Source organism: Scyliorhinus torazame, chromosome 14, assembly GCF_047496885.1.
Source record: "Scyliorhinus torazame isolate Kashiwa2021f chromosome 14, sScyTor2.1, whole genome shotgun sequence".
NCBI lineage: Eukaryota > Metazoa > Chordata > Chondrichthyes > Carcharhiniformes > Scyliorhinidae > Scyliorhinus > Scyliorhinus torazame.
The window spans coordinates 17055928-17197450 of NC_092720.1; the positions used below are offsets into that span (position 1 = coordinate 17055928).

At 46.9% G+C, this 141523-nt stretch overlaps 2 protein-coding genes across 5 annotated transcripts; one reads left to right on the top strand and one right to left on the bottom strand.

Annotated features, from left to right (window-relative positions):
- Positions 1 to 6668: 6668 nt before the first annotated feature.
- LOC140389545 (membrane-spanning 4-domains subfamily A member 4D-like) lies at positions 6669 to 44947 on the top strand. Of its 3 annotated transcripts, XM_072473749.1 has the most exons (8): positions 6669 to 6836; positions 17962 to 18148; positions 20379 to 20588; positions 21877 to 22005; positions 25747 to 25803; positions 27885 to 28010; positions 28107 to 28223; positions 44537 to 44947. In XM_072473749.1, exons 3-8 carry the CDS (start codon positions 20394 to 20396, stop codon positions 44660 to 44662), a joined length of 750 nt encoding a protein of 249 aa, XP_072329850.1. In that variant the 5' UTR covers positions 6669 to 6836; positions 17962 to 18148; positions 20379 to 20393; the 3' UTR covers positions 44663 to 44947. The 3 variants fall into 3 exon arrangements, with proteins under 3 accessions (XP_072329850.1, XP_072329849.1, XP_072329851.1); XM_072473748.1 differs by lacking the exon at positions 17962 to 18148 and having other exon boundaries at positions 6671 to 6836; XM_072473750.1 differs by lacking the exons at positions 17962 to 18148; positions 44537 to 44947 and adding an exon at positions 31418 to 32760 and having other exon boundaries at positions 6676 to 6836.
- A 12063-nt stretch (positions 44948 to 57010) lies between these two features.
- Positions 57011 to 111666, bottom strand: LOC140389255 (membrane-spanning 4-domains subfamily A member 4A-like). Of its 2 annotated transcripts, none has more exons than XM_072473435.1 (7): positions 111568 to 111666; positions 84193 to 84396; positions 82091 to 82219; positions 80011 to 80067; positions 58296 to 58430; positions 58087 to 58203; positions 57011 to 57342 (listed from the first exon to the last, which is right to left on the bottom strand). In XM_072473435.1, the coding sequence occupies exons 2-7, from the start codon at positions 84379 to 84381 to the stop codon at positions 57229 to 57231; spliced, it is 741 nt and encodes a 246-aa protein (XP_072329536.1). In that variant the 5' UTR covers positions 84382 to 84396; positions 111568 to 111666; the 3' UTR covers positions 57011 to 57228. The 2 variants fall into 2 exon arrangements, with proteins under 2 accessions (XP_072329536.1, XP_072329535.1); XM_072473434.1 differs by lacking the exon at positions 111568 to 111666 and adding an exon at positions 88852 to 89004.
- Positions 111667 to 141523: the final 29857 nt, after the last annotated feature.

Sequence of the window (141523 nt, forward strand, 5' to 3'; positions counted from 1 at the left end):
GCAGAAAAGTTATTATTCATATTGCTCACATCCCAATCTAAAACTCAACTCACCTGCTCTTCCTCAAAATGCCTGGTACCTTTGCTCCTCCCATTAATGACATAATCTTACCAAGCTGAAACACAATATGTATCTAATTAACTCCACAGGAAGCCCTCTTAATTCAAACAAAACGTATTAGCCCAAGCTTTTACGATGCCTTAATTGCAAATCTGGCCCGCAAAACCTTTCAAACCAGGATTCTTTAAAAACAGTCCTGCAGCCGACACACACTAATCCAGGCTTTTAACTCTTACTGCACCAACAACAATGGGCGGAATTCTCCGTTGGTGATCACCAAAATCGTGTTCGGCAATCGGGCGGAGAATGGGCTCCGTGCCAAAATGGGGGCCAGCGCCGGTTTGACGCCGGTCAGCCATACTCCGCCACCCTCTGAAATGGCGTCAACGGACGGGTGCCGGGTTGGGCCAGTTTAGAGCCAGTGAGGAGCCCCTCGGGAGTGTCCGGCAGCCAGAACGGAGGTATCAAGCCTGAGGTGTGCGGCAGTTGGAGCAGCGGGGGCGGAGCTGAACCTGAGGAACTAGAGGCGACAGACCCGAATCCAGGACGCGGCACGTAGAGGGGGAGTAGCACATCGGATGGCTCCCCCTTAAAATTGATTTTTGAGAAGTTTGAAGTCCGGTCCCAAGGGAAGATTTTTTTTTTGAGGATTGAAGAAAGAAAAATAATAAGTCGCTGGAGGATGCGAAAAGGGCCGTGAGGAGCAGCTGTGATGAAGTGAGGAAACAAGGGCTCGCCGTCAAGTGAGAGAGCCAACAAAAGTGCTGACAATATGGCGGAGGCCGGACCGCATGGTGGGCTGTACTACTTATGGTGGAAAAGGTGACTGAGGTGATGGCGGTGGACTTGGCGAAGCAGTTGGCACACGGAGGCATTGAGGAAGGAGATGGCAGTCGCACTGAGATGATTGGTGGAGGAGGCAATCGCCCCGGTGAGGGTAGCTGTGACAAAGACATCGGTCAAGGTGAGAGAAAAGATGAAGGAAGTGGAGGAGGCCGTGTCGCAGCACAGCGACCGGCTCACCTCGATGGGGGACGATGCGGAGGGTGGTGGAGGTCAACGGAGGACTCTGAGCAAACCTCGAGGATTTGGAGAACCGCTCGAGGCGGCACAATCTGAAAATTGTGGGCTTGCCCGAAGGAGCAGAGGGCTCGAGGCCAACAGAGTACTTCGCTAAGGTGCTGGCTGAATTGATGGGGGAGGGTGAGGACCCCTCCCGGTATGAACTGGACCAAGCTCGTCGGTCGTTAAGGCCGAAACCCTAAGTAAATGAGCCACCAAGAGCAGTAATTATCTGCTTCCATAAATACCACGTGAAAGAGAAGGTGTTAAGCTGGGCGAAGTACAAGCAGGAGGTGCAGTGGGCTGGTGCTGGAGTTCCGATATAACAGTACTTGACGGTGGACTTGGCAAAGAGACGAGTGGCGTTCAGCCGAGTGAAGGCGGCACTGTACAACAAGGGACTGCGATTTGGTATGGTATACCCGGCAAAACTGAGGGTGACGTATAACACCAAAGATTTTTATTTTGAAATGGTGGAGGCGGCTGAGGCGTTTGTGAAGGCAGAAGGCCTGGGACAGAAGTGAGGAGTGGAGCTGGAAGAGAGATTGTGGACTGTGATTGGGGAGCTGGATTGGAGATATGTGATTGTGACAGGGGCGCTGGAGGGGAGGCTAGTGGCGCTGGTAAGTGTATATGGTCCCAATTGGGACGATGTGGGATTCGCGAAGAAGGTGTGTGGGGCCATCCCCGATTTAGACTCACATAAACTGATAGTGGAGGAGACTGGAACTTGGTGCAGGAGCCAAGGTTGGACAGGTCACGGCCGCACTCGCTGGTCCTGTCAGATATGGGGGGGCGAGGGCGTTGGCAGGGCTAATGGTGGAAATGGGAGGGGTGGAGCCTTGGAGGTTTCTGCACCCGAGTAATTTCCACCATTAGCCCAGCCAGCACCTTCGCCTGCCCATATCTGACAGGACTAATGGTGGAAATGGGAGGGGTGGAGCCTTGGAGGTTTCTGCACCCGAGGGAGCGGGAGTACTCGTTTTTGTCAGCGGTCCATAATGTATACTCGCGCATTGACTTTTCCATGGTGGGGAAGGCTTTGCTGGCTGGGGTTAAGGGGTCGGAGTACTCGGCAATTGCAATATCAGATCATGCTCCGCATTGGGTGGATATGGTGCTGGAGAAGGGGGTGGTACAGAGGCTGTGGTGGAAATTGGATTTGGGACTGTTGGGGGACCGAGGGTTCTGTGACAAAGTTGAAAAGGTATCTGAGGAATATGTAGGTTTCAACTGTATGGGGGAGGTGTCGAAGGCGGTTGTCTGGGAGGCTCTAAAGGTGGTGGTGACGGGTGAGGTGATGTCATTTAAGGCTAGGATGGACAAAGAGGAGAGGTTGGAGCGGCAGAGGGTAATAGATGAGATGTTGGAGGTAGATAGGAGTTATGCAGAAGATGGGGACCCAGCAAAGTTGGAAAAGAGGAAGGAACTCCAGGCGAGCTTTGACCGACTGTCCACCAGGAAGTCGGTGCGCCAATTGAGACGAGCAAGGAGTTTACGAGCATGGAAGGAAGGCAGGGCGTATGTTTGCTGGTCAGCTCCGGAGGGAGGCTGCGGCAAGGGAAGTAGTCCAGGTGCGGGACAGGGCAGGGAAGTTGGTGTTAGCTCCGGATCTGATTAACAAGGTTTTTAAGGAATTCCATGAGAGGTTGTACAGGTCAGAGCCACCTGGGGGAGACCGGGAGATGCAGGAATTTCTAGATGGGCTGGAGTACCCGAGGTTAGGGGAGGGGGAGAGGGCCAAATTAGAGGGGGCGAGAGTGGAGCAGGAGATAAAAGACGCGATTGGGAGGATGCAGTCGGGGAAGGTGGCAGGAGATGGGTTTCCGGTGGAATATTATAAAAAATTCAAGGATAAGCTGGTACCGCTGATGGTGGGGATGTTTGAGGAGGCGGCAGGGAAGGGGGTGTTACCACAAACTTTGGGGCAGGCATCGATTTCCCTGTTGCTTCAAGAAGATAAGGATCCGACAGAGTGTGGGTCGTATAGGCCCATATCACTTTTAAGCGTGGACGAACAGGTATTGGCGAAGGTACTGGCAGGTAGGCTAGAGGAGTGCCTCCCGAAGGTGATTGGTGAAGATCAGAAGGGGTTTGTGAGAGGGAGGCAGCTCTTTTCATATGTTAGGAGGGTATTGAATGTGGTTATGGTACCGGCGGAGGGGAAGGAAACAGAGGTGATTGTGGCATTGGACGGCGAGAAAGCGTCTGAGCGGGTAGAATGGGGGTACTTGATGGCAGTTCTGGAGCGATTTGGGATTGGACCACGATTTGTGGACTGGGTAAAGATGCTGTATAAGGAGCCAAGAGCACAAATGGCATCAGCTCGAGATACTTTTCTCTCCACCGTGGGACTAGGCAGGGATGTCCTATGTCCCCCCTGCTGTTTGCACTCACGATTGAGCCGTTGGCCATCGCGTTAAGAAGTTTGGGGGTATGGAAAGGGATAGTGCGGCGGGGGGGGGGGGGGGGGGGGGGGGGCGGGATAGAGCATAGGGTGTCCTTATATGCCGATGCTTGACAACGTGTGTCAATAGAGGGAATACTGGAGCTGCTTCGGGTGTTTGGGTCTTTCTTGGGGTACAATTAAATCTAGACAAGAGTGAATATTTTGTGGTGTCTCAGCCGGGGGTGGGGGCTGGAGTGGGGGTGGCTGTCATTCCGTAGGGTAGGGACTCACATTAGATACCTGGGGGTGCAGGTTGCTTGGGATTGTGAGGGGCTCCATTGGTACAACATTTCCAGTTTGATGGGGAGGGTGAAAGCTGTTCTGGCAAGGTGGGATGGTCTCCCTCTGTCACTGGCAGGTCAGGTACAGGCGGTTAAAATGAACGTATTGCCGCGATTTCTGTTTCTTTTCCAATGCCTGTCGATCTTCCTGCCAAAGGCATTTGTTAGAGAGATTGAAGGGATGATTACCTCGTTCAAATGGGGAGGGAAGGTGGCCAGAATTAGAAAGGTGTGTTGCTGATTTTCTCCTTGGTTCAATTGCTCTGTTTTATTACCTTTGCTCTCGAGTCGCCAGGTATCCTTAAGATACCACCACGAGGTTCAAGTCCGAGTAATGATCAATAACCCAATACACCGATTAGTAAGATTCAAATCAAAGCACATTTATTATATACAGTAATCGCTACTCATGCACAAATTCTACGTCTAAGCTACTTCTACAGCTAACAGGCCTATACTTAACTTCTGACTGGCCCACCAGGTCAGGGGAACAAATGGCCTTTCGTTCGGGTTCTGAGTCTGCGGGATTCGAAGTTGGTACAGATTGGTAGCTAGGAGCGCCTATCTCGTGGCGAGCATTGAATTAAGACTTACGTCTGTCGGGGGTCACTGCACCGGTCACGGTCAATGTTGGTTTGTGTTGCTGGGTGACCCGGTCAGGACGCAGAGGTGAAGAGAGCGAGTTGAACTTGGGGCTTAACTCTTATAGTCCCCAGGGGCTTCCCGCCTTTCGGGGGCGACCCTGTACCTGGTCCCAAGTGATTGGACTTTGTCCGAATCGCTTGGTTCGATTTTCTCCAATACTGGAGCGGTTCCCTGATCGATGGGCGGTCTTGAGGTGTTCGTTCACCTCCTTTGTGTTGGCTCCTGCTGGCGCCGAGGAGTCTGGCTTTGCTTTGTGTGTCCAAAATGTTACTTATTGTTCCCTGGGATTGCTCATCAGTATGCAGATGGCTGCTACATTGTTATGGTGATGATCGCTGGTATCAATGTTGTCTGGCCTTTGCAGAGGTAAATGCAGCTGCTGGTTTCTGTCTATGTTGGCTGACTTTCCCAGCAGCCTTTGCCGTTCGCCATTTTAAATCGGGAGTTGGCCAATTTAGGTGGCTACAGGTGCTACTACAGAGGGGAAGGCAGGCAGGGGGGTTGGGTTTTCCGAACCTGATGTATTATTATTGGGTGGCGAATGTGGAGAAGGTAAGGAGCTGGGTCAGAGGGGTTAATTCCCAGTGACTAAGAATGGAGGAGAATTTGTGTTGGGGGTCGGGATTGAAGGCGCTAGTGACAGCGCCGCTCCCGACTGCCCTGGGAAGATAGTCAGGGAGTCTGGTAGTAATAGCTTTGTTGAGAATTTGGAGGCAGTTTCGCCAGCACTTTGGGCTGGGGGCAGGATCAAGGGAAATGCCGATTTGGGGAACCATGGATTTGAGCCGGAGAAGTGGGATGGAAATTTTCGGAGATGGGAGGAGAAAGGAATCAGGACATTAAAAGATTTGTTTCTTGGGCGTCGGTTGGAAGGAGTGAGGGAGCTGGGAGCGAAGTATGTACTGGAGAAGAGGGAAGTATTTAGATACATGCAGTTTCGAGACTTTGCCAGGAAGCAGATACAGAGCTTCCCGGTGGAGCCGGCCTCCACATTGCTGGAGAAGGTGCTGACGACAGAGGGTCTGGTGAAGGGGGTAGTGTCGGCGGTTTACGGAGCTATTTTTGAAGAGGAGAAGGCACCGCTGGAAGGGATCAAGGCAAAGTGGGATGAAGAGTTGGGAGAGGGTATGGAAGAGGGGTTCTGGTGTGAGGTGCTCCGGAGGGTGAATGCCTCCACCTCGTGCACGAGGTTGGGGCAGATACAGCTGAAGGTGGTATATAGAGCGCACCTCACAAGGGCGAGGATGAGCCGGCTCTTTGAGGGGGTAGAAGATGTGTGTGAACGTTATGGGGAGGGGGGGGGGGGTTGCTAATCATGTTCATATGTTTTGGGACTGTCCAAAGCTGGAGGATTCCTGGAAGGAGGTTGTTAGGGTAATCTCGAAAGTGATGCATGTGACCCTCAGGAGGCCATATTCGGGGTGTCAGACCAGGGTTGGAAATGGGTGTGGAGGCAGATGTTGTAGACTTCACCTCAATGATCGCCCGAAGGCGGATCCTGTTGGGATGGAGATCAACTTTCCACCCTGTGCCCTGGCATGGCGGGGGTACCTGCTGGAATTTTTAACTCTTGAGAAGGTTAAGTTTGAACTGAGGGGAAGGATGGAGGAGTTCTACAATTCATGGGCATTATTCATTATGCACTTTCAAGAATTGGATTACATCGAACATTGGGAGGGGGTGTTGGGCAGGTTTGGGGGAGGGGGACTGCATGTGTTAATGGTGACTAAGGGTGATTCCTGATTCCTTTTTGCTTTCTGTTTATGTTGACATGTGGGCTGTTGTTTGGGGTTTGGTGGGAGAATGGGATTGTTGTTGCGGATAAGGCGATTGATATTATATTCATTACGGCTTATTGTTTCTTGTTGGGTGTAAATTTGGAAGAAAATGTGAAAAAGGAGAATAAAAAAATATTTTTTTAAGAGTCAGGGCTGCACCCCAAAATTGCACCCATAAATAAAAGTTTGATCGTTTAGTTTGGCTTGTTTTCTCTCCAGACCCACTCTAAATGTCTAAATCACCCAACGCATTGGTTGAACAAGCATAAACTGGCGATAGCCAACCAGCAATCAGTTTTGAAGCTTCCTGTGCAAGACATCAGCTGGCGTCTAACTTTGCCAAACTCCTTCCCTTCAGAACTCTCCTCCCACTGCTGACCCTGTGCATTCTGCCAAGTGAGTGTCTGGTCGCAGAATAACACGGACCATTAAAACTGTTGCTCTGGAAACCTGGCTGGATCCTGGAGTTGTTCAACTGCAGAGAAACGAGAGAGCGAGTGCGAGTCGCTATCACCTGTTTGAAAGTGTGGCAGAAAGTCCCCATCGACTCGGGAAGCAAAGGTTTGCTCAGTTTTACAAAGTGTCACAATCCGAGATATTATTAGAATTGTTTTGATCAAATGCAAAGTTCAACTCGGTTCTCTGAACAAGCTTTAAAAACGTGTCTTTGTTTTCTACATTTTTATTTTGCTCAGCCAAATCTCTGAGGACAAATCAGATGTGGGTCACATTCCTGTTAATGTCAGATTCAAACCAGTTGCTAAGTATTGGACTGAGCGATTGTAAATGTGAGCATTCCAATGCTGAACTCTCTCTTTTGCTCAATCTCACTGAACTGTCATTTAGACCAAATACAGCGGCGATTTTAATCTGTGGTTAAAACTGGAACTTAAACCCCCAGATTGGTTAGAATGAATCTGCCTCTGTTTACATGTCACTGGATCTCGTTGAGTTTCTCCCCTGCACGTTAAGTTGTTGGGGGATAGTTTACTTTGAAGCTACAGGTTTCATATCCGTTTTCATTGTTCTTTTTTCCGAGCAACATCCACAGTCGACACATCATTTAGGGGAAATGACGGGGTTATAAAGTCTGTCCAGCCAATTGGCTCCCTTCCTGTGCTGTTTATTACTCAGATTTCCAAGGAATTTCCACAACATTTTCCAAGTGGAGGAAGTGGCTGGAGTCAGGAACAAATCTTAAATTAAAAGCTGAGACTCGGCAACACTCACCGCCAAACAGGGTGGAGATTGTGAGATGGACATGAACTTGATACAATTATACACTGTTACATTCGCGATTGTCAGGACTTGGGGCGACCTGGCCGGGGGATGTCCAAACGATCAGATCGAAATTGTGTTCTCCCGACTTTCGGGGCAGGTCACTGGCGGGTCCACTTTCCCCGTGGACATCCTGATGTGGAGATAACCCCATTGGACTGGGTGGGCTCAGTCAGCGCTGCCTACACCCTGGTGAGGACTACAGGAGATGGGATGCAAGGATTGTCAGAACTTCCCTATCCTTGCAGCCACAAGATGAGGGGGGGGGGGTGCTGTTGACAACAGGAGGAGGGGCTGTGAGTGGGGAAGCGGGACTGTTTCGAGGGGAGAGCCCAATAGGAAGAAATGAAGATATTGCTGGGACACAGTGACTGTAAAACTGAGAGGAGGAAGTTGGGCGGAGGGGGGGGGGGGGGGGTTGGGCGGTCAGTTTGAGGGTGTGGTGGATGTAGTTCCCATCGGGCGGGACAGTGATGGGGACAAGAATGGTGGCACGGATAGTGGGAGTGGGCGTGCGCACAGTTATTGGCGTGGGCCACCAGGGAGGGACGGCAAGTCCACATTAATGGTTACAGGGCCCAGGGCGATGGAGGAAGGTTTGCAGATTGTGGAGGTGAGAGAGACGGTCAAATGGGATGGGGGGGGGGGGGGAGGGTTCAATTGTGATCGGGCAGTTGTTGGGTGACAGTCAGAGGTTAAAAGGTGATGGAAAGAGTTTGCCAAGTGACAGGAACGTTACAATAGAAAGGCAGGTCAGCAGCTGCCAACTGCAACTACGAAACATTGAGGCCGGAGGCTTTGTTCTTTCAAAATCTTCACTATCTGGTGACTCCCACGCAGCAACAAGTGTAGCCCAGAGGATTCTCATTCCAATGACATCCCAGAATGGTGTCGAGCTGCCGTTCACGCTGAGCCATTTGCTATCGACTCCAATCAGAGTTAGGGGTGGGAGGGAGATGGGCGCCTGCATGGGGCATTCAAGTAAATGGCTGCCAATGAAAATCTCCATCCTCCTGGGAGAGTGCACATGCCTGATAAGGGCTCATGTGGTTATATTTTCTATTCTGGCAAGGTTAATGCCCCTCCATAGAGTTTCATGGGCAATGGAGGCAAGTGGAAAAGTGTGAATGGGAGGACTCTTGTACATGGCTCTCATCATCCTTGCCAAGGAGTGGTGGCTCCATGCACAAGCATATGGTTGGGTGAGGAACATTCATCCTTGGTGCTTCAGGATGGCCTTTGATTGGAAGAGGTGGAGTGCATTCGACCAGTAAAACCGCTTGTAGCAAGAATGACTCCAGCAGACATCCAATCAGTGCGTTAACATTGATTTACAGGTGCCAGAACTATATACAATGATTGTACACCCATGGCCCTTGTACACCCATGGCCCTAGTGTATGTTCAAAACTTTTGAATGTTTCTATCTCTATCACTTCAATCCCAACATGATGGGAGGCGGCTGGCTGATTGCTATGCCTTCTTTTCTGTGATGACATTGACAGGTATCAACTGGAGGGACAAGGCCTGAAGAGAATTCCACGTGCACACACATCAAGGCCAGAATATCAGAGAGCACAAGGACAAACTCCTCGTCCCTCCTGTCACACTGCTGAGGGCCTCTGACAGCTCTGGCTGAAGTTCCTGGGCATCTATAAGAATCTCCTGCATCTTTTCTATGGTCACCTCCAGAGGCTCGTCATCTGTGTCTGACTGAGCAAAGGCCTTCTCTCCTGAAATCGTCTTGAGTGCCAGACACCTTGGCTGTTATTGTCTTCACAGATCCATGGTCCCAGGTTCGATTTCGGCTTGGGTCATTGTCTGTGCGGAGTCTGCACGTCCTCCCCGTGTCTGCGTGGGTTTCCTCCGGGTGCTCCGGTTTCCTCCCACAGTCCAAAGATGTGCGGGTTAGGTGAATTGGCCAATGATAAATTGCCCTTAATGTCCAAATTGCCCTTGGTGTTGGGTGGAGGTGTTGAGTTTGGGTAGGGTGCTCTTTCCAAGAGCTGGTGCAGACTCAGTGGGGCCGAATGGCCTCCTTCTGCACTGTAGATTCAATGATAATCTATGATTAATCTAGGACAAAGGTTCGGCACAACATCGTGGGCCGAAGGGCCTGTTCTGTGCTGTATTTTCTATGTTCTATGTTCTATGTTCTATGTCTCTGCCTGCCCTGGACGCGTGTGCGTGTGTGAGGTGGCTACTAGAGTGTGAACCCGGACCTGAATCAGATGTATGGTCCAATGAGGTGTGTGTCCCTGGGCAGGCAAGGTGAATGCTGTGATGACGCTACAGGTGTGACGTCGTCACCATCGTCCTCCTCTTACCAGATTGTCAGTCTGCTGCTGAAATGGAGTGAGGGGTCAGAGCTCAGGCATCCCACCTCCTGTCTTCTCTCTCTCCCTCCTGTTCCGGGTTGTCTTCTCCAGCATGAAGCCAGATAGCTGGATTGTGAAAAGAGCAGGTCGTGCCTGACAACTCACCTCCCAGCTCCCAGAGGTCTGGTTGTCACATATAAAATAGAAGTTAGGAGTGTGAAGGAATACTGTCCGTTTGCCTGGAAGCTTCAAAATCATTTAAGAACCTCAACACCGGTGAGGACAAAGCACCCCGCTTGATTGACACCCCTTCAACATTCACGCCCTCCACCACAGATACAGAATAGCCGAAATGTGTCCATCTACAAGATGCACTGCAGCAACTCATCAAGGCTCCATTGCTATCTCCTTCTGGGTGAGATCTACCACCTAGATGGGCAGAGGCAGCAGGCACATGGGAACAGCATCACCTGAAAGTTGCCTCTCTTCCACACCTCATGGCTGTGCCTTCCCTGTGACTGGGTCAGAATCCGGCAGTTGCCTCCCTGAAGGCACGCCACATGGAGTGCAGCGATTCCACAAGGCAGCACCGCAACACCTTCCCAAGGGTATTTAGGAATGAGCAACAAAAGTGCTGACCTTGACAGTTCCACTTCCCGTGGTAGAATCAGAAAATGAATGGCGGTGTGAGTTTGGAGTGAGTAGAAGGTTAAAACTCCCTTGCAGAGCAGATGTGATCATTGACCCATGTCCTGCATTGCAGGGCAGTCCTCCTTTGGGCCCACAGATGCTGACCACTCTTCCGACATCATCCTCCCTGTCTACCGTGGTCAGACGAGGTGGCCTCCTGCTTCCATCCCTTGGAATGAGAATGCCATGCCTTTCCACGGCACCCTGGAGGAGATTATCTAGGGGGGCATTGCTGATTTTGGGCGGGAAGGGTGGGCGGAGGGGGGAACAGAGGTTGCTACATTTGCTGCACCTCTATCAGCAATGGTCTTGGCACTGTTGCCGAAGTTCTGTCTGCATGCCCTTTAAATATGGCGCCTGGACATGATTGGGGGGGATGACCAACTTGCTGCCCGCCCTGTACATGTGTGGTCATGTGCACATCATGATGACTTGTTTACTGGGAAGTGACGTGTACGGTAGTGTGGGAGTTCTCCACCAGCTCAGCCAGACACACAACATGTAAAAGCTGCTAAGAGTGCTGAGTAAACTATTAGGCCCGTTCGTCCCTTGTTGTCATATCCATTATCCATACAGCTCAGCAACTTTACATCGTGTCAGGAGCTGGTCAATATGGCACAAGGATTTTGTCACATTGACCTGCTCGTCTTCAATGAAGACATCGATGATAAGTGTGAAAAAGAATGATGCATCATGGGGCAAAATGGTAGCACAGTGGTTAGCACAGTTGCTTCACAGCGCCAGGGTCCCTGGTTCGATTCCCGACTTGGGTCACGGTCTGTGTTAGACACCCTCATCAAGGAACTTGTTAGAAATTGCATCATCTCTGGAATCCACTGTGATGCTGTAAGCAGACAGTTGATTCGAGAAAAAAATCTCACATTAGAATCCGGCAGCAGTATCGAAACACAAAGTATGATAGCAGAGAGAAACACGGAGGAACTAATGTGGGAAACAAAACTTTTCATGGTCCAGAATATACTCTGCCCTAACTGCAATAGCCATCATCCATAAAACAGAAGAACGAACTTTGCATTTAATAAACATAACAACTGTGTCAAGAAGAATAGCTTTGCTAAATGCTGCAGGTCCAAGTCACTGCAACCTGGCTGTATTGTAACTATATTGCAGCTGGCCACTCCTTCAAGTTTTATATCCCCAAACAGAGTAAATGAGCTGGAGCTCAAAGCAAAGCAGTCAGAGTACTGAGCCTCTCAAAACATTCTATTGCTCGAGTGTCGATCCCGTCATGGGGAAAGGTGAAATCTTTGCTACTTTAAACATTGCTCACAGCAAAACATAAGCTCCAAATCGACAGTGGAGCAAAGTGCAATGTTTTGCCGAAGCCACTTCTGCGGGAAATCGACCCCGATGATGCACTAGATTCCACCACCAATGTAAACCTGGCCGCTCATGGCCTACAAACCATACGTACAGAAAGTGTGGCTGCCCTGCACGGAACGGAAGGCAATTTTCCGCATAGTCGACCAAGATGCAAGATCACTGTTGGGTCTCCAGGACAGTTGCACTGGGGCTAGTCCTTGGGCCGGTGGTACATGGTGTGCAGCACCAAGCCCCACAGTTGCTGGAATACAAAGGCCTGTTTAATTGCGACATCAATGGGAAACGACCCATAATATATCACATGAGGCTGGATAACTCAATAACGCCCGCTGTCTGTGCTCCAAGAATAGTACCCCTTACTGTGAAACAAAACTTAGTCAACAAACTGTACAGAATGACAAGACTGGGTGTCATAGCCGCTATCGGTGAGGCCACGGAGTGGATTTCAGCTATAGCAGCTGCAGTCAGGATGTGCAATGATGCAGTTGACCTGAACACAGCACTGCTGTGACCCCAGCATCCCATGAATATGGTTGAACAGGTTATAGCAGACAAACCCAATGCTAAGGTGTTCTGTATTCTGGATTGGATTGGATTTGTTTCTTGTCACGTGTACCGAGGTACAGTGAAAAGTATTTTTCTGCGAGCAGCTCAACAGATCATTAAGTACATGGGAAGAAACGGGAATAAAAGAAAATACATAATAGGGCAACACAACATATACAATGTAACTACATAAGCTCTGGCATCGGATGAAGCATACAGGGTGTAGTGTTAATGAGGTCAGGCCATAAGAGGGTCATTTAGGAGTCTGGTGACAGTGGGGAAGAAGCTGTTTTTGAGTCTGTTCGTGCGTGTTCTCAGACTTCTGTATCTCCTGCCCGATGGAAGAAGTTGGAAGAGTGAGTAAGCCGGGTGGGAGGGATCTTTGATTATACTGCCCGCTTTCCCCAGGCAGCGGGAGGTGTAGATGGAGTCAATGGATGGGAGGCAGGTTCGTGTGATGGACTGGGCGGTGTTCACGACTCTCTGAAGTTTCTTGCGGTCCTGGGCTGAGCAGTTGCCATACCAGGCTGTGATGCAGCCTGATAGGATGCTTTCTATGGTGCATCTGTAAAAGTTGGTAAGTGTTAATGTGGACATGCCGAATTTCCTTAGTTTCCTGAGGAAGTATAGGCGCTGTTGTGCTTTCTTGGTGGTAGCGTCGACGTGGGTGGACCAGGACAGATTTTTGGAGATGTGCACCCCGAGGAATTTGAAACTGCCAACCATCTCCACCTCGGCCCCGTTGATGCTGACAGGATGCAAAGGTTTTGGCAAATCCCACGAGATAAAGAATACTCGAAATTCACGACATTATGGGCGGGATTCTCCGACCCCCCCGCCGGGTCGGAGAACCGCCGGGGGTCGGCGTGAATCCCGCCCCCGCCGTCCTACTAATTCTCCGGCCCCTTAAAAATCGGCCCGGCGTGAGTCGCGCCACCCGCCTCGGAGAATGGCGGGGTCCAGCGCGACTCAATCGGCACCGGGGCTGCCCGAATTTTCCGGCCCGCGATGAGCCGAAGTCCCGCCCGTCTTTTGCCAATCCCGCCGGCATAAATTGGAGTAGGTCCCTTACCGGCAGGACCTGGCGGCGTGGGCGGGCTCCGGGGTTCTTGGGGGGGCGTGGGGGGTTCTGGCCCCGGGAGGTGCCCCCACGATCAGGGCCCACTGATCCGCGGGCAGGCCTGTGCCGTGGGGGCTCTCTATCCTTCCGCACCGGAGGCTGTACCGGTCCGCCATTCCCGGTGCAGAAACGAAGCCCTCTGCGCATGCGCGGGGGTGACGCCAGCACGCGCTGGCGCTCCCGCGCATGCGGCAACTCACGCCGGCCGGCGGAGGCTCTTCGGCGCCGGTTGGCGTGGCGCCAAGCCCCTTCCCCACCGGCCGGCACGGCGCAAACCACTCCAGGGCAGGCCTCGCCCCAGAAGGTGCTGAGGATTCCGCACCATTGGGGCGGCCCAACGCCAGAGTGGTTCACGCCACTCCATCCCGCCGGGAACCCCCGCCCCGCCGGAGAGGGGAGAATCCCACCCCAGGTCTGGTATCCAGACACTGTATCATGTTCACTCACAGTATATATTTTGCACATTTGCAAATATATTTTGCTTCACTGCCTCAAAGCCTCAACCAGTGAATGGCTCTTCCATGATTATAACAGATGCCTCCCCTCTCTTCAACTAACTCCTAATGTTTCCATCAGGTCGATGCCCCAGCTTGGGTCACTGTCTGTGCGGAGGCTGCACTTTCTCTCCGTGTCTGCGTAGAGTTTCCTCCTGGGTGCTCCGGTTTCCTCCCATAAGTCCCGAAAGACGTGCTCATTAGGTGATGTTGTACCCTCAATAACGACGCTTAGAGAGTAAGCGGTAAAGAAGGCTTTAATAAGCTAAGAACTAGCCTGGTGCCGAGACGGGTGCTAACTGGGTGCCGCCCACGAGGCGGCCCCTTATATACGACTCCCAGGTGGGAGGAGCCGGAGGCGGAGTCTCCCAGGGTTCCAAGCCTGGTCTTAAAGGGGACATCACCTTACATGATGATAAGTGTACAGTAATACAGTAACCGTTCATCACATTCACCCCCTGTTTTGTAAAAACAAAAGTCCGGTGGGCGTGAAGTGCCATCATAAGTCCATTCGTCTCGGCGGCCTGATCGTCCTTATCGACCTCAGCTCGGGCGGTGGTGCGGCGGTCCTGGGCGTCCTAGTTTTGGGTACGTCCGGGAGCACGGTGGTCGGAGCCTTGGTCCGGGTCAGGGTAGGGGTCCAGGCCACAGGGGAAATAGTTGGGGCTGGGGGTAGCGGTGCCGGTGACGGCGGGATGTGTAGAGGGGGGGGGCGCTAGGAGGCGCGCGCGGTAGGTGCCCACCAACGGGGAGTGGGGCCGGGAGGGGGGGGGTGTTGTAGTGGGTGCCGACTGCTGCAGGGGAGCTGCAAGAGAGGGGGCATCTGTAGTGGGAGACCCAGCGGGCGCCAGGTCCCGGAGGGAAACCTTATCTTGCCTGCCGTCGGGGTACTCGACGTAGGCATAACTGGGGTTGGAGTGTAGTAATCGGACCTTCTCGACCAGAGGATCCGTTTTATGGCTCCTCGTGTGCCTCCGGAGAAGAACAGGTCTCGGAGCCGTCAGCCAAGGTGGAAGCGAGACCCCAGAGGTAGACTTCCGTTTCTGGATGAATAAAGCTCTCCGTGCTCCCGGAGTCGAAGAGGCATGAAGTGTCGCGCCTGTTTACTTGGACCTTCATCATCGAGTTCACCAGATGTTTTGGCTGAGTTTGTTCGAGGGTGATCGCTCCCAATCGCGGGTTGTCCGAGTCCTCAGCCGAGTCGGACTTGTAAAATGGCCGCCGCCGTCGGTCGCACGTGTCGGGTCGAGAAGATGGCCGCTCGCATGATTCGCACGAGACGGATGACGTGTCAGAAGGGGGCATGTCGGGTTGATGCGCAGCTGCATTGCGAGGCCTGCGGGCCTGAGAGCCTGATTTCCGGGCCGGCAGTTCTTTGTGTATCTGGCCCCTGGGCCTGGACAGGCAGACCCTCGCAAAATGCCCCTTCTTCCCGCAGTCGCTGCAGATAGCGGAGCGGGCTTGGCAGTGTGGGCGTGGATGCTGGCTCTGCCCGCAGAAGTGGCACGGTGTGCCCCCAGGATGAGCCCCCGCGGCACAGGCCAGTAACGTGGCTGAGTCTGAGGAAGTCCGAGGGGGGGCTCGCAGAGTCCGCGGGTTACGTGCCTAAATTATGTAGGACCACCTCCAGCGAGGTCTTTTGCACCGTTTAAGAGTAGCTGCTGCCGGATGTAGGTCGAGCGGATGCCGGACACAAAGGCGTCTCTGATGTGCTGGTTCATATGGGTTTCCCCTGTCACATCCTGATGGTCACAGTCCCTGGCAAGCGCGGTGAGTTTTTCAACGAATTCGTCTAGCGATTCCCCCGAGTGCTGCCGGCAGGTAGAGAGCAGGTGCCTGGCATGTACCTCGTTGATGGGTTTGACGAACCGCTTGTGGAGTAACTCGACTGCCTCTTCATAAGTAGTCGCCTTTTCGTGCGTGGCGGAATGTTTGTGACTCACCCGGGCGTGGAGTAGGCGCAGCTTGCGTGGCCCCAGGATGGGATTTTCTGAGGAGTCCAGGTAGGCCTTGAAGCATTGGAGCCAGTATTTTTTTTAAAAATTTGCCTCCGGTGTCCGTGCTTCCAGATTGAGCTTCTCTGGTTTTAGTCCTGCGCCCATCCTGATGCAGTTTAGTTTATTAAATTGTTGTACCCTCAATACGACGCTTAGAGAGTAAACGGTAAAGAAGGCTTTAATAAGCTAAGAACTAACCTGGTGCCGAGACGGGTGCTAACTGGGTGCCGCACACCAGGCGGCCCCTGATATACGACTCCCAGGTGGGCGGAGCTGGAGGCGGAGTCCCCCAGGCATCCAAGCCCGGTCTTAAAGGGGACATCACCTTCCATGATGATAAGGGTACAGTAATACAGTAACCGTTCATCACAGGTGAATTGGACATTCTATATTCTCCCTCAGTGTACCCGAACAGGCGTCGGAGTGTGGCGACTCGGAGATTTTCACAGTAACTTTATTGCAATGTTAATGTAAGCCTACTTGTGCCGCTGATAAAGATTATTATGGTGTCTGGCTGAATCTCAGCTCAGTCAGTCACCTTTATGTCAACAGAAGCGACATAAACAAAGCCAGTTTGTTATTGGGCAATGCATATGTCAGATTGCATCAGAGGATCATATAAGGTGCCTCTTGATGTCATATTTTGGAAAGTTTAATTTTAATCTGATACTGTTGCACTGAGGCCTGTTTTCTGTGGATGTCATAGAAATGTGGGCCATGTTTAAAAGCTGTCATTCAAACTAAGTGAACTTTTCAATGGCCTCCCATGTGATTACTGTCAAGTTTAGGTGTGGGTTACAGTTTCAGCAATCATGGGGCTCTTAGCCTTTCATGGCAGGTTTCAGCATTAAATTCTGACTGCATTAAAGGCTAAACATTACTCCTATAGTAGTTCCCACTCTCCACCTGCATGATGCTGAGCAATGGACTTAACTGCTAGAAAATTTGAAGGCTGTATTGGGATGAGTGCAAAGGGGGCTGCCCTCACTAGTCTAAAGGCTTCTGGTTGAGGGAGTTCACTCTGATGCCAGCCATCTAGTGACAGATGACCACATGCGAATGTGGGATAGAGGTTGTATCTCCAACCTGAGGAGAGGCCAGGGATTGAATTTCAATGACTTGCCCACACTCTATGCGCAGACAAGAACATTTTGTTTTGTTTACGGGATATGGGCATCGCTGGCTGGGCCAGAGATTATTGCCGATCCTTAGTTTCCCTTAAGAAGGAGGTGGTAAGGTGCCTTCCTGAGGCACTGCAGCCCATGTGGTGTAGGTATTGGGGAGGAAGTTCCTGAATTTTGATCCAGTGACAGTGAAGGAACAGCGATATATTTCCAAGTCAGGATGGTGAGTGACTTGGAGGGGAACTTCAAGGTGGTGGTGTTCCCAGATATCTATTGCCCTTGACTTTCTAGATGGTAGTAGTCATGGGTTTGGAAGGTCCTATTTCAGGAGCATTGTTGAATTCCTGCAGTGCATCTTGTAGATGGTACACCCGGCTGCCTCTGTTCATAGGTGGTGGAGAGAGTGAATGTTTGTGGAAGGGGTACCAAGTAAGTGGATTGCTTTATCCTGGATGAGCTTCTTGAGTGTTGTTGGATAATGGAATGGGAAGCTAAGACACCACCTTGAAACCTTGCTACACCCAAGCCATCAAGGATTCAATGGTTGAAGGGAGAAGATGGGGAGACAGTGGTATAGCAGTAATGCCACTGGGCTAGTAATCCAGTAGACCGCGCTAATGTTCTGGAGACAATAATTCAGATCTCACTGTGACAGCGGGTGTAATTTAAACTCAATGAACAAGTTACAATTGGAAAGCTAGCCCCAGTAGTAATGTTGATCATCAAACTCTTGTTGATTTTGGTAAAAACATATTTTGTTAACTAATGTTTCTTAGGGAAGGAAATCTGCCATCCTTACCTGGCCTGGCCTACATGTGACTCCAGACCCACAGCAATGAAGTTGAATCTTAACTGCCCATGGAAATGGCCGAGCAAAGCCACACTGTTCAAGGGCAATTAGGGATGGGCAACAAATACTGGCCTTACAAGTGATGCACAGATCCCAGGAAAGAATAAAACAAAGTTGGTAAAAATTGTTAAGATGTTAACTCTGTTCAGATTCTTGATATTATTAAACCCTGACTTGTAAATGAGGTGTTTTAAATATTAGGCCAAGTTTAGATCATAACATGGCTAAGCGTTAGGCAGAAAATGATCACAATACCTTCTTTCCAACAACTTGGCTTTAAGGTGATTCTCAAACTAATATCTTTGAATGCCCTTTTCGGCATGAATTAATTGGATTGGATTGGATTGGATTTGTTTATTGTCACGTGTACCGAGGTACAGTGAAAAGTATTTTTCTACGAGCAGCTCAACAGATCATTAAGTACATGAGAAGAAAAGGGAATAAAAGAAAATACATAATAAGGCAACACAACATATACAATGTAACTACAAAAGCACTGGCATCGGGTGAAGCATACAGGGTGTAGTGTTAATGAGGTCAGTCCATAAGAGGGTCATTTAGGAGTCTGGTGACAGTGGGGAAGAAGCTGTTTTTGAGTCTGTTCGTGCGTGTTCTCAGACTTCTGTATCTCCTGCCCGATGGAAGAAGTTGGAAGAGTGAGTAAGCCGGGTGGGAGGGATCTTTGATTATACTGCCCGCTTTCCCCAGGCAGCGGGAGGTGTAGATGGAGTCGATGGGTGGGAGGCAGGTTTGTGTGATGGACTGGGCGGTGTTCACGACTCTCTGAAGTTTCTTGTGGTCCTGGGCCAAGCAGTTGCCATACCAGGCTGTGATGCAGCCTGATAGGATGCTTTCTATGGTGCATCTGTAAAAGTTGGTAAGAGTCAATGTGGACATGCCGAATTTCCTTAGTTTCCTGAGGAAGTTTAGGCGCTGTTGTGCTTTCTTGGTGGGAGCGTCGATGTGGGTGGACCAGGACAGATTTTTGGAGATGTGCACCCCTAGGAATTTGAAACTGCTAACCATCTCCACCTCGGCCCCGTTGATGCTGACAGGGATGTGTATAGTACTTTGCTTCCTGAAGTCAATGACCAGCTCTTTAGTTTTGCTGGCATTGAGGGAGAGATTGTTGTCACGTCACCACTCCACTAGGTTCTCTATCTCCCTCCTGTATTCGGACTCATCGCTATTCGAGATCCGGCCCACTATGGTCGTATCGTCAGCAAACTTGTAGATGGAGTTGGAACCAAGTTTTGCCACGCAGTCGTGTGTGTACAAGGAGTAGAGTAGGGGGCTAAGTACGCAGCCTTGCGGGGCGCCGGTGTTGAGGACTATTGTGGAGGAGGTGTTGTTGTTCATTCTTACTGATTGTGGTCTGTTGGTCAGAAAATCGAGGATGCAGTTGCAGAGTGGGGAGCCATGTCCTAGGTTTTGGGGCTTTGATATGAGCTTGGCTGGGATTATGGTGTTGAAGACGGAGCTGTAGTCAATAAATAGGAGTCCAATATAGGAGTCCTTGTTTTCGAGATGCTCTAGGGATGAGTGTAGGGCCAGGGAAATGGTGTCTGATGTGGACCGGTTGCAGCGGTATGCGAATTGCAGTGGATCATGGCGTTCTGGGAGTATGGAGGTGATGCGCTTCATGATCAACCTCTCGAAGCACTTCATTACGACTGAAGTCAGGGCCACTGGTCGGTAGTCATTGAGGCACGTTGCCTGGTTCTTCTTTGGTACCGGTATGATGGTGGTCTTCTTGAAGCAGGTGGGGACCTCGGAGTGGAGTAGGGACAGGTTAAAGATGTCCGTGAATACCTCTGCCAGCTGGTCCGCGCAGGCTCTGAGTGCATGACCAGGGATCCCGTCTGGGCCCGTCGCCTTCCAAGGGTTCACATTCAGGAAGGCCAATCTGACTTCGGAAGCTGTGATGGTGGGTATGGGTGAATTATGGGCTGCTGGGGCACTCGCCAGCGGATTGTTGGTTACCTGCTCGAACCGAGCATAGAATGCATTGAGTTCATCAAGTCCTTTTTGAAATCCTAGTTTTCCACTCAAAGGCTCACTGGTAATCTCTTTCATGTTCAGACTGAAAATAATTGTTTCTTAAAATGTATTTTCTGTAGACACCTGCATCTTATAACTGTGTCCACCAGTTTGGCAATCCTGAGACAAATGCAATACTTTCCCTGGGCCTCGTTTCACCAAAACAAGTAGAAATATTTCTGTTTCCATGTATTTGGGTTGTAATCAAAATTGTGCCGCACTTAACAAATGCAAGGCGAGACATACAATAAAATATTGATTTACAAATCAGTAAAGACTGATTTACTCTACTATATCTTTCAGACGATTGTTGTGGAAATGGCTGACATGGTGAAGAATGATGGAAATGTCTTTGCACCAAACCAACTCCCACCGGCACAACCACAGCCCAGCGGCCCACAGTTGGTCCAACACTTGGAAAACGGTGCTCTGCACCAATCCATAGCTGCAATGGTCAATCAGAATACTGCTGGTGTCCAGGAGATGCTGAAAGGAAAACTCAAAGCCCTGGGTGTAAGTGCACTTCTCAAATGTGGGAAATATTGGTTATATTTTATATAATATTAAAAGGGGTGGCACAGTGGTTAGCACTGCTGCCTCACATCACCAGTGACTCGGGTTCGATTTCGACCTTGGGTGACTGTGTGTGGCGTTTGCACGTTCTCCCCGTGTCTACGTGGGTTTCCTCCGTGTGCTCCGGTTTCCTCCCACAGTCCAAAGATGTGGAGGTTAGATGGATTGGCCATGCTAAATTGCACCTTAGTGTCCAATGATGTGTAGGTTAGATGGTGTTATGGGGTTACAGGGATAGATTTAGATTTATTGTCACTTGTGCCGAGGTACAGTGAAAAGTACTGTTCTGCGCGCAGACCAGGCAGATTGTTCCATACATGATAAAAACATAGGACACATGATAAATACACAATGTAAATGCACAAACACAGACTGAAGCATACGGAGTGTAGAACACAAAAAAAGAAATTACTGGACAATCTCAGCAGGTCTGACAGCATCTGTGGAACGAAAAGGGGGCTAACGTTTCGAATCTGAATGACTCTTTGTCAAAGCAGAATATAGTGCTACAACTGCAAAGATGCATATAGAGACCATTTCAGTCTAAGAGGGCCATTCAGAAGTCTGGTAACAGTGGGGAAGAGGCTGTTTTTGAATCTGTTGTTGCGTGTTCTTAAACTTTTATATATTCTGCCTGATGGAAGAGTTTGGAAGAGAGATTAGCCCAGCTGGGAGCTGCCCCCTTTCCCAATGCAGCGGGAGCTTTAGACAGAGTCAATGGATGGGAGGTGAGTTTACGTGATAGACTGGGCTGTGTTCACGAATCTCTATAGTTTCTTATGGTCTTTCGCCAAGCCTGCCATACTAGGCTGTGATGCAGCCAGATAGGTTGCTTTCCATGGTGCATCTATGAAAATTGGTAAGAGTGAATGTGGACATGCCAAATTTTCTTACGCTGAGGAAGTATAGGTGCTGTTGTGCTTTCTTGGTCGTAGCGTCGACGTGGGTGAACCAGGATAGATTGCTAATAGAAAGAAGAGTAGATTATGTGAATTATTAAAAACATTTTTTATTTTCTACAATATATCCTAAAAATTGTAATTCCGAATTCCAAGTTGTGAATTCATTGGATAACCTGCACAGAGTGGAAATCAATGGAGGTGAAAATCAGACTTTTTCTATGGAAAGGGTGGGCGATGTGCAATGTCAATTTCACACCATGGAACAAGTTAAAACTACTGCCGAAAGGATTGTTTTTCAATTTAACACCGTTTTCTGGTTCCTGCAGATAACGCAGATTGTGACGGGTATAATCTCCATAATCATTGGAATTGTACAGATCTGCATTTGGCAGGGTCGAATCGACACCAATTTCTTTTCGGTAGTAATTGGGACACCCTGGTGGACTGGAGTTCCAGTAAGTGCTACTCATAACTACAGTGATGTAAGATTGTCGGGCTTTCTATATCCAGATGACAATCAAGAGGTAGATCTGGTAGCGATCATGCATTGGCAACGTTCCATAAAGAATGCTAAGTGCTGTCAGTCTCCAAAACAAGTTCTGCACTCCTTGCGTTTGTTATTCAGAGGGCACTGTTCCTGTTTTATGGTCGCTGGGACAATTTTGGCTTCCTTGAGCAGCTTGCTCTCAGTTTTCCTCTTGTCGATGCAGCCGAAAAATGTGAGCCACCAAGAAGGTCATGACACTTTCTTTTGTGGCTTTGTGTATAGAATCAGTCGGAGCAGCAGTGTTCCACAGGGCTCCACCTCCCTCCTGCTGTCCTTCAGACACTACCACCGCACTGTACCCCCCGCCGTGCCCCCGACCCTCCGTCCCCTTCCCCCACCGGTTCTTTCACACCCAAGGCTTACCTGAATATCTCTCCCTGCAATCCACTCTGCCTGAAATGAACTCCTTTGCGGTTTCAGTAGCTGATCAATAATGTTAAACTGAGGCTCAAGGTCGATTGGCTACAGGCCTGAAATGACCAATAACCAATTTCACCCCTCTGACTGCCGACAAAATTCTATCCCCGCCTGTGACCAGTTGCCTGACCTCTGTTGGAAGAGGCTGTTTGTGAGAAGCAATGGCTTTCATGGGTTCCTTTTTCTTTTCATTTGAGGGCTTTGGAGAGAATTGGAGGGTTGCTGGCAAGTCCAGCATTTATTGTTCATCTTTACTTGCCCCTGAAAAGGTGGTGGTGAGCCTTCTTGAATCGCTGCTGTCCGTGCGGAGTAGCGACACTCACATTACTATTTGGAAGGGACTTCTGTTAGACGCTTAGCTGCTGTAGTTTAAAGAGTCAAAGGTTCTGCTCCTTTTCACAAACACCTTTATTTTACTTTAAGAGACTCGGCACAAAACTCTATCATCACATCACCTGACACAAAGGCCACCTGAAGCCCCTTTACATATCAGTGGCAGTTGTTGGATACTTAACATAAATGTGCCAACTTATTAGAATGTCTTTTAACCATTACTGAACAGGTTCCACAATTTTTCCCAGGAACAGCAAAGGAGCAGCAAATGGTGGCGTCTGCAGGTCTCAGCATTGCTAATCAGCTGATGCAGCAGCCATTCTAGGTGGTAGAGGGTGTAGGATTGAAAGGTGTTGAGTTACGAACCTTGGCAAGTTGCTACAGTGCATCTTGCTGAGGGTCTTTACCGCTGCCAATGTGTGCCAATGTTTGGGGGATTGAATGTTGACAGTGGTGGATTGCAGGCTGAACAAGTGGGTTGCTTTGCCCTGGATGGTGTAAACTTTATTCAGTGCTGCTGGAGCTGTATTCAACTGGACATATGGAGAGCAATCCCTCACAATCTCCACGTGTCATGTAGGTTGTGATAGACTTTGGGGATTCAGGGGGCGAGGTATGTGGTGCAGAGCTCCCACCCTCTGACCTGCTCTTGTGGTCACATATATATATATATATATATATATACACAAAGCTGGTTCAGTTAAGTGTCTGGACAATAATAATCCCCAGATGGTGATGTTGGGGGATTTATTGATGGTAATGTCATTGAATGCCAAAGGTAGATTCAGTTAAAGGTATTCTCTTGTTTGCCTGGCACGTACGTGGCACGAATGCTACATGTCCCTTATCAGTCCAAGCCTGAACATTGTCCAAAGCAACTCTTTGCAGCATGGATCGCTTCAGTATTTGAGGTGTCTTGACTCGTTCCCCGGGGTTCCACAAGAGGGCTCCAGGATTTCCACGGAAGCTCGCGGAGTCATGCGACAAAAATCGACAAAAAGCCAGTCTGCGGGATTCTCCGTCGGCGAGAACCTCTTCTTCGCTGGCAACGCACCCACACCCGGTTTCCTGACAGAAACACTATCAGCCGGCTGTGGGAACGGAGAATCCCGTTGCCGGCAGGGACAAGCAAGCCGTGCCAGAAAACGGGGCTGGCGGGACGGAGAATGCCGCCCATTATTTTTTAAATAAAAGCAATAAACACAACATAAATTGAGCGTCAGAGTCAGTTAAAGAAAAACACTGCAGCAAAGATTTTTTTAAAAAGAGCAGGCGAGCAATGGCCAGAAATCGGAAACAAACAAAACATCTAATTGTCCAATCAGAGGCCAGCCTAGCTGAGCATTGGCTCAGCCTATCAGTCGCCAGCTCAAGTGGAGTCTGGCTCATATTGGCAGAAAAACACGTGTACATTTTGTTTCTGTGTTTGCCACTTTTTCACAGCAGATAAGTACCTTTGACATGATAACAATGTTTTGGGTTCCCTGATGCTCTTGGGAGTTCACCTGGGGTTCCGCAGCTGAAAAGGTTTGGGAAACTGAGCTGTACTCAGTCAAATGCACTTCCGATGTCAATGGCAGTCCATGTTTGGACTAAGTCTGTAATGAGACTTGGAGTTCAGTGACAAGAACAAAGAAAAGTACAGCACAGGAACAGGCCCTTCGACCCTCCAAGCCTGCGCCGACCATGCTGCCCGTCTAAACTAAAATCTTCTGCACTTCCGGGGTCCATATCCCTCTATTCCCATCCTATTCATGTATTTGTCAAGATGCCCCTTAAACGTCACTATCGTCCCTGCTTCCACCGCCTCCTCCGACAGCGCGTTCCAGGCACCCACTATCCTCATGTAAAAAAACTTGCCTCGTACATCTCCTCTAAACCTTGCCCCTCGCACCTTAAACCTATGCCCCCGAGTAATTGACCCCTCTACCCTGGGAAAAAGTCCTTGACTATCCACTCTGTCTATGTCCCTCATAACTTTGTAGACCACTATCAGGTCGCCCATCAACCTCCTTCGTTCCAGTGAGAACAAACCGAGTTTATTCAACCTCTCTCTGACCCTGGCAGAACCCAATCTGAACATGCATATGCAGGTTGTTGCTGAGTAACCACCCTGGGATATCACTGTCAACACCACTGCTGATGTTTGAAAGTAGACTGATCGGGATGATAATTACTGGATTGACTTTGTTCTCCTTTTTGTTGTACAGCGAATATATGGAAATGTTTTCACATTGTCAGGGAGTTGCTTGTGCTGTAACCATACTGGAACAGCAACTAATTATGGAGTAAAATTCTTCTGAACTACTGCTGGGTCCAGAGGCTTTGCTGTATCCAGTGCCTTCAGACATTTCTTGATGTCACATGGAGTGGTTTAAATTGTTTGAAGACGGGTGTCGATGATGTTGGGGCCTCAGGAGAAGGCTGAGATCCTCCTTCAGTTCATCATTCATTGACTCCAGCTGGCAAAATATTCAATGCTTCAGGGTCAGTCTCTATCCTTCGGGATGGGCAATAAATGCTGGCCCAGTGAGAGATACCCACATCCCCTAAACACATGTTAAGAAAGGCTAATAATTAGTTTAATAATCCCACCAACACTTACATCTTAGTCCCCAAAGGGAAACTGAGTGCGTGAAGATAAAACACAAGAAAATAAGTGTCCCACTCCCCACCCTTTCGGCCCATTGAACTTCCTTTATTCACTCTCTATCCAGCTTCAGACGGGAAGAATCCCGTCGGAATGAGGAATCACATAGAGGCAGAGAGCTTATGGAGCCAATGTCTAGCTTAACGCTCTAGTCTGAGGGGAGAAGAATGTAGAAAGTCATAATCCAATATTTGAATTGTTGTTTAATTCTTCAAAGTGTTTTCTCTGATGTGCAATATGTTTTTGAAGTTTATTATTGCAGGGGCCCTTGCTGTCGCTGCTGAGAAGGAACAAACTCAGTGTGTGGTAAGTACGTGCTCCAAAATGGATTTTGTATTGTTGCCTTACAAATAACATCATCACCCAAGAAGACAAACTGGTCAGATATTGTTGTTTGCTATTGTCACGCTAAATCCCTATTATATCAGTCTGTGCAAATGAATACTGTACAATAAAGGGATAGACAAGACAGTGCAGTGGGTGAAAATGTTATCCTTCCGCATCTGACTCTTGGATTCAAATACAGCCCAACAAACTCAATGGAAGTTAACTTTCTCTCACATCAGTTCAATGTTGAAAGAGGTGAGATGATAAAGTTCCACACCAGGAGCCTGGGTACAAATGTAGCCAGAGAGAAGATGAACACATTTCTTTCTGATGTGTGTTCAATGGGACACTTGTAGATCAAGTTTTACTCTGTATGTAGCCCATGTTTTCCATATCCTGGGAGTGTTTGATGAGGCATGATATTGATCACTTTAATCCATTCTGTCCAGGGAGTATTTAGGTCTGTGAAGAGAGAAATTTAGTCCACACAGCCTATTTTGGGAAGACTTGGTGGGATGACTACACTGCAGAAATACAAATCCCTGATTTAAAACTCTGGGGCAGCTTAGCTGGACATACCTTCTGGTCCCCATCCCGTGCCTGCCGATCTTGCGGCGGGTACAGCCCGATATCTACAGTTTCATCCAACGACAACACATATGGTGGGGTGGGGGGTTGGGTGAAATTGGAAGTACATATTTTCTGTTCCAGTCACCCAGTGCTGGGGGACTAGTTTACAAAAATTAAGGACAATATTCCAGAATCTTACTCAAGGAAGAACATTGGCTATTCTCCAGTCCTCTGGGACCTCACCTGTAGCCAGTGAGGATTCAAAGATTTCTGTCAAGGCCCCAGCAATTTTCTTCCTTGCTCCCTCAGTATTCAGGGATAGATCCCATCAAGGTGGGGACTTGTCCATCTTAATATTTTTCAAGATGCCCAACACCTTTTTTTTATATCGACCCGACCCAGAATATCTACATACCCTTACCGAGACTCATCAACCACCAAGTCCTTCTCTTTGGTGAATACCCATTTCCTCTGGCTCCAAGCATTAATTCCCCCCTCTGTCCTTGAGTGGGCCAAACCTTTCCCGTGTTGCCCTCTTGCTCTTTACATAAGTATAAGATCCCTTGCATGGATTAGCACAGTGGGCTAAACAGCTGGCTTGTAATGCAGAACAAGGCCAGCAGTGCGGGTTCAATTCCCGTACCGGCCTCCCCAAACAGGCGCTGGAATGTGACGACTAAGGGCTTGACACAGTAACTTCGTTGAAGCCTACTTGTGACAATAAGCTATTATTATTAATTCTCTTTAATACTGTTTGCCAAGGACTTTTCATGATCCCTTTTAGCCTGCCTAACTCTTTGCTACTTTCTACTTTGTTCCTTTCTACTTTCTTTATACTTTTCAAGGGCTTTGTCAGTTCTCAGCCTTCTAGACCTTATGAATGCTTCCTTTTTCTTTTTGACTTGGCTCACAATATCCCTCGTTATCCAAGGTTTCCAAAATTCACCATATTTATCCTTCACCTTCACAGGAACATGTCGGTCTTGAATTCTAATCAACTGACGTTTGAAGGACTCCCACCTGTCTGATGTTGATTTACCCTCCAACCCTATCTAAATTCTACAGTTTCTGCCTAATATTGGCGTAATTAGCCTTCCCCCAATATAGCGACTTCCCAACCAAGATATTCAATATCATTAATTAGCACTACACAGGTTTGTTAAATACCTGGCAGTTTGCAACAATCATCACGTTCAATATACCCAGTCCCTTTTGATGTACTGTCAACAATTTCTCACCTTTTAACCTTGATTATTTTTATTAATGTTCTTTTCTACCAAAATGAATTATCTCACACTTCTCTATATTGAGCTTCGTCTGCCACTTATCTGCAATTCCACCCCCTTGTCTATGTCCTTTTGAAATCCTAAACTACCGTTCTCACAGTTTACAATGCTTCCAAGATTTGTATCAGCCGCAAACTTAACTAACATTGTCTCCTGCATTCCAAGATCAAGCTCATTAATGTCTGTTTTTTCTTCACCTTCCAGATCAAAGGTTGCTTATCAATGAACATCATCAATGCCATTATTTGCATACCTGCAACAATTATATATTCTCTAAACCTCAGCATGCAACCATTGTGTTATTCTCGGCGTCATTGTTATAGTTCCGGCGTGAGTGTTAACTTTTCTTGATACTAAGCTGTTTATAAGTAAGATTTTGAGACGTTTTCTGTGCAATCTAATTTATTTGTGTTTAACATGTTACAGGGTTCAACTGCGTGTCTGGCCATATTTCTCCTGCTGACCCTGCTCAACGCAGCAATATCCATTGCAATTTCAAGCTTCAACTGTAAAGCTATTAATGGTTGCTGTGGAACACCAGTAGTAAGTTTATATAATGAATTGATCAAAGACTCTATTGCCTCTGTGTATCTACACGTGTATATTAGTCTTTCCCATTTTAGAAAAATATTTAGATTTAGATTTACTGTCACGCGTACCGAGGTACAGTCAAAAGTATTGTTCTGCGTATAGTCCAGGCAGATCATTCCATACATGAAAACGTAGGAGATACGATAAGTACACAATGTAAATAGACATATGCATAATAATAACTGCTGGGTATCAACAGATCAACGCCTTGCAATACATCCCACACTACAGAGCTCAATGGAAGGGTAGGTTAGGCAGGGCGTGTTGTGTTCTCTATTTTACTTTATTTGGATGGCTTGGATGCGTAGTGTTGAATAAAGAACACAAAGCTTTGTTAACAAACAAAACTATAAATTTATTACACTACTAAGATTCATCTACATTCCTAAAGTAGAAAGTTTCTCAATTAAACTATGCTAACTCTTAAGTAGCAGAACTTCTCAAGTACAATTGCTCCCATGCCTGGCACTCTACCAGCTGCCTCCTGACCTGTGACTCCCAGAATCCCCAAAGTCACACAATATCTATATGACTGTTCTGTGGTTCCCTCTAGTGGTAAGAAGCATTATCGTTAACTTTTAACTCTTTGCATCCCAGTCACGGGCGGAAACAAGCAGCCAATGTTTTTCTGCCATTTCTCACCCAACAGGAACAATTAAATTTGAATTCACATAATTTCTATTGTCCACCCTCAGCCGAGCATTCCCACAAGATAACAGTTAGGTGGAAAAACAATTCTGTGAATGACAGCAAGGTAATACCAGCCAAAGCTTGAATCGTACACTGTTACCCGCACAGAAACAGATGACTTGGTCTCTCCAATTTGAAGTAGTTTGTGTTTCTCCTCTGACATTTTCCCAAATGTTTTCTGCGTTTTTTTCCCACTTATTGTAAATGGTCCTGACACCACTTTGAAACTCAAGTTTTAATAATAATAATCTTTACTAATATCACAAGTAGGCTTACATTAACACTGCAATTAAGTTACTGTGAAAATCCCCTAGTCGCCACACTCCGGCGCCTGTTCGGGTACTCAGAGGGATAATTCAGAATATCCAATTGACCGAATATTTTCAAGCAGCAGTCTGATTCGCTTTTAGCTGGGACTCAGTGGCAGCACTTTGTGATCTGAGGTACAGATTGGATCGAAGTCCAATGCAGAGATTTGAGCACCAAATCTAGGCTGATACCCCCGGTGCCAGTGATGAGGGAGTGCTGCCCGTCTGTCGGTGCTGTGTTTTCAGATGGGAGATTAAACCAAGGCCCCAGTCACAGTCTCAGGTGGATGGAGTGATTTTGATGACGAAAAAGGAGTTTGCTCATCTAAAATAAAAGCAAAGCACTGTGGTTGCTTGAAATAAATAAAAGCAGAAAAAGGTGGAGAAACTCTGGCAGCATCTGTGGAGACTGAAACAGAGTTCACGTTTTCGAGACTGTTTGACGCCTCTTCAGAGGCAATAAGGGAAGAATGGTAGGGAAATGGAGTTGAAGAAAGAGCTGGATTTCTTTGATGACCTCAGCATTTGCTAAAACATTTTAGAGTCAACTAGAGTGTAGTTCCTGTTGTGAAACACAGCAGCCAATTTGCATATTGGGTTTCCTCCGGGTGCTCCTGTTTCCTCCCACAAGCCCTGAAAGACGTGCTTTTAGGTAATTTGAACATTCTGAATTCTCCCTCTGTGTACCCAAACAGGCGCCGGAATGTGGCGACTAGGGGCTTTTCACGGTAACTTCATTGCAGTGTTAATGTGAGCCTACTTGTGACAAAGATTATTATTATCAGAGGACCCCCACAAACAGCAATGTGATAATGACCTGAATGTTTTTAGTCACATTGGTTAAGGAATAAATCTTCCTGAGCCTTTCTGGTTGGTAGGTAGCAGGAGTTTCAGTGATTTGAAATATTTAAGCGGGGTCATTTGTGAAGCTGTCTTTAGATGCAGCATCACCTTTCCCTTTCCTGCTTTATTTGTGTTTATTTGAGCAAGTGAACAAATTGGACAAGAGCAGCGATTCCCTGCCCAACCTGCCTGTCTCAGTTGGTCGACAATAGGATTCGTGATAGCAGGGAAATGTTTCAAATGTTGGATGGTGGCTTTTTCCTTCTCGATATATATGTTAGTTTTTCTTGAATGCTCAACAAGTCATACCCGAAATATGATTACCTCTCAGTCCTCGCCATCTTGTATTCACTATTATGGGTGGCAGGGTAGCACAGTGATAGCACTGTTGCTTCACAGTGCCGGAGTCCCAGGTTCAATTCCCGGCTTGGTCACTGTCTGCACAGACACTGCACGTTCTCCCCGTGTCTGCGTGGGGTTCCTCCGGGTGCTCCGGTTTCCTCCCACAAGTCTCGATAGACATGCTGTTAGGTAATTTGGACATTCTGAATTCTCCCTCAATGTACCCGAACAGGGACCTGAGTGTGGCGCCGAGGGGCTTTTCACTGTAACTTCATTGCAGTGTTAATGTAAGACTACTTGTGACAATAACCATGACAAACCATGGGCTGGTTTAGCACAGTGGGCTAAACAGCTGTCATGTAATGCAGAACAGGTCCAGCAGCGCGGGTTCAATTCCCGTACCGCCCCCCCCCCAAACAGGCGCCAGAATGTGGCGACTAGGGGCTTTTCACAGTAACTTTATTGAAGCCTACTTGTGACAATAAGCAATTATTATTAATAATAAAGTTTATTATTAGAATAACTTTTTGAAAAGAAAGTATTGAAATTATTTAATAATTTGCAAGTCGCTGCCTTAAATAAAACTCTCCATCATAAACTAAACTCAAAATGAAACCCGTCATAGTCAGTCAGATTTTGAACGTGGGAGAATGCTGTATTAATAAAATGCACAGTTACTAATGAAACACATTCAGCTTCTTCCACTGAAGATAAACTATTTCCAGCAATTCAGGGGATAGATTTCCTCATCTGTGCTAGTGCAGGAAGTGCTCCCCCTAGTGTTGTGGCACCAATAGACACAGCCTTGTAGATTGCTCTGGCGGAGAGCTGCATAAACATTATTGTCCCAGTGGGGAAAGTGGCAATGGAACGGGTCCAATGTTTGGGAGAGGCAGCCGAGCCATGAGGAACTGACTGGCTCATTCTGCTCTAATTCTTCATATTCGTGTTCTTTGTTTTCAGCCGTTGATTGTCGTGTACAGCAACTCGCCTGCACAACCTATTCCCCAGCAACAGTTCCAAGGGAACCCTCCTCCCTACAACATGGCACTGATGGAAAATGTGCATGTTGGATAAGAATGGCTTTATGGTGGAAATTTCGCTTTGCGCTAATTAATTAATCTTACGGAACTTGATGCAATATTATTGGGATGCATCTAAAGATTTAGGATTCTGTTCATTGTATTCTTTAGCTTCACGTGATTCTGCCAAGGCCGCATATATTACCCAAACCCGAGTTGCCTTGAGGAAGCGGCAGTCGGCTTTCTATTCTAGGCTACTTCGCAGGGCATGAAGAGTCACCCACTGGTCAGTGGACAAGGGCGCTAATTAGTCCCCACAAACTCGGTGATGTGTTTGGAGAGAGGCGTGTGGGAGGAGGTGTTGGGGTGTCAGTGGTACTGATCTTTTCAACCAATTAATCAATTTATAAGACATCACGTAGCTAATAGGATGAGATTCTTCTTAAAGAAGGCAGCACGGTAGCATAGTGGTTAGCACAGTTGCTTCACAGCTCCAGGGTCCCGGGTTCGATTCCCGGCTTGAGTCACTGTCTGTGCGGAGTCTGCTCATTCTCCCCATGTGTGCATGGGTTTCCTCCGGGTGCTCCGGTTTCCTCCCACAGTGGTTTCCCTCCACAGTCCAAAGAAGTGCAAGTTAGGTGGATTGACCATGCTAAATTGCCCTCTAAATTGCTGGGGGGTGCGCGGGGCGATCTGGCCCCGGGGGGTGCCCCCACGGTGGCCTGGCCCGCGATCGGGGCCCACCGATCCGCGGGCGGGATGGTGCTGTGTGGGCAATCTTTTCCCTCCGCCTCGGCCATAGCCTTCACCATGGCTGATGCGGAAGAGAACCCCCCCGCTGCGCATGTGCGGGGATGACGTCAGCAGCAGCTGACGCTCCAGCGCATGCGCGGACTTCCGCCGGCTGCCGAAATCCTTTCTCCCCGGCTGGCGTGGCGCCAAAGGCCTTCCACGCCAGCCGGTGGAGCGGAAACCACTCTGGTGCGGGCCTAGCTCCTCACGGTGAGGGCTTGGCCCCTAAAGGTGCGGAGAAATCCGCACCTTTGGGGCGGCCCGACACCGGAGTGGTTCTCGCCACTCCATCCCGCCGGGACCCCCCGCCCCGCCGGGTAGGGGAGAATCCCGGCCCCTGTCTCCAGTTCTCACCAGCTTTGAGAAACAGTCAACCGGAGTCGAAACATCAGTCCCTTTTCTCTGCACAGATGCTGCCAGATCCGCTGAGATTGTCCAATATTTTCTGTATTTGTTGTAAATAAAATAAACAAACAACCTTTATTGTCACAAGTAGGCTGACATTAACACTGCAATGAGGTTACTATGAGAAGCCCCTCGTCGCCACATTCTGGCACCTGTTTGGTAGAATTCAGAATTCTCAGCTGGTACAGGAATTGATCCCATGATGCTACCCTATATCCTGCATCACAAACCAGCTGTCTATCCCACTGAGCTAAACTGGCCCCTAGCTAATTAGATAGCCAGATGAACTAGTTTTCAAAAGCTTGAATCAGTTGTTTCTCAGGGAGCATTAAAACAAGCCTTCCTCGGTGTTGCAATTCGGTTACGTTTACTTTAGCGATGGAAAGGGATAGGTATATACCGCAGGGCAAGAGTTATATCTGGGGGAAAGGAAATTATGATGCGATGAGGCAAGACTTAGGATGCATAGTATGGGGAAGGAAACTGCAGGGGATGGGCACAATTGAAATGTGGAGCTTGTACAAGGTACTGCTACTGCGTGTCCTTGATAAGTATGTACCTGTCAGGCAGGGAGGAAGTGGTCGAGCGAGGGCACCGTGGTTTACTAAGGCAGTTGAATCACTTGTCAAGAGGAAGAAGGAGGCTTATGTAAAGATGAGGCGTGAAGGTTCAGTTAGGGCGCTTGAGAGTTACAAGTTAGCCAGGAAGGACCTAAAGAGAGAGCTAAGAAGAGCCAGGAGGGGACATGAGAAGTCTTTGGCAGGTAGGATCAAGGAAAACCCAAAAGCTTTCTATAGGTATGTCAGGAATAAAAGAATGACTAGAGTAAGAGTAGGGCCAGTCAAGGACAGTAGTGGGAAGTTGTGCGTGGAGTCCGAGGAGATAGGAGAGGCGCTATATGAATATTTTTCATCAGTATTCACACAGGAAAAAGACAATGTTGTCGAGGAGAATACTGAGATTCAGGCAACTAGACTAGACGGGATTGAGGTTCATAAGGTTCATTAGCAATTCTGGAAAGTATGAAAATAGATATGTACCCTGGGACAGATGGGATTTATCCTAGGATTCTCTGGGAAGCTAGGGAGGAGATTGCAGAGCCTTTGGCTTTGATCTTTATGTCGTAATTGTCTACAGGAATAGTGCCAGAAGACTGGAGGATAGCAAGTGTTGTCCCCGTGTTCAAGAAGGGGAGTAGAGACAACCCCAGTAACTATAGACCAGTGAGCTTTACTTCTGTTGTGGGCAAAGTCTTGGAAAGGATTATAAGAGATAGGATTTATAATCATCTACAAAGGAATAATTTAATTAGGGATAGTCAACACGGTTTTGTGAAGGATAGGTCATGCCTCGCAAACCTCATTGAGTTCTTTGAGAAGGTGACCAAACAGGTGGATGAGGGTAAAGCAGTTGATGTGGTGTATATGGATTTCAGTAAAACGTTTGATAAGGTTCACCACGGTAGGCTATGGCAGAAAGTACGGAGGCATGGGATTGAGGGTGATTAAATGATTTGGATCAGAAATTGGTTAGCTGTAAGAAGACAGAGGGTGGTGGTTGATGGGAAATGTTCAGCCTGGAGTTCAGTTACTAGGGGTGTACCACAAGGATCTGTTTTGGGGCCACTACTGTTTGTCATTTTTATAAATGACCTGGAGGAGGTCGTAGAAGGATGGGTGAGTAAATTTGCGGATGATACTAAAGTCGGTGGAGTTGTGGACAGTGCGGAAGGATGTTACAAGTTACAGAGGGACATAGATAAGCTGCAGAGGTGGGCTGAGATGTGGCAAATGGAGTTTAATGCAGAAAAGTGTGAGGTGATTCATTTTGGAAGGAGTAACAGGAAGACAGAGTACTGGCTAATGGTAAGATTCTTGGTAGTGTGGGTGAGCAGAGAGATCTCGGTGTCCATGTACATAGATCCCTGAAAGTTGCCACCCAGGTTGAGGTGGTTGTTAAGAAGAAGTACGGTGTGTTAGCTTTTATTGGTAGAGGCATTGAGTTTCGAAGCCATGAGGTCATGTTGTAGCGGCTGCATTTGGAGTATTGCGTGCAGTTCTGGTCGCCGCATTATAGGAAGGATGTGGAAGCATCGGATAGGGTGCAGAGGCGATTTACCAGGATGTTGCCTGGTATGGAGGGAAGATCTTATGAAGAAAGGCTGAGGGACTTGAGGCTGTTTTCGTTAGAGAGAAGAAGGTTAAGAGGTGACTTAATAGAGGGATACAAGATGATCAGAGGATTAGATAAGGTGGACAGTGAGAGCCTTTTTCCTCAGATGGTGATGGCTAGCACGAGGGGACACAGCTATAAATTGAGGGGAAATAGATATAGGACAGATGTCAGAGGTAGGTTCTTTATTCAGAGAGTAGTAAGGGCGTGGAATGCCCTGCCTCCAACAGTAATGGACTCGCCAACATTAAGGGCATTTAAATGGTCATTTGATAAACATATGGATGATAATGGAATAGTGTAAATGGGCTTTAGATTGGTTTCACAGGTCGGTGCAACATCGAGGGCCGAAGGGCCTGGACTGCGCTGTAATGTTCTATGTTCTATGCTTTGTCCTGAGTGCGGTTTCAGATGCATGGAGTGTAAAGTGTGAGTTCAGTGGGTGAATGGATTCGGCAAGGTTGGTGCTCCTTGACTTTTCCACCTTTTCTCATGCTCTAGTAACCACCTGTTACTTTGGGAAAGGTGAAGAAGGTGATTAGAGGGTAACTGGTAAGTTATTCTAACTTTAATAAATACTAATAAAAGTTAAGGTATGGTATGTCAGCTTGGCCAAGTGGAATGTACATGCTGCGGTATGTGGGACATCATGGACATACTGTTGTCTGAACTGCATGGAACAAATCTGCTAATCTGTCTACAGACATATCTTTAACTGAACTGCAGTGGGATCAGAAAAGCTATTATTCATATTGCTCACATCCCAATCTAAAACTCAACTCAACTGCTCTTCTGCAAAATACCTGGTACCTTAGCTCCTCCCATTAATGACAATTTTACCAAGCTGAAACACAATATGTATCTAATTAACTCCACAGGGAGCCCTCTTAATTCAAACAAAACTCATTTGCCCAAGCTTTTACGATGCCTTAATTGCAAATCTGGCCCGCAAAACCTTTCAACCCAGGATTCTTTAAAAAGACTACTTCAGCATATACACACTAATCCAGGCTTTTAACTCTTACTGCACCAAAAACAATGGGCGGAATTCTCCGTTGGTCGACACCGAAATCGTGTTCGGCGATCAGGCGGAGAATGGGCTCCGATGCCAAAATGGGGTCCAGCGCCATTTTGACGCTGGCCATCCATGCTCTGCCCCCTCTGAAATGGCGTCAACACGTCGCATACCATTGCAACGGTGTTGGCGCGTCATCGATCGACCCTCCAACGATGCTCCGCCCCCCAATGGGTCGAGTTCCGGACGGCGCGGGACATGTGTTATGGGCCAGGGTTTAGCGAACCCCAAAGTGTATTATGGAGTACATCTGACCCCCAACGTTTAATAGATTTCGGTTATGGGGAGCACAAGGGCCTACTTTACAGGTGTGATGCAATAGAGATCTAAGGTACTTTTAAAACAAAACCATGTTTATTTATGAATCTAGTTAACACTTTATAAACCCTTAGTAAACATCTTAACAACTATCAACACTAATAAATCCCCACAGATACAATATTCTATATGTAACCCTTCATAAATTTACTAACAACATCCATAAATTCTAAAGACACTTTTTGCAGAAAGACAGCAGGTTTAAATTCTCTATAGAAACCGGTATTACTTTGAAATCCTCAAATGAGCTGAAGACAGTCTGCAGCTTGTAGAAAGATCATTATGCAGCTGCTTGCTTTGCCTGCAGCTATCCAGCTCGGAAACCGAAACTAAAACACACTGTAGCGGCCTGCTCAAAAACAAAAGTGAAAGACAGCCAGCCCACCTCCACCCTCACTCTGACATCACTGCAGCTATTTGATAAACACCCATTTGTTAAAGGTACATCCACTACAGCTATTTGATAAACACCCAGTTCTTAAAGGTACTCTCACATGACACAAGTATGGTCTCAGCCATGTGGGAACCCACCATGGCGACTGCGGCCTGTGTCCAGCACCACCATACTCGGCCAGGATCCATGCTGCTGGCCGGAGGGACTTCCTTAGGGCTGGGGGAGAAGATGGGCGAGACCAGGGGGTAGGCAATGCGGTCACGGATGGCGGGTCGGGTCCACGCATGGCAGGTGCCATGTTGTACAGCGCGACCGCTGCAGGTTGTCAGCCTTGCGCATGCGCAGCCTGAGACCCGGCCATTTTCTGGCCGTTTTCGGCGCAGGAGGCAGGAGTTTCACCTGACACCGGTGCTAGCCCCTCACCGGTCGCAGAATTGGTGAGGGTTTCACACAGATTTTTTGATTGTAAAAGACCACGGGCTGGATTGTCCGATTTGAAGACTAAGTGCTGATGCCGGCGTGGGAGCAGTGGTGCTTTGCACCAGACAAAATAGAACAAAAGCTGCACTAATCCTCCATCTGGGGCAGCAGGCACGCAGTGTAAAGCCCCCGGTTTTGCCTGCGGATACAGCCGGAGAATTGCCGGGTCCGTGGCTGCGCATGCCACTGCAATGGCTGCGCTGTGCAACATGGCGTGGCCACCCGCGGACCCGGCCTGCCACATACTGTCCCCCAGTAACCCCCCCTGGCCATCTCGGACCACCCCACACCAGTGCCTACCAAATACCCCCTGGCCGAAGAACGCCCAAGTCATGCTCCACTGGCGGCGGCACCTAGCCGCTGAAATGGAGAATCCAGCCCAGAATATCTGAAATTCCTCCGTTCATCACAAATGGGAGAATGTGTCTTACAAACCTGATTGAAATTTGAACAAACAGGGTGGATGAGGCTAACAGAAAGGATGCTTCTCACCACCAGCCAAGTTACATCTTTAGCATCAAGTTACAAAAGCCCTCCAGACTGTGACATGCAGATAACTGCCTGATGGACATGTGGTCAAAGGTAGAGGTATTATCACGAGGAACAGATGGTGTAACTACTTGGAGCATTCCATGGCAGCCGGACCAGATCCATCCTTCACAACAATGAAGACATACAACTTCAGCATGTAGTGACATTTGATACATGTGTAACAGGGTTCTCTGCACAGTCTGATGCAGCCACAGAGAAAGGTGGCCTTCAGAATGAGGATGGTAGTTTCCCCCCTTTACCTAGATGTTTGTACATTGTGTCCTTGCGAATCTGGTCTATTTTTGACCTCCATGTGAAGTGGAAAATGGCTGCAGTAAATGTCACAGCGCAGGAGTGAAGAATGTGCCAGACCTATACCATATACAGCAACACTGAGAGTGTCTGACACCTGATGATTTGGTTTTAACCTGCAATGGAGAGGGAACTTTGCTCCCACATGCCCAGTTGTTTGTTCCTGTTGTTTCTGTTGGACTCAGCAGAAAGTTCTATGGAACACAAGAACAGGACAGGGGAGGGAGGGCGGCCCTCCTGATTCCTGATTTAATTGGAAAGTTTTCTGATTTCTACCCATTGATTTATACGATCTTACTGATGTTCATGTGGAGAGGTTGGATCCAATTACAGATTTCCTCCCCAAACCACATTTTGGAGAACACATCCTCGATGTGGATGTTTGATATTCTGCCAAAGACCATCTTCTGGTCCAAGCTGTTGAGACAAGTGTCCATACCCCCTGTCCCAGGGTGGGGGTCTATAATCCAATTGGGGTATTCTGCGCTGGAACCATTTTATGATTCTCGGCTAGATACATTCAAAGAACTTGATAAACATATGAGGAGAAAAAAACTTGGATGTCATCTTCATGGTGATCAAGGATGGCGGAAGGAGACTTGAGTGGAGCATAAACACTAACATATATGAGGTAGGTCAAATTGTCTGTTTCTGCATTGTAAATTCCATGTAAAGCTGCTACCAGGGAATACAAACACAACTGAATTTCACATCCTCAGGCCATCACAGTCGAGGAATTAATGGTCAGCTGGCAAATGCAGAAGGTTTGGGGATATTGATGCTACTGTAGATCTGGGCAACCTTGAGCTTCAATGACCCTGAAAAGTCTGTTTATGATAAAGCTGTGTGCAGGGAGTCGGACGGGATGCTCTGCCCCGCTGCACCCATTTTCTGGTGCGGTGCACCCCCCTGCCAGTAGCGGGATCCTCCGTCCCAGCAGCCAGTCAATGGGGTTTCCAATTGTGGGCCACCCCCAGGCCGTCGGGAAATCCGCGGGTGTCAATGCGCTGACGGCGAAATGGAGGATCCCGCCAATGGAGATGGTGTGTTTTAGTTAGTCAGGAAGCTGTACAGGATGGTTACATGTCTCAGAGATATTGAGCAGCAGAAGCGTGAGGCCTGGGACCAGCCATCCCTCCACCCACCTCTAAAATCAGTTCATGGAGGTGATTTCAATTTAGGACAGACGGTAGAGGCAGCGACCGGAGTGAGGCCGGAGCTAATCAGCAATATTGGAAAGACCGCCGTGTTTGAGTGAGACTCAAATGTTTCTGCTCACCTTGGGCTGGATTCTCCGATTTGGCGACTATGTCGCGGCGTTTTACGACCGAAAGATCGGCACAAAAATGGCCACTGATCCTCCGTCTGGTGGGGGGCTAGCAGGCACGCAGCGTAGAGCACCCGGCGTGATCTTGGCTGATCGTCCAACTCAATGTCATACTTCCACTCTCTCCCATATTCCAGGACACCCTTTCCCCAACCACAGTACAGACCACATGCGCTCTCTGAAAAAGACAAGCGCTCAGTTGAAGATCTCTTCGAGCCATTTCTTTCCTAATGCAAAGTTTGCGAAACCCCAAACGTCCACTCGTTCCGGCACCAGAGTTCCAAACATTTTCATCAAGTAACCTGGAAGTAGATACATGTTTGTGCTGATCCAAGCAATCTGTCATTGGACCAGTCTCTTCCCAGGATCCTTCCGGCTGATGGCGGATCAGCAAAGGAGAGTTTCCCATCCAGCCGTGAGCAGGAATTGCCGGAGCACCTTTCTGGAGCTGTCCAGCAGCACTTCACCCCTGTGCAGCCTGCCCCCAGTCCTCCACCCTCCAACAATGACAATTCTGTCTAACCTGGCACTTTTGCCCGAGGAAAGCAGGCTGAGCTGGCAATATTCTCAACTCCATTAGCTGCCTCGAGACTGAAAATCCAGCCCCAAGTCATTGAGTGAGAATTCAATGCTTAAACACTTGAAAACTCAAAGCCACTTTATGCTGCTCCTGCCCAAATCTCCATACAGCTCTGTAAACTCCATCTTCCTTCCTGCTGCTATAAAGCCATAGGTCGAGGTTTACTGACAGTTAACGACTGTTTTCTGCTTTGCTAAATCTGTAGCAGATCGTTATCAAATACAATAATGACTTTTAATGGGCGTTTTGACAAATACATGAATAGGGGGATATGGTTTAGCACAGGGCTAAATCGCTGGCTTTGAAAGCAGACCAAGGCAGACCAGCAGCATGGTTCAATTCCCGTACCAGCCTCCCTGAACAGGCGCCGGAATGTGGCGACTAGAGGCTTTTCACAGTAACTTCATTTGAAGCCTACTTGTGACAATAAGCGGTTTTCATTTTTTTTTCATTTCATATGGTTCCCAGAGAGGTAGGGGTTTTAGTTCAGATCATAGATCATAGAATTTACAGTGCAGAAGGAAGCCATTCAGCCCATCGCAGAGTCTGCAGTGGCCCTTGGAAAGAGCACCCTACCTGTGCCCACACCTCCACCCTATCCCCGTAACCCAACCGAACCTTTTGACACTAAGGGGAATTTCACACAGCCAATTCACCTAACCTGCACATCTTTGGACTGTGGGAGGAAACCGGAGCACCCGGAGGAAACCCACGCACACACGGGGAGAATGTGCAGACTCCGCACAGACAGTGACCCAAGCCAGGAATCGAACCTGGGACCCTGGAGCTGTGAAACAACTGTGCTAACCACTGTGCTACCATGCTGCCCGTGGTCAGTGCAGGCTTGGAGGGCCAAAGGGTCTTTTGCTGTAATGTAATTTTTTTTTGTTCTTTGTTACTCACACCCACTACCCTGTCCAGCAATTATACCCAGCTGACAAAACTTAAAATACCAATGGAAATCTAATAATAATAATAATCTTTATTGTCACAAGTCGGCTGACATTAACATTGCAATGAACTTACTGTGAAAAGCCCCTAGTCGCCACACTCCGGCGCCTGCTCGGGTACACAGAGGGAGCATTCAGACTGTCCAATTCACCTAACAGCACATCTTTCGGTACTTGTGGGAGGAAACCGGAGCACTCGGAGGAAAGCCATACAGACACGGAGAGAACGTGCACACTCCACAGTGGAGACAGTGACCCAACCGGGAATCGAACCTGGGATCCTGGAGCTGTGAAGCAACAGTGTCAACCACTGTGCGACTGTGCGGCCCAAATATAGCCTTGGTATTTATGAACGGCCTCATTGCAATGGCCAGTGACTTTCTTTAATACAGATAATGTGTAGCTTCCATTCCCAGCAACGTCCATAAACTGAACTCATTTTGGGGAAAATATTGGTCAATCCATGAATGGCGTTGAAATCAGAATATTGAAACGATTATTTATAGAGCACCCTCTTCAACCTCAAGATGACTCAAGGAGCTTTACACTTGATGAATAGCTTCTGCGCTGTTGTAGCGAGTTACTGAGGGTGAAGTTGAAAGAACCCCAAGGGTTCACGGAGAGACAGGAATGTTGAGTCAGGGAACTTCCTGAGTCGGCGGGCAGATCTGTAATGTGCCTGTCACATTTTCATGCTGGGAGGTGGGGGAAAGATCAATCACGCCCCTGCCTCTCGGGCAGACTTGAGGTGGGCAGATGGCAAGTCCAGCAGGCTAGATCATCTGCTTCCATGCACTGTAACATCGCCCAGTTGTAATGATGAATGTCGGTCCTCAATCCCATACAACTTGCTCAGATCACATGCTTCTGCCATGTTCCCTCCATTTCCCCTCAGATTCTCTGGACCTGCCAATGTCCCTTCATTTTCTCCATACAACCTCATAATGCCCATTCTCCCTCATATTCTCACTCCCACTTCAGCCCCCACACATGTGTCATCAATAGCCACTCCATTAGAATCCAGAACAGTGGACAGCAGGAGCCATGTCTTTGAAACTGAGAAAAATAAACTTATGTTTTAATACAGCTCAATCAAACAAATTTCCACAAAAAAAGTCCTTCATTCATAAGACCCATTCCAAAATGTTCAAGACCTCTGAAATGGTTGATGGATTAGAAAAGTAAAAATAATCTATCTAAATTATCTATCAAACTGTGGAAACAGTTCCCTTCCACAATAAGTGGTTTTAGAGCTTTTGAAATTCAGCCAGGCATTTACAAACGGCAGAAATGCAAACAATGGAGTTTACTGAAACTGAAAAAAGCTGATATCCATTTTATTCCTAAATTTCACCCGACGTCTTGCCGATCATAACAGTCCAGGAACAGATGGGTTTTATGTACTCAATGAAAGATGCTGATTGTTTTTTTGATTGAAAGGGATCTGGGCATTTAAATCACTTCAGATAATTTTCTTCAGCTTTGGATTCACAAGAGCACTTTTCCAAATGAGAAAAATATTCCAATGCATCTCAGCACTTACAGGAGGCTGATCAATTTATTGGCCAAATTCCCTTTGCGGGGAAAAAAGCACTATAATGAATATAAGGGCAGCACGGTAGCATTGTGGATAGCATAATTGCTTCACAGCTCCAGGGTCCCAGGTTCGATTCCCGGCTTGGGTCACTGTCTGTGCGGAGTCTGCACATTCTCCCCGTGTGTGCGCGGGTTTCCTCCGTGTGCTCCGGTTTCCTCCCACAGTTCAAAGATGTGCGGGTTAGGTGGATTGGCCGTGCTAAATTGCCCATAGTGACCAAAATTGCCCTTAGTGTTGGGTGGGGTTACTGGGTTATGGGGATAGTGTGGAGGTGTGGACCTTGGGTGGGGTGCTCTTTCTAAGAACCGGTGCAGACTCGATGGGCCGAAAGGCCTCCTTCTGCACTGTAAATTCTATGATTCTATGATGAATCACTGCTATGAAAAAAACATCTAACTTACAATACAACATTTAACCATTGGAAATGAAGTAGCTTATTTTTATATTTCAAATTCTGTCAATAATTGTACGAGCGAATGGCACTTTTTTGTGCTTCCACGTTTGGTTGTCGCATTTCCCCATGGTTAACTCATCCTCTGAGAGGCTGTGTCTACTTGTTGATGGAGCCTGACTCCATTAAAATTGTGGGTGGGGTTTAATCCGCCCACATTCACAATGTAACTGACGAGGGCAGGAATTTGATTTGATGTGATTTTTGATTTGATTTGATTTATTGTCACATGTTCCGAAGTACAGTGAAAGTATTTTTCTGCGGCCGAGGGAAATACACAGTACATACATAGTAGACAGAAAGAATAATCAACAGAGAACATTGTCAAATGGTACATCGACAAACAGTGATTGGTTACAGTGCGGAACAAGGGGCGAAACAAAGCAAATACATGAGCAAGAACAGCATAGGGCGTCATGAATAGTGTTCTTACAGGGAACAGATCAGTCCGAGGGGGAGTCGTTGAGGAGTCTTGTAGCTGTAGGGAAGGAGCTGTTCCTATGTCTGGATGTGCGGGCCTTCAGACTTCTGTACCTTCTGCCTGATGGCAGGGTCTGGAAGAAGGCAATGCCTGGGTGGGAGGGGTCTCTGATAATGCTGTCTGCCATCCTGAGACAGTGGGAGGTGTAGACAGAATCAATGTGGGGGTGGCAAGCTTGTGTGGTGCATTGGGCTGAGTTCACCACACTTTGCAGTTTCTTGCGATCTTGGACCGAGCAGTTGCCATACCAAGCTGTGATGCAGCCGGATAGGATGCTCTCTATCGCACATCTGTAGAAGTTTGTGAGAGTCGATGCAGACATGCCAAATTTCTTTAGCTTCAGTAGGAAGTAGAGACATTGTTGGGCTTTCTTGACTATTGCATCAATGTGAGTGAACCAGGACAGACTGTTGGTGATGGTGACCCCCAGGAACTTAAAGCTATCGACCACCTCCACTTCGGAGCCATTGAGGCAGACAGGATGTGTGTGTCGTGCTACCCTTCCTGAAGTCGATGATCAGTTCCTTGGTCTTTCTGACATTTAGAGAGAGGTTGTATTCGATACACCATGAAACCAAGTGATTTATCTCCCCCCTGTAGTCTGATTCGTCGTTGTTTGAGATACGGCCCACCACAGTCGTATCATCCGCAAACTTCTAGATTGAGTTGGAGTTAAATCTTGCCCCACAGTCGTCTATGTATAAGGAGTACAGTAGAGGACTGAGCACACATCCTTGCGGGGCCCCGGTGTTGAGGACTATAGTGGAGGAGGTGCTGTTGCCTATCCTGACAGATTGCGGTCTGAGGGAGTCAAGGATCCAACTGCACAGGGAGGGGTCAAGTCCAAGATTGTGGAGTTTGGTTATTAGCCTTGTCAGGATAATGGTGTTGAAGGCGGAGCTGTAGTCGCTGAACAGCACTCTTACATAGGTGTCCTTTTTGTCGAGGTGCTCGAGTGTTCTGAACGTGGGCTAATTACCCGCAACCTCAGCTCGCGTCGGTAAAAATAGCCGGAAAAGCGACTGGGGCGTGAATCCCAGAGTTGCGTGGGGCCCACCATTTTAAAAAAAAACTCCCAATCAGCAAAAATCAAGCCTTAGTAACTCAACCAGGTTTGGGGAAAATCTCCTCAAGGTTCCAGTGACGGTAGAAGCCCAGATTAATGCTGTACATTGCTGTTTTAACCATTTCTCAGGACCTTCCACTGATTTCTCACTGGAGAACGAGAAGACAAATTCCAACGCTGCTCCACCAATGCCGAATAGCCATCAGCAAAGCACCTGTTGAGGTTGAATGTCAAGCTGCCCAGCTAAAGCTGTAGAAGATGTGGCGAGCCACGTATGGCTACGTAAGGCTGTTGTATATATGTTCTACTGTTCTATTAGTATTATTATCTCCACTGTTGTATATACATTTGTTACTGCTGTTCTGTTATTGGTAGCTGCTGTTGTACTGTTGGATGTTATTATTGGTGCTGCTGTTGGCTCCGCCTGTGGCTCCGCCCAGCTGTGGGGGTATAAAGCCTGTTGACCTGGGTCAGCCCTGCAGTGCGGGAGGAGCTACAGGTCGGCACATATTTAGCTTATTAAAGCATCGGTTCACTGCTTCTCGGCGTCTCGTCTGAATTGATGTCTATCAGAAGATAAAGTATAGTTCAAACTTTCAGGTACTCTGGCTAGATCACATATGAGTACTGTGTCCAGGCACTTGAAACACATTCAAGAACTGGAGGCCAAACAGAGAAGAATATCACAGAACAGCTGTTCAGAACCTCAGTTTAAACTCTCATCCCAAATGAGCAGATCCCACGGTGCAGCGCTCTTCTGTGCTATACTGAAGCGTTCGCCTAGATTTTGAGCTCTGCCTTCTGCCACGAAGTCTATTTTGGATCCAATTTGACAAATTGCTCTGAATCCCATTGTTTTTTACCTTCTTGATCAGTCTTCCATGCAGGATCTTGTCAAAAGCCTTACTGAGGTCCATGCAGACTACATCGACTGCACTGCCCTCATCTACACACTGAACCACCTCCTGAACAAATTCAATCAAATCTCCTCCTCGCCAATCCTGCTGACTAACCTTGATTAATTCTTGCCTCTCCAAGTGCAAATTAATTCTGTCCCTCAGATTTCTTTCCAAAAATTTCCCGACAAATGATATTAGACTCACTGGCCTGTAATTATCATTTTTTTTTCTCATTCCTTCTCCTTGTATGATGGTACCACATTACCTGTCCTCCTCTGGCATCTCTACTGTTGCCAGAGAGTTTCTGAATTCGCATCAGAGCCCCAACAATCTCGTCCCTTGCCTGACACAGCAGCCTAGGAACATCTCATCTGGGTCTGGGGATTTATCCCCTTGTAAGTCCACCCTTTCTCGATGCTAATCTGTTCAATTATATGACAGTCCCCCTCCTGCTTCTTATACCTGCACCATCCTTCTCCATAGTAAATACAAATGAAACGTCTCATTTAAAACCTCACCTACATCTTTCAGCTCCATATGCTGGTTGCCACTTTGATCCCTATTGGGACCTAATCTTTCCCTGTTTAGCTTCTTGCCACTAATAGACAAAGGAAACACCATGGGGTTTTCCTTTATTTTGCTCACCAGTCTTTTTTCATGCCCCCTCTTTACTCTCCTATTTTTTTTAAGTATCCCTCAGCACTTTATATACCCCTCTAGGACATCCACTGTTTTGAACCCCCTGTAACTGCCATAAGCTTTCCCTTTTTTCCCATTATCCAATCCTGTATATGCCTTGACACCCACGATTCTGTGGATGTTTTGGTTACACCCTTTACCATTACTGTGTGATCTTTAATACTTACCAACAGGGTTAGAAGACGTAGGATGTGAGTAACCTTGTGAAAAACGTTAACCACAGCAATAGACTTACTGGAGCAAATAGTCTGTGACCCTGCCACACATTGCAGCTGAATCGGCAGAACAAATATACATGATGTGGGATTAATATCTTCGCAAATTAATATCTTTGTAATAAAGGAGCACCCTCTCATGGTGGCAGTAGCATCTTGACTGAGATTACACATGCAATTTAGAAAATAACTGCAGAGAGCAGCATGGAATGGAAATATTAAACAGATTTCAGATGGTTCTACTGCTTCAGATAGAAATAAGTGAGCAAACATTTCACAGCATGGAGAAATGCACAGGTATAAGAAAGGAGCCGATACAATCAGCGGGCAATTCTTCCAGTGCTCGTGATGAGACTTACAGCACCGTGATGTGTGTACCCCTACATTCAAATATAATCAATTATGGCACACCAATTTCTGAGAGCCTTTTGTCTGATTCAGTATTTTCAAGGTTCAATAAAGTAATGTTTTAGAATTGTGCAGATTTATTATACAGCAGAAAAATACAGCAACATCCGAAAACACTGACTGTCTCTCCCATATTCAAATGTAATCAATCATGTCTCACCGTTTTCTGAGAGTCGGTTATTTTATGCAGTATTTTCAAGGTTAAATAACATACTGCTTTTGATTTTTGTAGAATTATTGTACAGCAGAAAATTAAAGCAACATCAGAAAACCCTGACAATTCATCTCAGAGAAACAATCATTTGAAGAGGAACCTTACCCTATGATCTCCATTATGCATTGCAAACTGATTGGAAAATAGTATTAATTTCTAAACCCTTTCTCATTTTCCGTTTCAGAACATTTTGTCATAGAACATAGAACATAGAACAGTACAGCGCAGTACAGGCCCTTCGGCCCACGATGTTGCACCGAAACAAAAGCCATCTAACCTACACTATGCCATTATCATCCATATGTTTATCCAATAAACTTTTAAATGCCCTCAATGTTGGCGAGTTCACTACTGTAGCAGGTATGGCATTCCACGGCCTCACTACTCTTTGCGTAAAGAACCTACCTCTGACCTCTGTCCTATACCTATTACCCCTCAGTTTAAAGTTATGTCCCCTCGTGCCAGCCATATCCATCCGCGGGAGAAGGCTCTTACTGTCCACACTATCCAACCCCCTGATCATTTTGTATGCCTCTATTAAGTCTCCTCTTAACCTTCTTCTCTCCAACGAAAACAACCTCAAGTCCATCAGCCTTTCCTCATAAGATTTTGCCTCCATACCAGGCAACATCCTGGTAAATCTCCTCTGCACCCGCTCCAAAGCCTCCACGTCCTTCCTATAATTCGGTGACCAGAACTGTACGCAATACTCCAAATGCGGCCGTACCAGAGTTCTGTACAGCTGCAACATGACCTCCCGACTCCGGAACTCAATCCCTCTACCAATAAAGGCCAACACTCCATAGGCCTTCTTCACAACCCTATCAACCTGGGTGGCAACTTTCAGGGATCTATGTACATGGACACCTAGATCCCTCTGCTCATCCACACTTCCGCATTCCTGTTATTCCTTCCAAAGTGAATCACCTCACGCTTCTCTACATTAAACTCCATTTGCCACCTCTCAGCCCAGCTCTGCAGCTTATCTATATCCCTCTGTAACCTGCTACATCCTTCCACACTATCGACAACACCACCGACTTTAGTATCGTCTGCAAATTTACTCACCCACCCTTCTGCGCCTTCCTCTAGGTCATTGATAAAAATGACAAACAGCAACGGCCCCAGAACAGATCCTTGTGGTACTCCACTTGTGACTGCACTCCATTCGGAACATTTCCCATCAACCACCACCCTCTGTCTTCTTTCAGCTAGCCAATTTCTGATCCACATCTCTAAATCACCCTCAATCCCCAGCCTCCTTTTTTTTTGCAATAGCCTACCGTGGGGAACCTTATCAAACGCTTTGCTGAAATCCATATTCACCACATCAACTGCTCTACCCTCGTCTACCTGTTCAGTCACCTTCTCAAAGAACTCAATAAGGTTTGTGAGGCATGACCTACCCTTCACAAAGCCATGCTGACTATCCCTGATCATATTATTCCTATCTAGATGATTATAAATCTTGTCTCTTATAATCCCCTCCAAGACTTTACCCACTACAGACGTGAGGCTCACCGGTCTATAGTTGCCGGGGTTGTCTCTGCTCCCCTTTTTGAACAAAGGGACCACATTTGCTGTCCTCCAGTCCTCTGGCACTATTCCTGTCGCCAATGATGACATAAAAATCAAAGCCAAAGGTCCAGCAATCTCTTCCCTGGCCTCCCAGAGAATCCTAGGATAAATCCCATCAGGTCCCGGGGACTTATCTATTTTCAGCCTGTCCAGAATTGCCAACACCTCTTCCCTACGTACCTCAATGCCATCTATTCTATTAGCATGGGGCTCAGCATTCTCCTCCACAACATTATCTTTTTCCTGAGTGAATACTGACGAAAAATATTCATTTAGTATCTCGCCTATCTCTTCAGACTCCACACACAATTTCCCATCCCTGTCCTTGACTGGTCCTACTCTTTCCCTAGTCATTCGCTTATTCCTGACATACCTATAGAAAGCTTTTGGGTTTTCCTTGATCCTTCCTGCCAAATACTTCTCATGTCCCCTCCTTGCCCGTCTTAGCTCTCTCTTTAGATCCTTCCTCGCTACCTTGTAACTATCCATCGCCCCAACCGAAACTTCACACCTCATCTTCACATAGGCCTCCTTCTTCCTCTTAACAAGAGATTCCACTTCCTTGGTAAACCACGGTTCCCTCGCTCGACGCCTTCCTCCCTGTCTGACCGGTACATACTTATCAAGAACACGCAGTAGCTGATCCTTGAACAAGCCCCACTTATCCAGTGTGCCCAACACTTGCAGCCTACTTCTCCACCTTATCCCCCCCAAGTCACATCTAATGACATCATACTTGCCCTTCCCCCAGCTATAACTCTTGCCCTGCGGTGTATACTTATCCCTTTCCATCATTAACGTAAACGTCACCGAATTGTGGTCACTGTCCCCAAAGTGCTCTCCTACCTCCAAATCCAACACCTGGCCTGGTTCATTACCCAAAACCAAATCCAACGTGGCCTCGCCTCTTGTTGGCCTGTCAACATATTGTTTCAGGAAACCCTCCTGCACACACTGTACAAAAAACGACCCATCTAATGTACTCGAACTATATCTTTTCCAGTCAATATTTGGAAAGTTAAAGTCTCCCATAATAACTACCCTGTTACTTTCGCTCTTATCCAGAATCATCTTCGCCATCCTTTCCTCTTCATCCCTAGAACTATTAGGAGGCCTATAAAAAACTCCCAACAGGGTGACCTCTCCTTTCCTGTTTCTAACTTCAGCCCATACTTCCTCGGAAGAAGAGTCCCCATCTAGCATCCTCTCCATCACCGTAATACTGCTCTTGACTAGCAGCGCCACACCTCCCCCTCTTTTGCCTCCTTCTCTGAGCTTACTAAAACACCTAAACCCCGGAACCTGCAACATCCATTCCTGTCCCTGCTCTATCCATGTCTCCGAAATGGCCACAACATCGAAGTCCCAGGTACCAACCCATGCTGCCAGTTCCCCTACCTTGTTTCGTATACTCCTGGCATTGAAGTAGACACACTTCAAACCACCTACCTGAACATTGGCCCCCTCCTGCGACGTCAAATCTGTGCATTTGAGGACTGCAACATGATAATTAGGGAACAAAAACAGAGAATACTGGACAATTTCAGTAGGTCTGGCAGCATCTGTGGAGAGAGAAGGGAGCTGACGTTTCGAGTCTGGACGACTCTTTGTCAATTTGGGAAATTGTGAATCTCAGCCCCCACCCATCTGATTGCCAAATCCATTGAAAAAGAGCAGAGTCACTTCCGGGTGCGGCGATGACCAGCTGAGTCGCACGTTTCGGCAGCTCCCGGTGAAACGGACTTTTGGGCTCTTGATAGGAGCCCCAACGGCAATTTTGACGGCTAAAAACACTGTGCGGTAAACCAGAAGGGAATCCCCCCTGGATACGGATGAAAAAAGGAGGAGAAAGTGGCCGGATTGCAGTGGATCCTTTAGAACAGCGGCAAGGAAGGCAAGCAAAAACCAAGATGGCGTCGGAAGGTGGCAGTTTAACATGGGGCCCTGAACAACAAGAGTTCTTGAAATGCTGTGTGGAAGAGCTCAAAAAGGAAATGAAGAAAGAGCTGTTGGCCCCGATACTACAGGCGATCGAAGGGCTAAAGGAGGAACAAAAGACCCAGGAGCGGGAGCTTTGGGTCGTGAAGGCAAAGGCAGCCGAGAATGAGGACGACATACAGGGCCTGGTGGTGAAGACGGAGACGCATGAGGCACATCAGAAACGATGTGTGGAAAGGTTGGAGGCACTGGAGAACAACGCAAGGAGGAACAACCTGAGGATTCTTGTTCTTCCTGAAGGTGCGGAGGGAGCGGACGTCGGGGCATATGTGAGCACGATGCTGCACTCGTTAATGGGAGCGGAGGCCCCGGCGGGTCCGTTGGAGGTGGAGGGAGCATACCGAATGATGGCGCGAGGACCGAGAGCAGGAGAAATTCCCAGAGCCATAGTGGTGAGATATCTCCGTTTTAAGGATAGAGAAATGGTCCTTAGATGGGCAAAGAAAACTCGGAGCAGTAAATGGGAGAACGCGGTGATCCACGTTTATCAAGACTGGAGTGCGGAGGTGGCGAAAAGGAGGGCGAGCTTTAATCGGGCCAAGGCGGTGCTTCATAAAAAGAAGATAAAATTTGGAATGCTGCAACCGGCAAGACTGTGGGTCACATATCGAGGGAGGCACCACTACTTTGAGACGGCGGATGAAGCGTGGACTTTTATTGTGGAAGAAAAACTGGAATGAGCGGGTTATTAAAAAGAACGTTTGAACAAAGTGGTGGGGCGAATGTGGGTGGCGAAGAGGGGGGTTAAAAAGGGGGGAAAGAGGAGTTTTATGTACTAATCCTGCGATGTGGTAACTTTTCTCTCTTCCACAGGTGGTGATGGGGGGAGGAGGGGAGGTGGAGGAGATGGGGCGTTGGCCATTGGGGGCGGGGCCAAGGGAGAAGCGCGGGCTTGGTTCCCGCGCTATGATAATCATGGCGGGAATAGAGAAGCAGGAAGGAGGAGGCGTCGCACGGTGCGAGCCGAGGTCACGGGGGGAAGCCGAGGTCGGCCAGAGTTTGCTGACTTCTGGGAGCAACATGGGGGGAGTAATTACGCTAGCGGGGGATCTAGCGGGGGGGGGTGGGAGGGGCGAATTACTGGGTTGCTGCTGCTGGGGAGAGGGGGGAGCTGGTATGGGAGGGGATGGGCGGGGGGGCACCGCCTGGGGAAGATACAGCTGCGTGGGAACCGGGTGAGGAGCTGGAAAAAGGGGATGGCTAATCGACAATGGGGGGGGGTAGGAAGCCCCCCAACCCGGCTGATCACGTGGAACGTGAGAGGGCTGAACGGGCCGATAAAGAGGGCACGGGTACTCGCACACCTTAAGAAACTTAAGACAGATGTGGTTATGTTACAGGAAACGCACCTGAAACTGATAGACCAGGTTAGGCTACGCAAAGGATGGGTGGGGCAGGTGTTCCATTCGGGGCTAGATGCGAAAAACAGGGGGGTGGCTATATTAGTGGGGAAGCGGGTAATGTTCGAGGCAAAGACTATAGTGGCGGATAACGGGGGCAGATACATGATGGTGAGTGGCAAACTACAGGGGGAGACGGTGGTTTTGGTAAACGTATATGCCCCGAACTGGGATGATGCCAATTTGATGAGGCGGATGCGAGGACGCATCCCGGACCTAGAGATGGGAAAGCTGATAATGGGGGGAGATTTTAATACGGTGTTGGAACCAGGGCTGGATAGGTCGAAGTCCAGGACTGGAAGGAGGCCGGCAGCAGCCAAGGTACTTAAAGATTTTATGGAGCAGATGGGAGGTGTAGACCCGTGGAGATTTAGCAGACCTAGGAGTAAGGAGTTCTCGTTTTTCTCCTATGTCCATAAAGTCTACTCGCGAATAGACTTTTTTGTGCTGGGAAGGGCGTTGATCCCGAAGGTGAGGGGAACGGAGTATACGGCTATAGCCATTTCGGATCACGCTCCACACTGGGTAGACTTGGAGATAGGGGGGGAAACAGGAGGGCGCCCACCCTGGAGAATGGACATGGGACTAATGGCAGATGAGGGGGTGTGTCTAAGGGTGAGGGGGTGCATTGAAAAGTACTTGGAACTCAATGATAATGGGGAGGTCCAGGTGGGAGTGGTCTGGGAGGCGCTGAAGGCGGTGGTTAGAGGGGAGCTGATATCAATAAGGGCACATAAAGGGAAGCAGGAGAGTAAGGAACGGGAGCGGTTGCTGCAAGAACTTTTGAGGGTGGACAGACAATATGCGGAAGCACCGGAGGAGGGACTGTACAGGGAAAGGCAAAGGCTACATATAGAATTTGACTTGCTGACTACGGGCACTGCAGAGGCACAATGGAGGAAGGCACAGGGTGTACAGTACGAATATGGGGAGAAGGCGAGCAGGTTGCTGGCACACCAATTGAGGAAAAGGGGAGCAGCGAGGGAAATAGGGGGAGTGAGGGATGAGGAAGGAGAGATGGAGCGGGGAGCGGAGAGAGTGAATGGAGTGTTCAAGACATTTTATAAAAAATTATATGAAGCTCAACCCCCGGATGGGAGGGAGAGAATGATGGGCTTCTTGGATCAGCTGGAATTTCCCAAGGTGGAAGAGCAGGAAAGGGTGGGTCTGGGAGCACAGATCGAGGTAGAAGAAATGGTGAAAGGAATTAGGAGCATGCAGGCGGGAAAGGCCCCGGGACCGGATGGATTCCCAGTCGAATTCTATAGAAAATATGTGGACTTGCTCGCCCCGGTATTGACGAGGACCTTTAATGAGGCAAAGGAAAGGGGACAACTGCCCCCGACTATGTCTGAAGCAACGATATCGCTTCTCTTAAAGAAGGAAAAGGACCCGCTACAATGCGGGTCCTATAGACCTATTTCCCTCCTAAATGTAGATGCCAAGATCCTGGCCAAGGTAATGGCAATGAGAATAGAGGAATGTGTCCCGGGGGTGGTCCACGAGGACCAAACTGGGTTTGTGAAGGGGAGACAGCTGAACACAAATATACGGAGGCTGTTAGGGGTAATGATGATGGCCCCACCAGAGGGGGAAACGGAGATAGTAGTGGCGATGGATGCCGAGAAAGCATTTGATAGAGTGGAGTGGGATTATTTGTGGGAGGTGTTGAGGAGATTTGGTTTTGGAGAGGGGTATGTTAGATGGGTGCAGCTGTTGTATAGGGCCCCGATGGCGAGCGTGGTCACGAATGGACGGGGATCTGCATATTTTCGGCTCCATAGAGGGACAAGGCAGGGATGCCCTCTGTCCCCATTATTGTTTGCACTGGCGATTGAGCCCCTGGCGAAAGCGTTGAGGGGTTCCAAGAAGTGGAGGGGAGTACTTAGAGGAGGAGAAAAACACCGGGTATCTTTGTATGCGGACGATTTGCTACCATACGTGGCAGACCCGACGGAGGGGATGCCAGAAATAATGCGGATACTTGGGGAGTTTGGGGATTTTTCAGGGTATAAATTGAACATGGGGAAAAGTGAGTTGTTTGTGGTGCATCCAGGGGAGCAGAGTAGAGAAATAGAGGACCTACCGTTGAGGTAACAAGGGACTTTCGTTACCTGGGGATCCAGATAGCCAAGAATTGGGGCACATTGCATAGGTTAAATTTAACGCGGTTGGTGGAACAAATGGAGGAGGATTTCAAGAGATGGGATATGGTATCCCTGTCACTGGCAGGGAGGGTGCAGGCGGTTAAGATGGTGGTCCTCCCGAGATTCCTCTTTGTGTTTCAGTACCTCCCGGTGGTGATCACGAAGGCTTTTTTTAAAAGGATTGAAAAGAGCATCATGGGTTTTGTGTGGGCCGGGAAGACCCCGAGAGTGAGGAAGGGATTCTTACAGCGTAGCAGGGATAGGGGGGGGCTGGCACTACCGAGCCTAAGTGAGTATTATTGGGCCGCTAATATTTCAATGGTGAGTAAGTGGATGGGAGAGGAGGAGGGAGCGGCATGGAAGAGATTAGAGAGGGCGTCCTGTAGGGGGACTAGCCTACAGGCTATGGTGACAGCCCCATTGCCGTTCTCACCGAGGAACTACACCACAAGCCCGGTGGTGGTGGCTACACTGAAGATTTGGGGACAGTGGAGACGGCATAGGGGAAAGACTGGAACCTTGGGGGGGTCCCCGATAAGAAACAACCATAGGTTTGCCCCGGGGGGAATGGATGGGGGATATGGAATGTGGCAAAGAGCAGGAATAACGCAACTGAAAGATCTGTTTGTGGATGGGAAGTTCGCGAGTCTGGGAGCGCTGACCGAGAAATATGGGTTGCCCCAAGGGAATGCATTCAGGTATATGCAACTGAGGGCTTTTGCGAGGCAACAGGTGAGGGAATTCCCGCAGCTCCCGACACAAGAGGTGCAGGACAGAGTGATCTCAAAGACATGGGTGGGGGATGGTAAGGTGTCAGATATATATAGGGAAATGAGGGACGAAGGGGAGACTATGGTAGATGAACTAAAAGGGAAATGGGAAGAAGAGCTGGGGGAGGAGATCGAGGAGGGGCTGTGGGCAGATGCCCTAAGCAGGGCAAACTCATCGTCCTTGTGTGCCAGGCTAAGCCTGATTCAGTTTAAGGTATTACACAGGGCGCATATGACTGGAGCACGGCTCAGTAAATTTTTGGGGGTGGAGGATAGGTGTGCGAGGTGCTCGAGAAGCCCAGCGAATCATACCCATATGTTTTGGTCATGCCCGGCACTACAGGGGTTTTGGATGGGGGTGACAAAGGTGCTTTCAAAAGTAGTGGGGGTCCGGGTCGAACCAAGCTGGGGGTTGGCTATATTTGGGGTTGCACAAGAGCCGGGAGTGCAGGAGGCGAGAGAGGCCGATGTTTTGGCCTTTGCGTCCCTAGTAGCCCAGCGCAGGATATTGTTAATGTGGAAAGAAGCCAAGCCCCCGGGGGTGGAGACCTGGATAAATGACATGGCAGGGTTTATAAAGCGAGAGCGGATTAAGTTCGTTCTAAGGGGGTCGGCTCAAGGGTTCACCAGGCGGTGGCAACCGTTCGTCGAATACCTCGCAGAAAGATAGATGGAATGGAAAAAAGAAGGCAGCAGCAGCAGCCCAGGATTGGGGGGAGGGGGGGGGGGGGGAGGGGGGGCGGGTGGGGGGGGGGCGGGAGGAGGAACCAGAAGGACTCTCAGGGTTGTTAATATATACTGTATAATATGTATAGGTCATTGCGACAGATAATTATATATTGGACTGTTAAATTATATTTTTGGAGAGTGTTACTTGTGATAAGGCAGTTGCCAATTAGGGTTAGTTTTCATTTTTGTTATTTATTATTTATTCATTTTTTGTTCATAAAATAGGTCATTGTTATTTGTGTTGTTATAATATTGTGTAAAGGATGCACAATGTACTGTGTTGGTTGACCAAAAATTTTCAATAAAATATTTAGAAAAAAAAAAGATAAAGAGCAGAGTAAAATATACCGGAGGAACTAAACTATTTCAGCACCCACCTTTATATTGATATAAAGCAACCAAAACAAATTTCCCTGAGTTACCTTTTAGTATCCGTATGAAACTTATCAGTGCTCTTTTAATTAATATTATCTAATATTTAACATATTTAGATGAATTGGGGTACTGCTTATTAACATGCACAGACAATCTTTATTAAGTGGTCAGTTGACTGAATGTGTGTTATGTATTGTGGGGGGTCGTTCACTTGGTTGGATGGCTGGTTCGATGAGGTGCGGCTGTTTATTTTCCGTACCCGCTGAGGTTATCCATTAAGGTGTGGCCACACTCAGGTTAAAACGGCACCTGTCAGCATGTTCCTAAATGGAGAGGAGTTTTTGGGGACTATGAGGACGTTAATTCCATTATTCATATATAGATATGAATGAATTTGTGTACTGTTTGATATTGTGCCTTGATGATATTTCTTGCATTTACTATGTATTGACGTATGTGACATTGTTCTATGCAAATACGTGTTGACATTCATGTGATATTCCCCTGCAAGCTGTCCGTGAGTATTTGGTCCTCCTTTGCTAATGGGCGCTGTTACATTTCAGACTTTATGGGTGACAGTCTTTGAAGTTGCTTGTTGAGCCCGTGCTGTGTGCTCTTGATTGTGACATTTGGTTGAAATTCACCCATTGCCACAGATGAATGAACACTCGTGTTATTATCCTGTCCATGTGTGTCGTTCTCTTTGTCTTTTGGGCCTGTCTTTCCTGCATGTATTTGTTGACACATTCGATTATATTTTCCTCAGCTAAAATGTTCAGGTGGCATCCCTGTTGTTGCGGTTTCTAATCGTTCGCCTGGAATTCCTGGTCAGGGGAATGAAAACTGCAATTTTCACAATGTATGGCGATGATATGAAACCGCTATACCCAGTTGGCCACCCGATTTACATCTCTTGATTTTTATTTTCATTGATTTCAAATCGGCGGAGATGTAAAGTGAGTTGCTGACTTACGAGCAAGACCCGCTGTACATTCTCGGACAGAATCCAACTCAACTCCGAAGAGTTGTTGCCCAAGACATAGAGCTTTGGTTGTCTGCCGCACATGTGAGACAACCAGTTGTGTGCGCGGTCCATGTTCAAAGCAGCTGAGAATCGAAAGCCGACTGCTGCCTTTTTTTAAGGCACAGTAGGAAGTCTGACAACACCAGGTTAAAGTCCAACAGGTTTATTTTGAATCACTAGCTTTTGGAGCGCAGCTCCTTAATCAGGTGAGTGGCAACTAGGGTTTGGGTAACACAAGTGGCCTTGGTGGAATCATGAGGAGCTCAGTCACAAAATGAACAGATACCTGAATCTTTATATACATTCTAATAATATTAATCATCTGGAAGATTATCTAACTCGCACAAAGCAGAATCCCAGCAGAATTATCCAACGTTTACAGTTGACGTCGCTTGAATGTTGTAGGGAGGAGGGTTCGCAGGGAAGGGTTGTTGGGGAATGAATTGGGCAGCTGGGTTCGCCAACACCACAACCGTCGACTGAAAAATAAAAACAACACCAATAAATATAATATTACAGTATGTCTCGGCCGCCTGTCCCAAACCATTGGACCCGTTCCCCTGCCACTTTGCTCCTTGGGCAATAACGTTTGCCAGAGTAGTGTACAAGGCTGTGTTTATAGGTGCCACATAGAAACCACATGCAAGGGTTGTAGAAACACATTGGCTGCTTGATTCCGCCCTGCCTGACCTGCCGTTCATAGAACATAGAATTTACAGTGCAGAAGGAGGCCATTCGGACCATCAAGTCTGCACTGGCTCTTGGAAAGAGCACTCTACTTCAGCCCGCACCTCCACCCTATCTCCATAACCCAGTAACTCCACCTAACCTTTTTGGACACTAAGGGCAATTTAGCATGGCCAATCTATCTAACCTGCACGTCTTTGGACTGTGGGAGGAAACCAGAGCACCCGGAGGAAACCCACGCAGACACGGGGAGAACGTACAGACTCCGCACAGACAGTGACCCAAGCCGGGAATCGAACCTGGGATCCTGGAGCGGTGAAGCAACTGTGCTAACCACTGTGCTGCCGTGCTGCCCACCATTGAGTTCCACTGAGCTCTGTCGTGTGGGATGTAATGCAAGGGATTGGTACCCAGCTGTTATCATTGATACATGCATGGTTTTGTAAAATGGGAAGGGGAGTTAGTGCAAATGTGGATCGGCACAGTGGTGGCTCCAACAACACTTTAACATTCCTAGTTTTCATCATGTAGCTTACCTGTGGTGTTGCACAGCAGCAATTCATAGCTTTACAGTTGAGGCTTGAAACTGCAATGGATAACGCCGTAATAAGCAGCGTCAGCAGCAGGAGTATGACCAAACATGGAATTGTACCCTGTAATGGTTTATACACAAATTCATTGAGTTGGGCAGAGAGCATTTTTTTTTCTTATAAACGGCTCAACGTCAATATAATTAAACACTCACCTGATGATAATAGCAGAAAATTGAATTATAAAGATAATAACAATATCCGGGATATGCAAGGTTTACAGCATATATTAATACTGCTGGGAGGCAGGCAATGCTGCTGATGATGTTCATTGCTAAGCAACCTCTGATCTGGAAGTCAAACACATATTAAGGAACATATGAGAAAACATATAAGGAGGAAAATGCCAATTGGCTGATCAAGTCTACTCCTATTCCAGTCCATTTGAAATTGATCCATCTCATTGAATCCACACAAACCCATTCAATATCACACTTTCGGAAGGATGTCAAGGTTTTGAAAAGGGTGCAGCAGAGATTTACTGGAATGGTTCCAGGGATGAGCAACTTCATTGACTCAGATGGACTGGGGAAGCTGAATTTGTTTGTGTAGGTTTTCAGTTCGATGAATTGTTTTGATAGAGTAATGAAGGGTAAACTGTTCCCAGCTGCAAAAGAGTCAGTAACCAGAGGACAAATGATCAACAAGGCTAATGGAATGCTAACCTTCATATCTCGAGGATTGAACTTCGGATCATTCGGGAGGCAGAGGTGGTCATAGATAGAAGCTTCAGGGATGTAGTTACTCCGAAGAATAAAGATAGATGGGTGACGGTGAATGGGGCTGGGAGGAAGCAGTCAGTACAGGGATCCCCTGTGGCCGTTCCCCTTAGTAACAAGTATACCGCTTTGCATACTGTTGGGGGGGGGGGGGGGACTTACCAGGGTTAAGCCATGGAGTACTGGTCTCTGGCACAGAGTCTGTCCCTGTTGCTCAGAAGGGAAGGGGGGAGAGGAGTAGAGCATTAGTCATTGGAGACTCCATAGTTAGGGGGATAGATAGGAGATTCTGTGGGAACGAGAGAGACTCACGGTTGGTGTGTTGCCTCCCAGGTGCCAGGATGCGTGATGTCTCGGATCATGTTTTCGGGATCCTTAAGGGGGAGGGGGAGCAGCCCCAAGTCGTGGTCCACATAGGTACCAATGACATAGGTAGGAAACGGGATGGGGTTGTAAGGCAGGAATTCAGGGAGCTAGGGTGGAAACTTAGATCTAGGACAAACAGAGTTATTATCTCTGGGTTGTTACCCGTGCCACATGATAGCGAGACGAGGCATTGGAACCGCATTTTTGAACAGTCCAATGCACCGCTCAATGACAGCCCCATTGGCCTTGTTGTATTAGGCCTCCACATTGGTCTGCGTACTGGCATCATTAGCTGGGCCCTAAGTGGGTTCCACTTATCCCCCAAGAGTCAACCGGCCACCCTGAGGTGGCCATCAAAGAGGTTGGGGATGTCTGACACTCCCAGGTTGTAGCTGTTGTGCACACTCACTGGCAAGCGTGCACACAGGTGCACAATCTTCATGTGGTGGTCACACATGAGCTGGATGTTCAGGGACTGGAACCGCATCCTGTTGATGTAGGGCACTCCTAGATGGCCCGTAAGCACAAGGCTACATGCGTGCAGAGTATCAGCCTCTGGAGCTGGGCATCCAGGCCATATTGGATTTGGTACTGGGTAATGAACCAGGACAGGTGTGAGCACTTTGGTGATAGTGACCACAATTCGATTACGATTACTTTAGTGATGGAAAGGGATAGGTATATACCGCAGGGCAAGAGTTATACCTGGGGAAAGGCAATTATGATGCGATGAGGCAAGACTTAGGATACATCGGATGGAGAGGAAAACTGCAGGGGATGGGCACAATGGAAATGTGGAGCTTGTTCAAGGAACAGCTACTGCGTGTCCTTGATAAGTATGTACCTGTCAGGCAGGGAGGAAGTGGTCGAGTGAGGGAACCGTGGTTTACTAAAGCAGTCGAAACACTTGTCAAGAGGAAGAAGGAGACTTATGTAAAGATGAGACATGAAGGTTCAGTTAGGGCGCTCGAGAGTTACAAGTTAGCTAGGAAGGATCTAAAGAGAGAGCTAAGAAGAGCCAGGAGGGGACATGAGAAGTCTTTGGTAGGTAGGATCAAGGATAACCCGAAAGCTTTCTATAGATATGTCAGGAATAAAAGAATGACTAGGGTAAGAGTAGGGCCAGTCAAGGACAGCAGTGGGAAGTTGTTCTTGGAGTCTGAGTAGATAGGAGAGGTGCTAAATGAATATTTTTCGTCAGTATTCACACAGGAAAAAGACAATGTTGTCGAGGAGAATACTGAGATTCAGGCGACTAGACTAAAAGGGCTTGAGGTTCATATTGAGGAGGTGTTAGCAATTCTGGAAAGTGTGAAAATAGATAAGTCACCTGTGCCGGATGGGATTTATCCTAGGATTCTCTGGGAAGCTAGGGAGGAGATTGCTGAGCCTTTGGCCTTGATCTTTAAGTCATCTTTGTCTACAGGAATAGTGTCAGAAGACTGGAGGATAGCAAATGTTGTCCCCTTGTTCAAGAAGGGGAGTAGAGATAACCCCGGTATCTATAGACCAGTGAGCCTTACTCCTGTTGTGGGAAAAATCTTGGAAAGGTTTATAAGAGATAGGATGTATAATCATCTGGAAAGGAATAATTTGATTAGAGATCGTCAACACGGTTTTGTGAAAGGTAGGCCGTGCCTCACAAACCTTATAGAGTTCTTTGAGAAGGTGACCAAACAGGTGGATGAGGGTAAAGGATGTGTATATGGATTTCAGTACAGCGTTTGATAAGGTTCCCCATGGTAGGCTACTGCAGAAAATACGGAGGCATGGGATTCAGGGTGATTTAGCAGTTTGGATCAGAAATTGGCTAGCTGGAAGAAGACAAAGGGTGGTGGTTGATGGGAAATGTTGAGACTGGAGTCCAGTTACTAGTGGTGTACCACAAGGATCTGTTTTGGGGCCACTACTGTTTGACATTTTTATAAATGACTTGGAGGAGGGCGTAGAAGGATGGGTGAGTAAATTTGCAGATGACACTAAAGTCGGTGGAGTTGTGGACAGTGCGGAAGGATGTTACAAGTTACAGAGGGACATAGATAAGCTGCAGCACTGGGCTGAGAGGTGGCAAATGGAGTTTAATGCAGAAAAGTGTGAGGTGATTCATTTTGGAAGGAATAACAGGAAGACAGAGTACTGGGCTAATGGTAAGATTCTTGGCAGTGTGGATGAGCAGAGAGATCTCGGTGTCCATGTACATAGACCCCTGAAAGTTGCCACCCAGGTTGAGAGGGCTGTTAAGAAGGCGTACGGTGTGTTAGCTTTTATTGGTAGAGGGATTGAGTTTCGGAGCCATGAGGTCATGTTGCAGCTATACAACACTCTGGTGCGGCCGCATTTGGAGTATTGCGTGCAATTCTGGTTGCCGCATTATAGGAAGGATGTGGAAGCATTGGAAAGGGTGCAGAGGAGATTTACCAGAATGTTGCCTGGTATGGAGGGAAGATCTTATGAGGAAAGGCTGAGGGACTTGAGGCTGTTTTCGTTAGAGAGAAGAAGGTTAAGAGGTGACTTAATTGAGGCATACAAGATGATCAGAGAATTGGATAGGGTGGACAGTGAGAGCCTTTTTCCTCAGATGGCGATGTCTAGCACAAGGGGACATTGCTTTAAATTGAGGGGAGATAGATATAAGACAGATGTCAGAGGTAGGTTCTTTACTCAGAGAGTAGTAAGGGCGTGGAATGCCCTGCCTGCAACAGTAGTGGACTCGCCAACACTAAGGATATTCAAATGGTCATTGGATAGACATATGGACAATAAGGGAATAGTGTAGATGGGCTTTAGAGTGGTTTCACAGGTCGGCGCAACATCGAAGGCCGAAGGGCCTGTACTGCGCTGTAATGTTCTATGTTCTATGTTCTAAAGACACAGGGGTTATGCTGCAGCTACGCAAAACACTGGTTAGACCCCACATGGAGAGCTGTAAGCAGATCTGGGCACCACACCTTCGGAAGGATATTTTGGCTGGGAGGGAGTGCAATGTAGGTTTACAAAAATGATTCCTGGATTACCGGAGTTGATTTACAAGGAGAGATTGCTCGTATTAGACCTGTTTTCGCTAGAATTTAGAAGGCTCAGGGGTGATCTGATTAAATTATTCAAGATATTAACAGGGAAAGGCACGGTAGATAAAGATAAACTACTTCAAGCATTGCGCAGGACAAGGAGTCACAGCCTGAGTGAGTGAGACACAGACAGAGTGAGAATTTGGTAATTTGGTGCAGTGAGGTAACCAGGAAAGATAAGTGGTTAATCTAATTTTGCTGTTTTTCAGATAAAAGTGCAGTGTAGATTAGTGTCTGATTGGCTGAAGCTGCCCCCACCCTAGTTGCTGAGAGGCCGTTATCTGGCAGTCACCTGAGGCCTGTTAAGGGGCACAAAGGTACACATTGTATTCTTCTCTTTGAAGTTTTAGTGTGAGTCATCCTAAAGTCTGTATAAAAGAAAGACAGAAAGGGCACATTAGTAAGCATTGCACTGGTCAAGGAGACACAGCCTGAGTGAGTGAGACGCAGACAGAGTGAGAATTTGGTAATTTGGTGCAGTGAGGTAATTCGGTGAAGAGTGGGAGAAGGTGCTTTTTCCCTACTGTTTTGTTCTCTCTCTTTCTTCGGGCCTAATTTCGGGAGCCGTTCGGAGGAGGAGGAGCAGTCTCTGTGAGTATAAAAACCTAACGGTAACTTCCTCTTTACCAGTTTTTTATCTCCAAAAGTGACGTCAGAGGGAAGCTGTGATCTGATTGGTTGATAGCAAATCTGCCCCAAATTTAAAAAAAACACAGCTAAACTCGTAAACTTAAATTAAAATAATTAATTAATTAGTGATGGCTGGTCAGGTGATGTGCTTGAGCTGCTTGATGTGGGAGCTGGCAGATCCCATTGCGAGCTGCAGCGACCACATCTGCAGTAAGGGTTGGCTGCTCGAAGAGCTCCGGCTCAGAGTTGATGAGCTGGAGTCTGAGCTTAAAACACTGAGGCACATCCGGGAGGGGGAGACTTACCTGGACACTGTGTTTCAGGAGGCAGTCACACCTGTCAGAGTAAGTAGTTTAAATCCTGCCAGTGGCCAGGGACAGCAGGGTGTGACTGCAAGTCAGACAGGTAAAGGGAACCAGCAGTCAGGAACTCAGGAGCCTCAGCCTTTGACCCTGTCCAACAGGTATGAGGCACTTGCTCCCTGTGTGGATGGCGAACAGGGCTGCAGGAAGGATGAGTCAGCTGACCAAGGCACCATGGTTCAGCAGGCCATTCAAGGGGAGGGAGTAAATAGGCAAGTTGTAGTTGTAGGGGATTCTATTATCAGGGGCATAGATAGTATCCTTTGTGAGCAGGATAAAGAGTCCCGCATGGTATGTTGCCTGCCCGGTGCCAGGGTGCGGGACATCTCTGACCGGCTTGAAAGGATACTGGAGAGGGAGGGGGAGGATCCAGTTGTTGTGGTCCATGTCGGTACCAACAACATAGGCAAGTCTAGGAAAGAGGACCTGTTTAGAGATTATAAAGAGCTAGGATTCAAATTAAAAAACAGGTCCTCAAGGGTCATAATCTCCGGATTACTGCCCGAGCCACGTGCAAATTGGCATAGGGAGGCAAGAATAAGGGAAGTTAACACGTGGCTGAAAGAGTGGTGTGGGAAAGAGGGGTTCCTTTTCATGGGACACTGGCATCAGTTTTGGGACAGGGGGGACCTATACCGTTGGGATGGTCTCCACCTGAACCGAGCTGGGACCAGTGTTCTGGCGAAAAGAGTAAATAGGGTGGTCAATAGGACTTTAAACTAAAGATTGGGGGGGGGAAGGGAAAGTCAGGGAACCAAGAGGTGAAGTAATCAGTGGGAAGCGTAGCTGCTTAGGAATACAAAAAAGCACGAAAAGACAAAACTCAGGCGAGGTTACGATAGTCCCCATCCCACAAATTATGACACAGTGTATGGAAAGGCTCAGTAAACCAAGGTCCACCACACTAAGAAAACAAAAAGGGACGGTCAATAGAGAATTAAAGGTGCTATATTTAAATGCGCGCAGTGTACGAAACAAGGTAGATGAGCTTGTGGCCCAGATTGTGACTGGCAGGTATGATGTGGTAGGCATCACAGAGACATGGTTGTAGGGGGTTCAGGACTGGCATTTAAACATCCAGGGATTCACAACCTATCGAAAAGACAGAGAGGTGGGCAGAGGGGGCGGGGTTGCCTTGTTAATTAGGAATGAAATTAAATCAATAGCACTGAACGACATAGGGTCAGATGATGTGGAGTCTGTGTGGGTAGAGTTGAGGAACCACAAAGGCAAAAAAACCATAATGGGAATTATGTGCAGGCCTCCTAACAGTGGTCAGGACCGGGGGCACAAAATGCACCACAAAATAGAAAGTGCATGTCAGAAAGGCAAGGTCACAGTGATCATGGGGGACTTCAATATGCAGGTGGACTGGGTAAATAATGCTGCCAGTGGACCCAAGGAAAGGGAATTCATTGAATGTTTACAGGAGGGCTTTTTGGAACAGCTTGTGATGAAGCCCACGAGGGAACAGGCCATTCTGGACTTAATGTTATGTAATGAGCCAGACTTGATTAAAGACCTTAAAGTAAGGGAGCACTTAGGAGGCAGTGATCATAATGTGGTCGAATTCAATCTCCAATTTGAAAGAAAGAAGGTAGAATCAGATGTAAAGGTGTTACAGTTAAATAAAGGTAACTACAGGGGCATGAGGGAGGAACTGACGAAAATCGACTGGGAGCAGAGCCTAGTGGGAAAGACAGTAGAACAGCAATGGCAGGAGTTTCTGGGAGTAATTGAGGACACAGTACAGAGGTTCATCGCAAAGAAAAGAAAGGTTATCAGAGGGGGGATTAGGCAGCCATGGCTGACAAAGGAAGTTAGGGAATGCATCAAAGCAAAAGAGAAAGCCTATAATGTGGCAAAGAGTAGTGGGAAGTCAGAAGATTGGGAAGGCTACAAAAACAGGATAACAAAGAGAGAAATAAGAAAAGAGAGGATCAAATATGAAGGTAGGCTAGCCAGTAACATTAGGAATGATAGTAAAAGTTTCTTTAAATACATTAATAACAAACGGGAGGCAAAAGTTGACATTTGGCCGCTCCAAAATGACGCTGGTAATCTAGTGATGGGAGACAAGGAAATAGCTGAGGAACTAAATAAGTACTTTGCGTCAGTCTTCACAGTAGAAGACATGAGTGATATCCCAACAATTCCGGAGAGTCAGGGGGCAGAGTTGAATATGGTAGCCATCACAAAGGAGAAAGTGCTAGAGAAACTAAGAGGTCTAAAAATTGATAAATCTCCGGGCCCAGATGGGCTACATCCTAGAGTTCTAAAGGAGATAGCTGAAGAAATAGTGGAGGCGTTAGTTATGATCTTTCAAAAGTCACTGGAGTCCGGGAAAGTCCCAGAGGATTGGAAAATCGCTGTTGTAACCCCCCCTGTTCAAGAAGGGAACAAGGAAAAAGATGGAAAATTATAGGCCAATTAGCCTAACCTCGGTTGTTGGCAAGATTCCAGAATCCATTGTTAAGGATGTGATTTCTAAATTCTTGGAAGTGCAGGGTCAGATTAGGACAAGTCAGCATGGATTTAGTAAGGGGAGGTCATGCCTGACAAACCTGTTAGAGTTCTTTGAAGAGATAACAAATAGGTTAGACCAAGGAGAGCCAATGGATGTTATCTATCTTGACTTCCAAAAGGCCTTTGATAAGGTGCCTCACGGGAGACTGCTGAGTAAAATAAGGGCCCATGGTATTCGAGGCAAGGTACTAACATGGATTGACGATTGGCTGTCAGGCAGAAGGCAGAGAGTTGGGATAAAAGGTTCTTTTTCTGAATGGCAACCGGTGACGAGTGGTGTCCCGCAGGGTTCAGTGTTGGGGCCACAGCTGTTCTCTTTATATATTAACGATCTAGATGACGGGACTAGGAGGCATTCTGGCTAAGTTTGCCGATGATACAAAGATAGGTGGAGGGGCAGGTAGAATGGAGGAGGTGGGGAGGCTGCAGAAAGATTTAGACAGTTTAGGAGAGTGGTCCAAGAAATGGCTGATGAAATTCAATGTGGGCAAGTGCGAGGTCTTGCACTTTGGAAAAAAGAATAGAGGCATGGACTATTTTCTAAACAGTGACAAAATTCATAATGCTGAAGTGCAAAGGGACTTGGGAGTCCTAGTCCAGGATTCTCTAAAGGTAAACTTGCAGGTTGAGTCCGTAATTAAGAAAGCAAATGCAATGTTGTCATTCATCTCAAGAGGCTTGGAATATAAAAGCAGGGATGTACTTCTGAAGCTTTATAAAGCATTAGGTAGGCCCCATTTAGAATACTGTGAGCAATTTTGGGCCCCACACCTCAGGAAGGACATACTGGCACTGGAGCGGGTCCAGCGGAGATTCACACGGATGATCCCAGGAATGGTAGGCCTAACATAAGATGAACATCTGAGGATCCTGGGATTATATTCATTGGAGTTTAGGAGGTTGAGGGGAGATCTAATAGAAACTTACAAGATAATGAATGGCTTAGATAGGGTGGATGTAGGGAAGTTGTTTCCATTAGCAGAGGAGACTAGGACCCGGGGGCACAGCCTTAGAATAAAAGGGAGTCACTTTAGAACAGAGATGAGGAGAAATTTCTTCAGCCAGAGAGTGGTGGGTCTGTGGAACTCATTGCCACAGAGGGCGGTGGAGGCCGGGACGTTGAGTGTCTTTAAGACAGAAGTTGATAAATTCTTGATTTCTAGAGGAATTAAGGGCTATGGAGAGACAGCGGGTAAATGGAGTTGAAATCAGCCATGATTGAATGGTGGAGTGGACTCGATGAGCCGAATGGCCTTACTTCCGCTCCTATGTCTTATGATCTTATGGCCTACTTCCACTGGTTGGAGATTCTAAAACTAGGGGGCATAGTCTAAAAATTAGGGTTAGCATTCAGGAGAGATGTTAGGAATAACTTCTTCACTTGAAGGGTGAGCTCTTTCCCACAAACAATAGGGGCTGGTTTAGCACAGTGTGCTAAACAGCTGGCTTGTAATGCAGAACAAGGCCAGCAGCGCGGGTTCAATTCCCGTACCGGCCTCCCTGAACAGGGGCCAGAATGTGGCGACTAGGGGCTTTTCACAGTAACCTCATTGAAGACTACTTGTGACAATAAGCGATTATTGTTATTAGTTGAAGCGAGATCAGTTCTTAATTTTAAATCTGGCTTTTATTAAGCAAAACTATTCAGGGATATGGGCCAGAGACAAGCATATGGAGTTAGGTCGCAGATCAGCAATGACCTCATTGAATGACAGGCTTGAGGGGCTGAATGGCCTACTCCTGTTTCGCTGTTCAACCTATCAAACAAAATTAAACAAACTAAGGGACAAATTTAAAGAGGTGATCCTCAGGAGGTCGAATGCTGGCAATTGAAGTGCTTCAATGCATTTAAATCACATTGGGCCCCAGCCATGGATGTAACATGGGTCTCCCACTGGTTCCCTAGCCAGTGTGGGGGCGACAGTGGGGGGTTGCATTGCAGGAACTGAGTTCCTCCTAATAAACTTGCTCCCTGAACAATAGACGTCATAGTAAGAAGTCTTACAACACCAGGTTAAAGTCCAACAGGTTTGTTTCAAACACTAGCTTTCGGAGCACTACTCCTTCCTCAGGTGAATGAAGACATAGATTCCAGAAACATATATATCGACAAATTCAAAGATGCAAGACAATGCTTAGAATGCGAGCATTTGCAGTTAATTAAGTGTTTACAGATCCAGAGATAGGGGTAACCTCAGGTTAAAGAGGTGTGAATTGTCTCAAACCAGGGCAGTTGGTAGGATTTCGCAAGCCCAGGCCAGATGGTGGGGATGAATGTAATGCGACATGAATCCCAGGTCCCGGTTGAGGCCGCACTCATGTGTGCGGAACTTGGCTGTAAGTTTCTGCTCGGCGATTCTGCGTTGTCGCGGGTCCTGAAGGCCGCCTTGGAGAACGCTTACCCGGAGATCAGAGGCTGAATGCCCTTGACTGCTGAAGTGTTCCCCGACTGGAAGGGAACATTCCTGCCTGGTGATTGGCGCACAATGTCCGTTCATTCGTCGTTGCAACGTCTGCATGGTCTCGCCAATGTACCACGCTTCGGGACATACTTTCATGCAGCGTATGAGGTAGACAACGTTGGCCAAGTCGCACGAGTATGTACCACGTACCTGATGAGTGGTGTTCTGACGTGTAATGGTGGTATCCATGTCGATGATCTGGCACGTCTTGCAGAGATTGCCATGGCAGGGTTGTGTGGTGTCGTGGTCACTGTTCTGAAGGCTGGGTAGTTTGCTGCAAACAATGGTTTATTTGAGGTTGCGCGGTTGTTTGAAGTTCTCCAAGACGGCCTTCAGGACGCGCGACAACGCAGAATCGCCGAGCAGAAACTTATAGCCAAGTTCCGCACACATGAGTGCAGCCTCAACCGGGACCTGGGATTCATGTCGTATTACATTCATCCCCCTTAATTAACTGCAAATGTTCGCATTCCAAGCATTGTCTGGCATCTTTGAATTTGTGGATATATATGTTTCTGGAATCTACCTCTTCATTCACCTGAGGAAGGGGCAGTGCTCCGAAAGCTAGTGTTTGACACAAACCTGTTGGACTTTAACCTGGTGTTGTAAGACTTCTCACTGTGCTCACCCCAGTCCAACGCCGGCATCTCCACATCAATAGACGTCATAGCAGTATACTGTTATTTGCCTTATTCTGGTTAAAATAAGACATAAGTACAGAACCAACAGGAACACAGATAGGTCATATGGCTAGTTTTCTACATAATAATTATTTCCGCAACTTTAAACACTGCACATAAGGTATCAATACAGGATGTGCTGGCCTTGGAGAGGATTCAGAGGAAGTTCACAAGAATGATCCCTGGAATGAAGAGCTTGCCGTATGAGGAACGGTTGAGGACTGTGGGTCTGTACTTGTTGGAGTTTAGAAGGATGGAGGGGGGACCTTATTGAAACTTCCAGGATACTCCGAGGCCTGGATAGTGGTGGACGTGGAGGGGATGTTTCCACTTGTGGGGAAAACTAGAGCCCAAAGACACCATCTCAGACTAAAGGGACGATCCTTTAAAACAGAGATGAGGGGGAATTTCTTCAGCCAGTAGGTGGTGAATCTGTGGAACACTTTGCCGCAGAAGGTTGTGGAGGCCAAGTCACTGAGTGTCTTTTAGACAGAGATGGATAGGTTCTCGATTAATAAAGAGATCAGGGGTTATGGGGAGAAGGCAGGAGAACGAGGATGAGAAAAATATCAACCATGATAGAATGGCGGAGCAGACTCGATGGGCCGAGTGGCTTAATTCTGCTGCTATGTCTTATGGTCTTGTGGCTTATAATACAGGCCATTTGGCCCATCAAGACTGTGCTGACTCAAAGCCCAATTGGGTATGTCCAGTCCTGGGTCCACTTCCAATCTCCCCCGCCCCAAACATGTTTTACGCTAAGTATTTATCGAATTCCATTTTGAGACTATGATTGAATCTGCATCCAAACGTCTAGCAGTCACTGCATCCCAAAACCTAAACATCCATTGCATAAAAAGTATTCTCCTCATATTGTATCTGGTCCTCTTGCCAATCACCTTGAACCTGTTCCCGCGGGTTAATGTTTCTTCAGCCATTGGAAGCAGGGCCCTACAGTGGAACTAGCCAGGGGAGTAAATTAGGGCAGTTAGTTACCCGGTTCAGACCGGTTTCTTTAAGCAGGGGAAGCTGAGACTTAAAAACAAGCTTATTATTACATAATTATAATTACTTATTGTCACAAGTAGGCTTCAATTAAGTTATTGTGAAAAGCCCCTAGTCGCCATATTCCAGCGCCTGTCCGGGGAGGCTGGTACAGGAATTGAATCCGCCCTGCTGGCATTGTTCTGCATTACAAGTCAGCTGTTTAGCCCACTGTGCTTAATCAGCCCCTAAGTGCCAACATCTGTGTGATATCACAGGAAAGTGACTGGTAGGTGAGTCTTTCTCTCTTCTACCTTTCTGATTTTGGAAGTGAAGACTAAGTAGGGGAACATCAATTGCGGGAAGTAAAGATTATTGGTATAAGTCAAAACAAATTGAAATTGTAAATTAAATCAATTCTAATTAAATAAAATAGAAATGCAGGGCCAGGTTATGTGTTGCAGCTGCAACATGTGGGAGCTGGTGGAACTCATTGTAGTGCAAAGCGACCACGTCTGTGGTAAATGTTGGTTGCTCAAGGAACTTTGGCTCAGAGCCAGTGAGAGTCGGAGCTTTGGACATTGTGACATATCGGGTGGGGGGGGGGGGGGGTGGAGAGTTATCTGGATACGGTGCTCCATTAACTACCTTCAATTCTGTCCATGATCAAAGACAGGAGGGTGTGACTACAAGTGAGGCAGGGAGAGCCAGCCAGGGGAGAGCATTTCAGGAGCCTCTGCACTTGTCCCCATCCAAGAGGTATGAGATTCTTGCTCCTTGTGTGAATGAGAGAGGAGACTGTAGGGAGGATGAGCAAACTGACCACAGTACCATGGCCCAGGGAGGGGGAGGGCAGTCGGGGAGGAAAAACAAATGTAGTCATAGTTGGGGATAGTATGGTCAGGGGAATAGACACTGTTCTCTGTAGCCAGGATGGAGATTCTCAAAGGCTGTGTTACCTGCTCAGTGCCAGGACTCGGTGTTTTAGACTTTTAATTCCAGATTGTGTGTAAATTCAAATTTCACCATCTGCCAGGGCGGGATTCGAACTCAGGTTGCCAGAGCGTGACTCTGGGTCTCTGGATTACTAGTCCAGTGATAATCAGGACAGGGGAAAGTGGGGGCTATACTGTTGGGATAGCCGTCATCTGAACCATGCTGGGGCCGGTGTTCTTGCGGACCGTATAACTAAGGAAGTAGAGAGGGCTTTAAACTAAAGTGTGAGTGTGAGGGTTCAGTTGCATGGAAAATTAAGAAGTCAAAGTTAAACTTAGGAGTTCAGATTAGTGTTCAATCTCAGAGTCAACAGAAAACAGCAGGTAGGGACAGATCATATGGACATTATATTTCACCAAGGACTCATACAAAATTCCTAGCTAGGACGGGGGAGGGTTTCAACAATGGAAGATTAAAATATCAGGGGTATATGTGAAAGAAGTAGCACAGGAAAGTGAGCTTGACTGTCTAATTGGGACAGGTAAAAAGATCAATGCTGAATGGTCTTTATCTGAATGCATGAAACATTTAAAACAAGATAGATAAGTTGGTAGCACAGGTTGCAACATATGAGTATGATGTATTAGCTATTACGGAAATGTGGTTGCAGGGTGACCAGGACTGTGTGCTCAACATTCCTGGGTGTATAATATTTCAAAAGAACATGTCAAAAGTGAAAGGAGGTGGGGTAGCGTTGTTAATCATGGAAGGTTTCGGAGCAGTGCTGAGTCATGATATAAAGGCAGTGGAGTGTGATGTAGGATCGGTTTGGGTTGAAATCATGAATAGCAGGGGAGGTAGACAAGGGTGGGAGTAGCCTATAGGCCCCCAAAATGTGACCACTCAAGAAGTCAGAGCATAAATGGGAAAATATCAAGGGTCTGTTTGAAAGGAACTGCAAATATCATGGGAGATTTTAATCTGCGTATTGATTGGGCAATAGGGTAGCATATAAGAAGAATTTGTGGAGTGTATCAGGGATGGTTTTTTAGAGCAGTATGTTGTGGAACCTACCTGGGAACGGGCTATTTTAAATTTGGTTTTGTGTAATGAAGAAGCATTAATAAGGGATCTTGTGGTGAAGGATCCCCTAGGATAATGAACAATATGTTAGAATTCCAGATACAGTTTGAGGGTGAATGCCATGGGCCCAGAACCAATATCTTCAACTTAAATAAAGGCAATTAGAATGGTATGAGGGAGAGTTGTCGAAGGTTAACTGGGTAACAAGCTAAGATACAGATCAGTAGATCAGCGGTGGCCAATTTTCAAACAGCTAGTCCATAATGCTCAACAGGAATTTATCCCAATCAAAAAGAGGGATTCCGCAAGAAAGGCAAAATCCATGGTTAAAGGAGGTCAAGGATAATGTTAAACTGAAAAACAGGATATATAAAGTGACAAGGGATAGTGACGGACCAGAGGACTGGGAAGTTTTTAGGATCCAGCAGCAAAAGACTTAAAAGCTCATAAGACGGGAGAAAATGAATTTTGAGAGAAAACTTGCATACAATACAAAAATAAACAGTAAGAGTTTCTATGGAAACATAAATAGGAAGCTGGCGGCTAAGGTAAATGTGAGCCCTCTACTGAATGAGGCCAGTTAATTAATAACAGCAACCAAAGAAATGGCGGATATGCTAAATACATTTTTTGCATCAGTCTTCACCGTGGAAGACATTGCAAATATCCCTAAGGTATCAGATGGGCCGATGTCAAATAACATGGTAGAACTTACAAAGTCCCAATCACAAGGGAAGAGTATTAGAGAAACTCAAGGGGCTAAAAGCAGACAAGTCGCCAGGACTTGTGATGAGGATATTATGATTCTGCAACAGGATATAGATAGATTGGGTGACTGGGCGAAAGCCTGGCAAATGGGGTTGAACGTGGGGAAGTGTGAGGTCATGCATTTTGGTAGAAGGAATCAAAAGGCAGATTATTCTCTAAATGGAGAGAGACCGCAGGTGAGTAAAGTTCAGAGGGATCTAGGTGTACTAGTGGTGAGTCACAAAAAGCTAGCAGGCAAGTCCAACAAGTAGTTAAGAAGGCAAATGGCATTTTGTCCTTTATCGCAAAGGGAGCGGAGTTAAAAAATAGGTAGGTTCTGTTGCAATTGTGCAGGGTGTTGGTGAGGCCTCACCTGGAAAACAGCATCCAGTTTTGGTCCGCTTATCGGAAAAGGATACAGTAACCTTGGAGGCAGTCCAAAGGAGATTCACCAGGCTAATTCTTGGGTTATACTACTAAGAGAGACTAAATAGTTTGGGTCTGTATTCCTTGGAGTTTAGAATAGAGAGGGTTGACCTTATTCAAACATACAAGATCCTAAGGGGGCTTGACAGGGTGGATTTTGAGATGTTTTGACTAGTGGGAGAGACTCGAATAAGGGGACATGGCTACAAGATAAAGGGCCGATCATTTAAAACTGAGGTGTGCAGAACAGTCTTGTCGCAGAGAGTGGTAAATCTCTGGAGCACTCTATCCGGAGGATGGTGGAGGCTGGTTCATTTAAAGTATTTAAAGTGGAGGTGGATAAATATTTGATAGATCGAGGAACACAGGGCTATGGGCAAATGGCACAGAAAAGGAGTTCTGGCTGACATAGATCACCCATGATGCACGGTGGCACAATGGTTAATAATAATAATCTTTATTTTCACGAGTCGGCTTACATTAACACTGTAATGTAGTTACTGTGAAAAGCCCCCAGTCGCCACATTCCGGCGCCTGTTCAGGTACACCGAGGGAGAATTCAGAATGTCCAATTCACCTAACAAGCACGTCTCGGGACTTGTGGGAGGAAGCTGGAGCACCCGGAGGAAACCCACGCAGACGCGGGGAGAACGTGCAGACTCCACACAGACAGTGACCCAAACCGGGAATCGAACCTGGGACCTGGGGTTGTGAAGCAACAGTGCTATCCACTGTGCTACCCTGCTGCCTCACAGCTCCAGGGTCCCAGGTTCAATTCCGGCCTTGGGGACTGTCTGTGTGGAGTTTGCACTTTCTCCCCATGTCTGTGCGGGTTTCCTCCGGGTACTCAGGTTTCCTCCCCCAGTCCAAAGATGTGCAGGCTAGGTGGATTGGCCATGCTAAATTGCCCCTGAGTGACCAAAAGGTTAGGTCGGGTTACGGGGATAGGGTAGAAGCCTGGCTAAGTCGGGTGCTCTTTCCGAGGGCCGGTGCAGACACGGTGGGCCGAATGGCCTCCTTCTGTGCTGTAGATTCTATGATGATCAAATTGAATGGTGGGGCAGGCTTGAAGGACCTGGTGGCCTCCTCCATACCTCTATTTCTTCTGTTCTTTATATACCCGAAAATTAACTTATTTATTGAACAGAGCAATTCCAGAAATCTCATTAATGTGCATCACGGAGTAATTATGAACAAGAGCATTACCCAAAGTGATACCAGTGGCAATTTAATGTTCAAGCCCAAGGACACTTGTAGTTTTAAAAATGGTTAGGCTGAGGACCGGAACAGTTTTACTTCATTCACCCCGTTTATTAACCCTCCCAACATGACATTCAATTATCCTTCAAGTAACATTTGTCATGGGAAGTTAAATTTCTACAAGGATGACAGAGATGAAAGATATGAGGGTTTGATTACTCATGTGCATCACCTTTTTGCGGATTAATGCCCTTGAGAGGCCAGCAAGAGGGCAATTTTAATATCCGGTATTTATGGTGTGCCCCACTGCCATGTTTATGTTCTACATTATTACAGCTGGAAAGGGGGAAATGGCATTGATGGCTTGGGTTCCTTGATAGCTTCGGACCCAGAACACAAAATCCTTGTTAAATGTAAAGATGAAAAAAGGTAATTCAGCCCAGCAAGCCAAATCTTCCCCACGATATTTGAAACTGACTACCTATATAATTTTAAAGGAATACCTGGGGGGCGATTCTCCAAAATGGAGACCAGGGGCGTCATTCTCCGACCCCCCGCCGGGTCGGAGAATGGCCGTTGGCCGCCGTGAATCCCGCCCCCGCCCCCGCCGAAGTCTCCGCTCCCGGAGATTGGGCGGGGGCGGGAATCCGGCCGTGCCGGTTGGCGGGACCCCCCGCTGGATTCTCCGGCCCGGATGGGCCGAAGTCCCGCCCAGGAATTGCCTGTCCCGCCGACGTAAATCAAACCTGGTATTTACCGGCGGGACCAGGCGGCGTGGGCGGGCTCCGGGGTCCTGGGGGGGGGGGGGGCGCGGGGCGATCTGACCCCGGGAGGGTGCCCCCACGGTGGCCTGGCCCGCGATCGGGGCCCACCGATTCGCGGGCGGGCCTGTGCCGTGGGGGCACTCTTTCCCTTCCGCCTCCGCCACAGCCTCCACCATGGCGGAGGCGGAAGAGACTCTCCCCACTGCGCATGCGCGGGAAACTGACAGCGGCCGCTGACGCTCCCGCGCATGCGCTGGGAAACTGACAGCGGCCGCTGACGCTCCCGCGCATGCGCCGCATTTCCGCGCCAGCTGGCGGGGCAACAAACGCCATTTCCGCCAGCTGGCGGGGCGGAAATCCCTCCGGCGTCGGCCTAGCCCCTCAATGTTGGGGCTAGGCCGCCAAAGATGCGGAGACTTCCGCACCTTTTTGCCGGCGCGATGCCCGTCTGATTGGCGCCGGCTTTGGCGCCAGTCGGCGGGCATCCCGCCGTTGGGGGAGAATTTCGCCCCAAGTGTTCGCGCCGTCGTGAACGCTGTCGAATTTCACGACGGCGCAAAATGGGCACGGGGATGACCGATTGTGGCCCCCAGAGGGGGCCAGCACGGCACTGGAGCGGTTCATGCCGCTCCAGCCTCCCTCCCTGCTAAATGAGCGCTGCGCCAACTCGCGCATGCGCAGTTGGGCCGCGCCAAACTGTGCATGCGCGGGGGACTCCTTCAGCGCGCGGCCCCGACTCAACATGGCATAGGTGTTCAGGGTCCGGCCGCACAACAATGTAGGCCCGGGGGGGGGGAGAGGCCGGCCCTCCTATCGGTGGGCCCCGATCGCGGGGCAGACCCCATCGGAGGCTCCCCCCGGTGATGGAGCGCTTTTCGCCGCCCCACAGGCTGCCCCCACCCCCAACCCTTCGCGTAGAGTTCCCGCCGGCAGCGACCAGGGGTGAACGGCGCCGGCGGGACTCTGCCGTATCCGAGCAGCCGCGCGGCCCATCCGGGCCGGAGAATCGGCGGTCCCGCGGCCAGCGGCGCGTCAAACGTGCCGGCGCAAATGGCGCCAATTCTCCGCACCTCGGAGAATCGCGCGCCGGCGTGGGGGCGTCATGGCGCGGTTGCGGCGATTCTCCATCTCGGCGCGGGGCTCGGAGAATCGAGCCCTTGAGGTTCTACAATGTAGGAGGAACATTGGACACAGGAAAATAGCAACTGGAGTGGGTCATTCACCTGTCGGGCTTGCTCCGCTGTACAATATGACCATGGCTCATTGTCTGATACAACGGCACTTTCCCGTGCCATCTCCATATCCCTTGATGTTATTAATCTCTAGAAATCCATTGATTTCAATCTTCGGATATTAACGCCCAAAATATTAGGGATTATGGAAGGAATTGACAAAGCAGATAAGGGGAAATACTCGGAAGGCCGAATGAAGGCTTGTTTAGCTCAGTTGGCTGGGCAGTTTGCACATGATACAAAGCGCAGCCAACAGCACGGGTTTAGTTCCTGCACTGGCTGAGATTATTCATCAAGGCCCTGCCTTCTCACCCTTGCTTCCTCTTGTGGGGAAGTCCATAATGAGAGGTCATAATCTTAGAATAAGAGGTAGCAAATTTAAAACAGAGGAGGAACTACTTCTCCCAAAGGGTCGAGTGCGGTGGGTACTGGGGCAGTGAAACATTTAAGGAGGTTAGATAGATTTTTAATCGGTAATGGGTTGAAGCGTTACGGAGAACGGGCAGGACGGTGGAGTTATGACCAGGATGAGATCAGCCATGATTGAATGGCGGAGCAGATTCGATGGGCCAAATGGCCTCATTCTGCTCCTCTATCTTATGAACTTATGGACTTGCCCCTCGCCTGAGGGGTGATGACCCTCAGGTTAAATCACCCCAGTCAGCTCTCTCCCTCAAAGGGGCAAGTGATCATCTAGGACTATGGCGACTTTACTTTTTAATTACTGTAGGAGGGCAATGTACCCAACAGCTTAAATGGTTTTGCACAATACATGATGGATAGGTTTATGCATGATTTGAAGGAAAATCAAGGAGGTGGGGGTGTACAGATAAATAATCCAGCTTCTCATTTTAAACCGCTTCAAGCCAAAGCCAGTCATGTGACATATTTTGGGTCTGGGTGAGTGGCAGTTGCAGAAAAAGAAACTTGACAGGTAAATGTGTTTCAAGAAATAGTATCATTGTGCCATGAAACACTTGTTAAAGAGAACTTGGAGTTGAGAACGTCTTTGACTAAGTTTGTTTTTGGTCCACTGAAGGTCACTCAAAGGTTTCAAACCTTTATTCATAGTGAGATTACATAGCCACCTCAACCAAATTTGTATATTTCTTTTGACAATTTTGGGGACCTTTCTCTGATCAATGAGTGCTGTTAAAAAATGTACATCATAGAATTTACAGTGCAGAAGGAGGCCATTTGGTCCATCCGGCCCTTGGAAAGAGCACCCTACTTAACCCCACACTTCCACTCTATCCCTATAACTCCACCTAACCTTTTTGGATACTACGGGCAATTTAACACGGCCAATCCACCTAACTTGCGCATCTTTAGACTGTGGGAGGAAACTGGAGCACCCGGAGGAAACCCACGCAGACACAGGGAGGATGTGCAGACTCCGCACAGACAGTGACCCCACCGGGAATCGAACCTGGGAGCTGTGCTAACCACTGTGCTACCGTTCTGACCATTGTATTGTATTAGATTTGGAGATGGGATGCATTAGAGTGAGCTTTCCAGATATAATGCATTATGCCTTGGATGGTAGCTAAATTTGCAGACAACAAAAAGATAGGTAGAAATGTATGTTATGAAGAGCACATAAGGAGGTTGCATATGGGTATAGGTAGGTTGAGTGAGTGGGCAAAACATTCTGGCATTTGGAGCATAATGTGGGAAAATGTGAAGTTGTTCACTTTGGCAGGAAGACTAAAAAAAGCAGAGTACTATTTAAGTAGTAATGGCTGCAGAATTCCAAAGTGAGAGGGATCTAAGTGTTCTAGTGCATGAGTCACAAAATGTTAGTGTGCATGAACAACTAATTAATAAGGCTAATGGAATGTTAGCCTTTATTGTGAGAGGAATTGAAGATAAATGTAAGAATGTTATGCTTCAGTTATACAGCACAATGGTGAGACCACATCTTAAATATTGTGCGCAGTTTTGGTTTCCTTATTTAAAGAAGGAAGTGAATGTATTGTGGGCTCCTCAGAGGAGGTATAGCAGATTGATACCTGAAATAACTGGGTTGTCTTATGAGGAAAGTTTGGAAAGACTGGGCTTGTTTCCATTACAGTTTGGAAGAGTGAGGGGGTGACTTGATCGAAGCATATAAAATTCTGAATGGCCCTGACAGGGTGGAAAGCATGTTTCCTCTTGTGGGTAAGTCCAGAACTGGGGGCACTGTATTAAAATTTAAAATCAGCGGTGACTCTTTTAGAACAAAGGTGAGATGGATTTTATTCCCCCTGAGAGTTGTACATCTTTGCAACTCTGACTCAGAATGTGGTGGAAGGGGAGTCAAAGAATATTTTTAAGGTTGAGGTGAATCAAAGGTTCTGGGGGCTAGATGGGAATCTGAAATTGTAAACACAAACAGATGAACCTTGATCTTATTGGATGGTGAGGAAGGCTCGAGGGGCCAAACGGTCTAGATCTAAACCAGCCCCTGGCTAGCAGGCTAAACAGCTGGCTTGTAATACAGAACAAGTCCAGCAGCATGGGTTCAATTCCTGTACTGGCCTACCCGAACAGGCGCCAGAATGTGGTGACTAGGGGCTTTTCACAGTAACATCGTTGAAGCCTACTTGTGACAATAAGCGATTATTATTATTGTTCTGCTCCTATTTCACATGTTCATATATTCGTAACCTATTTTGTGAATGATGTCGCGTAACTAAATTCATTCTTTTTTATTTTACAGCATAAACACTCTTGTTGATTGCTGTCTTCATTAGGGTGAGGAAGCTGACTGCTGGAAATAAGGGTGATTTGTATTTCAGGACTGTAGTCATCCAATCAAAAACCTCATCAAAAACATCCATGATAGGAACAACATGAGCACTGAAGCTCCCTTGACACTGAGAACCATCAAACACTCCCAGGGCTGGTATAGCCTAGGCTAGGCACGGAGTACAGCCTCATCTACAGTGTCCCATTGAACACACCCATGTAAAACAATGCACAGTTTGGATGTATTATCTAATTTGATATTGGAAATAATTGTGTTCATCATCCACATAGATGCAATTGTACTCAGGTTCCAGAGGTGGAAGTGTATCACCTTGCATTTTGCAGCACTTAATTGCCATGTGAGAAAGATAACTTCCGTCGTATTTGATGAGCTGAATTTGAATCAAAGAGTAAGATGTCGAAGAGTGACATTTTTACTCATTATGTTGTCTGACCACTTTATTTTACAGTGTTAAATTTGTGCAAACTGAAATGATATGATTTAATGTGACAATAACAATTAACAATTGTTATTTTCCCAAAGGTAGGGGAGTCTAAAACTAGAGGGCATAGGTTTAAGGTGAGAGGGGAGAGATTCAGAAGGGCCCAGAGGGGCAATTTCTTCACTCAGAGGGTAGTGAGTGTCTGGAATGGGCTGCCAGAGGTAGTAGTAGAAGCGGGTACAATTGTGTCTTTCAAAAAGCATTTAGATGGTTACATGGGTAAGATGGGTATAGAGGGTTATGGGCCAAGTGCGGGCAACTGGGACTAGCTTAATGGTAAAAAACTGGGCGGCATGGACTGGTTGGGCCGAAGGGCCTGTTTCCATGCTGGAAACTTCTATGATTCTATGATTCTATGATTCTATGAACAATGTCTTCCCGTTTATCAGCTTGTTTGCTGATATCCACTGTTCGCCAACCATATCAAAACCATTCTTTTAGCAAGTACTCACCAGGGAATGACTTGGGTTTGTCTCAACAGCTACAGCAAGTGACCCTGCAATAATAAACTTTAAAAACATATTTTACGTCAGAGAAAAAATTCAGAAGAATTGGAGAACATTTGGAATATGGGATTTTTTTTCTGTTCTAAATTCTTCTCCCTTCATGCAGGAGATTTATGTTAGACATTGGACTGCATGTGCTCGCTGCCCCCCTCTGATTCCTTGCTCAGAAAACCATTCCCTCTGTTTGACATTGGAAAGAGAGTGAATGATGTCCAATGGGCCTCTGGGGTGTGGAGCATGACAACTGAAACTGACATTTATGCTGGTTGTTTCTTCACGTGCCCATTTTCTCTTTGGGGAATAGTTTGAAAAGATTAGCTGGCTGATTACCAACCCGGGGTTGACACTCAGAGGTTCGAATCACTCCATGTGCTTTCAACACAGGGCTGAAGGCATTGCATACCGCAAAGTCTATGGGCCCTGAAACATACCACGTGAATAATTCTACTCCACAATTCTACTCCCTGAACTAAGTTGTTCAAATACCACCACAACACGGGATAATTCTGGAAATTTGCCCATGTATACCCTGTGCACAAGAAGGAGAACAAGTCCAATCCAGCAATTACCACCCAACTTGTCTACTCTCAATCATCAGCAAAGTGATGGAAGGTGGTGATAACAGTACAATCCTGTGCTGGTTACTCAGCAACAACCTGTTTCATTTGGGGTTCTGCCAGGGTCGCTCATCTCGAGATTCCGTCACAGCTTTGGCCCAAACATGGACAGAAGAGCTGAATTCCAAAGGTGAGGTAAGAGTGACTGCCTTTGACATCAAGATCGCATTTGCGTTCAAAAACCCAGTCAAGATCGAAGTCAGTGGAAATCAGGGGGAAAAGTCTCCAATGGTTGGAGCCTTACCTAGCATAATGGAAGGTGGCTGTGATTGTTTCATGCCAATTATCGCAAACTCAGGGCATGGCAGGAGTTCCTCAGGGCAGATTCCGAGACCCAACTATGTTCAACTCTTCATCAATAATCTTTATTCTATTATAAGGTCAGAACTGGGGAAGTTCACTGATGCTTTTAGAGTGCTTATGACCATTCGCTACTCCTCAGATACTGAAGCAACCCATGCCTGCATGCAATCGGATCTGGACAACATTCGGGCTTGAGCTGGTAATTGACAATATATGTGACAGGCAATGACAGTCTCCAAGAAGAAATAATTTAACAATCACCTCTTGACATTTAACAGCATTAACGGTATGAATCCTCATGATCAGCATCTTTCATTTATTGTTGACCAGTGACATAACTGGACTAGCCATGTCAATATTGTAACTACAAGAGCAGGACAGAGGCTGGGAATTCTGTGCCAAGTAATCTGACTCACCAAACCCTATCCACCATCCACAAGCACAAGTTAGGATTCCCATGGAATACTCCTCACATGCCTTGATAAATGTAGCTCTGAGAACAGTGAAGAAGCTTGACACCACCCAGGGCAAGGTAGTCGACTTGGCTGCCAGCCCAGCCACAAACATGAACTCGCTCTACTACCAAAGCACAGTAAAATCGGTGTGTATAATTTACAAGATACACTGCAGTAACTCACCAAAGCTCATTAGTCAGAACCTTTCAAACCACAATTACTATCCTCTGGAAAGACTAAAGCAGCAGATGCCCGGGAACACCACCACCTGGAGGTTCTCCTCCAAGCCATTCGGCATCTGAACTAGGAAATATATCGGCCGTTCCTTCACTATCACGGGTCAAAATCCTGGAACTCCCTCCCCAACAGCGCTGTGGGTGTACCTACAGCACATGGACTGCAGCGGTTCAAGAAGGTATCTCACCACCATCTTCTCAAGAGCAGTTAGGGCTAGCAAATAAATGCTGGCCTAGATAAGGAAGCCGAGATCACATAAATGAATTAAAGAAATACCCAGGTCAATACAGCTCGCTACATTGGCCTTGCTGGTAGATGCATTTAGTTAATCCTTGGGTGCAGTGCCAAGAGGTCCGTTAGTGTGTGTGTGTGGGGGGGGGGGGGGGGGGGGGGGGATTCATCAGTAGCACTTACCAGAACTCCAGTCCACCAGGGTGTCCCAATTGCTACCGAAAAGTCCCGGATGTTAAATCGATATACCGCAATGCTGATCAGAATTATTCCAATGATCATAATAATTGTACCTGTCACAATCTCTGTTATCTGCAAGAATCAGAAAATGGTGTTACATTGAAAAAATAACCTTTTCCCAGTCGTTTTAACTGGCTCCATGGTGTGACATTGACACGGCAGATCACCAGCCCTTTCCATAGAAAGAGTATGGGCGGGATTCTCCGACCCTGCGGCAGGTCGGACAATCGCCGGGGTGGGGGGTGGAGTGGGGGTGGGGGGGGGTGTTGGGGTGGGGGGGGGGGAGACGCGATTCACGCGCCGCTGCCCCGACGCTGGTCCGCCGATTCTCGGCACGCGTTGGGCTGAGTGTCCGCCGAGTTAGGCTGAGTCCCGCCGCCGCCGTTCACGTGTGATCCAACCCGGCGGGACCTCGGCGTTCGTGTTGTGGGGGGGCGGTGTGGTGGGGGGGGAGGGGGATCCGACCACGGGGTCTACCGATCGGCGGGCGAGACTATCCTGGTGGGGGCTTACGTTCCTCCGCGCCGGGCCCCTGTAGCTCTCCGCCATGTTGCGTCAGGGCCGGCACAGAGAAGGCAATGAGCACGCATGTGCAAACTCGCGCTGGCCGTAGCGTGCATGTGCAAACTCGCGCTGGCCGTAGCGTGCATGCGCGGACCCGCGGCGCCCGTTCTGACGCCGGTATCGGCAGCTGGAGAAGTGTGAGGTTCTCCAGTGCCGTGCTGGTCCCCTGTGCGGTGCAGGATCGCTGCTCCTAGGGGCCTGTTGACGCCACTGGAAAACACAATGGGGTTTACAACGGCAATAACGGCCTGAGGATCAGAGAATCCCGCCCATGATTTTCACCTCCACTCTGTGCAGTTTATCCTATGAATTCACAGAATTGTTCTATCGTAGAAGGAGGCCATTCAGTCCATCTACTCTACCAACATTTTCCCTATAACCTTGCATGTTTATATCTTGGTCATGTATACCTTTAATTGCGCTTTTGAGAGGAACTAATGAATCTGCTTCACTTTCTGGCAGCACATTCAGATGGTACCAATTTAAAATGTAAGCAAATTAATTTATGTTTATTTCCTTCCCGTGTCTAGTGACACATGAGACAGGCAAAGCGCGTGCTTATGTTTGTTTTCACGGCTAGTTTATCCTGGAACAGCATATTGTTGGAAATATTGTTGGAAGATGCTAAAACCTGAGGGGCATCACACTGAATTAAGTATTGCTCAGCAAAAACTGTACTGCTCTAACTTCCTGCCATTTGTGTATCAGAAGGGCTTACAGGTAGATAATCAATCTCTTTAGCCATGTTATGAATGCACCTTCTGGTACCATCAGGTTCTAGAGTGGGACTCAGAGCCAGAGCATCTGTCTCAGTGCCAGGGCCTCTCCCCAAGGCACCACTAGTCCTCCCTCAAACACGCTATACTGAGGTACAAAACACGGTGGCAAATCTGAAATAAAGCACAGATGTTGGAATATTCAGTAGGTGTGGCAACATCTGTGGAAAGCGAAACCTGAATTATTCAGAGGAGTTGGTAGCCCCACCACCGGGCAGTAGGCAGATGGTGATCCCACAGCGCCAGCCAATGGTACACTAGGGTGTTCTTTTGAAGAAATTTGAGTACATGACGTTTATTCTCATGCCACATTACAATGGATTTGGAGTCACATAGAGACCAGCCAAGATAAGGATGGCAGATTTCTAACCCTAATGGACATGGGTGAGCCGGCTGGATTTTTGTGACAATCCAGTGAATTCAGTGCAATCATTATTCATTCCAGTTATATTTAATTCAATTTTAATTCCCCAATGACAATCGTAGAATTTAAACTCCAGCATCCAATGTCATCAGTCCCGGTTCCTGGAATACTAGTCTTGTGACATAATCATGAGGCTAGCATGCCCCATCGGGCAATCTCCTGCAAAATCATGCAAACCCTGTCAATGAAATTTTTATTGTTACTTTACATCTCTGTTTATTTTCTGATCCACGGTGGGATAAAATATAAACAATATTTCCCACTTTGAAAAGTGCACTTACACCCAGGCCCATGAGTTTTCCTTTGAACATCTGGCGCCGAGCAGATTTATTTTGAGTGATGAAAGTGGTTTGGTTCACATGATGATTTTCGAGGTGTTGCACCACATGGGGGGTGGTGGGCAGCAGTCCTGGTGCTGAGAGTTGGGTTGTTGTAATGACATGTCCACCATTCGTCGACAAGTAAGCCATTTTCACCACAGTTGCCTGAAAGATATAGTAGAGTAAACAAGTCTTTTCCTGCTTTGTAACACAGCCTTTGATTGAATATCTCAACTTAACTTACGTGCAATTGTGAGGCCGTGTACAATAATATATGCATGACTCTGCCTAAAGCACAGACACAAGGGAACAAAAATATTCCCATTTGTTTTGGAGAAATGAGGTCCATGAAATCCTACTGTGCTCAGGATTGCAGGAGTGGCGGACACAGTTATGAGGTGAGGTTGTCCACAGAAAATATATTTGAGCAGTATTTCTTTTCAGTCTGAGCACAATAGAACATGAGAAATTGCCAGTGGGAAGTAGAACAGAAAACTGTGGTAGGATTTCTAAAAATGATGGATGAATGTGTGCCAGGAAAAAACAATCAGAATTATTAATCCTCCTGCTCTGGTTTCCTCCCATTAGTCCTGAAAGACAGGGGCCGGGATTCTCCCCTACCCGGCGGGGCGGGGGGTCCTGGCGGGATGGAGTGGTGGGAACCACTCCGGCGTCGGGCCGCCCCAAAGGTGCGGATTTCTCCGCACCTTTAGGGGCCAAGCCCTCACCTTGAGGAGCTAGGCCCGCGCCGGAGTGGTTGGCGTGCCGCCGGATGGCGGGAGAGGCCTTTGGCGCCACGCCAGCCCGGGCCGAAAGGACTGCGCCAGGCGGCGGGATTTACGCCGCCCCCCCCGGCGATTCTCCAACCCGGCGGGGGTCGGAGAATCCCGCCCATGATGTTAGGTGAATTGGATATTCTGAATTCTCACTCTGTGTACCCGAACAGGCGCCGGAGTGTGGCGACTGGGGGATTTTCACAGTAATTCCACTGCGGTGCTAATGTAAGCCTATTTGTGACACAAGTAAAGATTATTATTAGTAGTAGTTGTACCAGAGTAAAGCCGAGATTTTGGAAGGAAATGTTACATGTGGTAATTTTCTGCCTTTGGTTCGGCTATGCTGTCATGTAAAATAGACCTAACGTTTAGAAATATTAACTTGCACGTGATAATCTCATAATATTGGGACTCTGAATACAGTGTCCTTTTGTTTTTGACGATTCTGTCGACACCCGAATCCGCGCTGATTTGCCTCTCAAAAGGTTGCAGGTGGCTTAGCTTCTATTTGCTTGTCTGAGCACAGAGTGTGGGCTGTTCATTGGAATTCAATCCCTGTGTTCTCCTCAAGGTGGAGATGCAACCTCTATCCAACGTCTGTGGGTGATGCTGTCACCGACCAGGTCTGGCAGCATCGCTGGAGAGAGAAACAGAGCTAACCTTTCGAGTCAAATATGAATTCTTCACAACTGAAGGGAGGGACTGAACATTTCTCTCAGTTGGAACAACAATTGTCCATAGTCCTACTTTTAACTCAAGGTCATTAAATCCAGGTGCACACAACCTTTGTCTCATTATCAGGTAGATGTCAGGAAATTTCCAGCATTGAATGTGCGTTCCTACTTCTAAATTATCTGTAACACAGGACTGAAAATAATTTGAGATATAAATAAAGGATATCCCACCTTGTGGTGCTTAACCCTTCCCTCCAGATCTCATTACAGAAACGGATCCCAGTTATTATTCTGTTGACAGGTTCAGTTGCCTGAACTCAGTCAGGTTGATAGCTGAGGTGATATGTTGCATAGTATCATGCAGCTCATATGAGACCATTCGGCCCCTTTTCCCATTGCTGGCTCTGTGAAAGAACTATCAAGTTAGCCCCATTCCTTTGCTCTTTAACATTCGCTCTGCATTTTCTGTCGCCTTTTCCCTTTTTACCAACACCCAGGAGCTGAGGGAGGAATTAGCCAGGGTTCTGTATAATTACTTAATCTAAAGGAGAACATTCCATTCATCATTTTGATTGTTTTTTTTGTACTATTCAGCGATGTTTAAACATTTGTATAGTTGGTTCCAAAATCCCTTTTGCTCTTCCGGAGTTCCTCATTTCTCATCATTTAGGAAATACACGATTTATCTCCCTTGAGTTCAACACTTAGAATCATAGAATTCCGACAGTGTGATGGAGGCCATTTGGCCCATCGAGTCTGCTCTCACCCTCTGAAAGAGCACCCGACCTAGGCCCACTCCACTGCTCTATCCCGTTACTCCATCTAACCTGCATGTCCCTGGACACCGAGGGGCAATTTATCATGGCCGATCCACCTAACCTGCACAACTTTGGACTATGGGAGGAAACTGGAGCACCCAGAGGAAACTCACATATATGTAGGGAGAATGTTCAAACTCCACACAGTCACCCGAGGTCAGAATCCAACCCGGGTCCCTGGCGCTGTGAGGGCAGCAGTGCTAACCAGTGTGCCACTGTGCCGCCCACTTCCCCTTGCCGAGTTCCGTTTTCCAGAGATTTTCTCACTCACGGAATCTATTCATGTCCCATTGCTATGTCCTGCTCCAATCTACGTCACTAGGGCAGCACGGTAGCATTGCGGATAGCACAATTGCTTCACAGCTCCAGGGTCCCAGGTTCGATTCCGGCTTGGGTCACTGTCTGTGCGGAGTCTGCACATCCTCCCCGTGTGTGTGTGGGTTTCCTCCGGGTGCTCAGGTTTCCTCCCACAGTCCAAAGATGTGCAGGTTAGGTGGATTGGCCATGATAAATTGCCCTTAGTGTCCAAAATTGCCCTTAGTGTTGGGTTGGGTTACTGGGTTATGGGGATAGGATGGAGGTGTTGACCTTGGGTAGGGTGCTCTTTCCAAGAGCCGGTGCAGACTCAATGGGCTGAATGGCCTCCTTCTGCACTGTAAATTCTATGAAAACTTAATAATAATAATCTTTATTGTCACAAGTAGGCTTACATTCACACTGCAATGAGGTTACTATGAAAACCTCCAAGTCGCCACATTCTGACGCCTGTTCGGGTACACAGAGAGAGAATTCAGAATGTCCAGAATACCTTACAGCAAGTCTTTTGGGACTTGTGGGGGAAACCAGAGCACCCGGAGGAAACCCACTCAGACACAGGAAGAAAGTGCAGACTCCGCACAGACAGTGACCCAAGTGGGAATCGAACCTGCAACTCTGGCGCTGTGAAGCAACAGTGCTAACCACTGTGCTGCCCGTGGAATTGGAATTAGTGTCCCTCCTAATTTATGACCTTCTGCAAACTTGAATATCTGGCTCTCTGTGCCTTCATCCAAGTTATTCCTAAATACCTTGAAAAACGAAGGCCCCAGAATAGATCCACCACAACACTAGTTATCACACTAGGTATCAATCAGGGGACCCGCCCTTCTCCCTCCTCTCCGTCCATCCCTCCCCAACCTATCAAGAAGATTTATTCCTTTTAAATCCCACTACTTCCTCTTTGCCAAAATATTTTTTCATACATTTCTCCCGTTGATTTATTTTAGCTTTATTTTTTTAATTCCTGTAGGGGCTGGTTTAGCACAGTGGGCTAAATAGGTGGCTTGTAATGCAGAATAATGCCAGCAGCGCAGGTTCAATTCCCGTACCAGCCTCCCCGAACAGGCGCTGGAATGTGACGACTAGGGGCTTTTCACAGTAACTCCATTGAAGCCTACTTGTGACAATAAGTGATTATTATTATTGTGAAAATCAATACAAAGAAGTGGATTAATAAATCTGTTCAATAACTAAGTTAATAATAAATTAATAATTTTTTATTGTTTGGCCTGTATCAGCCTAAATTGGCTATCATCATCCTGAGCATCTTCCTTTTAGTTTTCCTCTTTTTATAAAACCTTTCACTATTTTACTTTATTTGTACAATGTTATTTTTTATAATTGCATTTCAAGCTTCAATATTTTTTGCTTTCTTGTTCTTTTCTATCTTTTTCCCAGTGCACCTCTTCTTTTCCATTTGGGAAACCACTCCTTCAGTTTTAACCCACACTTTATTGTTTATATTCTGCGGGGTTACTTGACTGAACAGGTAGAAATATTTCCCTTAAGCTGTGTGCATTAATAGTGTTCTAAACATTTCCCTGAAAACTTCCCCGTGTTTTTCTCGCTTCACCTGTTAACAGTCCAGCTCCAGTTCGGTGTGTTCAGTTACAGCCTCTTCCTTTTAAATGAGCCTGATATAAATGTTAAACTGGCGTCTGTGAATGATCTTTTCCCCCAACTTAATGTCAAATTCCAATCCTGTTATGGTAAAGGTTTGCCTGATGAACACGCACAGTCAAATTATCAATATTATATATTTTTCTGATTACCGAATTATCGAATGGTTACAGCACAGAGGGAGGTCATTCGTTGCTTTTGGTCTGTGCTGACTCTCTGCAAGAACGATTCTCATTATGTCACTCTGCCGCCTTTCCCCATTGCCTTTAACAATATTAATTTTCAGACACACTCCAATTTCACCTTTCCATTATCCAGTACGGTTCAAACTCATCAGTGGTGAAGAAAATCTTCACCGGGTGAGGAGACCCCCCCAACAAACAGGAAGAATTCGAAAGATTAGCTTAATCTTACCTTACTGTGTAACCTGAGCGAATAGACTCTTAGCTCACTCTGATGTTCGTAAGCTTCAACTGAATGAAAGTGTTGTCACAAAACCGAATGCAATTCCAATAAATGCCAAATATTGCGGAAGTGGCAGATGTGAGATTGATCCAAAAAGAGATGCAAAATACCAGCAGGTCTGGCAAATACCTGCTGATTATCTGCTGATCCCAAACCCATTGTAAAATTTCCCCTGAGGCTCAATTTTCTATTGAAGATGATTTCCTCATTCAAGAATATTTTGGACTTGGGCAATGTGATTGAAACATCCGTGGAATGATGAGCACAGCAACAGGTTGGTCTTGTTTTTGGACGCCACGCCTGTCTTTACCGATAAATGCGTTGTTCGACAAGCAAAGCTTCTTCCCGTCAGGCAGATAAAAATGAACATTTGAATACCAGGATATGAAATCTGAGGCATCAAAGTCAACTGTCCCCCAACCACTTCACGTTCAGGGGAGAAACTCAACAAAATCCAGCGACATGGAAACAGAGGCAGATTCATTCTAACCAATCAGGAGAGTGGGCAATGAAGTGGCAGATGAAACACAATGTGGAAAAGTGTGAGGTTATGCACTTTGGAAGGAGGAATTTAAACATAGACTATTTTCTAAATGGGGAAATGGTTAGGAAAACAGAAGCACAAAGGGACTTGGGTGTCCTTGTTCACAATTCTCTTAAGGTTAACTTGAGGGGCTGTTTAGCACAGGGCTAAATCGCTGGCTTTGAAAGCAGCCCAAGGCAGCCCAGTAGCATGGTTCAATTCCTGTAACAGCCTCCCTGAATAGGTGCCGGAACGTGGCGACTAGGGGCTTTTCACAGTAACATCATATGAAGCCTACTTGTGACAATAAGTGATTTTCATTTCAGGTTCAGTCTGCAGTTATGAAGGCAAATGTAATGTTAGCATTCATGTCAAGAGGGCTAGAATACAAGACCAGGGATGTATTTTTGAGGCTTTATAAAGTTCTGGTCAGACCCTATTTGGCGTATTGTGAGCAGTTTTGGGCCCCGTATCTAAGGAAGGATGTGCTGGGCTTAGAAAGGGTCCAGAGGAGGTTCACAAGAACGATTCTTGGAATGAACAACTTGTCGTATGAGGAACGGTTCAGGACTCTGGGTCTGTACTCATTGGAGTTTAGAAGGATGAGGGGGGATCTTATTGAAACTTACAGGATACTGCGAGGCCTGGATAGAGTGGGCATGGAGGGAACGTTTCCACTTGCAGGAAATACTAGAACCAGACAATCTCAGACTAAAGGGACGATCCTATAAAACAGAGATAAGGAGAAATTTCTTCAGCCAGAGGATGGTGAATCTGTCTAACTCTGCCACAGAAGGCTGTGGAGGCCAAATCACTGAGTGTCTTTAAGACAGAGGTAGTTAGGTTATTGATAAATAAGGGGATTAGGGGTTATGGGGAGAAGGCAGGAGGATGGGGATGAGAAAAATAACATGGTATTGCCGGTCAGGATGCTGACGTGGCGGCTGCGGACTCATTTGTGTGCGGTCGGATCTACGGGCGCACGGCCTCCACGGTCCGAGTCCACCATGGCGTCCGGCACGGCCGCTGGAGGCCGCCGCCGTGCGCATGCGCGGACTCAAAACCGTAAGTGCGGGGTCCATATCCGCAGCTAAAGCTGCGTGAAGCACTCCGGGTCTCTGCTAGCCCCCTGCAGGGCATTAAATTAGCTTTTTTTTGTTGGAGAAACACGGGCGTGCAGCGCCAGGGTTTTTACCCGGCGTAGGGACATAGCCCCATTTTGGGATAATCCAGCCCACGATCTTGAACTTTGTGTTTGTTAAATTAGATTCTCATGATATATAGGATATATATTTGGGCCTTCTGTAAAACTGAACAAGATTTCTTTGATTGTGACTTTATGTGACAATTTGAAACAGGTGATTCTGAATCATTTGCCAATGTTCCATCTCTTGCAGTGTTTTACCTCTCATGATTTGCACAACTCCAAGATTCACTCAGTATCGTCAGAACAACAATTTTCATGATTCATGTTATTCTGCAACAGGTGATGCACTTGGCAGAATCCACAGGGTCAACAGATGTCTCGAAGAAAAGGAGATTGGCAAAGGTAGTCCCCAGCTGTTGGGCCTGCATGCTGGATTAACCTATAACAAGCCTTCACGTGTACCCAAAGTAGAGCCCATTCTGCTTTTGAAGCTCTGTCTATTTTACATACTGTTCAGCCTCCTCTAAAGTTAAATCCTTCTTGGTTTGCAAAAGCTGTGACAGCATATCTTCCTGCATCACCATAACAATGCATGTTATAGAGAACTACAGCTGTAACTACTTGTTAGTGTTAGACGTTTTAGTTGCTGTGATATGAAGAGTCTAAAGTTCTGTTCCTTTTTCGCAAACACACATTTATTTCATTCCTTGTGCCTTAGCACAAAACTCTAACTATACATCACTTGACAGAGGCCGCCTGAAGCCCCTTTACATATCAGTGTCAATTAATGGATACTTAACATAAATGAGACAACTAATTAACCCATTACTTAACAGTTTCCCCTTCCTTGGAGAAAAAAAAAAATTAGGTGAAAACAAAATTTCAAGAAACTCAAAAACACACACATGATTTCCCCCTCCATTTTTTTTTGTTTGGACGAGAAGAAAAAAAACAGTCACAGAAACAAGCGGCCTTTATTAACAATATCCAAAAGTTTCTGTGAACTCGCCCCTCTTTTCAGTTGATAGCTCCTGTCGACCCATTTAATTTTTGTTATTTCCCCTTTGTCCAACATCTGCTTCAAACTTGCGATGTCTATCCGCAACCTCTTTTCATTGACACTTTTTGTAGAGTGCACATTTTCCCACAGGGATTTATTGTCAATGTGTCAGTCAATAGGTATATTACCCAAATCCCCTAATCCCAAAATTTCTGTCAATATCATACTTATATAAAAGGCCATATCCATCGCCTCGACAAGGCTTAACGTCTCAGCAGCCAAAGTGCTTTTTACCACTCTCCTTATTTTCTTTGTTTCCCACATAAGCGGGCAACATTTACCATTGTCCCCGAAAAGGAAAATTATAAAACCTCCTGCGCTTGAAACCCCATCACGTAAATTTGCGTAGGACGCATCACTATAAACTATGAGTTTCAAGTGCCTAAGGTCACCTAAAACCGGGAACTTCAAAACACACACCTGCATTTTTAGTTTGGCCAACGCTTTATTTGCTCTTATTTTGTCTTCCACTTTGGGATCATTCATTTTTGTACTCAACTCTAAGACATCAAAACTCACGTCCGGTCTAGTCTGTCTACCTAACCAGTTCAGTTGCCCAATTAAACTTCGCAGTTGCTCTTTTACTATCTTTGAAACCATTGCGACTTTTTGTGAAACTCAGCCACGACTAATTGCTATTGGGCTGATGCTTTCCAAATAAGATTGCTGACGTAAAGTTGCCCCTAACTTAGTCTGTCAATTTCCAGTCCAATATATTTAAATGCACCGGAAGCCTGACTTCCAACCCTGAATTCTTTCCTCAAATCAGAGATTACAATAGCTTCAAAATCACTAGTCCCACCCCACAAAAGATCATCGACATGCATCATAAAAATGCCAGAAAGATTTCCTTTATAGTGCCAGTAAAACATTGCAGGATTTGCTTTCAGCTGGCAACAGCCTAACTTTAACAAAACTGACTACCAAAAAATACCAGACTCTAGATGCATCATTTAATCCATATTCACATTTGTTCAACTTCCAGAGTACCCCTTCTGTGTTAGTTGCTTCTTTAGGAGGATGGAGAAAAATGTCTCTCTGGAGCTGATGCCCCAGCAAAAAGGCAGCTTTTATATCTATAGATTTGCATTCCCATGCCTTTGTGGCCAATAGAGCCAAGAAGATCTTTAAAATAACCTTTCCTGCTGTAGGTGAATCTACCCTTAAATCATGATCTTCTAAGTTTTCTTCAAATCCCCTTGCCACAAGCCTGGCCTTTACCTTATAAGTTCCATCCGGAAGATCCTTTTCCGTGCAAATCCATCTGTGGGATAGAGCTCATTGTCCCCTATCCGGTCCTTCCGTGTATACCCCAAATTCACTCCAATTATGCAATTCTTGCTGTTTAGCTTCTTTGATAACTTTTTCATCTAATTTATTTGAAGCCACCAAAACCTCACGTGCATGTGGCCTTCTACTCCTATTAGTATTTGTAGTCTTACTCATGTTCCGAGATCTTGATAAACTACGTCCGCTCTCCCGCCTGGTATCTCGTTCTGTACTGCTACTGCTTGATCTTTCCCTTCTGCTATGGGATGTCCTTTCAATCGTTCTAAACCTTTTCCTGCGAACCTGTTCACTATCCAATGTACTATCTGAACTGGCACTGTGTTTCTGTGCCCTCCGTTTTTGAACTCCGTTTTCCCAATCCATTGTCTTGACTCCTTCCCCTGAGTGCTGTACATTCAACCAATGTTTATACTTTCCAGTGGCCTTCCCTGCTCTACTAATAATAGTTGCATCCTTCCATTGACTAGACCCTTCAGGCAAGTATGTCTCTTTTGTACCAACTTTTGGCAGTTGCCCTTTCGGAAAAATGGCCTGTTCTAATTCATCAGAAGTGTTGTATTCCTCCATAGAAACCCTGTCTATATCAGTTAATTGGTCCTCATAGTTCTGTAACACATGCATACCAGATGACTCTGGTTCCTGAACTCAGTCAGGTTGATAGCTGAGGTGATATGTTGCATAGTATCATGCAGCTCATATGAGACCATTCGGCCCCTTTTCCCATTGCTGGCTCTGTGAAAGAACTATCAAGTTAGCCCCATTCCTTTGCTCTTTAACATTCGCTCTGCATTTTCTATCGCCTTTTCCCTTTTTACCAACACCCAGGAGCTGAGGGAGGAATTAGCCAGGGTTCTGTATAATTGCTTAATCTAAAGGAGAACATTCCATTCATCATTTTGATTGTTTTTTTTGTACTATTCAGCGATGTTTAAACATTTGTATAGTTGGTTCCAAAATCCCTTTTGCTCTTCCGGAGTTCCTCATTTCTCATCATTTAGGAAATACACGATTTATCTCCCTTGAGTTCAACACTTAGAATCATAGAATTCCTACAGTGTGATGGAGGCCATTTGGCCCATCGAGTCTGCTCTCACCCTCTGAAAGAGCACCCGACCTAGGCCCACTCCACTGCTCTATCCCGTTACTCCATCTAACCTGCATGTCCCTGGACACCGAGGGGCAATTTATCATGGCCGATCCACCTAACCTGCACAACTTTGGACTATGGGAGGAAACTGGAGCACCCAGAGGAAACTCACATATATGTAGGGAGAATGTTCAAACTCCACACAGTCACCCGAGGTCAGAATCCAACCCGGGTCCCTGGCGCTGTGAGGGCAGCAGTGCTAACCAGTGTGCCACTGTGCCGCCACTTCCCCTTGCCGAGTTCCGTTTCCCAGAGATTTTCTCACTCACGGAATCTATTCATGTCCCATTGCAATGTCCTGCTCCAATCTACGTCACTAGGGCAGCACGGTAGCATTGTGGATAGCACAATTGTTTCACAGCTCCAGGGTCCCAGGTTCGATTCCGGCTTGGGTCACTGTCTGTGCGGAGTCTGCACATCCTCCCCGTGTGTGCGTGGGTTTCCTCCGGGTGCTCAGGTTTCCTCCCACAGTCCAAAGATGTGCAAGTTAGGTGGAATGGGCATGGCAAATTGCCCTTAGTGTCCAAAATTGCCCTTAGTGTTGGGTTGGGTTACTGGGTTATGGGGATAGGATGGAGGTGTTGACCTTGGGTAGGGTGCTCTTTCCAAGAGCCGGTGCAGACTCAATGGGCCGAATGGCCTCCTTCTGCACTGTAAATTCTATGAAAACTTAATAATAATAATCTTTATTGTCACAAGTAGGCTTACATTCACACTGCAATGAGGTTACTATGAAAACCTCCAAGTCGCCACATTCTGACGCCTGTTCGGGTACACAGAGAGAGAATTCAGAATGTCCAGAATACCTTACAGCAAGTCTTTTGGGACTTGTGGGGGAAACCAGAGCACCCGGAGGAAATCCACTCAGACACAGGAAGAAAGTGCAGACTCCGCACAGACAGTGACCCAAGTGGGAATCGAACCTGCGACTCTGGCGCTGTGAAGCAACAGTGCTAACCACTGTGCTGCCCGTGGAATTGGAATCAGTGTCCCTCCTAATTTATGACCTTCTGCAAACTTGAATATCTGGCTCTCTGTGACTTCATCCAAGTTATTCCTAAATACCTTGAAAAACGAAGACACCAGAATAGATCCACCACAACACTAGTTATCACACTAGGTATCAATCAGGGGACCCGCCCTTCTCCCTCCTCTCCGTCCATCCCTCCCCAACCTATCAAGAAGATTTATTCCTTTTAAATCCCACTACTTCCTCTTTGCCAAAATATTTTTTCATACATTTCTCCCGTTGATTTATTTTAGCTTTATTTTTTTAATTCCTGTAGGGGCTGGCTTAGCACAGTGGGCTAAATAGGTGGCTTGTAATGCAGAATAATGCCAGCAGCGCAGGTTCAATTCCCGTACCAGCCTCCCCGAACAGGCGCTGGAATGTGACGACTAGGGGCTTTTCACAGTAACTCCATTGAAGCCTACTTGTGACAATAAGCGATTATTATTATTGTGAAAATCAATACAAAGAAGTGGATTAATAAATCTGTTCAATAACTAAGTTAATAATAAATTAATAATTTTTTATTGTTTGGCCTGTATCAGCCTAAATTGGCTATCATCATCCTGAGCATCTTCCTTTTAGTTTTCCTCTTTTTATAAAACCTTTCATTATTTTAATTTATTTGTACAATGTTATTTTTTATAATTGCATTTCAAGCCTTAATATTTTTTTGCTTTCTTGTTCTTTTCTATCTTTTTCCCAGTGCACCTCTTCTTTTCCATTTGGGAAACCACTCCTTCAGTTTTAACCCACACTTTATTGTTTATATTCTGCGGGGTTACTTGACTGAACAGGTAGAAATATTTCCCTTAAGCTGTGTGCATTAATATTGTTCTAAACATTTCCCTGAAAACTTCCCCGTGTTTTTCTCGCTTCACCTGTTAACAGTCCAGCTCCAGTTCGGTGTGTTCAGTTACAGCCTCTTCCTTTTAAATGAGCCTGATATAACTGTTAAACTGGCGTCTGTGAATGATCTTTTCCCCCAACTTAATGTCAAATTCCAATCCTGTTATGGTAAAGGTTTGCCCGATGAACACGCACAGTCAAATTATCAATCCTATCTATTTTTCTGATTACCGAATTATCGAATGGTTACAGCACAGAGGGAGGTCATTCGTTGCTTTTGGTCTGTGCTGACTCTCTGCAAGAACGATTCTCATTATGTCACTCTGCCGCCTTTCCCCATTGCCTTTAACAATATTAATTTTCAGACACACTCCAATTTCACCTTTCCATTATCCAGTACGGTTCAAACTCATCAGTGGTGAAGAAAATCTTCACCGGGTGAGGAGACCCCCCCAACAAACAGGAAGAATTCGAAAGATTAGCTTAATCTTACCTTACTGTGTAACCTGAGCGAATAGACTCTTAGCTCACTCTGATGTTCGTAAGCTTCAACTGAATGAAAGTGTTGTCACAAAACCGAATGCAATTCCAATAAATGCCAAATATTGCGGAAGTGGCAGATGTGAGATTGATCCAAAAAGAGATGCAAAATACCAGCAGGTCTGGCAAATACCTGCTGATTATCTGCTGATCCCAAACCCATTGTAAAATTTCCCCTGAGGCTCAATTTTCTATTGAAGATGATTTCCTCATTCAAGAATATTTTGGACTTGGGCAATGTGATTGAAACATCCGTGGAATGATGAGCACAGCAACAGGTTGGTCTTGTTTTTGGACGCCACGCCTGTCTTTACCGATAAATGCTTTGTTCGACAAGCAAAGCTTATTCCCGTCAGGCAGATAAAAATGAACATTTGAATACCAGGATATGAAATCTGAGGCATCAAAGTCAACTGTCCCCCAACCACTTCACGTTCAGGGGAGAAACTCAACAAAATCCAGCGACATGGAAACAGAGGCAGATTCATTCTAACCAATCAGGAGAGTGGGCAATGAAGTGGCAGATGAAACACAATGTGGAAAAGTGTGAGGTTATGCACTTTGGAAGGAGGAATTTAAACATAGACTATTTTCTAAATGGGGAAATGGTTAGGAAAACAGAAGCACAAAGGGACTTGGGTGTCCTTGTTCACAATTCTCTTAAGGTTAACTTGAGGGGCTGTTTAGCACAGGGCTAAATCGCTGGCTTTGAAAGCAGCCCAAGGCAGCCCAGTAGCATGGTTCAATTCCTGTAACAGCCTCCCTGAATAGGTGCCGGAACGTGGCGACTAGGGGCTTTTCACAGTAACATCATATGAAGCCTACTTGTGACAATAAGCGATTTTCATTTCAGGTTCAGTCTGCAGTTATGAAGGCAAATGTAATGTTAGCATTCATGTCAAGAGGGCTAGAATACAAGACCAGGGATGTATTTTTGAGGCTTTATAAAGTTCTGGTCAGACCCTATTTGGCGTATTGTGAGCAGTTTTGGGCCCCGTATCTAAGGAAGGATGTGCTGGGCTTAGAAAGGGTCCAGAGGAGGTTCACAAGAACGATTCTTGGAATGAACAACTTGTCGTATGAGGAACGGTTCAGGACTCTGGGTCTGTACTCATTGGAGTTTAGAAGGATGAGGGGGGATCTTATTGAAACTTACAGGATACTGCGAGGCCTGGATAGAGTGGGCATGGAGGGGACGTTTCCACTTGCAGGAAATACTAGAACCAGACAATCTCAGACTAAAGGGACGATCCTATAAAACAGAGATAAGGAGAAATTTCTTCAGCCAGAGGATGGTGAATCTGTCTAACTCTGCCACAGAAGGCTGTGGAGGCCAAATCACTGAGTGTCTTTAAGACAGAGGTAGTTAGGTTATTGATAAATAAGGGGATTAGGGGTTATGGGGAGAAGGCAGGAGGATGGGGATGAGAAAAATAACATGGTATTGCCGGTCAGGATGCTGACGTGGCGGCTGCGGACTCAGTTGTGTGCGGTCGGATCTACGGGCGCACGGCCTCCACGGTCCGAGTCCACCATGGCGTCCGGCATGGCCGCTGGAGGCCGCCGCCGTGCGCATGCGCGGACTCAAAACCGGAAGTGCGGGGTCCATATCCGCAGCTAAAGCTGCGTGAAGCACTCCGGGTCTCTGCTAGCCCCCTGCAGGGCATTAAATTCGCTTTTTTTTGTTGGAGAAACACGGGCGTGCAGCGCCAGGGTTTTTACCCAGCGTAGGGACATAGCCCCATTTTGGGATAATCCAGCCCACGATCTTGAACTTTGTGTTTGTTAAATTAGATTCTCATGATATATAGGATATATATTTGGGCCTTCTGTAAAACTGAACAAGATTTCTTTGATTGTGACTTTATGTGACAATTTGAAACAGGTGATTCTGAATCATTTGCCAATTTTCCATCTCTTGCAGTGTTTTACCTCTCGTGATTTGCACAACTCCAAGATTCACTCAGTATCTTCAGAACAACAATTTTCATGATTCATGTTATTCTGCAACAGGTGATGCACTTGGCAGAATCCACAGGGTCAACAGATGTCTCGAACAAAAGGAGATTGGCAAAGGTAGTCCCCAGCTGTTGGGCCTGCATGCTCGATTAACCTATAACAAGCCTTCACGTGTACCCAAAGTAGAGCCCATTCTGCTTTTGAAGCTCTGTCTATTTTACATACTGTTCAGCCTCCTCTAAAGTTAAATCCTTCTTGGTTTGCAAAAGCTGTGACAGCATATCTTCCTGCATCACCATAACAATGCATGTTATAGAGAACTACAGCTGTAACTACTTGTTAGTGTTAGACGTTTTAGTTGCTGTGATATGAAGAGTCTAAAGTTCTGTTCCTTTTTCACAAACACACATTTATTTCATTCCTTGTGCCTTAGCACAAAACTCTAACTATACATCACTTGACAGAGGCCGCCTGAAGCCCCTTTACATATCAGTGTCAATTAATGGATACTTAACATAAATGAGACAACTAATTAACCCATTACTTAACAGTCTCCCCTTCCTTGGAGAAAAAAAAAAATTAGGTGAAAACAAAATTTCAAGAAACTCAAAAACACACACATGATTTCCCCCTCCATTTTTTTTTGTTTGGACGAGAAGAAAAAAAACAGTCACAGAAACAAGCGGCCTTTATTAACAATATCCAAAAGTTTCTGTGAACTCGCCCCTCTTTTCAGTTGATAGCTCCTGTCGACCCATTTAATTTTTGTTATTTCCCCTTTGTCCAACATCTACTTCAAACTTGCGATGTCTATCCGCAACCTCTTTTCATTGACACTTTTTGTAGAGTGCACATTTTCCCACAGGGATTTATTGTCAATGTGTCAGTCAATAGGTATATTACCCAAATCCCCTAATCCCAAAATTTCTGTCAATATCATACTTATATAAAAGGCCATATCCATCGCCTCGACAAGGCTTAACGTCTCAGCAGCCAAAGTGCTTTTTACCACTCTCCTTATTTTCTTTGTTTCCCACATAAGCGGGCAACATTTACCATTGTCCCCGAAAAGGAAAATTATAAAACCTCCTGCGCTTGAAACCCCATCACGTAAATTTGCGTAGGACGCATCACTATAAACTATGAGTTTCAAGTGCCTAAGGTCACCTAAAACCGGGAACTTCAAAACACACACCTGCATTTTTAGTTTGGCCAACGCTTTATTTGCTCTTATTTTGTCTTCCACTTTGGGATCATTCATTTTTGTACTCAACTCTAAGACATCAAAACTCACGTCCGGTCTAGTCTGTCTACCTAACCAGTTCAGTTGCCCAATTAAACTTCGCAGTTGCTCTTTTACTATCTTTGAAACCATTGCGACTTTTTGTGAAACTCAGCCACGACTAATTGCTATTGGGCTGATGCTTTCCAAATAAGATTGCTGACGTAAAGTTGACCCTAACTTAGTCTGTCAATTTCCAGTCCAATATATTTAAATGCACCGGAAGCCTGACTTCTAACCCTGAATTCTTTCCTCAAATCAGAGATTACAATAGCTTCAAAATCATTAGTCCCACCCCACAAAAGATCATCGACATGCATCATAAAAATGCCAGAAAGATTTCCTTTATAGTGCCAGTAAAACATTGCAGGATCTGCTTTCAGCTGGCAACAGCCTAACTTTAACAAAACTGACTACCAAAAAATACCAGACTCTAGATGCATCATTTAATCCATATACACATTTGTTCAACTTCCAGAGTACCCCTTCTGTGTTAGTTGCTTCTTTAGGAGGATGGGGAAAAATGTCTCTCTGGAGCTGATGCCCCAGCAAAAAGGCAGCTTTTATATCTATAGATTTGCATTCCCATGCCTTTGTGGCCAATAGAGCCAAGAAGATCTTTAAAATAACCTTTCCTGCTGTAGGTGAATCTACCCTTAAATCATGATCTTCTAAGTTTTCTTCAAATCCCCTTGCCACAAGCCTGGCCTTTACCTTATAAGTTCCATCCGGAAGAACCTTTTCCGTGCAAATCCATCTGTGGGATAGAGCTCAATGTCCCCTATCCGGTCCTTCCGTGTATACCCCAAATTCACTCCAATTATGCAATTCTTGCTGTTTAGCTTCTTTGATAACTTTTTCATCTAATTTATTTGAAGCCACCAAAATCTCACGTGCATGTGGCCTTCTACTCCTATTAGTATTTGTAGTCTTACTCATGTTCCGAGATCTTGATAAACTACGTCCCCTCTCCCGCCTGGTATCTCGTTCTGTACTGCTACTGCTTGATCTTTCCCTTCTGCTGTGAGATGTCCTTTCAATCGTTCTCGACCTTTTCATGCGAACCTGTTCACTATCCAATGTACTATCTGAACTGGCACTGTGTTTCTGTGCCCTCCGTTTTTGAACTCCGTTTTCCCAATCCATTGTCTTGACTCCTTCCCCTGAGTGCTGTACATTCAACCAATGTTTATACTTTCCAGTGGCCTTCCCTGCTCTACTAATAATAGTTGCATCCTTCCATTGACTAGACCCTTCAGGCAAGTATGTCTCTTTTGTACCAACTTTTGGCAGTTGCCCTTTCGGAAAAATGGCCTGTTCTAATTCATCAGAAGTGTTGTATTCCTCCATAGAAACCCTGTCTATATCAGTTAATTAGTCCTCATAGTTCTGTAACACATGCATACCAGATGACTCTGGTTCCTGAACTCAGTCAGGTTGATAGCTGAGGTGATATGTTGCATAGTATCATGCAGCTCATATGAGACCATTCGGCCCCTTTTCCCATTGCTGGCTCTGTGAAAGAACTATCAAGTTAGCCCCATTCCTTTGCTCTTTAACATTCGCTCTGCATTTTCTGTCGCCTTTTCCCTTTTTACCAACACCCAGGAGCTGAGGGAGGAATTAGCCAGGGTTCTGTATAATTACTTAATCTAAAGGAGAACATTCCATTCATCATTTTGATTGTTTTTTTTGTACTATTCAGCGATGTTTAAACATTTGTATAGTTGGTTCCAAAATCCCTTTTGCTCTTCCGGAGTTCCTCATTTCACATCATTTAGGAAATACACGATTTATCTCCCTTGAGTTCAACACTTAGAATCATAGAATTCCTACAGTGTGATGGAGGCCATTTGGCCCATCGAGTCTGCTCTCACCCTCTGAAAGAGCACCCGACCTAGGCCCACTCCACTGCTCTATCCCGTTACTCCATCTAACCTGCATGTCCCTGGACACCGAGGGGCAATTTATCATGGCCGATCCACCTAACCTGCACAACTTTGGACTATGGGAGGAAACTGGAGCACCCAGAGGAAACTCACATATATGTAGGGAGAATGTTCAAACTCCACACAGTCACCCGAGGTCAGAATCCAACCCGGGTCCCTGGCGCTGTGAGGGCAGCAGTGCTAACCAGTGTGCCACTGTGCCGCCCACTTCCCCTTGCCGAGTTCCGTTTTCCAGAGATTTTATCACTCACGGAATCTATTCATGTCCCATTGCAATGTCCTGCTCCAATCTACGTCACTAGGGCAGCACGGTAGCATTGTGGATAGCACAATTGCTTCACAGCTCCAGGGTCCCAGGTTCGATTCCAGCTTGGGTCACTGTCTGTGCGGAGTCTGCACATCCTCCCCGTGTGTGCGTGGGTTTCCTCCGGGTGCTCCGGTTTCCTCCCACAGTCCAAAGATGTGCAGGTTAGGTGGATTGGCCATGATAAATTGCCCTTAGTGTCCAAAATTGCCCTTAGTGTTGGGTTGGGTTACTGGGTTATGGGGATAGGATGGAGGTGTTGACCTTGGGTAGGGTGCTCTTTCCAAGAGCCGGTGCAGACTCAATGGGCCGAATGGCCTCCTTCTGCACTGTAAATTCTATGAAAACTTAATAATAATAATCTTTATTGTCACAAGTAGGCTTACATTCACACTGCAATGAGGTTACTATGAAAACCTCCAAGTCGCCACATTCTGACGCCTGTTCGGGTACACAGAGAGAGAATTCAGAATGTCCAGAATACCTTACAGCAAGTCTTTTGGGACTTGTGGGGGAAACCAGAGCACCCGGAGGAAACCCACTCAGACACAGGAAGAAAGTGCAGACTCCGCACAGACAGTGACCCAAGTGGGAATCGAACCTGCGACTCTGGCGCTGTGAAGCAACAGTGCTAACCACTGTGCTGCCCGTGGAATTGGAATCAGTGTCCCTCCTAATTTATGACCTTCTGCAAACTTGAATATCTGGCTCTCTGTGCCTTCATCCAAGTTATTCCTAAATACCTTGAAAAACGAAGACCCCAGAATAGATCCACCACAACACTAGTTATCACACTAGGTATCAATCAGGGGACCCGCCCTTCTCCCTCCTCTCCGTCCATCCCTCCCCAACCTATCAAGAAGATTTATTCCTTTTAAATCCCACTACTTCCTCTTTGCCAAAATATTTTTTCATACATTTCTCCTGTTGATTTATTTTAGCTTTATTTTTTTAATTCCTGTAGGGGCTGGCTTAGCACAGTGGGCTAAATAGGTGGCGTGTAATGCAGAATAATGCCAGCAGCGCAGGTTCAATTCCCGTACCAGCCTCCCCGAACAGGCGCTGGAATGTGACGACTAGGGGCTTTTCACAGTAACTCCATTGAAGCCTACTTGTGAGAAGAAGCGATTATTATTATTGTGAAAATCAATACAAAGAAGTGGATTAATAAATCTGTTCAATAACTAAGTTAATAATAAATTAATAAATTTTTATTGTTTGGCCTGTATCAGCCTAAATTGGCTATCATCATCCTGAGCATCTTCCTATTAGTTTTCCTCTTTTTATAAAACCTTTCACTATTTTACTTTATTTGTACAATGTTATTTTTTATAATTGCATTTCAAGCCTTAATATTTTTTTGCTTTCTTGTTCTTTTCTATCTTTTTCCCAGTGCACCTCTTCTTTTCCATTTGGGAAACCACTCCTTCAGTTTTAACCCACACTTTATTGTTTATATTCTGCGGGGTTACTTGACTGAACAGGTAGAAATATTTCCCTTAAGCTGTGTGCATTAATATTGTTCTAAACATTTCCCTGAAAACTTCCCCGTGTTTTTCTCGCTTCACCTGTTAACAGTCCAGCTCCAGTTCGGTGTGTTCAGTTACAGCCTCTTCCTTTTAAATGAGCCTGATATAAATGTTAAACTGGCGTCTGTGAATGATCTTTTCCCCCAACTTAATGTCAAATTCCAATCCTGTTATGGTAAAGGTTTGCCCGATGAACACACAGTCAAATTATCAATCCTATATATTTTTCTGATTACCGAATTATCAAATGGTTACAGCACAGAGGGAGGTCATTCGTTGCTTTTGGTCTGTGCTGACTCTCTGCAAGAACGATTCTCATTATGTCACTCTGCCGCCTTTCCCCATTGCCTTTAACAATATTAATTTTCAGACACACTCCAATTTCACCTTTCCATTATCCAGTACGGTTCAAACTCATCAGTGGTGAAGAAAATCTTCACCGGGTGAGGAGACCCCCCCAACAAACAGGAAGAATTCGAAATATTAGCTTAATCTTACCTTACTGTGTAACCTGAGCGAATAGACTCTTAGCTCACTCTGATGTTCGTAAGCTTCAACTGAATGAAAGTGTTGTCACAAAACCGAATGCAATTCCAATAAATGCCAAATATTGCGGAAGTGGCAGATGTGAGATTGATCCAAAAAGAGATGCAAAATACCAGCAGGTCTGGCAAATACCTGCTGATTATCTACTGATCCCAAACCCATTGTAAAGTTTCCCCTGAGGCTCAATTTTCTATTGAAGATGATTTCCTCATTCAAGAATATTTTGGACTTGGGCAATGTGATTGAAACATCCGTGGAATGATGAGCACAGCAACAGGTTGGTCTTGTTTTTGGACGCCACGCCTGTCTTTACCGATCAATGCTTTGTTCGACAAGCAAAGCTTCTTCCCGTCAGGCAGATAAAAATGAACATTTGAATACCAGGATATGAAATCTGAGGCATCAAAGTCAACTGTCCCCCAACCACTTCACGTTCAGGGGAGAAACTCAACAAAATCCAGCGACATGGAAACAGAGGCAGATTCATTCTAACCAATCAGGAGAGTGGGCAATAAAGTGGCAGATGAAACACAATGTGGAAAAGTGTGAGGTTATGCACTTTGGAAGGAGGAATTTAAACATAGACTATTTTCTAAATGGGGAAATGGTTCGGAAAACAGAAGCACAAAGGGACTTGGGCATCCTTGTTCACAATTCTCTTAAGGTTAACTTGAGGGGCTGGTTTAGCACAGAGCTAAATTGCTGGCTTTGAAAGTAGCCCAAGGCAGGCCAGCAGCACAGTTCAATTCCTGTAACAGCCTCCCTGAATAGGTGCCGGAACGTGGCGACTAGGGGCTTTTCACAGTAACATCATATGAAGCCTACTTGTGACAATAAGTGATTTTCATTCATTTTCATTTCAGGTTCAGTCTGCAGTCATGAAGGCAAATGCAATGTTAGCATTCATGTCAAGAGGGCTAGAATACAAGACCAGGGATGTATTTTTGAGGCTTTATAAAGTTCTGGTCAGACCCCATTTGGAGTATTGTGAGCAGTTTTGGGCCCCGTATCTAAGGAAGGATGTGCTGGGCTTAGAAAGGGTCCAGAGGAGGTTCACAAGAACGATTCTTGGAATGAACAACTTGTCGTATGAGGAACGGTTCAGGACTCTGGGTCTGTACTCATTGGAGTTTAGAAGGATGAGGGGGGATCTTATTGAAACTTACAGGATACTGCGAGGCCTGGATAGAGTGGGCATGGAGGGGACGTTTCCACTTGCAGGAAATACTAGAACCAGACAATCTCAGGCTAAAGGGACGATCCTATAAAACAGAGATAAGGAGAAATGTCTTCAGCCAGAGGATGGTGAATCTGTCTAACTCTGCCACAGAAGGCTGTGGAGGCCAAATCATTGAGTGTCTTTAAGACAGAGGTAGTTAGGTTATTGATAAATAAGGGGATTAGGGGTTATGGGGAGAAGGCAGGAGGAGGGGGATGAGAAAAATAACATGGTATTGCCGGTCAGGATGCTGACGTGGCGGCTGCGGACTCAGTTGTGTGCGGTCGGATCTATGGGCGCACGGCCTCCACGGTCCGAGTCCACCATGGCGTCCGGCATGGCCGCTGGAGGCCGCCGCCGTGCGCATGCGCGGACTCAAAACCGGAAGTGCGGGGTCCATATCCGCAGCTAAAGCTGCGTGAAGCACTCCGGGTCTCTGCTAGCCCCCTGCAGGGCATTAAATTAGCTTTTTTTTGTTGGAGAAACACGGGCGTGCAGCGCCAGGGTTTTTACCCGGCGTAGGGACATAGCCCCATTTTGGGATAATCCAGCCCACGATCTTGAACTTTGTGTTTGTTAAATTAGATTCTCATGATATATAGGATATATATTTGGGCCTTCTGTAAAACTGAACAAGATTTCTTTGATTGTGACTTTATGTGACAATTTGAAACAGGTGATTCTGAATCATTTGCCAATGTTCCATCTCTTGCAGTGTTTTACCTCTCGTGATTTGCACAACTCCAAGATTCACTCAGTATCTTCAGAACAACAATTTTCATGATTCATGTTATTCTGCAACAGGTGATGCACTTGGCAGAATCCACAGGGTCAACAGATGTCTCGAAGAAAAGGAGATTGGCAAAGGTAGTCCCCAGCTGTTGGGCCTGCATGCTGGATTAACCTATAACAAGCCTTCACGTGTACCCAAAGTAGAGCCCATTCTGCTTTTGAAGCTCTGTCTATTTTACATACTGTTCAGCCTCCTCTAAAGTTAAATCCTTCTTGGTTTGCAAAAGCTGTGACAGCATATCTTCCTGCATCACCATAACAATGCATGTTATAGAGAACTACAGCTGTAACTACTTGTTAGTGTTAGACGTTTTAGTTGCTGTGATATGAAGAGTCTAAAGTTCTGTTCCTTTTTCGCAAACACACATTTATTTCATTCCTTGTGCCTTAGCACAAAACTCTAACTATACATCACTTGACAGAGGCCGCCTGAAGCCCCTTTACATATCTGTGTCAATTAATGGATACTTAACATAAATGAGACAACTTAATTAACCCATTACTTAACAGTCTCCCCTTCCTTGGAGAAAAAAAAAAATTAGGTGAAAACAAAATTTCAAGAAACTCAAAAACACACACATGATTTCCCCCTCCATTTTTTTTTGTTTGGACGAGAAGAAAAAAAACAGTCACAGAAACAAGCGGCCTTTATTAACAATATCCAAAAGTTTCTGTGAACTCGCCCCTCTTTTCAGTTGATAGCTCCTGTCGACCCATTTAATTTTTGTTATTTCCCCTTTGTCCAACATCTGCTTCAAACTTGCGATGTCTATCCGCAACCTCTTTTCATTGACACTTTTTGTAGAGTGCACATTTTCCCACAGGGATTTATTGTCAATGTGTCAGTCAATAGGTATATTACCCAAATCCCCTAATCCCAAAATTTCTGTCAATATCATACTTATATAAAAGGCCATATCCATCGCCTCGACAAGGCTTAACGTCTCAGCAGCCGAAGTGCTTTTTACCACTCTCCTTATTTTCTTTGTTTCCCACATAAGCGGGCAACATTTACCATTGTCCCCGAAAAGGAAAATTATAAAACCTCCTGCGCTTGAAACCCCATCACGTAAATTTGCGTAGGACGCATCACTATAAACTATGAGTTTCAAGTGCCTAAGGTCACCTAAAACCGGGAACTTCAAAACACACACCTGCATTTTTAGTTTGGCCAACGCTTTATTTGCTCTTATTTTGTCTTCCACTTTGGGATCATTCATTTTTGTACTCAACTCTAAGACATCAAAACTCACGTCCGGTCTAGTCTGTCTACCTAACCAGTTCAGTTGCCCAATTAAACTTCGCAGTTGCTCTTTTACTATCTTTGAAACCATTGCGACTTTTTGTGAAACTCAGCCACGACTAATTGCTATTGGGCTGATGCTTTCCAAATAAGATTGCTGACGTAAAGTTGCCCCTAACTTAGTCTGTCAATTTCCAGTCCAATATATTTAAATGCACCGGAAGCCTGACTTCCAACCCTGAATTCTTTCCTCAAATCAGAGATTACAATAGCTTCAAAATCACTAGTCCCACCCCACAAAAGATCATCGACATGCATCATAAAAATGCCAGAAAGATTTCCTTTATAGTGCCAGTAAAACATTGCAGGATTTGCTTTCAGCTGGCAACAGCCTAACTTTAACAAAACTGACTACCAAAAAATACCAGACTCTAGATGCATCATTTAATCCATATTCACATTTGTTCAACTTCCAGAGTACCCCTTCTGTGTTAGTTGCTTCTTTAGGAGGATGGAGAAAAATGTCTCTCTGGAGCTGATGCCCCAGCAAAAAGGCAGCTTTTATATCTATAGATTTGCATTCCCATGCCTTTGTGGCCAATAGAGCCAAGAAGATCTTTAAAATAACCTTTCCTGCTGTAGGTGAATCTACCCTTAAATCATGATCTTCTAAGTTTTCTTCAAATCCCCTTGCCACAAGCCTGGCCTTTACCTTATAAGTTCCATCCGGAAGAACCTTTTCCGTGCAAATCCATCTGTGGGATAGAGCTCATTGTCCCCTATCCGGTCCTTCCGTGTATACCCCAAATTCACTCCAATTATGCAATTCTTGCTGTTTAGCTTCTTTGATAACTTTTTCATCTAATTTATTTGAAGCCACCAAAATCTCACGTGCATGTGGCCTTCTACTCCTATTAGTATTTGTAGTCTTACTCATGTTCCGAGATCTTGATAAACTACGTCCCCTCTCCCGCCTGGTATCTCGTTCTGTACTGCTACTGCTTGATCTTTCCCTTCTGCTGTGGGATGTCCTTTCAATCGTTCTAAACCTTTTCCTGCGAACCTGTTCACTATCCAATGTACTATCTGAACTGGCACTGTGTTTCTGTGCCCTCCGTTTTTGAACTCCGTTTTCCCAATCCATTGTCTTGACTCCTTCCCCTGAGTGCTGTACATTCAACCAATGTTTATACTTTCCAGTGGCCTTCCCTGCTCTACTAATAATAGTTGCATCCTTCCATTGACTAGACCCTTCAGGCAAGTATGTCTCTTTTGTACCAACTTTTGGCAGTTGCCCTTTTGGTAAAATGGCCTGTTCTAATTCATCAGAAGTGTTGTATTCCTCCATAGAAACCCTGTCTATGTCAGTTAATTGGTCCTCATAGTTCTGTAACACATGCATACCAGATGACTCTGGTTCCTGAACTCAGTCAGGTTGATAGCTGAGGTGATATGTTGCATAGTATCATGCAGCTCATATGAGACCATTCGGCCCCTTTTCCCATTGCTGGCTCTGTGAAAGAACTATCAAGTTAGCCCCATTCCTTTGCTCTTTAACATTCGCTCTGCATTTTCTATCGCCTTTTCCCTTTTTACCAACACCCAGGAGCTGAGGGAGGAATTAGCCAGGGTTCTGTATAATTGCTTAATCTAAAGGAGAACATTCCATTCATCATTTTGATTGTTTTTTTTGTACTATTCAGCGATGTTTAAACATTTGTATAGTTGGTTCCAAAATCCCTTTTGCTCTTCCGGAGTTCCTCATTTCTCATCATTTAGGAAATACACGATTTATCTCCCTTGAGTTCAACACTTAGAATCATAGAATTCCTACAGTGTGATGGAGGCCATTTGGCCCATCGAGTCTGCTCTCACCCTCTGAAAGAGCAGCCGACCTAGGCCCACTCCACTGCTCTATCCCGTTACTCCATCTAACCTGCATGTCCCTGGACACCGAGGGGCAATTTATCATGGCCGATCCACCTAACCTGCACAACTTTGGACTATGGGAGGAAACTGGAGCACCCAGAGGAAACTCACATATATGTAGGGAGAATGTTCAAACTCCACACAGTCACCCGAGGTCAGAATCCAACCCGGGTCCCTGGCGCTGTGAGGGCAGCAGTGCTAACCAGTGTGCCACTGTGCCGCCCACTTCCCCTTGCCGAGTTCCGTTTCCCAGAGATTTTCTCACTCACGGAATCTATTCATGTCCCATTGCAATGTCCTGCTCCAATCTACGTCACTAGGGCAGCACGGTAGCATTGTGGATAGCACAATTTTTTCACAGCTCCAGGGTCCCAGGTTCGATTCCGGCTTGGGTCACTGTCTGTGCGGAATCTGCACATCCTCCCCGTGTGTGCGTGGGTTTCCTCCGGGTGCTCAGGTTTCCTCCCACAGTCCAAAGATGTGCAAGTTAGGTGGAATAGGCATGGCAAATTGCCCTTAGTGTACAAAATTGCCCTTAGTGTTGGGTTGGATTACTGGGTTATGGGGATAGGATGGAGGTGTTGACCTTGGGTAGGGTGCTCTTTCCAAGAGCCGGTGCAGACTCAATGGGCCGAATGGCCTCCTTCTGCACTGTAAATTCTATGAAAACTTAATAATAATAATCTTTATTGTCACAAGTAGGCTTACATTCACACTGCAATGAGGTTACTATGAAAACCTCCAAGTCGCCACATTCTGACGCCTGTTCAGGTACACAGAGAGAGAATTCAGAATGTCCAGAATACCTTACAGCAAGTCTTTTGGGACTTGTGGGGGAAACCAGAGCACCCGGAGGAAACCCACTCAGACACAGGAAGAAAGTGCAGACTCCGCACAGACAGTGACCCAAGTGGGAATCGAACCTGCGACTCTGGCGCTGTGAAGCAACAGTGCTAACCACTGTGCTGCCCGTGCAATTGGAATCAGTGTCCCTCCTAATTTATGACCTTCTGCAAACTTGAATATCGGCTCTCTGTGACTTCATCCAAGTTATTCCTAAATACCTTGAAAAACGAAGACACCAGAATAGATCCACCACAACACTAGTTATCACACTAGGTATCAATCAGGGGACCCGCCCTTCTCCCTCCTCTCCGTCCATCCCTCCCCAACCTATCAAGAAGATTTATTCCTTTTAAATCCCACTACTTCCTCTTTGCCAAAATATTTTTTCATACATTTCTCCCGTTGATTTATTTTAGCTTTATTTTTTTTATTCCTGTAGGGGCTGGCTTAGCACAGTGGGCTAAATAGGTGGCTTGTAATGCAGAATAATGCCAGCAGCGCAGGTTCAATTCCCGTACCAGCCTTCCCGAACAGGCGCTGGAATGTGACGACTAGGGGCTTTTCACAGTAACTCCATTGAAGCCTACTTGTGACAATAAGTGATTATTATTATTGTGAAAATCAATACAAAGAAGTGGATTAATAAATCTGTTCAATAACTAAGTTAATAATAAATTAATAATTTTTTATTGTTTGGCCTGTATCAGCCTAAATTGGCTATCATCATCCTGAGCATCTTCCTTTTAGTTTTCCTCTTTTTATAAAACCTTTCATTATTTTACTTTATTTGTACAATGTTATTTTTTATAATTGCATTTCAAGCCTTAATATTTTTTTGCTTTCTTGTTCTTTTCTATCTTTTTCCCAGTGCACCTCTTCTTTTCCATTTGGGAAACCACTCCTTCAGTTTTAACCCACACTTTATTGTTTATATTCTGCGGGGTTACTTGACTGAACAGGTAGAAATATTTCCCTTAAGCTGTGTGCATTAATATTGTTCTAAACATTTCCCTGAAAACTTCCCCGTGTTTTTCTCGCTTCACCTGTTAACAGTCCAGCTCCAGTTCGGTGTGTTCAGTTACAGCCTCTTCCTTTTAAATGAGCCTGATATAAATGTTAAACTGGCGTCTGTGAATGATCTTTTCCCCCAACTTAATGTCAAATTCCAATCCTGTTATGGTAAAGGTTTGCCCGATGAACACACAGTCAAATTATCAATCCTATATATTTTTCTGATTACCGAATTATCGAATGGTTACAGCACAGAGGGAGGTCATTCGTTGCTTTTGGTCTGTGCTGACTCTCTGCAAGAACGATTCTCATTATGTCACTCTGCCGCCTTTCCCCATTGCCTTTAACAATATTAATTTTCAGACACACTCCAATTTCACCTTTCCATTATCCAGTACGGTTCAAACTCATCAGTGGTGAAGAAAATCTTCACCGGGTGAGGAGACCCCCCCAACAAACAGGAAGAATTCGAAATATTAGCTTAATCTTACCTTACTGTGTAACCTGAGCGAATAGACTCTTAGCTCACTCTGGTGTTCGTTAGCTTCAACTGAATGAAAGTGTTGTCACAAAACCGAATGCAATTCCAATAAATGCCAAATATTGCGGAAGTGGCAGATGTGAGATTGATCCAAAAAGAGATGCAAAATACCAGCAGGTCTGGGAAATACCTGCTGATTATCTGCTGATCCCAAACCCATTGTAAAATTTCCCCTGAGGCTCAATTTTCTATTGAAGATGATTTCCTCATTCAAGAATATTTTGGACTTGGGCAATGTGATTGAAACATCCGTGGAATGATGAGCACAGCAACAGGTTGGTCTTGTTTTTGGACGCCACGCCTGTCTTTACCGATCAATGCTTTGTTCGACAAGCAAAGCTTCTTCCCGTCAGGCAGATAAAAATGAACATTTGAATACCAGGATATGAAATCTGAGGCATCAAAGTCAACTGTCCCCCAACCACTTCACGTTCAGGGGAGAAACTCAACAAAATCCAGCGACATGGAAACAGAGGCAGATTCATTCTAACCAATCAGGAGAGTGGGCAATGAAGTGGCAGATGAAACACAATGTGGAAAAGTGTGAGGTTATGCACTTTGGAAGGAGGAATTTAAACATAGACTATTTTCTAAATGGGGAAATGGTTCGGAAAACAGAAGCACAAAGGGACTTGGGCATCCTTGTTCACAATTCTCTTAAGGTTAACTTGAGGGGCTGGTTTAGCACAGAGCTAAATTGCTGGCTTTGAAAGTAGCCCAAGGCAGGCCAGCAGCACAGTTCAATTCCTGTAACAGCCTCCCTGAATAGGTGCCGGAACGTGGCGACTAGGGGCTTTTCACAGTAACTTCATTTGAAGCCTACTTGTGACAATAAGTGATTTTCATTCATTTTCATTTCAGGTTCAGTCTGCAATCATGAAGGCAAATGCAATGTTAGCATTCATGTCAAGAGGGCTAGAATACAAGACCAGGGATGTATTTTTGAGGTTTTATAAAGTTCTGGTCAGACCCCATTTGGAGTATTGTGAGCAGTTTTGGGCCCCGTATCTAAGGAAAGATGTGCTGGCCTTGGAAAGGGTCCAGAGGAGGTTCACAAGAACGATTCCTGGAATGAACAACTTGTCGTATGAGGAACGGTTCAGGACTCTGGGTCTGTACTCATTGGAGTTTAGAAGGATGAGGGGGGATCTTATTGAAACTTACAGGATACTGCGAGGCCTGGATAGAGTGGGCATGGAGGGGACGTTTCCACTTGCAGGAAATACTAGAACCAGACAATCTCAGACTAAAGGGACGATCCTATAAAACAGAGATAAGGAGAAATGTCTTCAGCCAGAGGATGGTGAATCTGTCTAACTCTGCCACAGAAGGCTGTGGAGGCCAAACCACTGAGTGTCTTTAAGACAGAGGTAGTTAGGTTATTGATAAATAAGGGGATTAGGGGTTATGGGGAGAAGGCAGGAGGATGGGGATGAGAAAAATAACATGGTATTGCCGGTCAGGATGCTGACATGGCGGCTGCGGACTCAGTTGTGTGCGGTCGGATCTATGGGCGCACGGCCTCCACGGTCCGAGTCCACCATGGCGTCCGGCACGGCCGCTGGAGGCCGCCGCCGTGCGCATGCGCGGACTCAAAACCGTAAGTTCGGGGTCCATATCCGCAGCTAAAGCTGCGTGAAGCACTCCAGGTCTCTGCTAGCCCCCTGCAGGGCATTAAATTAGCTTTTTTTTGTTGGAGAAACACGGGCGTGCAGCGCCAGGGTTTTTACCCGGCGTAGGGACATAGCCCCATTTTGGGATAATCCAGCCCACGATCTTGAACTTTGTGTTTGTTAAATTAGATTCTCATGATATATAGGATATATATTTGGGCCTTCTGTAAAACTGAACAAGATTTCTTTGATTGTGACTTTATGTGACAATTTGAAACAGGTGATTCTGAATCATTTGCCAATGTTCCATCTCTTGCAGTGTTTTACCTCTCGTGATTTGCACAACTCCAAGATTCACTCAGTATCTTCAGAACAACAATTTTCATGATTCATGTTATTCTGCAACAGGTGATGCACTTGGCAGAATCCACATGGTCAACAGATGTCTCGAAGAAAAGGAGATTGGCAAAGGTAGTCCCCAGCTGTTGGGCCTGCATGCTGAATTAACCTATAACAAGCCTTCACGTGTACCCAAAGTAGAGCCCATTCTGCTTTTGAAGCTCTGTCTATTTTACATACTGTTCAGCCTCCTCTAAAGTTAAATCCTTCTTGGTTTGCAAAAGCTGTGACAGCATATCTTCCTGCATCACCATAACAATGCATATTATAGAGAACTACAGCTGTAACTACTTGTTAGTGTTAGACGTTTTAGTTGCTGTGATATGAAGAGTCTAAAGTTCTGTTCCTTTTTCGCAAACACACATTTATTTCATTCCTTGTGCCTTACCACAAAACTCTAACTATACATCACTTGACAGAGGCCGCCTGAAGCCCCTTTACATATCTGTGTCAATTAATGGATACTTAACATAAATGAGACAACTAATTAACCCATTACTTAACAGTCTCCCCTTCCTTGGAGAAAAAAAATAATTAGGTGAAAACAAAATTTCAAGAAACTCAAAAACACACACATGATTTCCCCCTCCATTTTTTTTTGTTTGGACGAGAAGAAAAAAAACAGTCACAGAAACAAGCGGCCTTTATTAACAATATCCAAAAGTTTCTGTGAACTCGCCCCTCTTTTCAGTTGATAGCTCCTGTCGACCCATTTAATTTTTGTTATTACCCCTTTGTCCAACATCTGCTTCAAACTTGCGATGTCTATCCGCAACCTCTTTTCATTGACACTTTTTGTAGAGTGCACATTTTCCCACAGGGATTTATTGTCAATGTGACAGTCAATAGGTATATTACCCAAATCCCCTAATCCCAAAATTTCTGTCAATATCATACTTATATAAAAGGCCATATCCATCGCCTCGACAAGGCTTAATGTCTCAGCAGCCAAAGTGCTTTTTACCACTCTCCTTATTTTCTTTGTTTCCCACATAAGCGGGCAACATTTACCATTGTCCCCGAAAAGGAAAATTATAAAACCTCCTGCGCTTGAAACCCCATCACGTAAATTTGCGTAGGACGCATCACTATAAACTATGAGTTTCAAGTGCCTAAGGTCACCTAAAACCGGGAACTTCAAAACACACACCTGCATTTTTAGTTTGGCCAACGCTTTATTTGCTCTTATTTTGTCTTCCACTTTGGGATCATTCATTTTTGTACTCAACTCTAAGACATCAAAACTCACGTCCGGTCTAGTCTGTCTACCTAACCAGTTCAGTTGCCCAATTAAACTTCGCAGTTGCTCTTTTACTATCTTTGAAACCATTGCGACTTTTTGTGAAACTCAGCCACGACTAATTGCTATTGGGCTGATGCTTTCCAAATAAGATTGCTGACGTAAAGTTGCCCCTAACTTAGTCTGTCAATTTCCAGTCCAATATATTTAAATGCACCGGAAGCCTGACTTCCAACCCTGAATTCTTTCCTCAAATCAGAGATTACAATAGCTTCAAAATCACTAGTCCCACCCCACAAAAGATCATCGACATGCATCATAAAAATGCCAGAAAGATTTCCTTTATAGTGCCAGTAAAACATTGCAGGATCTGCTTTCAACTGGCAACAGCCTAACTTTAACAAAACTGACCTTACCAAAAAATACCAGACTCTAGATGCATCATTTAATCCATATACACATTTGTTCAACTTCCAGAGTACCCCTTCTGTGTTAGTTGCTTCTTTAGGAGGATGGAGAAAAATGTCTCTCTGGAGCTGATGCCCCAGCAAAAAGGCAGCTTTTATATCTATAGATTTGCATTCCCATGCCTTTGTGGCCAATAGAGCCAAGAAGATCTTTAAAATAACCTTTCCTGCTGTAGGTGAATCTACCCTTAAATCATGATCTTCTAAGTTTTCTTCAAATCCCCTTGCCACAAGCCTGGCCTTTACCTTATAAGTTCCATCCGGAAGAACCTTTTCCGTGCAAATCCATCTGTGGGATAGAGCTCATTGTCCCCTATCCGGTCCTTCCGTGTATACCCCAAATTCACTCCAATTATGCAATTCTTGCTGTTTAGCTTCTTTGCTAACTTTTTCATCTAATTTATTTGAAGCCACCAAAATCTCACGTGCATGTGGCCTTCTACTCCTATTAGTATTTGTAGTCTTACTCATGTTCCGAGATCTTGATAAACTACGTCCCCTCTCCCGCCTGGTATCTCGTTCTGTACTGCTACTGCTTGATCTTTCCCTTCTGCTGTGAGATGTCCTTTCAATCGTTCTCGACCTTTTCATGCGAACCTGTTCACTATCCAATGTACTATCTGAACTGGCACTGTGTTTCTGTGCCCTCCGTTTTTGAACTCCGTTTTCCCAATCCATTGTCTTGACTCCTTCCCCTGAGTGCTGTACCTTCAACCAATGTTTATACTTTCCAGTGGCCTTCCCTGCTCTACTAATAATAGTTGCATCCTTCCATTGACTAGACCCTTCAGGCAAGTATGTCACTTTTGTACCAACTTTTGGCAGTTGCCCTTTCGGAAAAATGGCCTGTTCTAATTCATCAGAAGTGTTGTATTCCTCCATAGAAACCCTGTCTATATCAGTTAATTGGTCCTCATAGTTCTGTAACACATGCATACCAGATGACTCTGGTTCCTCGTCATGTCTGTCTGCTCTGTCTAAATTTGAAAATTTATAATCTGGACCCATTATCCTTGATGAATGTACCCTAACAGTTTGATTACCATGTTGCAAAATAATTGTTTTGCCATCTATGCCTATGATCTTCCCTGAGCTTTTCCATTCATTAGAATTGTCTCTCTTATAGTATCCCATGCCTCCTTGCTGAAAAACAGCATCTGATGGCTGTACGTTATGTCTTAAAGCTCTGCGAATTCTTTCAGAGTCTTCTGCGTCCAAAAAGCTTTTCTACTGCTATGTAATGCATTTAAATGTTCAGCAAAACCAGAGCTAATTGTAGTCCCCTCCCAAGCTGGAGGCTGGTCATCCAAAATGGACGGAATTTTAGGATTTCTGCCAAACACTAATTGATAAGGACTATAGCCCCCAAACATCTGCAATGAATTCTTTGCATGTACTGCCCATGCTAAAGCTGAATTTAGCCTGCTATTTTGTCGATCTGCCAAAATTTTCCGAAGCATGTCATCGATGACAGCATGATTTCTTTCACAGACACCATTACTAATGGGCTTTCTGCAGCCGCATTCATAACTCTGGTATTCATGTTTTCACACATATCCCTAAACTCATCATTAGCAAATTCTCCCCCATTGTCCGTAAGGAATTTTGCCGGTGGACCCATTCCTTCCCTATCCATTTTTCCACGATTTGATCCAGAATTAATCTCTTTTCTTTACTTCGTTCAATCGTTGATTGACTAAATTTGGTTGCTAAATCTACAAAATAAATATATTATTTGCTTTATCCCAGATCTTAAGGTCCTTGGCCATAATGTCGTTAAAATCCCTGGCCAAAGGTAGGGTTACTATCGGTCGTGCTGGTGTCCTTCTGTACTTCCTACAAACTTCACTGCGGTCACTAACCTGTTCTATCAGTTTAGTATAGTTGTCATCCCTTACCCCTGCATCCTTTAATACATTTTTCAGCCTCCGAGGAGATGGATGTGCAAAATGCCTATGCAGTTTTAATACCACAAGCTTTTTATCAGCTAAAGTCTCATTTTCAACTGGCATTAACACATCCTTAACCACTCTACTTGAAAAATTATTTGTCAGTAATGGAATACAATAATGTCCCGACTGTGTATATTGTAAGTCCACCGTCTTTCCAAAAACTGTTGCCTTATCCTGTTCCATATCCAGTTTCATGTGTGCTTTCTTCATCGACGGTCTGCTCAGAAGCAAAGGTATCTCACTTGATACAACATCCGTGCTAATGAAATGATTCACTCCGGCAATATTGCAAGGGATCACCACTCTTTTCAGCGACTTCAGAGTATTATCATCCCCAAACCTGAAACTTGTGGAACTTTCAAATTCCTTAACCTTGTTACGATTTTCAGCATTCAAAGAGTCCAGGTAACATTTTAACCAGTCAATTCCACACACAGTAGATGTGCAGCCACTGTCCAATACAGCACAGTTGAAGGATTCTGCAACCAACACCCTCATTACCAGCGTAAAACTGCTTGTCAATAGGACAATGCCTTCTTTCTGGTCACTATCTTTTTCCTCTTCTGACTCTTCCGTGTCATGTGTCGCTTCAAACACTCTATCATAACGAGTTGGACAGTTGAAAGCATAATGGTATTGAGAGTCACATCGAAAACATCGATTTATCATGCCCCGTGCATTTCTGGGGTTCATCTTCCTATTGTAGGTTCTAACTGAGTTTCTGTCTTCATAATTTCCTTGTCTCGGTCTCCTTCTATAGTTTTGAGCCCTGTTCGTAGCCATACGAATTTGCCATCCTGTTAGTAGTGTATCTTCCATATTCTGCCTTATTGCAGGCTGACCTATTTGGGTGATCATAGCCATCGGAATCGAATGTTTCCCCAGAAACATTTGTAAAGCTTTTGTCATCTGTTCGAATAAGGTATCCTTATCAGTAAACTGAACTCCTGTCAAAACCAGGAGCCTATCCATGTTGCTCACTCTAGCACAGTCAAGAAATTTAAAGGCCAACACAGACTGTAGAAATTCCAGGTTGTGTTTCTGCAGCCTTTTATATAGTCTGCCAAATTCCATTATATAGTCTTCCATGGAGATTTCCTCCATTTTCCGGAACTTATCAAAATCCGACCATGCTTCAAACGCACTTAACAAGTCATCTTTCTTATAAATCTTATCCATGTAATGTAATAAAGTCTCCAGACCTTCCTCTGAGTCTAACTCTTCCAATTCCAGCTCAGAAAGCACTTTGTTTTGGATTTTACTGCCATATGGTAGAAAAAGAGTCAATGCCATACCTTGTTTTCTCTTTCCCAAAGCAGTTACCTTAGTCCACATAACTACTGCACTTCTCCATTGGTCGTACGATTCCCTTTCAGAAAATAAGGGAGGATAGTCATATGCAGCCATCTTTATCCTCGGTTCAGCCATATATCCCTTTTTTTTTCTTTTCTCACTCACTCCTTGGTTTGATCTGGAAAAGTTGTATCTTTCAACCCTTCACATTTACACAGCAACCACCCTCTGCTACCAATTGTTAGAAGTTTTAGTTGCTGTGATATGAAGAGTCTAAAGTTCTGTTCCTTTTTCACAAACACACATTTATTTCATTCCAACAGCCTTTGCACAAAACTCTAACTATACATCACCTGACAGAGGCCACCTGAAGCCCCTTTACATATCAGTGTCAATTCATGGATACTTAACATAAATGAGACAACTAATTGCAATGTCTCTTAACCCATTACTTAACAGTTAGCATGTATGAAGAGAATTGTAAACCTACTCCCTTTTTTGAAACTATTCCATTGAGGCATCATCCTTGGATGATTACTCTCCCTTAAGGTTGAGAAAGACAGGCTTTGCAGACACTGAAGAACTGATCTAACTCTCACCAAAGGAAATAAACCACCTGACAACATTAACTTTCTCCAGGAAATCTTTTTAACAGGTTTTCAGATGGATTGGGCTACATTCATGACCTTTTGTAATTTCCTGCCGTCTTGGGCAGAGCAGGATCCATACCAAGCTGTGATACAACCAGAAAAATTGCTTTCTATGGTGCATCTGTAGAAGTTGGTGAGTGTCGTAGGTGACATGCCAAATTTCCTTAGTCTTCTGAATAAGTAGAGTCGTTGGTGGGCTTTCTTAACTATAGTGTCGTCATGGGGGGACCAGGACAGGTTGTTGGTGATCTGTATACCTAAAAACTTGAAGCTCTCGACCCTTTCTACTTTGTTCCCATTGATGTAGACAGGGGCATGTTCTCCACTATGCTTCCTGAAGTCGATGACAATCTCCATCGTTTTGTTGACATTGAGGGAGAGATTATTGTCGTCGCACCAGTTCACCATAGATAGATACTCTATCTCATTCCTGTACTTTGTCTCGTCATTGTTTGAAATCCGACCCACTACTGTGGTGTCATCAGCAAATTTGAAAATCGAGTTGGAGGGAAATTTGGCCACACAGTCATAGGTGTATAAGGAGTATAGTAGGGGGCTGAGGACATAGCCTTGTGGGGCGCCAGTGTTGAGGATGATCGTGGAGGAGGTGTTGTTGCCTATCTTTACTGATTGTGGCCTGTGGGTTAGAAAGTTCAGGATCCAGTCTCAGAGGGAGGAGCCGAGCCCAAGGCCATGGAGATTGGAGATGTGTTTCGTAGGAATGATGGTGTTGAAGGCTGAGCTGTAGTCAATAAATAGGAGTCTGACATAGGTGTCTTTGTTATCTAGGTGTTCCAGGGTGAGAGTGCAGGGCCATGGCGATGGTGTCTGCCGTGACCTGTTGCAGCGGTCGTCGAACTGTAGTGGATCAAGGCAATCGGAGGCTGGAGTTGATTCGTGCCATGACTAATCTTTGGAAGCACTTCCTGATGATGGATGTCAGAGACACTGGACGATAGTCATTAAGGCACGCTGCTTGACTTTTTTTTGGTACAGGGATGATGGTCGTCTTCTTGAAGCAGATAGGGATCTCAGATTGTTGTAAAGAGAGGTTAAAGATGTCTGCGAATACCCCCGCCAGCTGATCCATGCAAGACCTGAGTGCTCGTCCGGGTACCCCATCCGGGCCAGTGACTTTCCGAGAGTTGACCTTCGAGAAGGCAGCTCTGACGTCTGCAGTGGTGATCTCAGATACAAGTTCATCCGAGGCGTCTGGGGTGGAGGGCTTGCTCTCATTGACCTCTTGTTCATGCACAAAGCGGGCATAGAATGCCTTGCACTCATCAGGGAGGGGTGCATTAGAGCCGGTGATTTTACATGCCTTCATCTTGAGCCCGTTATGTCTTGCAGACATTGCCATAGTCGGCGGGGGTCCTTGTGGCTAGCCTGGGACTCGAGCTTGGTCCGGTACTGTCTTTTGGTATCTTTAATGGATCTCCTTAGATCATATCTGGCTTTCTTGTCGCGGTCAGGGTCGCCTGACTTGAACACCTCAGACCGAGACTTCAGCAAGCAGTGGATATCCCTGTTCATCCAGGGTTTCCGGTTGGGAAACACGCGGATTTGCTTCTTTGGCACACAGTCTTCTACACACTTACTAATGAAGTTAGTTACTGTAGTGGCGTACTCGTTCAGGCTGGTCGCAGAGTTTTTAAATACTGACCAGTCCACTGACTCTAAGCAGTCCCGTAGGAGATCATCTGATTCCTCAGACCAACAATGCACAACTTTCTTTGACGGATTCTCCTGCCTCAGGTTTTGCTTATAGGCCGGGAGCAGGAGCACAGCCTTGTGGTCAGATTTGCCAAAGTGTGGGCGGGCGATAGAGCGGTTGGCATGTTTGATATTTGTGTAGCAGTGGTCCAGGTTGTTTGGGCCTCTGGTGGAACAGGTGACGTGTTGGTGGTAACTTGGTAGGACGCTCTTGAGCTTGGCCTGATTGAAGTCCCCAGCTACAATGAACAAGGCCTCGGGATGTTTCGTTTCAAGGCTATTTGTGGTGGTGAATATTTCATCCAGTGCGATTTTCACATTCACATGGGGTGGGATGTAAACTGCCGTCAGGATAACGGAGCTGAACTCCCGCGGAAGGTAGTAGGGGCGGCATTTTAGCGCCAGGTATTCTAGGTCCGGCGGGCAGAAACTCGCCAGTGTTGCTACTTTAGGCACCAGGAGGTGTTGATTAGGAGGCAGACCCCACCTCCCCTTGCCTTGCCTGAGTTCGCCGTATGGTCCATTCGGTGAATTGAGAAGCCCTCTGGTTGTAAGGCACAGTCCGGTGAAGCAGGAGTGAGCCATGTCTCCGTGAAGCAGAGCACACAGCAGTCCCTTAGGTCTCTTTGAAAAGTGAGTCTGGCTTTAAGTTCATCTAGTTTGTTTTCTGGAGATTGGACATTAGCTGGGAGTAAGCTGGGCAGAGGGGCTTTGGGGACGCGTTGTTTCACTCTCCCCTGCAGACCTGCACGTTTTCCACGCTTCCTGGAGCGACGGCTTCTTTTCGAGCCTGGGAGACGGTGAGAGTATGCAGTGTTAAGGGAATAGTTGTGTCCAATGAGGTTATTCACTCTGGTCGGTGTGGGGATGGAGGATTTGTTGCCTTGCTTGCGGTTCCTGCGTCGGTCGGTGGGTCTGCGCGGTCGAGCGTACCGGGTCGCAGTCGGGCTGCGGTTTGTCTTCACAGGTCGGTGGATGTCCAGACCACGCTCCGGCGTGGATGGGGTGAAGGCCGGTGACGTCTCTGGGATCGCGGTTGCGGATGAGGCGATGGCCGGGTCCGTGTGTTGGGGTCCACAGGGTCCTTTCCAAATCTCGGTCTTCCTTCAGAGGACGGAGGATCTCTAGACCGGCAAGTAAATTTAAAAGAGCAGTGTTAGTGATAGTTAGGCTGTGAGAGTTGATCTTTAGGAGTGTGGGGTGACTCTAGAGGGGTGGAGTGAAGGCAGAGCTTGGGGTCTGTAGGGGGTCGCAGCTCTCCAGGTCAGAGGGGTTGGGAGCTGGGGGGGGGGGGGGGGGGAGAGGGGGAGAGGGCTCCAGCTGCTGCGATGGAGAGCAGCAGAGTGGAGGTCCCCGCTTCTGCAGTGTTTTCCAGGTCTCTGGGAGCTTGTAGAGTGAAGGCCCTGGCTTCTAGGGCATTTTCCTAGTCTCTGGTAGCCGCTGTAGGGGAATCTCCAGGCCGAGGACTGCAGGTCCGGTAGCTGCTCACATGTGGTCAGCGGGTCGGGGTCGATTTCAGGTCGTCAGTTTCAGGTGTCTCCAGGGTCCTAAAGATCGCTAAATCTGTAAGTAATTGACTAAGAACATTGTTACAGAGTTTAAAAGAGTTAGAATGAAGTTTTCAAAGCATAGAACGAGAGTAAAAGAGGGTGGACACAGCTTGCAAGGAGTCGCCTCGCTCTGGCACCATCTTGGAAAAAAGGAGTTTTGGGAAATAAATTCTGTCAGTGAAGTTTGGGTAACCATCATATTTACCAATACGCTGCAGGTTGGTAATTAATGCAACAAGTAGCAGGATAATTAAGGCTGAAGTAAAACTACTGTACGTCAATCTTTTCTTCATTAGAGACTGAGTCCCATCATTGAGTGGCTTTTCTCCTTTTTGTTTAGTGTTAGCTTCCTTTATAGTGATTCGAAACAAACCTGTTGGACTTTAACTTGGTGTTGTGAGACTTCTTACTGTCCTTCATTGTTGTTTGCTATTTGTTTTGGTTGTGTTTATTTTTTGCGGCAGCAATTGTTGAAGCATTGGCAAAGACATAGAAACAAAGAAAAATACAACCAGGAGTTCATTTGGTCCTTTGGGCTGGATCCGCGATTGATTATGATCAAAGCTGATCATCCAACTCAATAGACTGTTCCCGCTTTTCATCCATAGCCTTTGAACCCCTTCATCCTCAATGCTATATCTTTAAAAAAAAAAAATTTAGAGTACCCAATTCATTTTTTCCAAATAAGGGGCAATTTAGTGTGGCCAATCCACCTATTCTGCACATCTTTAGGTTGTGGGGGCGAAACCCACGCAAACACGGGGAGAATGTGCAAACTCCACACGGACAGTGACCCAGAGCCGGGATCGAACCTGGGACCTTGGCATTGTGAGGCTGCAGGGCTAACCCACTGCGCCACCGTGCTGCCCTCAGTGCTGTATCTAACTCCTTCTTGAAAACACACAATGTTTTGGCGTCAACTGCTTTTTGCGGTAGCAAATTCCACAGGCTCACTACTCTCTGGGTGAAGACATTTCTCCTCATTCTAGTCCTAAATGGTTAACCCCGTATCCTTAGACTGTGACTCCTGGTGATCCACAGTGTTGAAGAGGAGTCATCAATGACTCATTCATCTCCGCTCCAGGCTTCCTGTTCAAGGTTGTGTCTCAGAAGGCAGTGTAGAACTCTATATTTGTATCCTCAGGACACCTCTTCAGATTGTCTGTGGAGACAATGTTAAAAGTTTGCTCACATTTTCCTGATTTATGAACATACATACAGTTCTTTCATTAATAATTGAATGTATTTAAATAGCTTTCATTTCTTCGTGGCTCTTACGCATGAGTTGGCTTTGATTGATTGGAGAATGTTACTCAAAAGGGATGACATTGGATAGGCAATGGCAAACATTCAAGGACCGCATGGGGGAACTGCAACAATTGTTTATCCCTGTCTGGCACAAAAATGAAATGGGAAAGTTGGCTAATCCATGGATCACAAGGGAAATTAGAGATAGTATTAGATCCAAGGAAGAAACACACTAATTGGCCAAGAAAGATAGACCCATCGAGTCTGCATGTTCTCCCCGTGTATGCGTGGGTTTCCTCCAGGTGCTCCGGTTTCCTCCCACAGTCCAAAGATGTTCAGGTTAGGTGGATTGGCCATGATAAATCACCCTTAGTGTCCAAAATTGCCCTTAGTGTTGGGTGGGGTTACTGGGTTATTGGAACACGGTGGAGGTATGGGCTTGGGTAGGGTGCTCTTTCCAAGAGCTGGTGCAGACTCGATGGGCCGAATGGCCTCCTTCTGCACTGTAAATTCTATTTTAAGGTGAAAGGTGGAAGATATAGGAGGGATATCAGAGGTAGGTTCTTTACCCAGAGAGTAGTGGGGGCATGGAATGCACTGCCTGTGGAAGTAGTTGAGTCGGAAACATTAGGGACCTTCAAGCAGCTATTGGATAGGTACATGGATGACGGTAAAATGATATAGTGTAGATTTATTTGTTCTTAAGGGCAGCACGGTAGCATTGTGGATAGCACAATTGCTTCACAGCTCCATGGTCCCAGGTTCGATTCCGGCTTGGGTCATTGTCTGTGCGGAGTCTGCACGTACTCCCCGTGTCTGCGTGGGTTTCCTCCGGGTGCTCCGGTTTCCTCCCACAGTCCAAAGATGTGCGGGTTAGGTGAATTGGCCAATGATAAATTGCCCTTAATGTCCAAATTGCCCTTGGTGTTGGGTGGAGGTGTTGAGTTTGGGTATGGTGCTCTTTCCAAGAGCCGGTGCAGACTCAAAGGGCCGAATGGCCTCCTTCTGCACTGTAAATTCAATGATAATCTATGATTAATCTAGGACAAAGGTTCGGCACAACATCGTGTGCCGAAGGGCCTGTTCTGTGCTGTATTTTCTATGTTCTATGTTCTATGAGTCAAGTAAGGAATTCTGCCATCCTTACCTGGTCTGGCCTACATGTGTCTCCAATTCCACAGCAAGGGTACGCAGCCAGTAATGCTCACATGAACCAATTGAAAACAAGCACCCGCAGCTCCATCAGCCTGCTCAGTGTGGCCTCGCTAGTGTGATTTCATCAAATTCCTCTCTCCCTTCCACCTCCTGGAAAATTGCCAGAGAGTCTTGCATTGCCACACCAACTCAAGATTCATGAGCTGTGTTATTATCTAACAGGTGACTGACATGCAAAGGATGACCGGAATTTATGAATCTGAAATGTCTTCAGAAGAACAACTATTAAGAACAGGAATGGTCACATAGTGAACATATAACTAAACTAATCAACAAGGAGATAACTGGCACAGTGCTAAGGACAGGAGAGAGTTAACATGCAGAGGGGGCGGCAGACCAATGTTACCCCGATGACAAAAAGGGGCATGTGAATTAGGGATCCTGTCCACTTCTGGCAGAACGGTGGCATAGTGGTTAGCACTGCTGCCTCACAGCGCCAAGGACCCGAGTTCAATTTCAGCCTCGGCTCACTGTCTGTGCGGAGTTTGCACTTTCTCCCAGTGTCTGCGTGGATTTCCTCCGGGTGCTCTGGTTTCCTCCCACAATCCAAAGATGTGCAGGTTAGGCAGGGTTGCGGGCATAGGAAGGGGGAGTGGGCCTAGGTAGGATGGTCTTTCAGAGGGTCCTTGCAGACGCGATGGGCCGAATGGCCTCTTTCTGCACTGTAGGGATTCTATGATTCTATTGCTACCTTCCCTCTAACCGAGCAGTCTTCCCCCTGCTAGGCCTATGCCTCACCGCCCCAAATTCCTGCTCTCCTTCCATCAGCCGAGGAGTGATTCGGCCAGTTAAATTGGGGCAAGAGTGGGTGGACCGCCCTCCTCCTTGACCGCCGCCATTGAAATTGTGGCAATCTGGGGACGGATCAGTAGCTGCTGGGAAAGCCAGTATTAGTCCCTCCCCCACCTTGTAACCTGTCCATTGTGCACTCTGAGATGCTGCCCAAGTATTCCCAGAGGGGTGCGAGCCAATATTAATTTAATTAATGTTAAAATAAAAAGGTATCATGGAATAATGTCAGGCTTCAAATTGCTCGCGTTAAGCAAAAATGCAGAGCAGATGTAATCCAATTGCAAAGCATTCTTCATCCAGGCTCTAGAAAAACAGGATATTGGTCAATGCCTGAAAGTAGAAATCGCGAGACGTGAGAGAGTGTACACGCACTCAGACAAAGTGTGCTGCCCATGTGAACAGCTCTTTGCTTGGTCAAGACATGGATGAATGTCCAGGTATAATAATGATATTTTACTTGTATCACAAGTAGGCTTACATTAACACTGCAATGAAGTTACTGTGAAAATCCCCTAGTCGCAGATATGGCCATGGACTTCATCCCCTATTATTTTTAACAGGTCTCCAGCAGAGGTTTATTGGGTGCAGGCAATGTAAATATACTGAAGAATGTTTAGCGTGAAAGTGACCTCGAGGTCCAAATATCTGTGCGAGAGAATGGATGTTAAACATTGGACGTGACGTGGCCCTAACACGGTGCCAACCTGTTTCACAGGCTCAATTTCCCTTACTGCTGTGTTTAAAAGATGCTGAGTGGTTATCCCTCAGTTTATGATTCTTTATTAATCTAAGGTGGTTTATGAAGGATCCCTTTGCGAACATTCCAGTGCTTATTATGTTATTGGACAAATAATCCTGAGGTTTTTGCTAATGAGATGGAGAAAGGTCCCACTGGGTATCTAGGCAATTTAACTTCAGTGAAATAAATCAATCTGGAATTAACTTTTTTTTAAAAACATGGTGACCATGTGACCATAAACCCCCCCATTTTGTGCTCCTCTGCAATAAGTGACTGTGATGACTTCTGAATCGGAGTTGACGTGTGATGGATGGTTCATTGAGCATCATCGCTACGTAGCTACGGTCTAGGAATGCAGAGATCACAGCCACAGTCGGAGCAGAAAGGTAGCTGCAGTTCAATATATCTCAGATCTGCCGAACTGAATATTTCACACTTCTAACAAGTCATCAATTTGTACAGACGTTACCATTAACAACACCCCGAATGCCACAACTGAAGGCGGCTTACGCATAGGCTAAAAGATAAATAGATATGTGTCATAATATACACACAGGTATATGATGGTGCACAGACAGGCAGTGATTGACACACAGGATGACCAGTGAACACACAGAACACAGCAGCCAATCACCAGACAGGACACGACCACTATAAAGCCAGAGGGCACTAGTTTTCCTGCTCTCTTGGGATCCAGCCTCTGAGACAGTCAGAGCCTGTGAGCAGCAACTAGAACATACACCGTGTGGTAGTAAGATAGTCTGGTCAGGTTAGCTTCAGGTCTCCAGACAAGTCAGCATAGTGTCAACCGACAGTTAAAGTATGTATGATAGTTAAGAGTTCAATAAAATCAAGTTGCATTTCTTCAAGTGTTGGAAGCCTGTCTCTCTCACTGCTGCAGTAAACGCAGTCCTCGCAGACCCGGCATACCCAACACATCATGGTACCAGTGAGTCATGCTCGAGTTTGACGGACCCACCTTGAGATAGTCTGCCTTTGACCAGCGATCAGCCATCTGGCAACATGGACAGCGTCCGCCCTCCCCCGCAGCTCCGCATCGCCGCCAACCTTCGGCCCGCAGCTCCGCATCGCCGGCAACCTCGGCCCGCAGCTCTGCATCGCCGGCAACCTCGGTGCAAACTGGAAGATTTTCAAGCAGAAGTTCCAGCTGTATCTTGAGGCCACCGACCTCGAAACCGAATTGGATGCCAGGAAGATCGCTCTCTTCCTCTCTACAGCCGGGGACCACGCTATCCACATCTTCAACTCCCTCACCTTTGCTGAAGGCGAGGACAAGACAAAGTTTAAAACAGTCCCGCTGAAGTTCAACAGCCACTGTGACATCGAAGTCAATGAGAGCTTTGAACGCTATGTGTTCCAGCAGAGGCTTCAGGGTAAGGTTGAACCTTTTCAGTCCTTCTTAACCCATCTCCATATCCTCGCGCAGTCCTGTACTATGGCTCCACTTCCAACTCCATGATCCGCGACCAGATCGTTTTCGGAGTCCATTCCGATCCCCTTTGCCAGCAGCTCCTTAAAGTTAAGCAGCTCACCCTTACCATCGCCATCGAAACCTGCGTCCTCCACGAGCACGCTAACAACCGGTGCTCCCATATCAAGGCGGCAGAGATGGCGCGGCAAGGCCCCCACGATGTGGAGCGGGTGCAGGCTGTAAAACAGCTCCAGGGCCTGAGTCTGGATGAGGGCGGGCATTTCGCGCGCTTTTCCCGGGCTCCTGCGCATGCATGCCACGACCAAGGGGACGGCGAGGCCGACGACCGAACTGCGCAAATCGTTCGACCGCACCTCGCATGCGCGGTGGCGCATGAAGCGTCCTGATGTCGGCACCATGACGTGCAACAACTGTGGCTCCGCCCATTTAAAGCGGCAATGTCCAGCGAAATCTCGACGCTGTCTCCAGTGTGGCTAGCTTGGCCACTACGCAGTCCTGTGCAGATCTGCCCAATACACAGCGATCCCAGTCACAGCGCAGGAACGTCCGGTCAGTACAGCAACCCTTTGCAGACTCTGACTCCGACATGGTTTCAGATTCCGACACCGAGGGCCTCACATCCCCATTCCGGGTGGGCATCATCACCAAGCATATGGTGTTTTCAATGAACAAGGTGAAACAACTCCCAGTGATGAGCATTGATCCGGACGACGAGTGGTGTGCCACCCTTACGGTCAACGAGGCTCGCATACGCTTCAGGCTGGACACCGGCGCTTCAGCGAACCTCATTTCAAAGTCTGACAATGACACCATCCGCGTCAAGCCAAGCATTCTTCCACCGGCCTGCCAGCTCCTCAACTACAATGGCAATGCCATTGCTGCCAGTGGCTCATGCCAGCTTGCGGTATCCCATCGTTCTTCAGAAGCAACCCTGCGTTTTGAAATTGTAGGAACCAACAGAGCTTCCCTGCTCGGTGCTCGAGTCTGCAAAATCCTGAATCTTGTGCAGCGGGTTCACACCATGTCATCCACTGGGGTAACGGCCTCGCCAGATGTCAACTTCCAAGCCCAATTAGATGACATCATAGCACAATACCACAGCGTCTTCGCAGGCATGGGTACACTACCTTACCGATACAAGATACTGCTGAAGCTGAATGCTACACCTGTGGGTCACGCACCGCGTCGGGTGCCGGCACCCCTCAAGGACCGCCTCAAGCAGCAGCTGCAAGACCACCAGGACCAGGGGGTCATTTCTAAGGTCACTGAACCCACGGACTGGGTTAGCTCCATGGTCTGTGTCAAAAAGACGTCAGGGGAACTTCGCATTTGCACCGACCCCAAAGATTTGAACAGTAACATCCTGAGGGACACTACCCTATCCCTAAACGAGAAGAGCCCACCAGCGAAATGACTCACGCCAAGCTTTTCGCGAAGCTGGATGCCTCCAAGGGGTTTTGGCAAATACAACTGGACGTGTCCAGTCGAAAGTTGTGTACATTTAACACCCCGTTCGGTCACTACTGTTACAACCGGATGCCCTTTGGCATCATCTCCACCTCGGAGGTGTTTCACCGCATAATGGAGCAAATGATGGAGGGCATCGAGGGGATGCGAGTGTACGTCGATGATATTATTATCGCCTCAGGAGCACATCGATCGCCTCAAGGGAGTGTTCCACAAGATCCACGAGCATGACCTCTGACTCAACAGAGCCAAATGCTTGTTCGGTCAAGCAGAAATAAAGTTCCTTGGCGACCATATTTTGCAGTTCGGTATACGGCCAGATGCAGACAAGGTGTCGGCGATCAACGCCATGAAGACCCCGGAGGACAAGAAGACTGTCCTCCGCTTCCTAGGGATTGTCAATTTCCTTGGGAAGTTTATCCCCAACCTTGCATCACACACCACAGCTGTGTGGATCCAGCAGAGGGCAGTAGAGCAGAGCTGCTGATTGGTGTTGCAAGGGAAATTTGCATACCCCTGTCGTGGTCACCCTAACTTGAAGGTGTACCTGAGCTAAAGACCCTAGCTGTTCGAGTGAAGACAAGCATCCAGCAGAGGGCAGTAGAGTGGAGCTGCAGATTGGTGTTGCAAGGGAAGTTTGCATACCTCTGTCATGGTCACCCTAACATGAAGGTGTACCTGAGCTAAAGACCCTAACTGGTCGAGTGAAGACAAGCATCCAGCAGAGGGCAGTAGAGTGGAGCTGCTGATTTGTGTTGCAAGGGAAATTTGCATACCTCTGTCGTGGTGACCCTAATTGGAAGGTAGTTTGTGGACGAGCTGTTGGCAAGTGACACTTCAACCTGAAACACTTCTTCATTATTTCCCTCCCTACCCACTCCTCTAACCAAAAAAAAACAACCACTGTAAAGATCAAGAGGAAGGCTCGAGGTCAGGAAGAAGTTGAACCTTGATGCCACAGCCTGCAGGTAAGGGATTGGCTGGTGACTGGTAAGTAGTTTGTCTTTTATATTCCCTCAGGTGTTATCGTGCAGGGCGCAGAGGTTGCTGAGTGAGTGCTTGCTGAGAAGGGGAGTGAATAACAGGTAAGCTCTTTCTTTCTTTTTCTTTTTTTATCTAGGGGAATGGCAGGGAAGGTAGTGTAATGTTCCTCCTGCAGAATGTTTGAGGTGAGGGACGCCGACAGTGTCCCTGCTGATTTCATCTGTGGGAATTGCATCCATCTCCAGCTCCTCAGAAACCGCGTTAGGGAACTGGAGCTGGAGCTGGATGAACTTCGGATCATTCGGGAGGCAGAGGTGGTCATAGATAGAAGCTTCAGGGATGTAGTTACTCCGAAGAATAAAGATAGATGGGTGACGGTGAGAGGGGCTGGGAGGAAGCAGTCAGTACAGGGATTCCCTGTGGTCGTTCCTCTTAGTAACAAGTATACTGCTTTGGATACTGTTGGGGGGGGGGGGGGGGGACTTACCAGGGGTAAGCCATGGGGTGCAGGTCTCTGGCACAGAGTCTGTCCCTGTTGCTCAGAAGGGAAGGGGGGAGGGGAGTAGAGCATTAGTCATTGGAGACTCCATAGTGAGGGGGATAGATAGGAGATTCTGTGGGAACGAGAGAGACTCGCGGTTGGTGTGTTGCCCCCCAGGTGCCAGGGTACGTGATGTCTCGGATCGTGTTTTCGGGATCCTTAAGGGGGAGGGGGAGCAGCCCCAAGTCATGGTCCACATAGGTACCAACGACATAGGTAGGAAAAGGGATAGGAATGTAAGGCAGGAATTCAGGGAGCTAGGGTGGAAACTTAGATCTAGGACAAACAGAGTTATTATCTCTGGGTTGTTACCCGTGCCACGTGATAGCGAGATGAGGAATAGGGACAGGGAGCAGTTGAACGCGTGGCTACAGGGATGGTGCAGGAGGGAGGGTTTCAGATTTCTGGATAACTGGGGCTCATTCTGGGGTCGGTGGGACCTCTACAAACGGGATGGACTACACGTGGACCAGAGGGGTACCAATATCCTGGGGGGGAAAGTTGCTAATGCTCCAAGGGAGGGTTTAAACTAGTTCAGCAGGGGCTTGGGAACCTGAATTGTAGCTCCAGTATACAGGAGGTTGAGAGTAGTGAGGTCATGAGTAAGGTTTTAAAGTTGCAGGAGTGTACCGACAGGCAGGAAGGTGGTTTAAAGCGTGTCTTCTTCAATGCCAGGAGCATCCGGAATAAGGTGGGTGAACTTGCGGCATGGGTTGGTACCTGGGACTTCGATGTTGTGGCCATTTTGGAGACATGGATAGAGCAGGGACAGGAATGGTTGTTGCAGGTGCCGGGGTTTAGATATTTCAGTAAGCTCAGGGAAGGTGGTAAAAGAGGGGGAGGCGTGGCATTGTTAGTCAAGGACAGTATTACGGTGGCAGAAAGGACATTTGATGAGGACTCGTCAATTGAGGTAGTTTGGGCTAGGTTAGAAACAGGAAAGGAGAGGTCACCCTGTTCGGGGTTTTCTATAGGCCTCCGAAAAGTTCTAGAGATATAGAGGAGAGGATTGCAAAGATGATTCTGCATAGGAGCGAAAGGAACAGGGTAGTTGTTATGGGGGACTTTAACTTTCCAAATATTGACTGGAAATGCTATAGCTCGAGTACTTTAGATGGGTCCGTTTTTGTCCAATGTGTGCAGGAGGGTTTCCTGACACAGTATGTAGATAGGCCAACGAGAGGCGAGGCTGTATTGGGTTTGGTACTGGGTAATGAACCAGGACAGGTGTTAGATTTGGAGGTAGGTGAGCACTTTGATGATAGTGACCACAATTCGATTACGTTTACTTTAGTGATGGTAAGGGATAGGTATATACCGCAGGGCAAGAGTTATACCTGGGGGAAAGGCAATTATGATGCGATGAGACAAGACTTAGGATACATCGGATGGAGAGGAAAACTGCAGGGGATGGGCACAATGAAAATGTGGAGCTTATTCAAGGAACAGCTACTGCGTGTCCTTGATAAGTATGTACCTGTCAGGCAGGGAGGAAGTGGTCGAGTGAGGGAACCGTGGTTTACTAAAGCAGTCGAAACACTTGTCAAGAGGAAGAAGGAGACTTATGTAAAGATGAGACATGAAGGTTCAGTTAGGGCGCTCGAGAGTTACAGGTTAGCTAGGAAGGACCTAAAGAGAGAGCTAAGAATAACCAGGAAGGGACATGAGAAGTCTTTGGCAGGTAGGTTCAAGGATAACCCTTAAGCTTTCTATAGATATGTCAGGAATAAAAGAATGACGAGGGTAAGAGTAGGGCCAGTCCAAGGGCAGTAGTGGGAAGTTGTGCTTGGAGTCCGAGGAGATAGTAGAGGTGCTAAATGAATATTTTTCGTCAGTATTCACACAGGAAAAAGACAATGTTGTCGAGGAGAATACTGAGATTCAGGCTACTAGACTAGAAGGGCTTGAGGTTCATAAAGAGGAGGTGTTAGCAATTCTGGAAAGTGTGAAAATAGATAAGTCACCTGGGCCAGATGGGATTTATCCTAGGATTCTCTGGGAAGCTAAGGAGGAGATTGCTGAGCCTTTGGCCTTGATCTTTAAGTCATCTTTGTCTACAGGAATAGTGCCAGAAGACTGGAGGATAGAAAATGTTGTCCCCTTGTTCAAGAAAGGGAATAGAGATAACCCCGGTAACTGTAGACCAGTGAGCCTTACTTCTGTTGTGGGAAAAATCTTGGAAAGGTTTTTAAGAGATAGGATGTATAATCATCTAGAAAGGAATAATTTGATTAGAGATAGTCAACACGGTTTTGTGAAGGGTAGGTCGTGCCTCACAAACCTTATAGAGTTCTTTGAGAAGGTGACCAAACAGGTGGATGAGGGTAAAGCTGTTGATGTGGTGTATATGGAATTCAGTGAAGCGTTTGATAAGGTTCCCCATGGTAGGCTACTGCAGAAAATACGGAAGCATGGGATTCAGGGTGATTTATCAGTTTGGATCAGAAATTGGCTAGCTGGAAGAAGACAAAGGGTGGTGGTTGATGGGAAATGTTCAGACTGGAGTCCAGTTACTAGTGGTGTACCACAAGGATCTGTTTGGGGCCACTGCTGTTTGTCATTTTTATAAATGACCTGGAGGAGGGCGTAGAAGGATGGGTGAGTAAATTTGCAGATGACACTAAAGTCGGTTGGAGTTGCGGACAGTGCGGAAGGATGTTACAAGTTACAGAGTGACATAGATAAGCTGCAGCGCTGGGCTGAGAGGTGGCAAATGGAGTTAATGCAGAAAAGTGTGAGGTGATTCATTTTGGAAGGAATAACAGGAAGATTGAGTACTGGGCTAATGGTAAGATTCTTGGCAGTGTGGATGAGCAGAGAGATCTCGGTGTCCATGTACATAGATCCCTGAAAGTTGCCACCCAGGCTGAGAGGGTTGTTAAGAAGGCGTACAGTGTGTTGGCTTTTATTGGTAGAGGGCATGAGGACATGTTGCAGCTATACAACACTCTGGTGCGGCCGCATTTGGAGTATTGCGTGCAATTCTGGTTGCCGCATTATAGGAAGGATGTGGAAGCATTGGAAAGGGTGCAGAGGAGATTTACCAGAATGTTCTATGTTCTATGTTTCTTCCTAATTTGTTATCGGCCCTCTATCTGCACTAGTCACCTTCCCATGTAAATACGTTAACATACTTTGTATATAGTCAGGCTCCTGTACACACACACACTCACTATTTATTGACCTCCACACATTTTTTTTAAATAAGTAAAAAAAAAAGGGGAGATGTCATAATATACACACAGGTGTACAGACAAGACGTTACCATTAACAACACCCCGAATGCCACAACTGAAGGCGGCTTACGCATAGGCTAAAAGATAAATAGATATGTGTCATAATATACACACAGGCATATGATGGTGCACAGACAGGCAGTGATTGACACACAGGATGACCAGTGAACACACAGAACACAGCAGCCAATCACCAGACAGGACACGACCACTATAAAGCCAGAGGGCACTAGTTTTCCCGCTCTCTTGGGATCCAGCCTCTGAGACAGCCAGAGCCCGTGAGCAGCAACTAGAACATACACCATGTGGTAGTAAGATAGTCTGGTCAGGTTAGCCTCAGGTCTCCAGTCAAGTCAGCATTGTGTCAACCCACAGTTAAAGTATTTATGATAGTTAAGAGTTCAATAAAATCGAGTTGCATTTCTTCAAGTGTTGGAAGCCTGTCTCTCTCACTGCTGCAGTAAACGCAGTCCTCGCAGACCCGGCATACCCAACACATCAATATGAAAACTGGAAGACAGTCATTGGAATCAGATCTGCTATCGTCTATTTTATACTATCACTCCAAAAGTCAAAATTAGGGATCGGACTTTCAAGACACAATTTGTCCTAGTTGGTCATTAGCGCTTAATATTAATGGGTATGCATTTCCTCATAGATTTGGGGAGAAATTCTCCGGAAACGGCGCGATGTCCGCCGACTGGCGCCCAAAACGGCGCCAATCAGGCGGGCATCGCGCCGCCCCAAAGGTGCGGAATGCTCCGCATCTTTGGGGGCCGAGCCCCAACATTGAGGGGCTAGCCGGCGCCGGAGGAATTTCCGCCCCGCCAGCTGGCGGAAATGGCCTTTGTTGCCCCGCCAGCTGGCGCGGAAATGACATCTCCGGGCGGCGCATGCGCAGGAGCGTCAGCGGCCGCTGACAGTTTCCCACGCATGCGCAGAGTAGGGAGTCTCTTCCACCTCCACCATGGTGGAGACCGTGGCGGAGGCGGAAGGGAAAGAGTGCCCCCACGGCACAGGCCCGCCCACGGAGCGGTGGGCCCCGACCGCGGGCCAGGCCATCGTGGGGGCACCCCCCGGGTCAGATCGCCCCGCGCCCCCCCCCAGGACCCCGGAGCCCGCCCGCGCCGCCTTGTCCCGCCGGTAAGGTAGGTGGTTCAATTTACGCCGGCGGGACAGGCAATTTATCGGCGGGACTTCGGCCCATCCGGGCCGGAGAATCGAGCGGGGGGGGGGCCCGCCAACCGGCGCGATTCCCGCCCCCGCCGAATATCTGTTGCCGGAGACTTCGGCAACCAGCAGGGGCGGGATTCACGCCAGCCCCCGGCGATTCTCCAACCCGGCGGGGGGTCGGAGAATGTCGCCCAGGATTCCAGATCTAAAACTTTATCACAGAATCACAGAAACACACAGTGCAGAAAAGGCCCTTTGACCAATCAAGTCTGCACGAACAGGTTAAAAAACACCTGACTTGTCTACCTAATCCCATTTGCCAGCACGAGGCCCAGAACCCTGAATGTTATGACGTGCCAAGTGCTCATCCAGGTACTTTTCAAAGGATGTGAGGCAACCCGCCTCTACCACCCTCAGCATGAGGGGCAGTGCATTCCAGACCCGCACCATCCTCTGGGTAAAAAAGGTTTTCCGCACATCCCCCCTAAACTTCCTGCCCCTCACCTTGAACTTGTGACCACTCCTGACTGACCCTTCAACTAAGGGGAACAGCTGCTCTCTCTCCACCCTGTCCATGTCCCTCACAATCTTGTACTCCTCAATCAGGTCGCCCCTCAGTCTCCTCTGCTCCAACAAAAACAACCCAAACCTACCTAACCTCTGTTCATAACTTAAATGTTTTATCTCAGGCAACATCTTGGTGAATTTCCTCTGGAACCCCTCCACTGCAATTACATCGTTCCTATAATGTGGCTACTGGAGCTGCACACAGTACTCCAGCTGTGGCCTCGCCAACCTTCTCTACAACTCCCAAATGACCTCTCTGCTTTTGTAACCTATGCCTTGATTGATAAAGGCAAGTGTCTTTTCCAGCACCCTATTAACCTGCCCCTCTGCCTTCAGAGATCTATGGCAGTAGGTTGCATGGTTTGCAATGGTTAGCACTGCTGCCTCACGGCACCAAGGAACCTGGTTCAATCCCGGCCCCAGGTCATTGTCCGTGTGGAGTTTGCACATTCTCCCCATGTCTGCATGGGTCTCACCTCCCATGACCTAAAGATGTGCAATGTAGGTGGATTGGCCACGCTAAATTGCCCCTTAATTGGAAATTAGTTTTAAAAATGCACTTTGGTAGGAAGAATAAAAGAGCCGAATATTATTTACATGGAGAAAGACTGCAGAAAGTTGCAGCAAAGAGGGATTGGGGGGGTCCTCGTGCATGAATCACAAAAGGCTAGCCTGCAAGTTCAGCAGGTAAAGGGAAGCCAAATGGAAAGAGATTCCTTACACATGGGTTGCGCCAGCCACTGGTACCTCTGCTGGCAGGGATGGGTGCCGGAGCCAGAGGCCAGTAATGTGCTGTGCAGGGCAAAGCATCAGGGGGAATGGTGGGGGTGGGAATGGGCGGAGGGTGTCATGTGGGGGCAGGGGCTCCAGTGCAGGCCAGGGCCACCGTGTAGCCTGTCGGACCTGGTTGGGCATGGGGGTAATCGCCACACTAACACGTCTGCCCTTTACTCCCTGCAGGGAATGGATTTCGGTACCCAACCAGATTGGTTGTCATCTGCCTGGCTGCCAGAGCCCTGGAGGAGGTCATTTTGGCTATACGAGCAGGAGCTGCTCAGGGAGGGCCCCGTAGCAGCCCAGCATGCCCCAGAGGAACATGGGCCAGCCGGTGAGAATGGGGAGCCAGCCTTCCAGCAGGCTGAGGAGGAGGTGGGAAGGAGGCTCCACATCAGACTCCGTGTGTACCGCTAACGCTTGTCATTCAAGGACCTGCCAGACTGGGCATGTTGTCGAAGACTGGCTGGTCAAGGAGACCGTACAGCATATCTGCAGTGGTATGGAGGAGGATACCTGCTCCTGATGGCCATCAAGGTGATGGTTGCCCTGACCTGTGCCACAGGATCCTTCCAGGTGCTGAGCCGGGACCTGTCTGGGACCTCCCAGACCTCGGTGCACAGGTGTCACGGAGGCCCTGTATGCCCGGGCGCTGCAATACGGCGGACTGAATATGGACTGAGCCCACCAGGGTGACTGGGCATTGGGGTTCGCTACCATCGCCAGGATGCCCCTGGTCTGAGGGTGATCCACTGGATGCATGTCCTCCTACAAGCAGCTCCGCATGAGGAGTGCATTTCGCGAACTGCAGGGGGTACCACCATGAAGGTGCGGCTGGTGTGTGACCCCAAGCTGCACATCATGCACAGGAGTGGGGTGGGGAATCGAGGTGATGAGCAGTGGTGGGTAGCTCACCAGGTAGGTCCACCCACACGGCCCCACCCACATTTCTGGCCACGTCACCTGCCATGCCTGGTGTCGACACCGGGGGTGGCCCCTGATTCCCAGGAGGCCTTTGCCCACCTCAAATGCCAGCACCCCACATTACTGGCCTCCCACACCCCCTGCCTGCCATCCTGTACACCCTCTATACCCAGCCCAGCCCATCCCTCACACCTTTCAGACAGAGGACCGAGGCAGTTTGAGACTTTGGTGAACAGGTAAACGGGCTCGTGGCCATGGAGCACAGTGACAGGGCCATGTCCCTCTGAGACTGTGCCACATCACTCTGGGACAGTGACAGGTCACTCGGTGACCCCTGCCAGGTCCCCCTGTGACTATCTCAGGTCAGCCAGTGCCCAGACACTGCTCTCCGCATTGCAGCCAGTACCCATTGTGATTGGGCCATGCTCTGGAGCACCACACCAATGTCTATGTGGCCCTGTTACATGGCTGCCTATGATAGGGCCACCCTGCCCTATGCCTCAGCTCCCACCCGCTTACCATGCTCCAGTCCTTCGACATTCTGACCCATGACCGATATCTTCGCACCCAAGGCCTCCACTGCGGACGCCACCCTTGTCCGGTATTGGCCTGTGTGGCATGCATGGTTGGCACTGCCTCTTGCCCCTGCAGGTGGTTGCTGACACCCCTTCATGCAGACCCCGGCTCTGTGCTGCATCTCCAGCATTGATGGGATCGTCCTTTCCAGAAGCGCAAGACCTGTCTGGACAGCAGCTAGTCGGGAATTTCTACCTCCACCAGATGTATCACAGCGTGTGTGTAGTGCGCACCAGATAGTGTCCCAGGAGCTTCTTCACTAAAATGCCCAACCGAGGTGAGTGTCTCTGGGATGGTGTTGGTGACAACAGTGGTACAAAGTCATTGTCATCCCCAGATGTGTCCTCTGGGGTGCCGTGTGGTTGCTGCTGGGGGCGAGAGACCCCGGACGGCGATGCCCCAGCGTCCGGTGAGTTACAGGGTTGCAGCTGAGGGCAGGGGATACCAGCCTGATCCCCATCGTTCGGTGGTGACCCTGCAAGACACAATATAAGATGCATGTTTTACCAAGGGTAGGCGTGATGTGGAGGGGAGGTGTGACCCACGTGCCATAGGAACATCGCAATGCTTCGAGGGCTCACCTGGCTGTCCCACGCCGACCTTCACCGTGGGAACTGCCCACTCTGCCATCCCGCCGAACAAGTCCAACGCCCGCTGCTCTGCCACGGTGAGGAGCCACAGGTACGGCGTGTTTTCACTGCTAACGGTTGAGGGCCGCCTTCTCCTGCGAGACACTTGGATGTGGGCAGCACAGGGAGTCCGCAGCTGGTGACCTGTGTGTGCGGGGCACCCGGCCATTCGAGGGGTATGGGTGTTGGCATGTGGTGCAGGGGGGGCTGCTGGCCGGCAGGGTTCACTCGCCCTATGGGGGTGGGGTGGGGTGGTGGGGCGGGGGGGGCGGTATCTAGGATAGTGCCAGGGGCATGAGGATAAACCATGTCTGGTCTGGGGGCTCACCCATCGCTGCCCATCCGAGTGCCTGCTGCGGGCCGCATTTGGGTGAGTGGCAGAGAGGAGAGGTGGGTGGCATCAGGGGTGGTGCCAGGGGCACGGGAGTGATGACTCACCCGAACCACCCTGAGGAGATTGTGCAGCTCCTCCCCGAACTACTGCCCAGTTTTGCCGGTGGAGCCCACGGCGTGGCCGGCCTCTGCCACCTGCGCCCATGCCCGGTTAACTGCCATGGTTAGCAACTTCCTTCCCGGTCCAGGGGACAGGGTCTCCTGCCTCTCCTCCAGGGCATCCAGCAGTGTCTCGCGCTCTGCATCGGTGAACCTTGAGGCCGCTCTTCGTGGTTCCGTCTTCGGGCTGGAATGAGAGTGTGTGGGGGGTGGAGTGCTTACGAACACAAGAACATAAGAACTAGGAGCAGGAGTAGGCCACCTGGCCCCTCGAGCCTGCTCCGCCATTCAATGAGATCATGGCTGATCTTTTGTGGACTCAGCTCCACTTTCCGGCCCGAACACCATATCCCTTAATCCCTTTATTCTTCACAAAACTATCTATCTTTATCTTAAAAACATTTAACGAAGGAGCCTCAACTGCTTCACTGGGCAAGGAATTCCATAGATTCACAACCCTTTGGGTGAAGAAGTTCCTCCTAAACTCAGTCCTAAATCTACTTCCCCTTATTTTGAGGCTGTGCCCCTTAGTTCTGCTTTCAACCACCAGTGGAAATGACGTGCCCGCATCTATCCTATCTATTCCCTTCATAATCTTATATGTTTCTATAAGATCCCCCCTCATCCTTCTAAATTCCAAAGAGTACAGTCCCAGTCTACTCAACCTCTCCTCGTAATCCAACCCCTTCAGCTCTGGGATTAACCTAGTGAATCTCCTCTGGACACCCTCCAGCGCCAGTACGTCCTTTCTCAAGTAAGGAGACCAAAACTGAACACAATGCTCCAGGTATGGCCTCACTAACACCTTATACAATTGCAACATAACCTCCCTAGTATTAAACTCCATCCCTCTAACAATGAAGGACAAAATTCCATTAGCCTTCTTAATCACCTGTTGCACCTATAAACCAACTTTCTGCGACTCATGCACTAGCACACCCAGATCTCTCTGCACACCAGCATGTTTTAATATTTTATCATTTAAATAATAATCCCGTTTGCTGTTATTCCTACCAAAATGGATAACCTCACATTTGTCAACATTGTATTCCATCTGCCAGACCCTAGCCCATTCACTTAGCCTATCCAAATCCCTCTGCAGACTTCCAGTATCCTCTGCACTTTTTGCTTTACCACTCATCTTAGTGTCGTCTGCAAACTTGGACATATTGCCCTTGGTCCCCAACTCCAAATCATCTATGTAAATTATGAACAATTGTGGGCCCAACACTGACCCCTGAGGGACACCACTAGCTACTGATTGCCAACCAGAGAAACACCCATTAATCCCCACTCTTTGCTTTCTATTAATTAACCAATCCTCTATCCATGCTCCTACTTTGCCCTTAATGCCATGCATCTTTATCTTATGCAGCAACCTTTTGAATGGCACCTTGTCAAAGGCTTTCTGGAAATCCAGATATACCACATCCATTGGCTCCCCGTTATCTACCGCCTCAGCTCCAGCTTGTCAGGCTCCCCAGTGCCAATCCCGTCAGCAGCGAATCCGATGCTGCCATTGGTTGGAATCTCACTAATTCCATGTGGCGCTGGTGCTGGCCTATTTGCGTGTCCTGAATTGCTTCTGGACCGGTGCCGCTATCTGATGGTATAATACACCAATCCAGTACCGGCGTCAAGACTTAGTCTGCAGAACGGAGAATCCAGCCTGTGGTCTCACTCAGATTCTGTCCAGCTGGATCAAAACAGCCAAGTGTTATATTCCATTCCACTTCTCTTCCTAATCACTTGCAGTTCCTGCGCACTAGCTTTTTATGATTCGTGCAGCAGGACACCCAGGTCCTCTGTGCCACCGAGTCCTCTAATCTCTCACCTCACTCGGTTCAAATAATATGCTGCTTTTCTATTCTTCCTGCTAAAGTGGACAATTTCACATCTCCCCATCTCATACACAATCTGGCAACATTTTACTCACTCACCTCTATCCCTTTTGCAGAGTCCTGTGGCGGAAATCTCCATTCCTGAGACTAAGTGTTGACGCCGGGCCAGGATTCGTGGAATTCTACGACCGCAAAACTGGCACCGCACCTGGACCTACTCAGCAACTGTTCAGGGGCAGCAACGGCACCACGTGGAACACAATCAGTTCCAATGAGAAACGATGTCGGATTCACGATTGACACTCAGGAGGCCGACAAGCTGCAGCCGCAGATACAGACTTCACTCCCCACACACACCATCTCAGCCAACAACGAGGA

Bases quoted from the DNA above. Each gene is read 5' to 3' on its own strand.
- LOC140389545 (XM_072473749.1), top strand. From the start codon at position 20,394: ATGGCTGACATGGTGAAGAATGATGGAAATGTCTTTGCACCAAACCAA. The intron at 20,589-21,876 runs GTAAGTGCACTT...TGGTTCCTGCAG, and splicing joins GAAAACTCAAAGCCCTGGGT to ATAACGCAGATTGTGACGGG. The intron at 28,224-44,536 runs GTAAGTTTATAT...ACCATTTCTCAG, and splicing joins GTTGCTGTGGAACACCAGTA to GACCTTCCACTGATTTCTCA.
- LOC140389255 (XM_072473435.1), bottom strand. From the start codon at position 84,381: ATGGCTTACTTGTCGACGAATGGTGGACATGTCATTACAACAACCCAA. The intron at 82,220-84,192 runs GTAAGTGCACTT...TGATTCTTGCAG, and splicing joins GAAAACTCATGGGCCTGGGT to ATAACAGAGATTGTGACAGG. The intron at 80,068-82,090 runs GTAAGTGCTACT...ATGTTTTTAAAG, and splicing joins CCTGGTGGACTGGAGTTCTG to TTTATTATTGCAGGGTCACT.